The sequence below is a fragment of the Neoarius graeffei genome, chromosome 2 (assembly GCF_027579695.1).
Source record: "Neoarius graeffei isolate fNeoGra1 chromosome 2, fNeoGra1.pri, whole genome shotgun sequence".
Classification (NCBI taxonomy): Eukaryota; Metazoa; Chordata; class Actinopteri; order Siluriformes; family Ariidae; genus Neoarius; species Neoarius graeffei.
In genome coordinates, this window is record NC_083570.1 from 4988475 (window position 1) to 5132653 (window position 144179).

Here is a 144179-nt window from a genome sequence, read left to right on the forward strand (position 1 = left end):
GAGACATTCAAGGGGGGCATAATCATTAGGTGATAAAGCAAAATAAATTTGGGTGTCATCTGCATAGCAGTGATACAAAATTGAATTGTTATTGATAATTTGCCCAAGTGGGAGCATATAAAGGGTTGAATAGTAATGGTCCAAGAATCGACCCCTGGGGGACACCACAGGTCAAGGACATTGACGTTGAGGAACAATTTCCCATGGTAACAAAGAAGCTTCTATCTTTTAAGTATGAATTTAACCAATTGATAACTTTACCAGTTATCTATTAGAGTGAAGAAGCGGTCACGGAACGCACTTGCCCTCTGCTGCTCTCAGTCGCTCGGCTGGCAGATATTCACCCCCTTGAATGAGTGCGTGTCGAGTTCCTGTCTCAGGCTTTTGGTGTTGGAGCCATCAGTGAGCTTCATGGAGCGCAGGGCCCTCACTGTGATGTCCACCTCTGCATTGGCCTGGATGGCAGTGGCATCTCTCCTCTGAAGGAACAGAGACAGGGCTTTCAGAGTTTCCAGGGCATCTTTCACCAGCGCTAGTTCCATCAGAAAGATCCACTGAGTCATCTGGAAATGAATTCCCTGACACTTCGCCCTTTCTGTGGTGGATCTTGAGGTGTCCACAGCCAGCGCAGAAAAGAGACACACCAAAGCTGGATAACTCTCCCAGAGAGCTGTCTCTGACGTGCATGATGAAGACAGCCAGCGCACACCAAACACCCTGCCTATTCTGCGAGCATGCATGCCCAAATTGGAAGCGGTGATTTCAAGCTCGCGGGTGTGCTTGGGGCTCTGGGAGAAAAATGCATACAGGCAATCTGTAAACATCTGAAAATGACTTGCGTCTGTTGTGTGCTTCATCGCATCATGGACTGCAAGTTCCAATTTGTGATTCATGCAGTGAATTACAGTAAGGTCAGGGTTAATCTCATCACGCAGGAGAGTGGCAGCTCCCATGTATCGGCCCAGTATAGCGGCGGCCCCGTCAGTCACGAAACCAATCAACCGGGAGCACAGCATTTCCTTGGTGATGCCATCTCTCTCCAGGGTGTCCAGCAACATGTCTCGTATGGCAGAACCTGTGCATGATTCCAATTCGATTAATTGATAGAAGCTGCAAACCTCTCCATCAAAGGGAATGTGAATGTAAACTATGAGATGTTTTATTTGAGATGGTCGTGCTCTCGTCAATGAGGATGCTGAATTTGGCAGTTGATTTTGTTATGAACCCTACTAATTGGCTTGCCATTTTCTGGGCGATGAACATCAGCATACTCTGACAGGCTTTGTCGGAGTGCAGCATTGACCCTACATCAACCCCATTCAGTTCTTGCAGTTCGATCACCTGTGGTAGCATTTTGAATGACGGGTCATTCTGGCAGATCATGTACGCAGTGCGTATACAGTACGCTGTGGCCCATACCCTCTCCTCATTCTTCCTCCACAGACTTGCGCTTACATTATTGGCAGTTTCAAATGCTGCATCACGTCTCTTTTGGAGAATTTCAAGGCATTTCACGTGGGACTGGCATTTGCCATGCTTGTTAATTTTATCATTCAGCTTTTTAGCTGAGCTGGTTTTAACACCATTCACAAATGACAGATCAATGTGAAGGTGCTCATCTGTGTTGGGGCCTAAAGTTTTTACTTCAGAGCAAGCTGCACATTTCACTGACCCATCAGTTGACACCGGTAGCCACTCTCGACCATCGTGCCGGCTCTAGACAGCCACCAACCACATGCTGCGAGATGTTCCCAGACTCGTGAACAACGTCATCTTCTCTACGGGACTTATCCTGGGCATCCTCCTCCTGTTCATCCTTTGTGCTGCAGGTAAGTGTGGATGTTGGGTTGCGTTTTCATTAGCAATGCTAATTTCTATGGAAGCCGAGAGAGGCCCTTCATATAATCCTTTTTTTTTATTCACCTTGTTATCCCGAGATAACGACATAATTAATTCAGGATCTCGAGAAAACAACACAACTAATTCGAGATCTCGAGAAAACAAAACCGTTATTCTGAGATCTTGAGAAAACAGCTGAGAAATGGTTCATTCAGTCATGCCAAGAGACTTGTGATATGCTGACTTTGGGGCTATTGCTCGTTCTGTATAGACGCAACTTTGGTCATTAGAATGTCTGGAATAATCGATCACCTAATAAAGCAATATTTTGATCAGGGGTTGACACAGGGAGAGATTGCATTAAGTCTTTTAATAGGGGATAATTTCAAAATTAGTCTGCGGCACCTCTGCAGAAGACTGGCCCGGCATTGTCTCTACCGACGGAGATACAGTGATCCAGCTGAGATCATGAAATAATTTTGTTTTCTCGAGATCCTGAATTAATTGTCGTTATCTAGGAATAATGGTTTTGTTTTCTCGAGATCCTGAATTATGTTGTTACCTCAGGATAAGGTGAATAAAAAAAGATTATATGAAGGGCCTCTCTCGGCTTCCGTAAATTTCCGTATAGACTGCAAAGATATTGTTATTATCTACAATGATCTATTTGCTGGGGACGTTCGTGAACATCAAAGCTGCCACTTTGGGTCATTTTGAAAGTGAGTGCAATGTAGACCATAGAAAACTGTCACAACATGCCTGTCATGTCAACTTTTTTTTGGTTTGTTTGTTTTATTGATGGGGTTGTCCCCGAGGATTTTTTTTCAGCAGAGATAACCAGAGGGGGGGATGATCCCCACCATCCCCCCCCCCCCAGCAAATCGCACCCAGCGTATACATACTGCTCAAGTTAGGAGTCTCAGTGCATTTCTACTCTCAACCCCCTCTAATGATTGGAAATTGCATAGTGTAGCTTTGTGAAAACGTATTAACTTTGTATCTAAAGATGCTGTTTCACTGGCTTTAATGCCAACATTAGTTTTCTCTGAATGGTTTGTGTTAAATGTTCTTCCAACAGATGCATCTTCAGAATCAACCCAGATCAAGGGACCAAAGTCGAGCGAAAAGCAAAGGGACGTCAGTATGCTGTCAACCCAAGGGTGCTGAGCCTCATTTCCAAAATTGCCAATTTTGAATGGACAGAGTAAAAGGGTGAGATCACTACCTCACCAAACAAACACGTGTCCATGTGAATGCCAGGACCAAAGGTTTCCAAGTAGAACAGTGCATTGAAATAAGTTGATGGATGTTATTGAAGTGTTAATTCATTTGAAACAAACTTTTTGTAAGCACAGCCTTTTTCTATATATTGTTTCTTGGGTGTTTTTTTTTTTTTAATACTTGCAATAGATTGAAGATTTCTGTTATCAGTGTCTCACTCTGTGGCTGGCATGTTATTGGTGCATCAGACGTGTTCGTGTGTTAGGCCTATTTGGCACACACAAATTGAAGCTTCAATTTGGAGGCCCTTCATTCAAAAGAGCACTCTGGGGGTTCATGATGACCTTATCATTAAGTGTAAATGCACTGATGAATGTTTGAATAAAACATTCAACAGCAAGAAGCTAATCGTTGTTGCTACTTCCTGCCTGGACTACTGCAATCCTTTTTCCTGACTTTGCCTTTCCTCATTTTATTTTTGTCAGATTCATTGGCATTATATCCAGAATTACAGTTTGAATATTAAAGTATATAAGTCTACACCAGCACTTTTATATATACCATACAAGTACTAGTGAATAAGGTTTACCTTAACATTACAGAGAAAAACATCAGTATGGACATGCGTGTAAGCCTTTATAAAATGAGCTACATATTTAGAGTTTGAATGTAAAAATATACGGATATAAAACTAATCTTTTTCCTTATAATTACAGAGAAAAACATTGGGTTGTTAGTGTGGACATAAACCTTTATATAAAAAACCACATTTAATTAAAGTTTGAATGTAAAAGTACTCATAAATCTAAAACTAATAAGATTTACTTAAATTACAGAGAAATGTTAGATTGTTAGTATTAATTGTTAATAATTAATAATATTATTAATAGTATATTAATAATTAATAGTATATTAGTATAATTAATAGTATATTAATAATAATTAATAGTATTATTGAAGTGTTAATTCATTTGAAACAAACTTTTTGTAAGCACAGCCTTTTTCTATATATTGTTTCTTGGGTGTTTTTTTTTTTTTAATACTTGCAATAGATTGAAGATTTCTGTTATCAGTGTCTCACTCTGTGGCTGGCATGTTATTGGTGCATCAGACGTGTTCGTGTGTTAGGCCTATTTGGCACACACAAATTGAAGCTTCAATTTGGAGGCCCTTCATTCAAAAGAGCACTCTGGGGGTTCATGATGACCTTATCATTAAGTGTAAATGCACTGATGAATGTTTGAATAAAACATTCAACAGCAAGAAGCTAATCGTTGTTGCTACTTCCTGCCTGGACTACTGCAATCCTTTTTCCTGACTTTGCCTTTCCTCATTTTATTTTTGTCAGATTCATTGGCATTATATCCAGAATTACAGTTTGAATATTAAAGTATATAAGTCTACACCAGCACTTTTATATATACCATACAAGTACTAGTGAATAAGGTTTACCTTAACATTACAGAGAAAAACATCAGTATGGACATGCGTGTAAGCCTTTATAAAATGAGCTACATATTTAGAGTTTGAATGTAAAAATATACGGATATAAAACTAATCTTTTTCCTTATAATTACAGAGAAAAACATTGGGTTGTTAGTGTGGACATAAACCTTTATATAAAAAACCACATTTAATTAAAGTTTGAATGTAAAAGTACTCATAAATCTAAAACTAATAAGATTTACTTAAATTACAGAGAAATGTTAGATTGTTAGTATAGACTTAAACCTTTATATAACAAGCTACATGTTGAATGTATAATTACATGCAAATATAAAAAGATTTACCTTAAAATTACAGAGAAGTGTTAATATTGTTAGTAGGAACAAACTTTAATATACCAGGCTACATATTTAGTCATTTTACATGAATTTGTATGTAATTTAAGAAAACTGAAGATTATGTAAAATTATTGTAGTTTTCTGTAAAAAAATGAGCTGTAGTTTATCATTAGTCATAATACTTAGAATAACAGATGGATTGTTGATTTACAGAATGTCTAATTTTAGTTTTGTACATAATTTTTAAAGAACAGGAAAACTGCTGTAAATTAGTCATACTGTAAAATTAGGGGTTTTTTTTTGTGTTCCTCATATCTGGAAATTTAGTAACTTATTACAGAACGGTGAATTTTGTGATCAGGTGAAATCTCTTATTTTGGAGGTTGATGGTCAAAATAGCAATTGGCATGGGTAAAAAAACTTTCACGGATAAGGAAACAAGAACAAAAGGATCTGATTGATAAAATTAATACATTAGTAAATAACACACAACTATCCTTAAACATTTCAGAATTACAGTCACTGCAGTCTCAACTAGAAGAAATGTACACAATAAAGGCAAATGGAGTTTCCACTCGACCAGGAGCTGGATGGATCGAACAGGGTGAAAAAAGTTCATTGTATTTCTTCAGACTTGAAAATCAAAGCCAAACTCAGAAAAAAATGAGTAAGCTTATGACCAATGATAATATAATAGATCAGAAATGAGTACGGGATGAAATTTGGCTCTTTTATTGGAACTTAAATTTAATAAATCAGAATGTGATGTCTTATTTTATCCCATCAATGATGACATCAAAAAACTGGATGAAGACAAACATACACTTGATGAGGAATGAACTATAACAGAAATTGAAATTGCATTAAAACAAATGAAAAATGGTAAATCACCAGGAATCGATGGCTTAACATCTGAATTTTTAAAATACTTTTGGGTGGATATTAAAAAAATATATATATTATATAGAGCATTTTTAGAATGCATTCACAAAGGATGTTTATCCCCGACAATGAAGACAGGCTTAATAACCTTGCTACCAAAACCCAAAAAAGACTTGTTGCTAGACAATTGGAGACCTACAGTATAACCTTACAATGCAATGATTATAAATTACTTGCCTTAGTATCTGCTAATCGTCTAAAGCATGTACTTGTAAAACTTGTAGACGAATATCAATCAGCCTTCATGAAGGGAAGATATATTCAAAACCACGTCCGACTGATTCTGGATATGATTGATTACCAATCAATTATTCAATTCAAGAGTTTACGTGGAATCAGACAAGGCTGTCCAATTTCACCAAAATTATTTATTTAAAGTCCACAAATGCGAGCGTACTTAACCTTGTGGAATAATAGAACCATTACTATTAATAGGAAGACTTTATTTCAACAAGAATGGAATGATAAAGTTAAAGATATTACTGATCTAATGGATGAAAATGGACATTTAATGCAATTTAATTCATTTGTAGAAAAGTCTCATTTAAAATGTGTCTATAGAGAATTTAATTAAATTTGTAGAGCTATTCCACCTCCCTTAAGGTTCACGATAAAAAATACCCTTGAATATTCAAAGGTGTCGGTCAAACTCCCTGAATTGAAAATCAGTGAAGTGGAAATTGGTGAAAGAAAATCTAATAACAAAGGAATTAGAAATGTTTTAAAATGGAAGCTATTCCCTGATTTAAAAAAATAAAATAAAAGTAAAAATAACTGACGATGGACGAACGCTAACAAATACACACTGTAGTTATCTTAGATGGCCAATTTCACCCACAGTGAAAGAAATTCAGTTTAAAATACTGAACAATATTTATCCAGCTGCTGAAACTCTCAGGAAAAGGTTGAATTTGCTTCTGTCTGAAAATGAGTTCAGCACAGAAACTCCATCACTGGGGGAAACTTTATTCTCCTGTGCTCTTATCTTTTATTCTGCAAAGCTTTGATTGTAATATTTGAATAAAAATCCCCACTCAAAAAAATGATTCTTGGTCCAGGTAAATATTAAGAAATAGTTACACATAAAATTTAAGTAAAGTTTATAAAATTGAAAATATATTCAATTAAATCATATAAACGCAATTTGAACTGGCCTACTACGAACTATATCTAAACAAATCATGTATACTTGATGAGATCTCGTAGGGACTGACATGCACATCACACTCCCGCACAGTAGATGGCAGGTTGCAACATTTTCAGCCATTGTGTCAAACTTCTTCCTACGAAATCATGACCTTATTGGTACAAATAATTATATTTAAAATTTCAGAAACAAGATATGTGAAATTCATGTCACAATTCAAGCGGAATCAAAAATCATTTTACTTTCGCCATTGACTCATGGGGGCGTCGTGGCTTAGGTGGATAAGGCCATAGACATCCTATTATTACGTAGACGGAGCGTTGGCTGTTCTGACGCGATAAATACGGTCGCCATCTTGGAGTGGTGAGATAAGCACAAGATCATAGACATCCTATTATTATTATACTGTCATTGTGGTATGCGAGGACCACAATGGAAATAAGTATTTTTACTTTTTGTGTTATCCTCCACATTATTTATATTTATATTATATGTTCACATGTTATGTATATGTTTCTATTGCAAAATAAATCAAAGCAAAAAAAGTCTGCAAGGGGGTGTATGGGGGATGCAAGTGACCGAAAGGCAATGGAGGAATGGGTGGCCTGCTGTAAGTGTGATAAGTGGTTTCACGAGTCATGTTTTAATGTTGTATGCTAATATTATATATATTGTTATTAAATGTTTATTCATATACTACCTTTTTTATTTATTTACTAGTTTATTCATTTACTACATTGTTATATTTTTTATGTTTGACATTAATTTGTTATAAATAAATGTTTTGATATGCTTTAAAACAAAAAAAATGTTTGTGGTCAATATATGGTCATCACACATTGTCCTACATACCAAACAAAGTGCCCCACTCACCCTGAATACACCAGCTTTGCTGAAGGGGGGGTCAGATTGTGTTGAAGGATGTAAAAGGCTCTTATAAATTCACTGACTAGATTAATTTCCCCTTTGATATGTTCTTAATCTATTTAAAGAAAACATACACACATTTGAATCATTATAATGGATTTAGATTGTTAAAACTGCATTTTATTTAAAAAAGTGTCCCACTTTACCTGAATTTACTCTATCCATTGCAACAGATTGGTGGTTGTAGCCAATAGAAAAACGTTAGGCTGTTTATATCTAATGTATTTCGTATTCACACATTTTTTGTAGGATATTAATCACCGTTTCCTCAACTTCAACAATTTCCGATGTCTGTTCACTTAATATCAGGATATTCTATTAATGTGAAGCCAATTATGAATAATAACCTCGCCGCTATCCTTTATCATAGCTACATGTATGACAAAAAAATGCGAGCCAGTGCTGCCAGAGCATTACACTGAGTGCAGCGTATCACCACTCCAAGATGGTGGCCCAGCGTCTCGTCAGCGCTTTTAGAATCTGTTAGGACTGGGACTGTTTTGGCCTCTAGAGGCCGCTGTTATTTCCTTTTCTTGTCATGTTTGTTTTGGCCTCTAGAGGCCACCACTGTTTCTGTGTTTTATGTTTGTTGTTTTCCATGTGTCTTGTGCCCCGCCTAGTCCTCATTAGTGTCACCTGTGTCCTATTTTAGTTTGTGTATTTATACCCCTGAGTTCAGTCCTCTTGTCACGGAGTCTTTGTGCTGTTATGTTTAGCTCCAGTTACCTCTGTTCCGATTTCCTCGTCTATGTCCTTGTGTTCTTTGTATTTTTGCTTTCTTTTGGACTTTGTGGATTTTGTTTTTTACTTTTTGGATCTTCTGAGCGTTTGGATTTTTACCCCTTCTTTTCTGGTTATTGGCTTTTGTATTGACTTTGAACTTTTGGATTTTTTATTTTTTCCCTTATATCTTCTGAGCATTTTGGATTATACTTTTTGGATTTTTGCATGTAAATATTGTAAATAAAACTTTTGATACTTTTTCTACTTCCGCCTCACGCCTCTGCATTTGAGTCATCCCCCTGGTGGCCTAGTGGGGGTTTGCTGGATTATTACACCAGCAAACCAGGTTTGAATCCCAGCAAAACCCTAACAGAATCTAATCTAATACGATGTCTATGGATAAGGTGTCATACCATAAATCCGGGGACCCGGGTTCGATTCCCACCCAATCCCTCCCCGTCTCTCTTTCCCACTCATTTCCTGTCTCTACACTGTCCTATCCAATAATAAAGCTGAAAAAAAGCCCAAAAAATATCTTTAAAAAAAAAACATTGAGTCCATTTATCCACATAAGGTTTATTTAAAAAAATCCATAACCATTATGTAATTTATTTGCATTACCTTAACATGGTTGAAACATGTACCATAAAGTTTGGCATTTACTTAAAGTTTATGTGATAGAATTACATGGAAAATTGTCATGTGATTAAATTACATAAAGTCTATTTTTTAGGGTCAATTTTTTTTTGAGTGCAAACTCACAGATAAACCTGGATTTATAAGGTTCTGTCTGCGGGCCAATCATCATCCAGGCTGAATATGGGATGAACACGACATCGGCAGCCTGAACCGATCATGTACTGGATGTTCTAATGGAGTTTAAATATTGTTCAATGTTTTACAATCAAATCTCAGGGTTTAGAAACAACTTCAGATTTGAAAAAGTGAATGTGGATTTTACATCTTAGAACACAAGCAGAAAAATCAAATTCATTCCAAAAGTGATGTTTTATTTTTATATAGTGTGACTTGAACAGGTTTAAAATGTTGTTCTGTTCTGGCTTTATTACTGTTTATTAGTTATTTAATGAGATGCTGCTTAATATGAAACAAACAACTTTATAATGCAAAGGTCATGAGATCATTTTCTTTTTAAATTTGACGAGTTTTTTGTCTGACAGTTAATTTTTAACATTTCCTTTTTAATTATTTTAAATTATTCATCTGTTTTAATTTAAATATTAAAATGAGTGTTTTTGTGCAGCTGGATTGTGTTCTAGTGAAACAGACGACTGAGCAACAACGTGGCAACGTGCAGGAATTTTACAGAAAACACTACACACTTTTATTCTGGATCACACAATCTCACTGTGGAAGGAGAAACGCAGGGGAGCCCAAACCCAGCGTATAGAGTCTGAGTGAATGTGGTGTGGACTCTGTGGAGGAGCTTCATCGTGTCAGAGACGCTGTAGAAGGACAGAGTTCCTGCACTGTGATCCACATACACTCCTATTCTGGAGGGGGATGGAACTCTGAGATCAGTCTCAATGTTGTTGTGCCAGAAAGAGAGAGAAGAACAACACCACAGACTCCAGGACTGATTGTTGAATCCAAACGCACACTCAATACCCCGTCCTTTCCTGTTGATGTCTTTATATGAGACTGATATGGACACACCATCAGCACCGCTCCGCTCCACCTCCCAGTAACAGCGTCCACACACACTCTCCTTACACAACACCTGAGGCCAGTAATCAAATCTCTCTGGATGATCAGAGTAACGCTGCTCTTTCTCACTCCGTCTCACCGCTCTGTTCGTCTGCGACAGAATGAGGTGACGATGTGCCGTGTTGGGATCCAGAGTCAGATAACAGAAATCTAAAATAAAAGAGAAAAACAAACTGAACAATGTGAACATGAATATCTGCGCTGGGGGCGTGGTCACGAAAACAGTTCTCTGTAGAACCCTGTCACTCCCCCCCTCCCCCCACTCTGGGCTCAAGAAGAAAACAAAAGGGCAATAATATAACAACAACCAATCAGAATTCAGATACAACAACCAATCAGAATTCAGATACATTCCGTTGCCAAGTAAAATTGTAACCTGTCAAAGTTCTCGAGCCCTCGTGCTGTTTTACCGTTAGATCAATCACATATCAGCTTAAACTAGCATTCTAAAACTAGTTAAAGATCCCACAGAAGAGAGCGACTCCCCCTGCCAGCCTCATGGAACGCAGTGTTTAAGGCTCCGGATGGGTTTTATTTCCATTTATGAGGGAAACGAACATACACCCTCCCGACAGTCAGTGCGGTATTCGCTTGGAAAACACATTTGCAAATTGGTAGAATGAGTTCATCATCACATGCAAGATTTGCAGTGAATCAAATGGATTTCATATTATTATTATTATTATTATTATTATTATTATTATTATTATTATTATTAATGAATTACTACAGTTCTGAACTTCAAATGTTAAAAGTCTGGCCTTTGGAGAGATGATGGAGACTCTTTTGGTGGAACACAACGGAGCAAAATATTGTGACCCTCTAATGTTGACCTGAAGTTGGCACCACTGGGGGTTGGCATTGGGTTTTTGTCCCCACCAATGTTAATACCAAACCTACGCCCTTGCCTACATGTTATCTCGTTCTAATTGTGACTTTTATCCAAATGACAGCTGGCAATACGTTGTTACTTTGCACTTTTTGTTGATCTGGGTACTAATCTTTGAGAAACTGGATTGGCAGAATGTTGCCTGTGAAGTAAAGAATGTCTTTTTATTACCCTGTGCCAAGTTAATATTCACTTCAGTGCAATTTTTAAGAGCCATAAATTGTATTTTATTTATTGTTTTTGTTGTGAGTGGTTTTGTTTGATTGTTGTTTTATTTCTTTAACTTATTTATTTAGATTTATTTTTTACATTCCACTGTTGAATTGAATAAGTTGACTTATTTAAAAGTTTACTGTTCTATGAAAGGGTGTATTTGCATGATCATTATTATTTTACTAATGGCAAAAAATTGTCTTAAAAAGACGTCAACAATAATATCATTTATCGCAATAATTTCTGAGACAATATATCGTCCAACAAAATTTGTTATCGTGACAGGCCTAGAAGTGTGTGTGTGTGTGTTAGATGTACATTTCAGAAACTCTTCTCTGCTCTGTCGTTCTGGTTCTGAAATGATCTGAACTGCTGCAGCTGTGGAGAGAAAAATAGAAACATGAGTTTGTGTAAAAGATGGAAAGAGTTTAAAGTGATCCAGTCAGTTTATTCATTTTAAATCAGTGTTTTAGTTCAAAGTGTCGGGTGAATAAAGTGTCTGCAGAAAAGAAAGCAGGAGCATCGCTAAGAAATAACACATCACTGTGTTTCTCCAGCAGGAACAGCTCCTCTTACCATGTGGAGGGATTTTGTTGAATTCCTCCTCACAGAATTCCTCGAGTCTCTTTTTCAGATCTGAGAGAGAATTCCTCACTCCATCAAATGAGAGATGTTGATGGACAGTGACGCTGGATGTGTGAAATGATGGTCTGTCCAATTTAGGAGAGCGACGTCCAGAAGCTAAAACCTACAGAAAGCAAATGAAATGTAAAACCCACTTGTGATGTCAGACAGGGACATTTATTGTTCCCTTAATGAGAGGTGTTTTAGAGAGTGTGTGAGGAACAGCTGGCTCTGTAGATCAGACAGTGAGTGTTACCTGGAGGAAATGGATGTGATCGTGTGTGTGTGAAAGCTGCTCCAGCTCAGTGACTCTCCTCTGAAGATCAGCAATCTCCTGCTCCAGTTGCTCCAGGAGTCGTTCAGCTCGACTCAGTTCAGCCTTCTCCTGATCTCTGATCAGCTCCGTCACCTCCCAGCGCTTTTTCTCCATGGAGCTGATCAGCTCAGTAAAGATCCTCTCACTGTCCTCCACTGCTGTCTGTGCACTGAGCTGTTAGGACACACACACACACACACACACACACACACACACACACACACACACACGATTTAAAGCTCATCTATCATTCCCTCTCTTACTGGGACTGTAAATGACTCGTTGTCCATGTTGTGTGTGTTTCTAGGAGCAGCTCTGTCTCTGCTCACTGCTCACCTTTATAGTGTTCACAGCCTGTTTCAGCTCCTGCACCTTCTTCTGCTTCTCCTGGATTCTCTGCTGGGATTTCATCTGCTCCTCCTTTAACTCACTCTGAGGACAAATAAAATACATTCAGCTTTTTATACAGTACGAGCGAACTGGTTCCATATTAATGTCAGTTCAAAGTACATTCATGTTTCGCTCTGAAGGTTATGTACTCTGTGTGTGTGTGTGTGTGTGTGTGTGTGTGTGTGTGTGTGCGCGCGCACGTGTGTGTGAGAGAGAGAGAAACGGTCACTAACTGATCTGGGCTGGGTTTCCCAAAAGCCTCTTAAGGCCAAGAGAGTTTTAAATGACCTCTTAAGATCCATCATCAAGCTAACATGGTTTTCCCGAACAACATCGTAGCACAAGTCGTCCTTTAGGCCAAGTTTACATTAGACCATATCTGTCTCGTTTTCTTCGCGGATGCACTTTCCGTTTACATTAAAATGCCTGGAAACGCCGGTAAACGGGAATCCGCCAGGGTCCACGTATTCAATCCAGATCGTGTCTGGTCCGGTGCTGTGTAAACATTCAAAATACGCGGATACGCTGTGCTGAGCTCTAGCTGGCGTCGTCATTGGACAACGTCACTGTGACGTCCACCTTCCTGATTCGCTGGCGTTGGTCATGTGACGCGACTGCTGAAAAACGGCGCGGACTTCCGCCTTGTATCACCTTTCATTAAAGAGTATAAGAGTATGAAAATACTGCAAATACTGATGCAAATACTGCCCATTGTGTAGTTATGATTGTCTTTAGGCTTGCCATCCTTCCACTTGCAAGTGGTAAGTGACGCGCATGCCCGATATGCGCTGGGATCACACACACAGTGGCTCAGTCCCGAATCACTGCTCGTGCACTTCACTCGCGCGCTCTGTGAGCTGTGCAGGGCTGGAGTGCGCACCCTCCAGAGGGCACTTGCTGTTCAGGGCGGAGTGATTTGGAGCGCAGGATGCCTGCGGAGCCGAGCTTATTCGTGTATTGGCGTTGCTGTGTGCACGGGAATCATGTATTGGCGTTGCTGTGTGCACGCTAATCATTTTAAAAACGTTAATCTGATGAGCCGCTGATACGGTCTAATGTAAACCCCACCTTAGTTTGCTCAGAATTTACGAGAGACCCGGAGCACTCGTTCAAAACAAAGAGCGACTCGCTCGCTGCCAAATCCACAGAATGTGCATGCGGCTCTGAGGGACTCTCACAGTCAGCGGGGGAAACTGGGGTTGAATCTGCTGGTGGTGTTCAATTAGTTTTCTTGTGCATTGCAAGTACATCGAGTTAATTATCAGAGGTGGACAGTAACGGAGTACATTTACTTGAGTTCTGTACAGGGTCATTCCATGCCAAATCAACAAGAGGTTATGCTCGACCATCTCAGATTTCAATGAAATTTGGAGGGCTCAGAGATACTATTAAAAGAAGTTAATCCCCAAAACTTGAGCTTCCTATCACCAATACTTTCAGAGATACAGGCATTTGAATTTTTTTATTTTTTTGTTTTTTGCTCAAAACATACATATTTCAAAGTGCAATATAATCTTTATTATGCAAGATAGAAACCTCAAATTTTGCACAGAGAGACTCAATGTCTTGTCCTACAAGCTTCAACTTAGAATTTCAATGGTAATTGTATATTAGATGGTGATTTTAACAAGGAAATTAAAAAGACAAATTTGCATTTTTTGCATTTTTAACTCATTCTGGAAGCTTGCCTGTGGCAGTAATGCTTGAACTAAGAATGTTATTCAAATCTACACAGAAATATCTGCCAATTTCAGTTTTACCAAGACTCCACTATTCCTAGTTTGTCTGTAATAGGGTTTTGAAATTCGCTGATTTCTAAAACATGCCATTTTCAGTAGCAAGAAATCCAATGTGGGATAGCAGTTAGGAACTTGTAAATTTTTTTTCAGTAATCCCCAAGACCCATATTTTACATTTCCAAATTTTTGTTCTGTGTCTCTCAAGCATTTTTAAACTACAGGGGTTTAAAAATCCATTTTCACCAAATTCAAATTTTTGATATATTTTCATATAACTGATATTTGAGGGCTAATAAATGCTTCAATAAGGCTCAAGTAGGTTAGGAGACATGTTTCTTCCTCAATTTTAAATAAAATGTCAATTAATGCTCAGTATTAATTATTTGTAAATTGATTTTAATCTAAGACTGTGTAACATTAGCAATCAGTGACCAGCTATTGTGTACCAGTCAACAGCCAGCCTTATCAATATCAACACAGCACAATAGGTGACCTTTGATACCAGAACAGGTGGCTCATATCTTATAGTTTTAGAGTCTGTAAACTGCATACTTGTTCAGATAACATTATATTGCTTGGATTATATTAAATACATTGTAATACAGAGCACTGAGAAAATTTACCAATGTTATTAACTGAATGTGTTTCTTTGCAAGGATCGGATATTTTGAATAGTTGACTAGGGAATTTAATTGTAGTTGCTTTCAATTTGAGATCAGTATTGTAGGTATCATGCCGCCATTTTCTGTCTAAGAACTACAACTCCCAGTCCTCTTCCGCATGACCTACGTCACGCATGGGCGGGATCATCTACGTCAGTCCACCATGCGCGCATAAGTCCAGGTGGAAGCTCCGCTCTTTGTCTCTCGTGTCCGGATTCCAAGGAATCTAGACGCACAAAAGAGATGCTCTCAAACCCGAAAACACTTCCTTCTTGCAAGATTCACCATCCAGCGTGTTCTGTGCTTAACCACTGGCCAAGGTAAAAATCCAGAATAGCGCGATCTTTAAACTCAACCTGAGTTACAACCGGTTTATTCGTATTAGAAGTGATGTCACAACTGCAGCTCAAACGCAGTTTTAATTTGTAATTAGGAGCGACCAGAATTCCTCCTGATTGAAGTTCTGTGCACATTAATCAGAGACTTTCCTTTCATCACGAACGACACGTCAGATCAAGAGAAGTTCTCTGTCCACGGAATCGACTCACGTGCTTCATGAACAGCGAAGCTCTGCAATGGTAAACATCTTCTCAGAACTTTGCTAGAGGCAAGATATTGAGTAAAATATATTTGGGCATAATAATTAACCTAGTTTTAGGAAGTTGCTTTATTGAAAGTGTGAATTTAAACCCAGGTTTATTCATTACACTATTAGACATGCAGCGTGTCGAATTGAATTGTTCTGTTTGTTTAATCACATTTGTTTTTAGTTGATAGGCTGTGCATGTTTTTCTTTTATCTCTAACTAACATAATTATCTTAACGCACATTTTGATCTTATTAAAAGTTCAGGGGTTGGGTAATGTTATGAGTGTGGAATCCTTTTGTTACTGAGAAAACACATGCTCAACAGGCCTGACCACGCCTGATACACTTTAGATAGCTTCCCTTTTGTCTTAGCTTAGCAACACAAAGCTAATCTGGGCCTACCTCGTGCTCAAACACATTTTGGTTAGCTATACAGAACTAGCCTTTTGTCTAAACACATGGTCAAGCCCCTCCTCCACACTCAACATACCAAAACATCAGATAAGAACATTCCAAATTTTATAGCTCCCTCACACACACACACACACACACACACACCTTGGGTCAGGCCTAGGGGCCTAACACACACACACACACACACACACACACACACACACACACACACCACACATAAACACACGTATATACACACCTCACTGCTTATATATATTGATTATTATTTTTACCTTTGTATAATAAATTCATTTATTATCAAAGCTGTGTGTATTCATCTTGTTGGTGTGAACAATATCTGAAGTCCCCAATCGCAAAGAATTCAAAAAGGTGCAGATTTATGTAATATAGTAAGTGATCAATAATAATTTGGAAATATACCATAATCTAGCTGTTTGGTAATTTATCCAGGATTAATGGTATGATTCACTAAATGATTCATTGAACGATTCACTAAATGATTCACTGAATGATTCACTTCAAATGAGACTGATTCTATGGTATGATTCAATTCAAATGAGTCAAAGTAAATGATTCAATGGGATTGATTCATTTTAATTATTAACCTTCAAATTTAATGAGACTGATTTAATGAGATTGATCACTTAATTTCAATAATTAACAGATTGCACCTACAGTAATTGGTGTCTCGTGTGAGGTGATTGGTTTGTTGACTTCTGGAATATTGTTCAATGACAAAAACTCAGTTTAATTCAATATCCCCAGGTGTGTTAAAACGGTTAACAGTAGCGTGATAACCATATCACAAATACTCATAACCTATTCAACTTAGGATAAGAGAGTGTTTCCAAACCAATAAACCTTATTAACTATGTAATTAATTAATGTTAATTAATAACAATTAATTAATAATTAACTCATTGATTAATTATCTAGTATCCAGCCTAAGTAAAATGGCATCCCCTCGTGTCTCAAAAATGGAAGACAACGCTCAAGACGTGTCTCTCCTTGAGGTCATCGCAGATCTCATTCACTGCTCTGCCTCCGGGAAGGCAAACATTAAGAGCACGAGTGAGAGTGAATGCCAAAACAACATAGACAATTCAAACAAACATATGAGAGATCCAAAAAGAACAACTTTTAGTGTCCAAGTGGCACTAGGTAAGTTATTCCTATCATACTTCCGAGATGCTGATTCAGAAATCAGACGCCTCCGTGAAGAGGTTGAAAGGCTGACTACCAGCAACGCCGAGCTGACAGCCGATAATAATGATTTACATAGGGAGCGTGAGCTCTTGAAGACCTCCCTTGATGATTGCACCAAACGGCTAGAGAAAGCCAAAATGGTTGCTAAGAGGGCTGCCCAGGAGCAGACCCCCCAAAAGCAGCGCAAGGGGCGTGAAAGACCCCCAACAATGCGCCAAAGCTCAGAGCGGGAAGAGGCGTCCAAACCAGACACCATAAATGATCTGGTCGAGGACCAGACACGCCGCCAAACTCCATCAACTCGCTACTCGACTCCGTCGTTTAGCCAAGATGGAGCCATCCTGCGCTCATCCGGAGCCCAGGACCCTAGCACACCCAGGTCAGTGTGCTACAGTACCCCTGATCAATCTTCAGATGAATCAGGCTATGAATCTAGTGCGAAACGGGAACAACACCAGAGTAGCTTAGATAGTGAGTGCTCAGAAGAGCCAAGAAGGTCACACAAGGACGTGCACCAAACCCTTCGCTTACGGCAAATTGACTTGCTTGTCAAAGATGTCGAACAATTCGATCCTGACAATCAAAGAACTAATGTAAATGACTATTTACGAGAAATTGATCGATGCCTGATGGACCTGCCGAACGCCACAACACGTGAAAAACTTAAACTAATCTGGAAGACCTCCACTAGTAGCGTTCGTGCCTTTTTAGAGACACTACCCCCAAACATTCGCGATAATTATTCGAAACTTCGCAATTACATGAGGGAAGAATATGCGCCATACACAGATGAAACCTCCGCGACATTGTGTGCATTACAAATCAAACAAAAACGGTCTGAGGCGCCTCGTGAATATTATAGACGGCTACGTACTGCCTATTTCCAAGGTAGTAACGCACCAGGCTTGGAAGAAGATAGAGGTTTCAAATCTCTCTTCTTACATGACCTCCACCCAAGCGTGTGGACTCAAGTCGCACTGACATGTTGACGAGCTCGCTATTCGATGAGGGAAACTAGGTGACTAGCCCAAATGACCTGGGAGACCATCGTCAAAACCGCAAACGGAAATGATGATGAACCCAGAGTCCTTAGGCTCCAGGATGCAAATGGGCCCCCGCTAACCTTAGAAGGAGGTGAAGCTCCAAAAGGGGGACCCCCCTGGAGAAATCCCGGTCCAAACCGCCCCTTGCCGAACCATCACAAGGGTGAGTGGAAAAATCGACAAGGTAAGGCCAGGAGGGACCGAGGGTGAGTCCACAGTGACTATGGCAATCGCCCATCACATGAAAAGGGTCGTAGGGAACAAAACGGTTGGCAGCAAAACCGTCATCCCTGCTCTGACCAGAAACGGCAGAAGCATTCCGACCGTAGCTTTAAACATAAGGGTAGAGATGAACACCACAGTAATTCAGACCCACCTGGTAAGACCTGCTCAGAGCTGGATTTTTTAAAAGCCCAGTTGGCTGAGATTGAAGAACTGTTACAAAAACAGTCAAATTCCTCAACAGATAAGATCAAAGAGCCCAAGAAAAATGACAAGCTATTCACTGGCATGACTAGGCCAGGAACCACGGGTATATCTCGTAAAAGGGGGAAAGAGATCCCTCTGAAACAGCAGGCAAGGGTCAGGATGTAGGGCCCCCCCGGTGGCTAAGGCAAACACACAAACGCACTTCTCACATGCGCTAAAGTCTTCACCACCATTTCTCAGACACATGGCTCTCACAAGGCGACCCAATCCCAACCAAGCCCTACAACATAAACTTAGTCAGCTTCACACAAAACAAAACCCCACCGTCGTTGGATCCCACAAAACATGCACAAACTCATTGCGATGAGATTAGTGCAAACACGGATCAACCAAGCGCCACGCGAGATCAAATTTCGATGAACTTCAGTTCATGTCTTTGCACACCGAGTCCGGTGTCGAAACACCCGACATCGCGATTCCCCCTAGTGGCCACAATTCTTTGAAAAACCTCCCTCTATCCATCGACTCAAACACAGACACCCATTTCACTGCTGGTGTAATGGCTGCGCTATGGAACATGTTAGGCATCGAGGCGAAATTCCATATCGCGTACCACCCTCAATTCTCTGGTCAGGCTGAACGAGCCATTCAAACCATTGTGAGCATGCTGCGAGAGTATGTCACCCACCATGGTAAAATTTGGGATGTGAAACTTCCCTTGGTGCTAAGGGCCATTCGGTCCATCCCTCATTGCGCCACTGAAGTCGCACCCTTTGGGATGATGACTGGGCGAGAGTTGGTTCTTCCCCCGCATCTCCTATACAAACCAGAGGCCATGAGCGTTGCGATTGCATACACTGCACATCAACATGTCACCAATCTACGACGCCACCTACAGTCAACCTTTACAGGTGCCCAAAAGAATCTCGATTCGAGAGTAGGACACAAAGCCTACTACGCCCGAATCTCAGAGAAGTTCCTACCACCCTGGTCGAGACCTTTCGATCGTGGGAAAACCGTTCCCCGTCGCGTATCACATTAGGACATCTAGGCCTAATCAAATGCTTTCATATCGATTTCCATGATAATCGAATCAAACCTTGTTGAACAGTCCTCACTCCAAAAGGGGGTGGATGACAGCTAGGCCGATCCTGTCCACCTAGCTTGTATACATCACTCAACCATAAGCGTACACTAACATTCCCGGTCAGACTTCACCAACCCAATGAAGTAATAAACCTTCAGTATAACATGGTAGATAAAATACTAAAATCCGCTATTATTACTAGTGTGTATTCATCGCAAATACACCTGGCATATAGTCTTGGCAGTGCTATCCTCATTTTTGTGAATCCACAAGACTTAGAGATATGCACCCCCACTAAAGACATCCACTGGGTCTGCCCAGGCAACCCATATATAACACTATGCCAAGTTAGATAAGATGGTCTGTGTCCCTGACAGCTTTAGCCGCAGTAGCGCACGCTCTCTGGCCAGACCACCCACTGCTATTACCAAACACAGAAGATTTCTAGAAGATTAGGTTTGCCAACCCAAACACTAATACTTCTTTCCTTCCTTCATTTCTTCTCTTTTCTTGTTTTTTTTATGCATAAGAAATTGAACACTACATGTTTCATGTTCAATGTTTAATATTTTTTTATGTGGTTTTGATCTAGTTAGATAGTGATTATATGCCCAAAATGCCTCTGTCTCCAACTGTCTTACTGGAACTCACAAGTTTACACAGTCTTCACAGGACACCATGAACTGTGCAGAACAAGTCTACCTCAAGGACTATGGACACGGGGATGATACGATACTGTGCTCTCAGTGCTATGACTCCGTCATACCCCTGAGACCAAAAGGGGGAATGTAGGTATCATGCCACCATTTTGTGTCTAAGAACTACAACTCCCAGTCCTCTTCCGCATGACCTACGTCACGTGTGGGCGGGATTATCTACGTCAGTCCGCCATGTGCGCATAAGTCCAGGTGGAAGCTCCGCTCTTTGTCTCTCGTGTCCGGATTCCAAGGAATCTAGACGCACAAAAGAGATGCTCTCAAACCCGAAAACACTTCCTTCTTGCAAGATTCACCATCCAGCGTGTTCTGTGCTTAACCACTGGCCAAGGTAAAAGTCCAGAATAGCGCGATCTTTAAACTCAACCTGAGTTACAACTGGTTTATTCGTATTAGAAGTGACGTCACGACTGCAGCTCAAACGCAGTTTTAATTTGTAATTAGGAGCGACCAGAATTCCTCCGGATTGAAGTTCTGTGCACATTAATCAGAGACTTTCCTTTCATCACGAACGACACGTCGGATCAAGAGAAGTTCTCTGTCCACGGAATCGACTCACGTGCTTCATGAACAGCGAAGCTCTGCAACGGCAAACATCTTCTCAGAACTTTGCTAGAGGCAAGATATTGAGTAAAATATATTTGGGCATAATAATTAAGCTAGTTTTAGGAAGTTGCTTTATTGAAAGTGTGAATTTAAACCCAGGTTTATTCATTAAACTATTAGACATGCAGCGTGTCGAATTGAATTGTTCTGTTTGTTTAATCTCATTTGTTTTCAGTTGATAGACTGTGCATGTTTTTCTTTTATCTCTTACTAACATAATTATCTTAACAATCATTTTGATCTTATTAAGAGTTCAGGGGTTGGGTCATGTTATGAGTGTGGAATCCTTTTGTTACTGAGAAAACACATACTCAACAGGCCTGACCACGCCTGATACACTTTAGATAGCTTCCCTTTTGTCTTAGCTTAGCAACACAAAGCTAATCTGGGCCTACCTCGTGCTCAAACACATTTTGGTTAGCTATACAGAACTAGCCTTTTGTCTAAACACATGGTCAAGCCCCTCCTCCACACTCAACATACCAAAACATCAGATAAGAACATTCCAAATTTTATAGCTCCCTCACACACACACACACACACACACACACACACACACACACACACACACACACACACACACACACACACCTTGGGTCAGGCCTAGGGGCCTAACACACACACACACACACACACACACACACACACACACCACACATAAACACACGTATATACACACCTACCTGCTTGTATATATTGATTATTATTTTTACCTTTGTATAATAAATTCATTTATTATCAAAGCTGTGTGTATTCATCTTGTTGGTGTGAACAATATCTGAAGTCCCCAGTCACAAAGAATTCAAAAAGGTGCAGATTTATGTAATATAGTAAGTGATCAATAATAATTTGGAAATATACCATAATCTAGCTGTTTGGTAATTTATTCAGGATTAATGGTATGATTCACTAAATGATTCATTGAACGATTCACTAAATGATTCACTGAATGATTCACTTCAAATGAGACTGATTCTATGGTATGATTCAATTCAAATGAGTCAAAGTAAACGATTCAATGGGATTGATTCATTTTAATTATTAACCTTCAAATTTAATGAGACTGATTTAATGAGATTGATCACTTAATTTCAATAATTAACTGATTGCACCTACAGTATAAATGAGTTTGTTCTTAGACATCTAGAAATGGCTGAACTTCCTCCCTGTTCTATAGGAATTGGGCTAAAGAAAGATTCTGACTGCCATAAACTAACATACAACAGAAATTGTAAGTTAAATACACTCTCTCAGTATAGTCTGGAGCAAATTTCATTAATTAAACAGAGAACTGAACTTGAGAACATTTCAAGCACAGACACATGAGAAACGGTTTCTGATGAAATATGAAGAGCTACAGAAAAGTTGTTGTGATCCATATGAAAGGCACAAGAAAAAAGTTAAAACAGAATTACATTCAATTCTTCCTGAAACAGCAGATTCACTTTCAAAATTAAAAAATCAAAATATTAAACCTGGACAAAAATTGTGTTCTAAATGTTCACAGAGAGTGAAAGAACATTTAAGCCAAGCAGATTCAGCAGGTTCTACAGAATCAGAACAAGAGAGCATGTGTGTAGATGTGGATCCAACATACACTGGTGAGGTAGCCGAATCACTTGACAAAAGCCTTGTGTCAGTTGGTTGCTCTCCACTGAAAATTGCCAAGTATAGCTACAAACAGAAAACTGCATATGGCAAAGCAAAGCTGCAACGAGTAGAAGAAACTTTACGTTCTAAAATGAAATTTTATTAATTAATGAAATTTGCTCCAGACTATACTGAGAGAGTGTATTTAACTTACAATTTCTGTTGTATGTTAGTTTATGGCAGTCAGAATCTTTCTTTAGTCCAATTCCTATAGAACAGGGAGGAAGTTCAGCCATTTCTAGATGTCTAAGAACAAACTCATTGATACTGATCTCAAATTGAAAGCAACTACAATTAAATTCCCTAGTCAACTATTCAAAATATCCAATCCTTGCAAAGAAACACATTCAGTTAATAACATAGGTAAATTTTCTCAGTGCTCTGTATTACAATGTATTTAATATAATCCAAGCAATATAATGTTATCTGAACAAGTATGCAGTTTACAGACTCTAAAACTATAAGATATGAGCCACCTGTTCTGGTATCAAAGGTCACCTATTGTGCTGTGTTGATATTGATAAGGCTGGCTGTTGACTCGTACACAATAGCTGGTCATTGATTGCTAATGTTATACAGTCTTAGATTAAAAACAATTTACAAATAATTAATACTCAGCATTAATTGAAATTTTATTTACAATTGAGGAAGAAACATGTCTCCTAACCTACTTGAGCCTTACTGAAGCATTTATTAACCCTCAAATATCAGTTATATGAAAATATATCAAAAATTCGAATTTGGTGAAAATGGATTTTTAAACCCCTGTAGTTTAAAAATACTTCAGAGACACAGAACAAAAATTTGGAAATGTAAAATATGGGTCTTGGGGATTGCTGAAAAAAATTTACAAGTTCCTAACTGCTATCCCACATTGGATTTCTTGCTACTGAAAATGGCATGTTTTAGAAATCGGCGAAATTCAAAACCCTATTACAGACAAACTAGGAATAGTGGAGACTTGATAAAACTGAAATTGGTAGATATCTCTGTGTAGATTTGAATAACATTCTTAGTTTAAGCATTACTGCCACAGGCAAGCTTCCAGAATGAGTTAAAAATGCAAAAAATGCAAATTTGTCTTTTTAATTTCCTTGTTAAAATTACCATCTAATATACAATGATCACTGAAATTCTAAGTTGAAACTTGTAGGACAAGACATTGAGTCTCTCTGTGCAAAATTTAGGTTTCTATCTTGCATAATAAAGATTATATTACACTTTGAAATATGTATGTTTTGAGCAAAATGCAAAAAAATCAAAAAATTCAAATGCCTGTATCTCTGAAACCATTGGAGATAGGAAGCTCAAATTTTGGGGATTAACTTCTTTTAATAGTATGTCTGAGCCCTCCAGATTTCATGGAAATCTGAGATGGTCGAGCATAAATTTGTCAGATATTTGTTCATTTGGCATGGAATGACCCTACACTTTTTAAGTATCTGTACTTTACTTGAGTGTTATTTTTTTTAAACTTATGACTTTTCACGGGTGGCACGGTGGTGTAGTGGTTAGCACGGTCACCTCACAGCAAGAAGGTTCCGGGTTTGATCCCAGTGGCTGGCGAGGGCCTTTCTGTGTGGAGTTTGCATGTTCTCCCTGTGTCTGCGTGGGTTTCCTCCAGGTGCTCCGGTTTCCCCCACAGTCCAAAGACATGCAGTTAGGTTGACGTGGGGCAGCCTTGGGCTGAGGTACCCGGGTGCTGTGTGGCTGCCCACTGCTCTGGGTGTGTGAGCATGTGTTTACTGCTTCAGATGGGTTAAATGCAGAGGATGAATTTCACTGTGCTTGAAGTGTGCATGTGACAAATAAAGCTCTTTTTCTTTCTTTTAACTTCACTACATTTGAAAGACAAAATATCATACTTTTTACTCCACTACATTTCTATCAAGGTCCTCGTTACTCGTTACTATGAAGCAGCTTTGAAAGTGGATGTTTTTTTTCTTTTCTTTTCTAAAACGTGATTGGTTTTTCCGCAGGTGACACTGAGACAGTCTATCAGTAATCACTAGGGTCACGTCACGTCCATAGACTGGATAAAATCAAGATCAATAATTTCTCTGCAGCATTATTTAACACGATCAGTTGATGGCAGAATGGAAGGAGGAGGTTCTTCTGGGGAATGCACACACCCACGGTTCTATAGCTAGAACCCATGGTTCAGTTTTCTGAAAGGAATAAAGAGTCGTTTCATTTTAAATGTTTGCTTTGTTTGCCTAAAACGGAGCACATCACAGCCTACAAAAACTCACCATCCGACCTGCGGAAGCATATTGAGGGATATAAACGTTTTATTCCAAGAGAAAGCTTGCAGTGAAGTTGTCTGTGCTTTAAAGCTAGCGATAACGTTGCAATAGCTACACAGTCTGATTAGTCAAATGACTTTCTGTGGATTTGCCAAGTTGCCATCGCCTTGTCCACGGCTAATGTTTACACATAGCTAGTAAACTTGGACACTGTTAGTTAGCATGTAAAAACGGAGTTACACTAACATGAATAACGTTCACTTTTCTGAAGTCCTTTCACAAATGTTTTATCATAATCTTGCCAATTAAACAAAAAAATAGAAATATTTATTTTCTCATAATATTAGCTGCCCAATATGATTTCGAGTTTGAAAAGAGTTTGCTAGCATGTCAGGTGGAGCTTCACTGACACGATTCCACAGGCAGATTCATATGTGCATGAATACATACACTTAACAAATTGCTGGAATTTTTTGTTTTGATGTCAGATGATGGTGTTGCACCTTTTTTTTTTTGTTGTCTTGCTTAAAGCAGAGTTGCTGTTGGGCCGTTATTAAGCTCGAGGTGCGGATCTGGGTTTTAATCAGGTTGGATTGTCCTTTTTATTTTCTGAGCAAGCTGCATTTACAGCTGTTCCACTGTCTTCCTGATTAACACACACATACATGTGTGCACACACTGCCAGAGCCGGGTCAGAACACTACCATGCTGCTTTGTGGTGGTGGGGAGGAGGGTTACAATAAAAAAATGAAAATGACAATGGGTCTTTTTCAGTTCAGTTGTGTTTCATTGTGTAACATTCTACCAGGCGTTTATTCTACAGGTTCTACAAGTTAGTCAGTAAATCCAGTCAGGTGTTTCAGAGGCATTAGGTTTTGTAAGCGTTGTGGCTATAATACAACAATGCATTGACAGAAAATGTACTTTTAATACTTAAGGATTTTTAAAAGCAAATACTGCAGTACTTTAACTGAAGTAAAAATTTGACTGTCCAACTTTCACTTGTATCGGAGTAACATTTGCCCAGTGGGATCTGTACTTTGACTTAAGTAATGAAGTTGGGTTCTTTGTCCAGCTCTGTTAATTATTAAATAAATATACACAAAACACGATGAATATATTTCAGTATGTTATGGAATTACGTATGGATATCAGGATGTCACATTTATATCACTATATTTTAATCAAATTTAGCTCCATTAGGTGAGTGATTAACTAATTTAGTGTTATAAATGAGACATTTCTGCACCTCTAATGGTGTGTGTGTGTGTGTGTGTGTGTGTGTGTGTGTGTGTGTGTGTGTGTGTGTGTGTGAGAGAGAGAGAGAGGTTTTGATCTGTGTGTCGTGTGTACCTAAGAAGGTTGAATTGACCTCCTTCTATATAAGGTTGACTATATATATTAAACCTCCTTCGGTACACACTACACACAGATCAAAACCTCTCACTCTCTCTCTCTCTCTCTCTCTCTCTCTCTCTCTCTCTCTCTCTGTGCACTTATAAGGGAGAACATGGCTCACTCTGCACTGTGGAGAACAGCTGAAATAATCCTGACTGCATGATCGGGGGGTAACAGTGAAATGAGCGAGCACGGGGAACACATTTACCTCATTATTTAGCTTATTATTTGCTCATTCTTTCATGTGAACATTTGTTCATTTCATTAAAAACACGCTTGGAATAAAAAAATTGCCAAAAACATAAAATAGTTTTATTAATTAATTGCCACATTATATATGCAATGCTTCCAGATGATACAATATATTATCTTCTTTTAAACACTTTATATTTCATTAGATTTTGGTTAAAAACGAGCACCATGTGACCTTATCGACTGGATTTAGCAGCTACTAATTCCTATATCGGGGACACCAACGCTCTTCATCCTGTTGCTCTTTAGACTCCTTCTTACGAGTGAGTTCCGGAAAACCACACACAGAGACAACATTCGTTCCTTAAGAGAGTCTCTCAACTCTCTCTTTAGGTCTAAAGGGCAACGTTATCAGGAAACCCACCCCGAATCAGATTATGACCATCACTGAAGATAAATTTAACACTCTGTTCACCAGAACACAGACAATTTTAATCAGCTTTTACAGAATTCTTCTGATTGAGACACACATTGAAATTAAAGTTCAAATCATATCACTGACTAAAGCACCTGTTTCTAGATGGGAAACTATAATTAAGATGATTTAATTCTGGAAAGATTTCTAGTTCTCACCTGTTTCTCAGCTCTTTCTGCTGCGACTGTGACGGAGTCATGACCTTTGTGATGATCCATCTTACACAAATAACAGATGCAGGTTTGATCAGTACGACAGTAGATCTCAATCAGCTTGTTATGTTCAGAGCAGATCTTCTCTTGGAGTTTTGCTGAGGCTTCAATTAATGTGTGTTTTTTCAAAGCAGGAACTTCAAGATGAGGTTTCAGATGAGTTTCACAATAAGAAGCCAAACACATCAGACAGGACTTGACAGCTTTGTGTTTTCTCCCGGTGCAGAAATCACACTCCACATCTCCAGGTCCAGCGTAACAGTGAGCAGGAGAAGCAACTTGGACTTCAGTCTTCTTCAGTTTCTCCACCACTTCATCCAGCATGTTGTTTCTGCGTAGAACAGGCCTTGTCATGAAAGTGTCTCTGCACTGAGGACAGCTGTAGACGCCCTTCTGATCCTCCTGATCCCAGCAGCCATTAATACACACCTTACAGAAACTGTGACCACAGGAGATAGTCACCGGATCCTTCAGGAGATCCAGACACACTGGACACATGAACCGGTCCACAGAAAGCTGATCTACTGAAATACTGGCGTCAGCCATTTTCCTGAAATCACACCGAGAAAGAGATCAGTTTGTTTTCTCTGAAATGACGAGTTACTTCCTCATTCTGTGTGTGAGAGAGAGAGGGAGAGAGAGTGATAGAGAGAGGAGGAGCACAAACACAGAGAGATCATGAACACTCCTCTATTAACCATTTCATCTCCCTTCAGTGCAGAAATATAACCCATGTAGCTGCACTAATTCGGATTAATTTCATGAAATACTCACAGAATGGATCTTAATTTTCTGGACTTTTCCACCTACTGACACCTCAAGCACAACTTTCAGCCTTGTTGATAAATTACAATTGTTTCACTTGAACAGCTTTTTCCTCGTGACATCTTTAAACTGATCTTCATCCCTAAAGAATGTTGGAGCCATTTTAAAAGTGAGGAGGACACAGCTGTCAGGAAGGAAAACCGTATTTTATTGATTTTGTATTGTTTATTGCTAATAATGACAATTAATTTTATTGATATCTATGACCCCTCCAGTAGGTATGACATTACAGAAACATACACATTCATAAAACACGATGAATATTTTTTACAAAATGACAATCAGTTGGACTGAAGGAAGATTAAAAAAAAAGGTTTTTTAATTACATTTGATGTTTTCTAACATACAACAAATTTGTGATTCAATACAATTTTAACATGGAAACAAACAAAATTCCAACTACAATTTTTGCCAACATGCAACAAGTGAACACTAAATAGCAAGATATCTACGTGTACTACAGTAACTACAAATTTTGATTTTTAAAAATGTGAAATTATTACCCTGATGAAACGGGCTAACTTACGCAATTCCTGCACATTTCAAGAGTTGAATAACTGATTCAGTTTAAACACATTTGGTCTCGTGTAAAAGTATCTTTTTAAGAAATGAGATCTTTCCACATTAAAATAAGGACATACGAGTATATAATGGAATCCATCACCCTGTTCACACACAGTGCAAGGTTTTCTGTCTTGATTGGGTAAATATCTACCTTCAGCTATTGGCAACTAATGGTTACCACACCTAAATTTGCATAAGTTTATTCTATTTACATCATCTAGTTTGACTACTGTATATATTCCTCAAAAGCTATTCAATCTTTATCACGTGGACAAGCCAGAAGGCTGTTGGAAAAACGTTTTGTGGATGGATGAGACCAAAATAGAACTTTTTGGTTTAAATGAGAAGCGTTATGTTTGGAGAAAGGAAAACACTGCATTCCAGCATAAGAACCTTATCCCATCTGTGGAACATGGTGGTGGTAGTTTCATGGTTTGGGCCTTTTTTGCTGCATCTGGGCCAGGACGGCTTGCCATCATTGATGGAACAATGAATTCTGAACTATAGCAGTGAATTCTAAAGGAAGATGTCACGACATCTGTCCATGAACTGAATCTCAAGAGAAGGTGGATCATGCAGCAAGACAACGACCCTAAGCATACAAATCGTTCTACCAAAGAAGAATAAAGTTAATGTTTTGGAATGGCCAAGTCAAAGTCCTGACCTTAATCCAATGGAAATGTTGTGGAAGGACCTGAAGCGAGGAGTTCATGTAAGGAAACCCACCAACATCCCAGAGTTGAAGCTGTTCTGTATGGAGGAACGGGCTAAAATTCCTCCAAGTCAGTGTGCAGGACTGATCAACAGTTACCAGAAATATTTAGTTGCAGTTATTGCTGCACAAGAGGGTCACACCAGATACTGAAAGCAAAGGTTCACATACTTTTGCCACTCACAGATATGTAATATTGGACTGTTTTTTTCAATAAATAAATGAGCAAGTATAATATTTTTGTCCCATTTGTTTAACTGGGTTTGCTTTATCTACTTTTAGGACTTGTGTGAAAATCTGATGACGTTTTAGGTCATATTTATGCAGAAATATAGAAAATTCTAAAGGGTTCACAAACTTTCAAGCACCACTGTAGCATTTTCTGTTGTGTTACTCTCTAATTGTCTGAGTTTTTTTTAATTTAATCATGAATCTGCTCCTCCTTTAACTCACTCTGAGGACAAATAAAATACCTTCAGCTTTTTATACAGTACGAGCAAACTACCGTAGTTCCATGTTAATGTCCGTTCAAAGTACATTCATCAGCATCAGCACTGGCTCCCCTCAGGGCTGTGTGCTGAGCCCCCTATTCTACACCCTCTACACCCACAACTGCATCCCTGCCCACTCCAGTAACAGCATCATCAAGTTTGCTGATGATACCACTGTGGTCGGGCTCATCTCCGGGGGAGATGAGTCCGCATACTGAGATGAGGTGGAGCAGCTGTCAGATTGATGTACAAATAACAACCTGGTCTTAAACACCACCAAGACTAAGGAGCTGATTGCAAACTGTAGAAGGAAGAAAATGAACATTCTGACCATTTATTAGTGGGAACTGTGTGGAGAGGGTCTTAGAATTTCGGTTTCTGGGGGTCCACATTCAGGACGACCTGACCTGGAGCGCCAATTGTTATCAAAAAGGTACAGCAGAGACTGTATTTCCTGAGAGTGCTCAGGAACTACCATCTCTCACAAAAACTACTGGTGTCCTTCTACCGTTGCTCCATTGAGATCATATTGACTTACTGTTTCTGGGTGTGGTTTATGAGTTGCACAGTCGGAGACAGGAAAGCACTCCAGAGGGTCGTCATTATGGCCCAGAAGATCATCGGCTGCCCTCTCCCCTCTCTGGAGGATCTGTGCAGTTCCCGTAGTACAAAAAAAAAACACAACACAAAACATTCTCAGGGACCCATCTCACCCCAGACACTCTGTGTTTGAACTGCTGCCTTCGGGCAGACGTTACAGGTCATTAACAACTTGGACAAACAGGATGAGGAACAGTTTCTATGCCAGTGCCATAAGGGCATTAAATAAAGCAAACGTGTACATTCAATAATACAAATAATAAAATATGGGATCATGCAATGCCTTCCACACCATAGGAGGTGAACGTTTGCAAGTGATGACTGCTGTTTTAAATAACTTTTTTTAATTCTTTTATATTTATTAGTTTATCTTGAATTATTTTCACAGGTTTTTAGATGCACTTTTTTCTTGCACCAAGGATTGCATTTAATTTCGTTGTATTTATTTACAATGACAATAAATATATTCTTGATTCTGTTCTATTTGAGGTTTCAGATGAGTTTCACAAAAGGAAGTCAAACACATCAGACAGGACTTGACGGCTTTGTGTTTTCTCCTGGTGCAGAAATCACACTCCACATCTCCAGGTCCAGTGTAACACTGCAGGAGAAGCAGCTTGGACTTCAGTCTTCTTCAGTTTCTCCACCACTTCATCCAGCATGTTGTTTCTGCGTAGAACAGGCCTTGTAGTGAAAGTGTCTCTGCACTGAGGACAGCTGTAGACGCCCTTCTGATTCTCCTGATCCCAGCAGCCATTAATACACGCCTGACAGAAACTGTGACCACAGGGGATAGTCACCGCATCCTTCAGGAGATCCAGACACACTGGACACATGAACTGGTCCTGAGCTACTGAAATACTGGCCTCCGCCATTTTCCTGAACTCAGAGAGAGAGAGAGAGAGAGAGAGAGAGAGAGAGAGAGAGAAAGAGAGAGAGAGGAGGAACACAAACACAGTGAGATCATGAACACTCCTCTATTAATCATTTCATCTCCCTTCAGTGCAGAAATATAACCCATGTAGCTGCACTGATTAGGATTAATTTCATGAGATTTTATGAAAGTTGAAATCAGTTGATTCTTCATCACTTGGTGTCTTCAATCCTGAAACATCTTTTAAGTGTTGTGAGAAAGAACGGAAACCTTATAAAATGGTAAATTCTTTACTGTGCCAACTTCTTCTGAAACATGTTGCAAGCATCAAAAGTGAAATACCTGTTTATTTACAAAAAAACAAAAACAATGAAATTCATGAAGTAAAATATTGAATAGTGTGCTCTTGTTTTGTTCTAAGTGTGATACAGGTCAATGATTATTTACAACTCACTGTTTTCAGTTTTGATTTCAACTTCTACATACCGTCCAAACTATTTCTGATTTGGGATTGTCAACTTCGCTGCTTCAGTTCGTGATTGGATTTAAACTTTTATTTCAATATTTGTCTTCCGCAAAAGGATTTTGTTAGAATTTATTCCATGTTCTGTGTCACGCTGAAGACTATTTGTCATCATTCAGGATTGTAATCTGGTCAGACGAGTTCGTGAACATTTCAACCAACACCTGACTGTAACGGGCGTGGCAGAGAACATATTTACAAAGAGACAGACAGCTGGGGTAAGCAACTATAAAACACATGTCATTTCAAAATAAAGCAAATAATAATGAAAATAGTATTTGATAAAAAGATTACGCAAATTAACTGACTGTCGGGAATGGGTCGCAGAGGAGTGTCAGTAACGGCGCTGAAAACATGATTTCGGCGCAGCCTCCAAACATGGCCAATCCGGACTACAGTCCCCAAGAGTCACAGTGCCTTCTATCACCTGACTTATAATTACATCACCTGTCTCCCATTCATCAGTAATCACCTCGCCTATATACAGTACACACTGCATATCCTCAGCTGCTTTTTTGACATCATAGAGTCCATACGCCGACAAATACAATGAAGTGTATGGTGTCACCAGAAAGCAAACCTTTTTGTCATCTTTAATCAAAATGAGCTCAATCTGACCAAACTTGATTGACTCATCAGACTCACGTTTTAGGCAGAGAAAAGATCCTTTTTTGTAAAGGGTGCCTTTAAAGTCAAACTCAGTGGACAGAGAATCCAGTTCTGGAAACGTGTGCTTCGACTGCATTGTGCACTGCATCACTGTACAGGTGAGCATGATATGGAGTTGAGTTTTTTTATTTCAACACTGGTGCAAAAAAGGAGTTTGAGCAGAGGGTTGTTTGGAGGAGTTGGTGCTGGTTTGCGAGTGACTGGCATATATTCTTAAAGTTTTGAATCCTCCTTACGCACCTCTTGAAGTACGAGTGTTTACTCCCAAATCTCATTGTCCATAGCCGTATAAGGGGGCCCAGTTTGAGGATCAATGATGCATAATGGAGAAGATAGTGGTGCTTGGGTTTTAGATGGTCAGAAGGAAACGCTGCTTTTCTCGTTTCCAGATATTCAACTACAACAATGTTGAGGTAAGCTACCTGGGCAGTGGCAATCTTGGGTGCACACACTAGTTCCGCAAGTTCTTTCAAAGTGATCACGAGTTGCCACACTGGGTCACGAGGATCAACTTTGTCACCAATAATGACAGGCAGGAGTCTAAGGAGACAGCAGTTCTCAGCTGCTTGGCCACCTACTGTTTTGGCCTTTTCATTCACCTGACAAGGAGATGAGCTGGAATCTGAGTCCTTGTAGGCAAATTGTGTGATTCTCCTGTTCAACTGAGAGTATGTGAGCCAAATGTTTGACTTTTATGAAGTAGCGCAGGTAAATGGCTAAGTCATAGGCTACAAGTCCCTCAAACAAGTCATGCCCTATGCATGGAGGAAGGCCTGGCTGACATACATGGAAATATTTCAGAGTGTTGAAGATGGAGTCATGTGCCTTTGACATGATTCACATCACTCTCCTGCAATAACTGCACTGCTTCTTTGTAGTTATCAACTGTTTGTACAGGAAAGCTCTGACTCGCACTCTCAAGTTGGTCTCTTTGTACCTCACAATACCTGCAGAAGTACTTGGAGGTGCTGAAATTCTGAGTGTAGCCACCAATGCAGTGTGACCCCAAATTGTCACCTGCAATAGATATTATGGTTGCTCGAACCACACGACCAGAGGGTGTCACGAGTCTATGTTCTTCAAGTTGTCTCAGGTCTGACAACAATCTCGAAAACACTGTGTCCTGACCAAAGGATTTAAAGTCTGTCTCTTTGCACAACAGTCCTAACTGCATATTGCCAATACTGGAATAATGGAATGGCTTAAAGTCAGCGAGTGTGAAGTATACTCCGACAAGTTTATGTTTTCTCCTGGATGACCCAAGTGGGTTCACAACTTCAAACGCATCCTGATACAAAATCAGTTTCAGGACTACGCCACCTGCTTGTAGAGACAAGTCTTTGGATTTGAAGACAGAGCCATCACAAATATCACTTAAGATGATATCAGAAACAGGATGATTTTGAGACTCCACACACTCTTCCCACACAACAGGATCTTTTAGAATGGCTCTTAAAGTGTCATGCAAGGGTATGTATTGTGCATAACAGTCTCTTCTATGTTCATTGGTGCCCAGGTAAACATTTTCTGGGTGCACATAGGCAAAGTTCCTCTCAAAATACTGCCTCCTGGTATGTTCATTGGAGAGATGAGAGCTACATGCAGCATGCAAATCAGTTTCCTGGAGACTCTGAAAAACTGAATCAAGCTCAGCATCTGACATGTTACTATTAGCTCTAAGTGTCTCTTTAATCTTGTCTTTTGTGTACTGATGACAAATGGCATTCAGTCCATTAATTTATTCAACAATCATTTGAATAGTTGATGATGGAACCAGGTACTTTGCCTGGAGTTGCATGTAAAACAGGCACAGATTCCTCATGTACAATGAACTAATATCAATATCTTCTCTAACCTGAGACTGATTTTTACTGAGGTCCATTCCAGTTTCAGTTTCGTTGGACTCAATCTGAGAGGACACAGATGACTTTAAATGCCTTGATACAATTGCGGAATGGGCAATGTATTAACTAGGGATGAGCGAGTACAGCATTATCTGTATCTGTTAACCATATGAATTATCTGTATCTGTATCCATACCATGAAGTGGGCGGGATTTAACCCAGAAGTGGGCTGGATTTAACCCGGAAGTGGGGCTGGTTGTCTTGAAATGGGCGGGGCTTTAACCAGTATGTTATTTTAAGCATGCAGTTTATATGGGTTGATCAGAAATTGTTATATTTATTGCTGATTAGAAAATTATTTACAGGACAGCATCAGCATTGAGCTTCAGATCAATGGTTTTGATCACGATAGCAAACGAACTATTTACAGAACAAGTTTTGCAACAATGAATACAACACATGCGGTTGCAATTATGAAATGAAATGTAATGAACAAGAGTTTTCATACGCAACATAACTTTCTTTTTTTACTTTTAATTTTTTTATGATCAGTGTGATTTTTTTTTTTTGTTCTTTTTAATTTTTTTCATTTCCTCACCAGGTGTGTGTGTGTGTGTGTGTGTGTGTGTAGCTTAATTTGTAATACTTATACCACTACCCAAGTAGCAATGAGAATCGGGCTGCTTCCGTAAAACCTCCAGCGCCATCGGCTGAATAGTGGCAACTGCAATTGGGCCAGGTCTTTAATTGGCTCTGTCTGACTGAGCATCGGCTGAGCCAACCGGGAGCGTGCCATTTCCATAAAACTGCAGCTCATGCCGACTGTGATTTGGTGGCATCGGCTGAATCATGGCACCCAGGTTAAAATCTGAGCGCTCGGCTACCAGTCTGAAACCGATTGAAAATGCCAACGGTACTGCAGCAAGCATCATTTGCACACAGTTCAATCACTGACTGCATTGACTGATTATATTTCGTAAGATAAATTAAAATAGCAGACATACTATTATATATTCAGTTTGCATTTCACTAGATAGTAAACAACGAAAACCATTTTAATCTCATCTCATCTCATCTCATTATCTGTAGCCGCTTTATCCTGTTCTACAGGGTCGCAGGCAAGCTGGAGCCTATCCCAGCTGACTATGGGCGAAAGGTGGGGTACACCCTGGACAAGTCGCCAGGTCATCACAGGGCTGACACATAGACACAGACAACCATTCACACTCACATTCACACCTACAGTCAATTTAGAGTCACCAGTTAACCTAACCTGCATGTCTTTGGACTGTGGGGGAAACCGGAGCACCCGGAGGAAACCCACGCGGACACGGGGAGAACATGCAAACTCCACACAGAAAGGCCCTCGCCGGCCCCGGGGCTCGAACCCAGGACCTTCTTGCTGTGAGGCGACAGCGCTAACCACTACACCAACGTGCCGCCCCATTTTAATCTCATATGTTTATGAAATACTTCTTGTCTATGCACACCGTTCACAGTCTTGACTATGCGGTGTGTATGACTGGTAATTACTAACTCTGACCACTAGGCGGTGTGTGACTGGTAATTACTAACACTGGCCATTAGGCGGTGTGTGACTGTAATTACTAACACTGGGCACTAGGCGGTGTGTGACTGGTAATTACTAACACTGGCCATTAGGCTGTGTGTGACTGGTAATTATTAACACTGGCCACTAGGCGGTATGTAACTGGTAATTACTAACACTGGCCACTAGGTGGTGTGTGACTGGTAATTACTAACACTGGCCACTAGGCGGTGTGTGACTGGTAATTACTAACACTGGCCACTAGGCGGTGTGTATGACTGGTAATTACTAACAAACAATTACTGCATAAACAATGCGAAATCAACAAATTGTCAAATCAACATGTAACCCTGTTAAAAAAATCACTATCCATAAAGAGATAATAAATAATAAATAGTTTAATATGTTCATTGGTTGGTTAAAAATGTGATTAAAAGTGTGGAAAGGATATTTCATAAAGGTTAAAATAGTTGATAAAAGAGTAGAGTGTAATAAATACGCTAAAAAGATTTAAAAAGACACAAATGTGCAAATTTTAAGTATTTCCATTTATTTTGAAGAATCTCCTGGGTAAAGTTTTGTGGGAGGGACCTTGAAAGAAGCACCATGAGCAGTGTTGCCAGATTGGGCGGGTGCCCACCCAATTGGGTGTCTTTTGACTGCCTCAGACGGGCAGAAAAAGCCTTGGGCGGGCAAATAAAATTTGGGCTGCTTTCAACAAGTTTGGGCGGGGGGTTTTGTTCTCACGCCAGCCATACATTTTATTCAATAAATAAACAAATCAAATAAATTGTGTTCCTATCCATATACACACAATCACACACAGCAGGCGACCGATATGGCCACCATATGGAGGCAGCCTACGTGAGATAAAAATGATACATTTTAGAACGTTTCTATAGTTACAGCTAAGCGCAGCTACGCAACCATTTTTAAACTAGCCAGCATGTCGTCCAAGTGGGGAAAATATAAAAAACATTATCGAAAGGAGTGAGAATCTGACGAGGCTTTGAAAGCATGGATTGCACCTGTCCTGCAAGATCTGTCCAAGGCACGGTGCAAGTACTGCAAAAGTGAGATCCGAGCTCAACTAAGCGACCTTAAAGACCACGCAGATACCTCTCACCTCAAGACGCTGACCTTGGCACCACATTTCAGGAAGAGCTCAGCGCGAGTGCACTGCCCCCTGAAATGAAAGAAACCATCTCCGCGCGGTGCTTTGCGTTCATCAAAGAACTTTTGGTGCAATACCAAATGCGCTTAACTGACTCACTGGATATGCTGCGGCAAATGTAGCTGCTCTCCCCTAAGTCAGTTATGTCCACCATGGACAGAACAAGGGTGAGGGAGTTACCGATGGAGTTTTTCACGTGCGCCGTTGACACCTTGGAGTGCCAGTGGAGAAATGTCACATCAGCTGGTTTTTCAGGCGACCAGGCCATTGACACGTTTTGGATGGAGATCGAAGCGTTCAAAGACGCAGGGGGGAATGCATGTTTTCAAGATCTTGCATTGGGTGCCATCCGACTGCTGTCTTTGCCCATATCCAATGCGCACGTCGAGAGAGCGTTTTCCCAAGTTGCGCTCTTGAAAGACAATACAAGAAATCGTATGGGACTCTCTCTCCTGTCCAGTCTCATGGAGGTCTGCTCCGGCCTGTCCAGGAATGGATGGACGTCCGCTACCTTCAGACCTCCCCAGCAGCTGTTGGAGAGGTTTAATTCTTTGATGTACGAGTAACAGCTGATGATGATGGTAATGTGCTGTTCTGAATATGTAGCCTGTGTTTATGCATAAAGAAGATGGTAGGCCTAATGCGCTGTTTTTGTTCTGAATTATAGCCTGTGTTTATGCGTCAAGAAAACTTATGGCCAGTTACAATATCTGATTCATTCATTAATGCCATAATGCCTTTTAATTAATTAATGTAAAAAAGCCATATACTATAGGCTACGTTACATGTGCTTATATGGCTAGGTTTTTTTTTCTGTCCTGATTGTTGTGTGATTGTGGTTTCAACACTCAAACCTGGGAATGAGTGGGCCTATGTCGTGAGCGTATGTTTTTCACATGTTCTCATACATGTCAACCTATACGGAATGTCCGTATTTTATACGGATTTGATTCAATAAACGTAGTATACGGGCGTATAAATAAAGTTATATGGATTCTTTAAAAAAAAACTTCAATATTTATTTAGAGCTATAATCAATTCCCACGATGATAAAAGAACGCATAACGTTTACAAATGTACTGTACACCACAGACAGCCAGCAAAGAGTCTTATTAAATCGCGTGTTATCTTGTGGTAGTGAGACTTCGTTCCACTTTTGATCATGCGCACACCGCATTGTGAGAATCCCACCAACCGGGAAGTCATAGACATATAAACATAGACGCCGCCTTCTGCATAGAATCATACATCATCCTCGCCGCCAAAATGGATGGGGCAAAGTGGAGATTCTTCAGCCGTCTCTGGTATAGCTACAGTAGCTGAGAATAAAGATGCCTCATTCATGTGCTGCGTTTAACTGTACCAACAGGTTTACCGTCCAAACGAGATCACATGGGATTACCTTTCACAGGTGAGACTGGAAAAATACTTTTCATTGTGTTTGGCCATTATAACGTAATTTTACGAGCAGATTTTTCTGACTTTGTGGCTAATATGAAGTCTCGCGCATAATAGCCGCTTGGTGAAACCTGTCTCCAAACAACGAAGTATTTCCTTCATAACTACGCTGATAACACTTTGTGTTTTTGTCAAACATTGGAGCTTTGTATTCATTCTGAAGGTTTATTGTTATTAATATTGAATAAAAATTAACTGAGATATATCATTGTTAATTATCATTCAAATTTTAGGTAAATTATTTTAATTTGCATCTTATACGGATTTTATAAGGGAAATACGGATTTTGGAGGTTGGTTATCCAGGTTTGATTGACCAAAGGTTGACATGTATGTGTTCTGTGTCACTGTCATCTATCTGTGATAAAATACCATTTTACATTTGGGCTAATACATTTAATACTGTAAATGCTTTTAAACGCACGTTTATTCAAATATTAAATGTTTTCATGTGAAAAAACGTTGTTGGGCGGTTTTTTGCTTAAAGGTGGGGTATGAGATTTTTTTCAGGAGTATTTTTTACCATATTGCTTGAAAAGCTCCTCACACCCATGTTGCAAGCAGTACAATAGAAGGTTTGACCCAAAAACGAAATATTTTAATCCAGTCTACAGTGTAAAATAAAGGAAAAACATCATCCAATCATATCGAGGTACCACCTCAAAATGATTGGATACTGACACGTCAATCAGACTGAAGCCCGCGAGCAGCCCGGCCCTTCTGTGTGTGTGAGAGAACGAGCAGAGCGCAGGATTTTCTCAGTGCGCTCCATCCAAACAATGGGGATTTACATGAAAACCGAAGGAGATATTCACAAAATTCTTTCACAGTGAGTGCCACAAGGCTCTCCTGAACACACTGATGTAATTTTTTTGTCTGTAGTGTAAAAAACGAGGTCACTAGAGCGAGTTAAAAACGAGTGACTTTTCTGCCAAGTTTATAATGGCAGTCTGTGGGGCAGCGCGCCTGTCCTCTCCTCACTTTCAGGCTGCTCATTCAAAAACTGCAAGTCCTATTGTGTAGGTCAGACCTGGGCATTTTACGGCCCGCGGGCCACATCCGGCCCTTTGGTTCATTCTGACCGGCCCGCGTAAAGTTAATGAGAAATTACAAAATAAACGTATTTTCTAATTTTACCTCATGCATGGACTGAATGTACATTGCTTTTATTTTGAAGTTGTGTTCAACAAAAACGCAATGCACGCGACATGAAAATGACATGAAATCCCACGAAACCTAATCGCGCGATAACTACTTCCGTAATTTGTCCAGACCAACCACAAACTTGTACGTCATCCTTCAAACGGTCCAGCCAATCACATCGTGTGACGTCACCAGCAGGCGCCGGAGCCGATCTCCGGCGAAAAGCACCAAATGAGGTGATTAGACAACAAATGTGGGCATCATTATTATAATATGATGTATCTTGCTTGATATTTGGAGTAGAAAGACAATATTGTGATATCTTTTATTGTGTTTTGGGGTGAATGTGACTGAAAAAAAATGGTACAAACGTTCACATTTTGTTAACCATTGTTTTGGGAAATTTGATGGAATAAATGACATTTTTTTGTAAGGCAACCTCGTTTTTTCCATACTCTTACCAGTCTTAGCAGTTTGTAAGAACAATGTTATTTATTGCTTTATATAAAGAAATACAATTAATATTATGCAGAATTTAGTTCAGCCTTTTGGTCCGGCCCTCCACAAAATTTTCTGTTTCTCATGTTGCCCCATGGAAAAAATAATTGCCCACCCCTAGTGTAGGTAGACACATTGTGTGAATCAGGACAAGTGTGGCTACTACTTTTGAGAAAAGTATGTGTGTGGAGTGAAAATTGGGGCTGAAAACCAGTGTTGTGCCAGTTCACACCTTTTCTGAACTAGTTCAAGTTCAGTTCATACATGCTCAAAGTGAACAGTTCACGTTCAAAGTTCACAATTTTAATTCTGAACTAGTTCAAAGTTCAGTTCATTTTACTTTTTGGTGAGATATGAAAATAAAAACATTTTTCAGACCACGAGCTAGAAAATCACTATACGTTCTCTGAAACTGTTCACTGTAGACATTTGCTCATGACACTGCAATTGTGGGTTTTTTACCAGGTGATGAAACTTGCAACAGTACAGACAAGGTAGACCAGTTCTATACTTAGTGCAATGAAATATACCAGCATTTAATTAAAGAAGTAAATAATATATAGTTTAATATATAGATATATTAATTATTTGATATATATTATATAATGTGTGTGTGTGTGTGTGTATGAAATGAGCAAAACTCTTGAATGAAGGCAATGAAGGCAAAACTGTTACAAGATGCTCAAAGGCACAAAAAACTATTTTTAAGGAAACTGCATATCTTTATGGTTGATAGAGTGATTTTAAGATGTAACTGTAAGATAACTTAATGCAACTTAATGCAACTAGGTTAACTTTAGGTAACTTTCAAACAGTATTTGGTGACCATTTCTATTCAGTGTTGGGGACGTGGTCTATCTGTTCAAAACAGGAACATGGTTACACTGGTACAAACTGAAAACTGACCCACACACACACAATGAACTGTAATGAACTGTAATGCCCATGAATCCCTTGTTGACAGCTGACCAGCAATCAGCTGTTGTGCAAACAAAATCAAGCTCGGCAAGTTCACTTTTTAATTTATTAATAACCTCCATAAATTCTCTGTTCAGCAGTCCCTGCACTTGCTTTCTTGAAGGCACATGTCTGGTTGGTTGCAAACCTGTCACTAGTCTGATGAACGAGGGTTTCTCAACTTTGCTTAGAGGTTGTAAATCTTCCACAATGTAGTCGATAATCAGTTTATCTACCTGCTCCTGGGAGATCACGGACCTCTTGAAGGCAGCTGGCAGTGTAATTTGCGTTTGGGGGGGTTGGCAGGGGGAGGGTGTCTTCTTTGCCTTTCCTCCCTTTTGACCCTCGAGGACGTGCATATATGCATTAACGCTGGATGGGTGCTTCAACTCGATGTGTCGTTTCAAATTCGAGAACGAAGTTGTTGAAGTCCTTATTTGTTTTTTCTGAGCAGGTGGACATATCTTACACAGAAAGGTAAGGTTTTTGCCGTCGGGGTCTTGGTGTGACAGTGTGTACAATTGTCTTAAATGTTCATAATCAGTGTCTGTGCTCTCCGTGCCATCACTTCCACTAGCCATTTTTTAAAAATTGCAGCGCTTTCTCTCACTCTCGTCATTGGTCTCTCACACACTCCTTCTCTCGCTCCAGCCCATTTTCCTCCTCGCTCTCATCGTTGCCTGCTACGCCTACCCCGCCCTGCTGCAATTCATCATGGGTAACGTAGTGCGGAAGCCAGTATGTTATTCAACTATTCTCGGCCGGACACTACGTTCCCCGCAATGCATTGCGCACATAATGTCAAAGCCATTTCTGTCTGGTGTGATACATGATTTGAGCGGCACCGGCTGCGAGAATACAGGAGGGGGAGACTTTCTCTCGTTGCGTTTCAAAAGAGAAAACAAATGCCACTCGAGTTATCAAGGGAAAACAATTTCCAACGTTCATTTACAGTGATGTCTGCCGTTCATGACACATAATGTGAACAAATTCACGTTCAAGTTCTTTATTAAAACATGTGTTGCGTTCAGTTCAAAGTTCATGAAAAAATGAGCGTGTTCAGTGAATGCATTCTTTTGAACTCGTTCACGCACATCACTGCTGAAAACACAGTTTAAATGAGAAAGTTTGAGCTATTTTTCCAAGCTCTCTACACTCTGCTCCACTGGTGTGTAATGCAATAGACACCCGTTTAGTGGTGTGTCGTTCACGAACGAACCGTTCTTTTTGAACGAGTCTTCGAAGTGAACGACTAGAACTAGTTCACGCTGCCTCTCGTTCTCGGTCGTTCGCGGATCAGCAGTCTCTGCTCGCTGGCAGCAGGGCGGTCGCTGAATCTCGGTCGTTGGCGAATCAGCAGGATCTGTTCAGTAGCAGAAGGGCGTCCAACTTGCATTTTGATCTGTGCAGACTGTTAAATAAGCAATTTTTTTTTTTTTTTTTGCTTAATGGGTTTGAGAGAACAACTGCATAGCCGGCAGACCATGGCTCTACTAAAATAAATGTAATAAATATAAAAACAGCTTTATTCTCATCTACATTTAATTAACTTTCAGAGCTTTATTTATGTAGTCTTTTTCAGATAATGCTAGGATAATGTTTTTCTTCCATCTTTTTCTCAAGCACATTGTAATGTATGAAAATCTATTGTGGATGGCACCTCTGCCGCCTCTCGTTCACTCAAGATGAACTAAACTTCGGACGATAGCCATTGTTGTGCCGCTTTGGTGTGACGTCATCAAAATGAACGAGTGAACGAATGAATTTCTTTGCTGAACTGACCGACATGAACGAACTGGGGGAAATGAATCGCCATGTCCCACCAATACACCTGTTATTAAGACCCCGTCCACACGTAGCCGGGTATCTGCTAAATCGAAGATATTTTTCTACGTTTTGGCCTGTCATCCACATGAAAACACATCAAAAACGAATATTTAAAAAAACTCCGGGCAAAGTGAAGATTTTTGAAAACTCCGTGTATGCCTTTTCGTGTAGACAGAGATAACCGGAGGTTTGCGTTTTAGAACGTCACAGTCTGCGCCAAAAAAATGACAACAAATCTGCCCTGACGTCAAACGTGCGACCTTTGTTTACTGCAGAAGCCAGATTAAGCATGGACTTAAGCTAGCCGCACACCACGGCGATCCACGCGGTACCGAACCGACCCATTTCAGAGCCGACTCCCGACAGGGCACGCACATATCCCCCGACTGTTGACGAGTGCAGTCGCGATTGAAGCGACATGTGACAACTTAATAGCTTTGTGATTGGCTATCGGATATAGTTACTGTTAAATCCAACACTTGAAGATGCTACAGGCTGAATTACAAATGACAACATGGAATATGTAGCACACTATCTAGGCTGCATGAGCTATTATTTCCAACCTTAAATAGTGCACTTATATAGGGGAGTTAAAGCGATTTGGAATTCAGCCACACAACTTGAGCAGAGTGGCTTTCCAGCCCACTGTGTCTATGGATAAAGCTTCAGTCTATGGAATTACAGTATATACCTGCATTAGGTGCTACCAACACGTATTTCTCGCGCTAGAAATTGTGTTTAATGATGTCACGTGTTATATGCGAAAGATATGATTGGCTATTGCTAGCGACTCTCGCCGATCAGTCTGGCTCCCGATTAGTTTTTCGAATCGGCTGTGAGATGAGTCGGTACCATCGGAAACTAGTCTTTACGCCTGACTCGCGACTTCAGTTGGCTCGGTACGCTGAAAATCGGCGTAGTGTGCGGCTAGCTAAAGAGTAATGGATCGGAGTAGTGCCTTGAAAGCGTTAATTATTGTGCAGGTGCTATTTACATGTTTAATTTTAGAAGCCCAACTACTGCTCCAAGAGCACAGGCGATGTGATTAGGGGGGAGGATTTGGGGAAATAGCCATCTACAGGTTTGGAATGCTTATGAATGTGATTGAAAACGCAGATGTTCGGTTATGTGTGGAAGGGATTTTTTTCGAAGACGAGGTGGTGTGGATAAAACATTTTTATAAACGGAGGGGGGGGGAAATGTTCAGTTTTAAAAATACCCGGCTACGTGTGTACATGGCATCAGGCTGATTTTCTCAGGCTTTATAAGGGGGAGGAGGGGTGGAGACGCGGGGGGTGGAGCATGGCGAGGGCGGGCGGGTTTCTTTTCAAACTATGGCTTGCGGGAACCGTTATTCCAAAATCTCATACCCCACCTTTAAGTGGGCGGGTTTTAGAACGTGATTGGGCGGAAATCGCTCAACCAAATCTGGCAACACTGACCACGAGGGGAGAGAGAGAGAGGGCGGAGATGCCTGATGGTGAGTGTGAGCTTTTTGTTTCAGAGGCAGAGTGTGTAGTTTCGGTTCTCAGAGACTGTCTGTCTGCTCGCCATTCTTGACCTGGATATCGGAGCTGCGCCTGTTGGGTGCAGCCAGAGACTTTCTGCTCGGAGCTTTCTGTTTGGAGCTGCAGTTCTAGTTTAGCAGAGCCGCTAAGCTAATCCAGAGCGGGTTATTAGCATCCGCTAGCACAGTGAATACACTTAGCCGAGAGCAGCTAACCGGCTCCTATGGACTGCCTCGCGGTCTCAGCGCGGGACCCGGGGATCCATCCTGACCGCTGCTGATCTGCGTGGGACTCCTCTCGCCCGGACGTGTTCGCGGGCTGCCTGGAAGAGACTCCACCGCCTTCTCACCTGCTCCCCTCCATTCTGGCTGCCTGTGCTGCATCATCGCCTGTCCTCGGGACCGGGACCGGGGAAACTGCTGCTCTCAGCTGCACTGCAGGCGAGGGTTTCAGTTATTTGTTCTACTTTAAAGGGTATTCTCTAACTTTTAAAGGCACTAGTGATACATTAAACATATTATTCGTGGTACTTAAAGGTATTGTCCAACTTAAAGGGTATTTGATCATTTTCACTGAAACTTAAAGGAGTATAATTTTGTTGACTGAAAGCAGATCTTTGTGATTTGATTTTTGTGATTTAAATAGACGAAGAAAGACAAGTTTTTATTTAATTTTTATTTTTTTGTCAGATAGGGTTTTTATGTTGTGAACTCATATTAAAATCTAAATAAATAACTGACTGGTTATTTCCTTAAAGTTTGTATATTTCTTAGACACCCTAAGGGTAAAGGTGAGTAATGTAGCTGCCCATCATTCAGTTGTTGTAAAACTATGATTACAAGGGGCTTTATTTTAAGTTAAACTAGCTGCTTTACGAACCCAGGGCCCCTCTCTGCCGTAATGGTGAGAAGTGGGCTACAAACTAATTTATCAACAAGGCTGAAAGTTGTGCTTGAGGTGTCAGTAGGTGGAAAAGTCCAGAAAATTAAGATCCATTCTGTGAGTATTTCATGAAATTAATCCTAATCAGTGCAGCTACAGTACATGGGTTATACAACCCCGATTCCAAAAAAGTTGGGACAAATTGTAAATAAAAACGGAATGCAATAATTTACAAATCTCAAAAACTGATATTGTATTCACAATAGAACATAGACAACATATCAAATGTCGAAAGTGAGACTTTTTGAAATTTCATGACAGCAACACGTCTCAAAGTTGGGACAGGGGCAATAAGAGGCTGGAAAAGTTAAAGGAACAGCTGGAGGACCAAATTGCAACTCGTTAGGTCAATTGGCAATAGGTCATTAGCATGACTGGGTATAAAAAGAGCATCTTGGAGTGGCAGCGGCTCTCAGAAGTAAAGATGGGAAGAGGATCACCAATCCCCCTAATTCTGCACCGACAAACAGTGGAGCAATATCAGAAAGGAGTTCGACAGTGTAAAATTGCAAAGAGTTTGAACATATCATCATCTACAGTGCATAATATCATCAAAAGATTCAGAGAATCTGGAAGAATCTCTGTGCGTAAGGGTCAAGGCCGGAAAACCATACTGGTTGCCCGTGATCTTCGGGCCCTGAGACGGCACTGCATCACATACAGGCATGCTTCTGTATTGGAAATCACAAAATGGGCTCAGGAATATTTCCAGAGAACATTATCTGTGAACACAATTCACCGTGCCGTCCGCCGTCGCCAGCTAAAACTCTATAGTTCAAAGAAGAAGCCGTATCTAAACATGATCCAGAAGCGCAGATGTCTTCTCTGGGCCAAGGCTCATTTAAAATGGACTGTGGCAAAGTGGAAAAGTGTTCTGTGGTCAGACGAATCAAAATTTGAAGTTCTTTATGGAAATCAGGGACGCCGTGTCATTCAGACTAAATAGGAGAAGGACAACCCAAGTTGTTATCAGCGCTCAGTTCAGAAGCCTGCATCTCTGATGGTATGGGGTTGCATTAGTGCGTGTGGCATGGGCAGCTTACACATCTGGAAAGACACCATCAATGCTGAAAGGTATATCCAGGTTCTAGAGCAACATATGCTCCCATCCAGACGACGTCTCTTTCAGGGAAGACCTTGCATTTTCCAATGTGACAATGCCAAACCACATACTGCATCAATTACAGCATCATGGCTGCGTAGAAGAAGGGTCCAGGTACTGAACTGGCCAGCCTGCAGTCCAGATCTTTCACCCATAGAAAACATTTGGCGCATCATAAAACGGAAGATACAACAAAAAAGACCAAATACAGTTGAGCAACTAGAATCCTACATTAGACAAGAATGGGTTAACATTCCTATCCCTAAACTTGAGCAACTTGTCTCCTCAGTCCCCAGACGTTTACAGACTGTTGTAAAGAGAAAAGGGGATGTCTCACAGTGGGAAACATGACCTTGTCCCAACTTTTTTGAGATGTGTTGTCATGAAATTTAAAATCACCTAATTTTTCTCTTTAAATGATACATTTTCTCAGTTTAAACATTTGATATGTCATCTATGTTCTATTCTGAATAAAATATGGAATTTTGAAACTTCCACATCATTGCATTCCGTTTTTATTTACAATTTGTACTTTGTCCCAACTTTTTTGGAATCGGGGTTATATTTCTGCACTGAAGGGAGATGAAATTGGTAATAGAGGAGTGTTCATGATCTCTGTGTTTGTGCTCCTCCTCTCTCTATCACTCTCTCTCTTTAACACACAGAACCAGGAAGTAACTTGTCATTTCAGAGAAAACAAAACTGATCTCTCTCGTTGCGATTTCAGGAAAATGGCCGAGGCCAGTATTTCAGTAGCTCAGGACCAGTTCATGTGTCCAGTGTGTCTGGATCTCCTGAAGGATCCGGTGACTATCTCCTGTGGTCACAGTTTCTGTAAGGTGTGTATTAATGGCTGCTGGGATCAGGAGGATCAGAAGGGCGTCTACAGCTGTCCTCAGTGCAGAGACACTTTCACTACAAGGCCTGTTCTACGCAGAAACAACATGCTGGCTGAAGTGGTGGAGAAACTGAAGAAGACTGAAGTCCAAGCTGCTTCTCCTGCTCACTGTTACGCTGGACCTGGAGATGTGGAGTGTGATTTCTGCACCGGGAGAAAACACAAAGCCGTCAAGTCCTGTCTGATTTGTTTGGCTTCTTATTGTGAAACTCATCTGAAACCTCATCTTGAAGTTCCTGCTTTGAAAAAACACACATTAATTGAAGCCTCAGCAAAACTCCAAGAGAAGATCTGCTCTGAACATAACAAGCTGATTGAGATCTACTGTCGTACTGATCAAACCTGCATCTGTTATTTGTGTATGATGGATCATCACAACGGTCACGACACCGTCACAGCCGCAGCAGAAAGAGCTGAGAAACAGGTGAGAACTAGAAATCTTTCCAGAATTAAATCATCTTAATTATAGTTTCCCATCTAGAAACAGGTGCTTTAGTCAGTGATATGATTTGAACTTTAATTTCAATGTGTGTCTCAATCAGAAGGATTCTGTAAAAGCTGATTAAAATTGTCTGTGTTCTGGTGAACAGAGTGTTAAATTTATCTTCAGTGATGGTCGTAATCTGGTTCGGGGTGGGTTTCCTGATAACGTTGCCCTTTAGACCTAAAGAGAGAGTTGAGAGACTCTCTTAAGGAATGAACCGACTAGTGGCCTAGTGGTAGTGTGTCCGCCTCTCGATCGGGAGATCGTGAGTTCTATTCATGGTCGGGTCATACCAAAGACCATCATAAAAATGGTACCTACTGCCATCTTAAGGAATGAACGTTGTCTCTGTACGTGGTTTTCCCGAACTGACTCGTAAGAAGGAGTCTAAAGAGCAACAGGACGAAGAGCGTCTTTGCAGTTCGCGTCCCCGATATAGGCATTAGTAGCTGCTAAAGGCAATCATATTAGACATAACTAACAGTGTCCAAGTTAACTAACTATGTGTAAACATTAGACGTGGATAAGACTATAGCAACTTGGCGGGCAAATCCACAGAAAGTCACTTGACTAATCAGACTGCATAGAATAAAACATTTATATTCCACAATATGCTTCCGCAGGTCGGATGGGGAGTTTTTGTAGGCTGTGATGTGCTCCGTTTTAGGCAAAAAAAGCAAACATTTAAAATGAAACGACTCTTTATTCCTTTCAGAAAACTGAACCATGGGTTCTAGCTATAGAACCGTGGGTGTGTGCATTCCCCAGAATAACCGCTTCCTTCCATTCTGCCATCAACTGATCGTGTTAAATAATGCTGCGGAGAAATCATTGATCTTGATTTTATCCAGTCTATGGACGTGACGTGACCCTAGTGATTACTGATAGACTGTCTCAGTGTCACCTGCGGAAAAACCAATCACGTTTTAGAAAAGAAAAGAAAGAAACATCCACTTTCAAAACTGCTTCATAGTAACGAGTAACGAGGACCTTGATAGAAATGTAGTGGAGTAAAAAGTACAATATTTGTCTTTCAAATGTAGTGAAGTTAAAGTCATAAGTTTCCACAAAAAAATACTGAAGTAAAGTACAGATACTCAAAGTGTACTTAAGTACAGAACTCAAGTAAATGTACTTCGTTACTGTCCACCTCTGATAATTAACTCGATGTACTTGCAAGGCCAAAAAAAGTGTGTTTCCGGTTACCCGACCGACCCTAATCCGTACCGCCCGACCCTAAACTTTTTTTTTTCGTTTTTTTCCCAGTCGCGACTTTTACATATAACCCAACCGCGTGAACCGGAAGTTTTTGTCACTCACTGGGAAAATCAGGGCTTTCCACAAGCGCCGGCTTCCGGCCATACAGCCGACTACACAATTAAGTCCAGCCGGCTACTTTAATGACTTTTTTTTTGTAGCCCACAGGCTCTAAATATTAATTTTCGATTTTAATCAAATTAAATGTTTATCTAATGGACTGACAATAATGTCAAACTGAACCGCACTCATTTAAGTTGTGGTTCGCGCTGTTTGTACCGATAATAACCACAAATTCCCCGCCGACTTCGTTGATCAAGGGAGAGGAACTCATCCGCGGCCCCGACATGCGGTGTGTGTGCGCGCACTCGGCGGAGGCAGTAGTGTGTCGGGGCCGTCGGAGGGAACAGAAGCAGAGATAACGCTTATTTTGTCTTTCACCTAGAGACATGATTCAAACTTTAAAACAGAGACAAAATTCTCCTGTGTGGATCTGGCATTCAACTTTTTTGCTAGGCTCTATACTTTTTGATCAGTCACAGATCAAACACCATGAGCAAATCTGGAGAAATTCAGGCTTTATAATGGGTGTCTATTGCATTACGCACCAGTGGCGCTCAGGAGTTTAGAGTGTAGGCAGCTTGAAAAAAAAAAGCTCTAACTTTCTCATTTAAACTGTTTTCTCAGCCACAATTTTCACTCTACACACACAATTTTCTCAAAAGTTGTAGTCACACATTGTGTGAATCAAGACAAGTGTCTCCCTGAGCGATAGGATTTAGTTTTTGAATGAGAAGCCTGAAAGTAAGGAGAGGACAGCCGTGCTCTCCCATAGACTCACATTATAAACGTGGCAGCGCTTTTACTGCAAAATCAGAAAAGTCACTTGTTTTTAACTCGCTCTAGTGTCCACATTTTTTACACTAGGGACAAAAAAAATTACATTACTGTGTTCATGGGAGCCTTGTAGCACTCAATGTGCAAGAATTTTGTGAATAGCTCCTTTTGTTTCCGTGTAAATCAGCGTTGTTCGAGGAGAGGGAACTCTGAGAAAAAGCGCTCTTTGCTTGTTATATTGTGTCTTTTCCCTGCACCGTTACCAAGGTGACGAGCACCACTCAGGGAGCAGAGAGGGGCGGGGCTGCTCTCTCTCTCTCATGGTGTATTAAGCTGTTATATTTACAGAAAAATTCATGTTAAAAGGTGTCTCATGCTGCATCAGATTCATCAGAAGGTGGTAACTCAGGTGACCTGCAAAGAAATTCATTATATTTTGTGAAATTATTCCTGTCTAAATATAGGTTATGGCAGCCATCTTGAAAAAAAAAAATGCCTGCCTACCGACCCTAGTTTTGAAATCTACGTAACCGGAAAAACACACCCTTTTTTTTTTTTTTTTTTGGCCCAATGTACAAGAAAACTAATTGAACACCACCAGCAGATTCAACCCCAGTTTCCCCCGCTGACTGTGAGAGTCCCTCAGAGCCGCATGCGCATTCTGTGGATTCGGCAGCGAGCGAGTCGCTCTTTGTTTTGAACGAGTGCTCCGGGTCTCTCGTAAATTCCGAGCAAACTAAAGGACGACTTGTGCTACGATGTTGTTCGGGAAAACCACGTTAGCTTGATGATGGATCTTAAGAGGTCATTTAAAACTCTCTTGGCCTTAAGAGGCTTTTGGGAAACCCAGCCCAGATCAGTTAGTTAACATTTTTTTTCTCTCTCTCTCACACACACACACACACACACACACACACAGAGTACATAACCTTCTGAGCGAAACATGAATGTACTTTGAACTGAGATTAATATGGAACCAGTTCGCTCGTACTGTATAAAAAGCTGAATGTATTTTATTTGTCCTCAGAGTGAGTTAAAGGAGGAGCAGATGAAATCCCAGCAGAGAATCCAGGAGAAGCAGAAGAAGGTGCAGGAGCTGAAACAGGCTGTGAACACTATAAAGGTGAGCAGTGAGCAGAGACAGAGCTGCTCCTAGAAACACACACAACATGGACAACGAGTCATTTACAGTCCCAGTAAGAGAGGGAATGATAGATGAGCTTTACATCTTGTGTGTGTGTGTGTGTCCGTGTCCGTACAGCTCAGTGCACAGACAGCAGTGGAGGACAGTGAGAGGATCTTTACTGAGCTGATCAGCTCCATGGAGAAAAAGCGCTGGGAGGTGACGGAGCTGATCAGAGATCAGGAGAAGGCTGAACTGAGTCGAGCTGAACGACTTCTGGAGCAACTGGAGCAGGAGATTGCTGATCTTCAGAGGAGAGTCACTGAGCTGGAGCAGCTTTCACACACACACGATCACATCCATTTCCTCCAGGTAACACTCACTGTCTGATCTACAGAGCCAGCTGTTCCTCACACACTCTCTAAAACACCTCTCATTAAGGGAACAATAAATGCCCCTGTCTGACATCACAAGTGGGTTTTACATTTCATTTGCTTTCTGTAGGTTTTAGCTTCTGGACGTCGCTCTCCTCCACGGGACAGACCATCATTTCACACATCCAGCGTCACTGTCCATCAACATCTCTCATTTGATGGAGTGAGGAATTCTCTCTCAGATCTGAAAAAGAGACTCGAGGAATTCTGTGAGGAGGAATTCAACAAAATCCCTCCACATGGTAAGAGGAGCTGTTCCTACTGGAGAAACACAGTGATGTGTTATTTCTTAGCGATGCTCCTGCTTTCTTTTCTGCAGACACTTTATTCACCCGACACTTTGAACTAAAACACTGATTTAAAATGAATAAACTGACTGGATCACTTTAAACTCTTTCCATCTTTTACACAAACTCATGTTTCTATTTTTCTCTCCACAGCTGCAGCAGTTCAGATCATTTCAGAACCACAGAGCAGAGAAGACTTTCTGAGATGTACATCTAACACACACACACACACACACACACACACTTCTAATCCTATCACGATAACAAATTTTGTTGGATGATATATTGTCTCAGAAATTATTGCGATAAACGATATTATTGTTGATGTCTTTTCAAGACAATTTTATGCCACTAGTAAAATAATAATGATCATGCAAATACACCCTTTCATAGAACAGTAAACTTTTAATTAAAGGAACAGTCCACCGTACTTCCATAATGAAATATGCTCTTATCTGAATTGAGACGAGCTGCTCCGTACCTCTCCGAGCTTTGCGCGACCTCCCAGTCAGTCAGACGCAGTCAGACGCGCTGTCACTCCTGTTAGCAATGTAGCTAGGCTCAGTATGGCCAATGGTATTTTTTGGGGCTGTAGTTAGATGCGACCAAACTCTTCCGCGTTTTTCTTGTTTACATTGGTTTATATGACCAGTGATTATGAAACAAGTTCAGTTACACAAATTGAAACGTAGCGATTTTCTACGCTATGGAAAGTCCGCACTATAATGACAGGCGTACTAACACCTTCTGCGCGCTTCGGCAGCGCATTGATACGGAGCTCAGATATCAATGCACTGCCGAAGCGCGCAGAAGGTGTTAGTACGCCTGTCATTATAGTGCGGACTTTCCATAGCGTAGAAAATCGCTACGTTTCAATTTGTGTAACTGAACTTGTTTCATAATCACTGGTCATATAAACCTATGTAAACAAGAAAAACGCGGAAGAGTTTGGTCGCATCTAACTACAGCCCCAAAAAATACCATTGGCCATACTGAGCCTAGCTACATTGCTAACAGGAGTGACAGCGCGTCTGACTGCGTCTGACTGACTGGGAGGTCGCGCAAAGCTCGGAGAGGTACGGAGCAGCTCATCTCAATTCAGATAAGAGCATATTTCATTATGGAAGTACGGTGGACTGTTCCTTGAAGTCAACTTATTCAATTCCATGAGGCTGGCAGGGGGAGTCGCTCTCTTCTGTGGGATCTTTAACTAGTTTTAGAATGCTAGTTTAAGCTGATATGTGATTGATCTAACGGTAAAACAGCACGAGGGCTCGAGAACTTTGACAGGTTACAATTTTACTTGGCAACAGAATGTATCTGAATTCTGATTGGTTGTTGTATCTGAATTCTGATTGGTTGTTGTTATATTATTGCCCTTTTGTTGTTTTCTTGAGCCCAGAGTGGGGGGAGGGGGGAGTGACAGGGTTCTACAGAGAAAAGTTTTCACTGCAACCGAACTGCTGTTTTCGTGACCACGCCCCCAGCGCGGATATTCATGTTCACATTGTTCAGTTTGTTTTTCTCTTTTAATTTTAGATTTCTGTTATCTGAATCTGGATCCCAACACGGCACATCGTTTCCTCATTCTGTCTGAGAAGAACAGAGCGGTGAGATGCAGTGAGAGAAAGCAGCGTTACTCTGATCATCCAGAGAGATTTGATTCCTGGCTTCAGGTGTTGTGTAAGGAGAGTGTGTGTGGACGCTGTTACTGGGAGGTGGAGTGGAGCGGTGCTGCTGTGGACATATCAGTCTCATATAAAGACATCAGCAGGAAAGGACTGGGTAATGAGTGTGGGTTTGGACTCAACAATCAGTCCTGGAGACTGTACTGTTGTTCTTCTTCTTCTCTCTCTTTCTGGCACAACAACATTAAAACTGATCTCAGAGTTCCATCCCCCTCCAGAATAGGAGTGTATGTGGATCACAGTGCAGGAACTCTGTCCTTCTACAGCGTCTCTGACACGATGAAGCTCCTCCACAGAGTCCACACCACATTCACTCAGACTCTATACGCTGGGTTCTGGTCTCCTGGTTCTGTGAGATTGTGTGATCGAGAATAAAAGTGTGTAGTGTTTTCTGTAAAATTCCTGCACGTTGCCACGTTGTTGCTCAGTCGTCTGTTTCACTAGAACACAATCCAGCTGCACAAAAACTCATTTTAATATTTAGATTAAAACAGATGAATAATTTTAAATAATTAAAAGGAAATGTGAAAAATTAACTGTCAGACAAGAAACTTGTCAAATTTGAAAAGAAAATGATCTCATGACCTTCGCATTATAAAGTTGTGTTCGTTTCATATTAAGCAGCGTCTCATTAAATAACTAATAAACAGTAATAAAGCCAGAACAGAACAACATTTTAAACCTGTTCAGGTCAAACTATATAAAAATAAAACATCACTTTTGGAATGAATTTGATTTTTCTGCTTGTGTTCTAAGATGTAAAATCCACATTCACTTTTTCAAATCTGAAGTTGTTTCTAAACCCTGAGATTTGATTGTAAAACATTGAACAATATTTAAACTCCATTAGAACATCCAGTACATGATCGGTTCAGGCTGCCCATGTCGTGTTCATCCCATATTCAGCCTGGATGATGATTGGCCCGCAGATAGAACCTTATAAATCCAGGTTTATCTGTGAGTTTGGGATTTTTATTCAAATATTACAATCAAAGCTTTGCAGAATAAAAGATAAGAGCACAGGAGAATAAAGTTTCCCCCAGTGATGGAGTTTCTGTGCTGAACTCATTTTCAGACAGAAGCTTTTAATACTGAGGTCAGGATGTCAGCAAGCCGCTGTATTGATACGCAACGGGGTTTTTTCTCCACTTTGGATGGATATTTTTAGATTATTTAATCTGTGGGAAATAACTACAGTGTCTTAAATATGTGTTTGTGAAAATCACTGTAAACCTACAACTGACTTTTTCCTCCAAAAAACATCTCTTTTAATGTTGTCATTTATTGTGTGTGTGAAGAATGATGATAAATCTGTCTCTGTGAACTGGATCTGTCTGTGCTCTGACTCCTGATTTAGATTCTCAACACTGATTGTTGGAAAAACTTCTTTTTTAAAAATCCTTTTCTTTTTCAATCAAGTAAAGCAAAAAAAAAAATCTGTTCCAGTTCTCAATTCTGATTGGTCAGAAGGTGTTGATTAATTTTCTATAACAGCAGCTCTGACAGTAGTGCAGGTTTATATTAATGGGCTTGCTCTATAATATGTTCTTGTTTCTATAGTAACAGCTCATTGAAGTGAAATTATTTTAGACCTGTGTGTTCTCAAAGAAAAATGAAAGAAACGTGGATGAACACTGTAATATTTAACCTGGGCATTTCTCCTCCAGACCACCAGAGGGCTTCTTCACTTCCTTAACTCATTTCCTGTCTGTTTTTATAAAATCCACATGGACCCTTCAGTTACTCTGAGCCCTTCCTGTGGGTTAGTAAATCTCCTCAGTTGTGAGCCGTGTTTATTCTGGATAGATCTCCTGTTGATGATCTCGCCTCGTCTCTGCCTTTCCCTTTGATTTTAATGATATTTCTGGTGGATGGGGTTTGAACCCTGCACTGACTGGGATTAGATAAAGTCTTGCGTTAACATTACTAGCAGATTTCTTTCTTCTGCCTTTCAGGAGATTCATTTCAGTCTGTTAACAATGTTAAAATGACCCAAAGGTAAAATGACCCGTGTCAGTGTGGGTTTCCTCCTGGTTCTCCAGTGTTCTCCTACTTCTCAAAGACACATCTAATGACTGATTGAGGCGACTCAGGATCTCTGATCTCAAACATGTTCATCTACCAACTTCATTTTTATCTCTGTTCATGAGAAAGTGGGACTTCTATTAGCAATAAACAATGCAAAATAAATCAAATCAGGTTTTGACTCCCCTTGTGGGAATAAAGAGTCATTTATTTCGATTCATTTTCACTCCTCACTAAATTCCAAACTGACAGAATGAGGAAAATATTTCAGCAGAACAAATGACACTGAAGTGCAGATGACAGTGAAATATTTCTGCTTTATTTCCATCCTTAATGAACACAATGTGGTAGTTTTTAGTGCTTGTAGTAAGACACGGTCCTGCTGTAAATCCTCTTGTGTGTCTTTTAGTGAAGATACAGAATTGATGTTTCAAGGCTGTGTGTGTGTTTCAGTGATGTGGTGCTACTCTGTAAAACTGAGCCTCCAAGTAACAACTCGATTGTATTCGCATATTATAGAATTCTATCTCGGCGGCACGGTGGTGTAGCGGTTGGCGCTGTCGCCTCACAGCAAGAAGGTCCGGGTTCGAGCCCCGTGGCCGGCGAGGGCCTTTCTGTGCGGAGTTTGCATGTTCTCCCCGTGTCCGCGTGGGTTTCCTCCGGGTGCTCCGGTTTCCCCCACAGTCCAAAGACATGCAGGTTAGGTTAACTGGTGACTCTAAATTGAGCGTAGGTGTGAATGTGAGTGTGAATGGTTGTCTGTGTCTATGTGTCAGCCCTGTGATGACCTGGCGACTTGTCCAGGGTGAACCCCGCCTTTCGCCCGTAGTCAGCTGGGGTAGGCTCCAGCTTGCCTGCGACCCTGTAGAACAGGATAAAGCGGCTACAGATAATGAGATGAGATGAGCGAATTCTATCTCGAGTTCTGATTTTAAAATGTGATTTAACCACATACACTTCATGGACAGAAAGAAAGGACAAAATGGGAAAAGAACATAAATGACATACAACCCCGATTCCAAAAAACTTGGGACAAAGTACAAATTGTAAATAAAAACAGAATGCAATGATGTGGAAGTTTCAAAATTCCATATTTTATTCAGAATAGAACATAGATGACATATCAAATGTTTAAACTGAGAAAATGTATCATTTAAAGAGAAAAATTAGGTGATTTTAAATTTCATGACAACAACACATCTCAAAAAAGTTGGGACAAGGCCATGTTTACCACTGTGAGACATCCCCTTTTCTCTTTACAACAGTCTGTAAATGTCTGGGGACTGAGGAGACAAGTTGCTGAAGTTTAGGGATAGGAATGTTAACCCTTTCTTGTCTAATGTAGGATTCTAGTTGCTCAACTGTCTTAGGTCTTTTTTGTCGTATCTTCCATTTTATGATGCGCCAAATGTTTTCTATGGGTGAAAGATCTGGACTGCAGGCTGGCCAGTTCAGTACCCGGACCCTTCTTCTACAAAGCCATGATGCTGTAATTGATGCAGTATGTGGTTTGGCATTGTCATGTTGGAAAATGCAAGGTCTTCCCTGAAAGAGACGTCGTCTGGATGGGAGCATATGTTGCTCTAGAACCTGGATTTACCTTTCAGCATTGATGGTGTCTTTCCAGATGTGTAAGCTGCCCGTGCCACACGCACTAATGCAACCCCATACCATCAGAGATGCAGGCTTCTGAACTGAGCGCTGATAACAACTTGGGTCGTCCTTCTTCTCTTTAGTCCGAATGACACAGCGTCCCTGATTTCCATAAAGAACTTCAAATTTTGATTCGTCTGACCACAGAACAGTTTTCCACTTTGCCACAGTCCATTTTAAATGAGCCTTGGCCCAGAGAAGACGTTTGCGCTTCTGGATCATGTTTAGATATGGCTTCTTCTTTGAACTATCGAGTTTTAGCTGGCAACGGCAGATGGCACGGTGAATTGCGTTCACAGATAATGTTCTCTGGAAATATTCCTCTGCCCATTTTGTGATTTCCAATACAGAAGCATGCCTGTATGTGATGCAGTGCTGTCTAAGGGCCCGAAGATCACGGGCACCCAGTATGGTTTTCCGGCCTTGACCCTTACGCACAGAGATTCTTCCAGATTCTCTGAATCTTTTGATGATATTATGCACTGTAGATGATGATATGTTCAAACCCTTTGCAATTTTACACTGTCGAACTCCTTTCTGATATTGCTCCACTATTTGTCGGCGCAGAATTAGGGGGATTGGTGATCCTCTTCCCATCTTTACTTCTGAGAGCCGCTGCCACTCCAAGATGCTCTTTTTATACCCAGTCATGTTAATGACCTATTGCCAATTGACCTAATGAGTTGCAATTTGGTCCTCCAGCTGTTCCTTTTTTGTACCTTTAACTTTTCCAGCCTCTTATTGCCCCTGTCCCAACTTTTTTGAGATGTGTTGCTGTCATGAAATTTCAAATGAGCCAATATTTGGGATGAAATTTCAAAATGTCTCACTTTCGACATTTGATATGTTGTCTATGTTCTATTGTGAATACAATATCAGTTTTTGAGATTTGTAAATTATTGCATTCCATTTTTATTTACAATTTGTACTTTGTCCCAACTTTTTTGGAATCGGGGTTGTAGAAACACTAATAATTTGCAGCTGCACTACTGTCAGAGCTGCTGTTATCGGGAATTAACCAACACCTTCAGACCAGAACTCTGCAGCACTCAGTACAGGATACTATACATTAATGATTCATTATTGTTGATCAGAAAACCTGACAACTGATTCAGGAGCCCACAGAGTAAACCCAGTGTATAGAGGCTGAGTGAATGTGGTGTGGACTCTGTGGAGGAGCTTCATCCTGTCAGAGACGCTGTAGAAGGACAGAGTTCCTGCACTGTGATCCACGTACACTCCTATTCTGGAAGGTGATGGAACTCCGAACTCGGTCTTAATGTTGTTGTGATAGAAATGAAGAGGAGTCCGAGAACACACCAGACTCCATGACTGATCGTTGTACCCAAATATGGTCCGTCTGGGCTGCTCTTTTTTTTTGGTCCCTTTATATGAGACTGAGATGTACACACATCCCTCACTGCTCCTTTCCACCTCCCAGTAACTGCGTCCACACACACTCTCCTTACACAACACCTGAGCGATGGAGGTAAACCTCTCAGGGTGACAAGGGAACAGCTTCTCTTTATAACTGCATCTCACCGCTCTGTCCTTCTCACACAGACGGAGGGAACCATGTGCCGTGTTGGGATCCAGAGTCAGATAACAGAAATCTGAAAGAAAAGAGATGTTGCGCAATAAAGTTTATCGTGTATTAAACACTGGGGTACAATGAGTCATAATTAAACCAGTTATTCATTAGTGCCTCATATTGACACTCTCTCACACCCTCAGTTTCTTACACATTATATCAGAGAGAGAGAGAAAGAGCAAGAGATTGCACAATTCGATGATATTCCTTGTAGAATTGGTTGTATTCAAATTAGCATGGAAGGAGAGCTTCCTGAAGTATAGAAAAGCTCTTAGTGCTGCAAGATCAACGTATCTCTCCACCCTAATCGAAGATAACAAAAATAATCTTAGATTCCTTTTTAATACTGTAGCAAAATTAACTAAGAAAAAGACCACTACAGACACACACGCACCTGGAATATGCAGCAGCAACAACTTCATGAATTTTTTCAATCACAAAATTGAAAATATCCAACAAAAAAATTCAAACTACTCATTTAAGCCCAGACAACTTAAATAACCCAGTCATTAACAATATAACTGTATCAGCTCAGCAATTAGAATGTTTTACTCCCCTTCAAGAAATCAAATTAATTTCATTAATTTCCACATCAAAATCTTCTTCTTGTGTACTAGATACCTTACCTACACGTCTCTTCAAACAGATAATACCAGAAGCAATTTAACCTCTTCTAGAAATAATCAATTCTTCCCTTAGAATTGGCTACATACGCAAGTCCTTTAAACTTGCAGTTATCAACCCCCTGATTTAAAAACCTGACCTCGACCCCTGTCAGCCCAATGAAAGGCCATTAGCAAACCTCCCCTTTATCTCCAAGATCCTAGAAAAAGCTGTGGCACAGCAGTTATGCTCATATTTACATAGGAATAACAACCATGAAATGTATCAGTCAGGATTTAGACCTCATCATAGCACAGAGACAGCTCTGGTTAAAGTAGTAAACGACCTGTTGTTGGCATCTGGTCTGGACTGTGTCTCACTGCTTGTGTTGCTTGACCTTAGTGCAGACTTTGACACTACTGATCATTCCATTTTCCTGGATAGACTAGAAAATGTTGTGGGAGTTAAGGGAACGGCCCTCTCCTGGCTCAGCTCTTATTTAACTGATCGCTATCAGTTTCTTGATGGATATGGTGATTTTTCTATGCATGCTGAGGTAAACTTTGGTGTTCCACAAGGTTCTGTCTTAGGTCCACTGCTTTTTTCTTTATATATGTTACCTCTTGGTGATATTATTCGTAAGCATGGTATTAATTTCCACTGTTATGCTGATGACACACAGTTGTAAGTTTCTGCAAAGCCAGCTGAGACACATCAGCTTAATAGAATTGAGGAATGTGTAAAGGACATTAGACACTGGATGCTTATTAACTTCCTTCTGCTTAATTCTGACAAGACACAAGTACTTGTACTAGGAACACATGCAGCTAGAAGTAAGTTTTCTGATTACACAGTAACTCTGGATGACCTTTCTGTTTCTGTTTCTTCATGTGCAGCAGTAAAAGACCTCAGTGTGATCATCGACTCCAGTCTTTCATTTGAAACTCATAATGATAACATTAGCCAGATAGCTTTCTTTCATCTCAGAAATATCGCTAAGATAAGAAATTTAATGTCACTAAGATGCAGAAAAACTAGTTCATGCTTTTGTTACCTCCAGGTTGGATGACTGTAATGCCTTACTGTCTGGATGTTCCAATAAGTGCATAAACAAGCTCCAGTTAGTTCAAAATGCAGCAACAATGGTCCTTACTAGAACTAGAAGATATGACCCCATCACCCCTGTCTTATCCACACTGCATTGACTCCCAATCAAATTTTGTATTGATTATACAATACTACTATTGACCTTTAAAGCACTGAATGGTCTTGTGCCACAGTACCTGAACAAACTTCTGGTCCTTTATGACCCGCCATGCCTACTTAGATCAGGTGCAGGTTATTTGTTGGTACCTCATATAGTGAAGGCAACATCAGGGGGCAGGGCCTTTTCTTTCAAAGCCCCACAGTTATAGAACAACCTTCCAAGTAGTGTTCAGGACTCAGATACAGTCTCAGTGTTTAAGTCTAGGCTGAAAATATATCTTTTCAGTCAAGATAGTTTTTTATTTGGTAAAGGAGTAACTCTGGTGAGTCCTCAGGCATAGAGTGTTTTGGTAAACTGGGATATATGGATGTTGTCAGTCCCCCACTCTCTCAGGTTTGTTGATGGTGGAATGGCTGCTGCTTTATGTCCCAGGGCTCCCTCATGCCTGTGTTACCTTCTGGCTCTCCCTTTTAGTTATGCTGTCATAGTGTTGCCAGAGTCCCTGCTTGCACTCAGCGCAAAATGTATACTGTTCTTATTCATTAGGTGACACTGGGCATACCTCACAACCTTTGTTCTCTCTCTCTCTCTCTCTCTCTCTCTCTCTCTCTCTCTCTTCTGTCTGTCTCTCTCTGTTGAGTTACATGTCGATCCTGAGAAACCAGTGATGCTGACCTCTTCTGCTCCTCGGACCTGCCTGATCCATCCTGATGCCCTACTTCTGGCTGGAGTCTCATCACATCACTCCTGTGGAGGACGTACCCATATGGACAGTCGAAAGTCATACTTAGAAGATGCTCTGGACACTTACAGTAATACATTTATGTCTGAGAACTGCAGTTGACTTGCTAACTTTAGGACTGCAGTTGTCTTGAACAGTTTTGCACTCAAGTTTCCATCAATGAACAGTTTATAACTTCAACAAAACAGACTTCGTGTGAAAACTATAATGAAGTTCTTGGTTACACAGTTATAATTTCTGGCTCTGTAGGACACAGTTATGGAAGAGAGTTATTTATAATCATGCTATCAGTTATCAGCCAAATGAGGATGGGTTCCCTTTTGAGTCTGGTTCCTCGAAGGGTTTCTTCCTCGTGTCGCCTGAGGGAGTTTTTCCTTGTAAACATCGCCACAGGCTTGCTCATTGGGGATAAATTAGGGATAAAATTAGCTCATGTGGTGGCACGGTGGTACAGCACTGTCGCCTCACAGTAAGAAGGTTCTGGGTTCAAGCCCAGTGCCTGACGGGGGCCTTTATGTGTGGAGCTTGCATGTCCTCTTGGTGCTCCATGCAGGTTAGGCTAATTGGTGGCTCTAAATTGACCATAGGTGTGAGTGCGAATGGTTGTTTGTCTCTATGTGTCAGCCCTGCAATGATCTGGTGAATTGTCCAGGGTGTACCCAACCTTTCACCCATAGTCAGCTAGGATAGGCTCCAGCTTGCCCACGACCCTGCACAGGATAAGCGGCTACAGATAATGGATGGATGGATTAGTTCATGGTCAAAGTCTTTAATTTTCTGTAAAGCTGCTTTGTGGCAATGTCTGTTATTAAAAGTGCGATACAAATAAACTTGACTTGATTCTTGTATAAACTTCAGGAAAGAAAATGACTAGAATGTTATTAACCTTCATATACATTCATGGATCAAACATATCGAACTTCACCAGCGCTGTGCTGTCAGCGGCACTCAACATGACACCTCCATTCTTCACTTCTCTTAATTGTGGAAGGAAACGTCTCCAAAAACAACATGTGTTCTTAATGATCTGGCAGCACTGTGTGTGTGTGTGTGTGTGTGTGTGTGTGTGTGTGTGAGAGAGAGAGAGAGAGAGAGAGAGAAATATGCATACATACATTTTAGAAAATCTTCTCGAGTCTTCAGCTCTGAAGGTAAATTCATCCAAACTGCTGTGACGGAGAGAAAATGGAGGTGGAATAATATACAATGATCAGAGTGTGATTTTAGGAAACAAGATGTTTGAATTTATGAATATTGGCAAAATAAATTATCTTAATATGACTGATGAATTGTATAAGTGCAATATCTTTCAGGTGGTAGCTGCGACAATGTTAAGTTCAGATAAGTACAATAAATCTTTTATGTATATGCGTGGATTTATAACATTTTACTTCCTCTCACCATATGAAGGGATTTTGTTGAATTGATTTTTCATCTCTGAGAGATAATTCCTCACTCCATCAAATGAAACATGTTGATGGACAGTAATGATGGATGAGTCGCCACATCCAGAAGAGACACCGAGAGACTGGAAACGGAGTGGTGTACGAGATGGACGAATAGTCTCAGACCACAGTGCAAGTGATATCAGACAGTGAGTGTTACCTGGAGGAAATGGATGTGATCGTGTGTGTGTGTGAAAGCTGCTCCAGCTCAGTGACTCTCCTCTGAAGATCAGCAATCTCCTGCTCCAGTTGCTCCAGGAGTCGTTCAGCTCGACTCAGTTCAGCCTTCTCCTGATCTCTGATCAGCTCCGTCACCTCCCAGCGCTTTTTCTCCATGGAGCTGATCAGCTCAGTAAAGATCCTCTCACTGTCCTCCACTGCTGTCTGTGCACTGAGCTGTTAGGACACGGACACACACACACACGATGTAAAGCTCATCTATCATTCTCTCTCTTACTGGGACTGTAAATGACTCGTTGTCCATGTTGTGTGTGTTTCTAGGAGCAGCTCTGTCTCTGCTCACTGCTCACCTTTATAGTGTTCACAGCCTGTTTCAGCTCCTGCACCTTCTTCTGCTTCTCCTGGATTCTCTGCTGGGATTTCATCTGCTCCTCCTTCAACTTTAACTCACTCTGACAAGAATGAACGAAATTATGTTACATCCTGAGTTAAATACTAACTTTACTAACTGTAAAGTGTTCACTCAAAGACAGGTCGAAGGTGGCAGATTATTAACTGCAATTCAAGTTAAAGATCATCCATATCCTGGCTCTCTCTGAGTGAGGTCAAAGGTACTCAGGATGTGCTTGTAAAGCTGCTCACATCTACAGGATACATGGAACATATTTATTATTTATAATCAATTGAAGTCATGACATTTTTACACCATATGACCTGAGTAAAGCAGGATTAGAAACAAAATGTTGAAGGATTCAGTCTGAAACCATTTCTCCTTCTCACCTGTTCTTTGTCTGATGCACCTGACTCGGTGTTGTGTTCACAAAAACAGGATGAGACTTCAGTCTTCTTCAGTTTCTCCACCACTTCATCCAGCATGTTGTTTCTGCGTAGAACAGGCCTTGTAGTGAAAGTGTCTCTGCACTGAGGACAGCTGTAGATGCCCTTCTGATCCTCCTGATCCCAGCAGTCATTAATACACACCTTACAGAAACTGTGACCACAGGGGATAGCCACCGGATCCTTCAGGAGATCCAGACACACTGGACACATGAACTGGTCCTGAGCTACTGACATACTGGCCTCGGCCATTTTTCCAGACAGTGACACATACAGTAGAGATCGGAATTGTGTGCTTTGAAATGAGCGTCCTGCTGCACTGCGAGATACGATATCACAGAGCCAGAGTGGGTGGAGCTTTAAAAAGAGTAGGAGTGCATACTGTCAAAGGGGTGTGGCTGTGTGACAGTGTGTGCGCGCAGAAGCTTCAATCTCATTTTATACACCTGCTACTTTTTAATAAATCAAAGATGGTAAAGTGGTAAATTCATGATGGCGTGGATTATTTTTGTGTAACCTCACAGTCTGCTGTGTTATTCCTCAGGATAATTAAATAATATTGCCTGGCGTTGAGTGGTATATCAGATATATTCCATTCAGCTAGCATGATAATGAATGAGTCAAAGACGAGTAGCAGAATGGAATATATCTGATAGACCACAAAAAAGCCAGTCAATATTATTATTATTATTATTATTATTATTATACATTCCTTCCGGGTGTTCAACGCGTCTTTTTCAAAATTCTCTCAAAATCTTCTGTATTTAACAACGCAATCGTCAAAGCTATGTTTGTTCACAAATTGTCACAGTTGCTCGCTCGCTAGCATGGAAGTTTTACGTCTCCGACTTGTGACATCATGTTGCCTTGACAACCATGCAATATCTTAAAGCATATTCAACGCTCATTCTCCATTTGGTAGAGTGACGTAATACACGTAGGATAAGCGATACGCTAACAATATTGCATGCTACCAAACCGAATGAATGAAACCCGCTAGAAGGGAATAGAACACGTTTTTATTCCATCGAAAAAGTCTCCTGTATGTATAATAATATTTAATATTATTAGAGCCAATAAGATCATTTTCATAATTGTGTGCGCGCTGCTCTGACTGACATTCGGTACCAAAGTATCATCTCCCACAATTCCTCTTTTACCACAGCAATTTGCCAACAATTACAAATTTCGCATCATGGTTTTTTATCCATTTATAGTTACATTAACAGTCGTTCCCTCACCAGCCTGCCTATTATCCTTCTCTTAAAGTTAATAAGACAAAAAAAAAATCATGTTGTAACCAAGAAACTGCGAAGCATAAACTCCTCTGTCCTGAAGGTGTCACAAAACTTCACCTCTGACTGTTACACTGGAGACTCCTTCCAGAAATGCTAAATGAACATCTCCCTTCAGTTACGAAAACATCACCGTATAAAAGATTTTTAAAATCGGTTTACGTCTCGCGTCCGTCGTAGAAATCCCTGTGAACAAGCTGGTACTATGAAAACCATAAATTCGAACGAGTGCATTAATATACGCCTGCAAAACTTTCAGAGAAAATTAATCAGTATTTTCTGGCCAATCAGAAACCAGAATGCAACAATTCAATACAAACATTCAATACTAGGTCTAACTAACAAACAAACAAATTAACTATTCATGCACATCTGGAGTTAAATCAAGTTTGGTCATGGGAGTGGTTGGTCCTCCTCTCAGCCCAGCCAAGTAGACTTGAAGTCTCGGTTTCGTTACTCTGTCCGTCTCTCTTCATCTGGCAGGCGGCTTCTTTTGGAAGGAACGTCCGCGTGGTGTTGTGTCTCCTCATGTGGCTCAGGTCAGTCTGCGTCGAGTGGGTTACCTTATGGCGCAGGTTCGCCTTGGAGTGCATTCAACAAAATATCATGTTAAACTTATTTCGGGGCTTTTCGGACAGCTTGAGCGTAATCTAATCATGCCAGTGTATTTCAGGTGGAGCTGCTTACCAGTTTGATGGCTTTCCATCTCAGCTCCCACTCGTTCCACTCGTAAGATCTGACGATGTTGCTCTCCAGCAGGTGTGTGTCCGTCTGTGTGCTGCTCTCACTTTTGCTGATGGGTTTCACCAACAATTTCTCACCTGACTGCATCTGTGAAGACAAACTTTCTAAGAAACGCTGCTTTGCACTGGCTCACCGCATTGTTGTTGATTATTTTCTTGTCACTCTCAGGCTCACAGATGAGATGGACAAGGATGCGATTGCAGTTGAGTGGTTTTAATGTGCAGAGTGTGTGTGGAGTCTTCTTACGCAGCAACTGATTGGATCAGTATGTTGGATCAGTATGTTGGTGCTGGATCAGCCATATTTGTAGGCTAAGAGCGTTCATGGGGAATGGAGTTTGTGGTGGAGATCAGCGAGTAGGTCAAGGATGGGAAGGAGAAGACGCAAGTAAGTCACACGTCCATGATACCTGAGAGTACGGAGTGACGCTGGCAAACTGCTGATGAAGCTCGAGCAGCTGGATCAGCTCCGGGGATCTCTTCGCTCTTTCCGCGATCAGTTCGATGTACTCGTCTGCATTTGAGGCGAACTGATATGCGGCCTGCTTGGAGCTGAAGCTGTAATATTTCTCCCTGTGCTTCAGGATGCTGATATTCGGATTGCCTTTGGAAAGGAACAACAGCAGACTGAGCTTCAGAAATATGGACATCTGCCTTAAAGCGTGTCCTTTATTAATTATATTTAAAAGTCAGTACACTCACATCATTCGAAGTCTTCAAATATTTTCAAATGATCAAATGCATTCAAGAGTGACGTTGCTTTTTTGCATTTCATCCACTTTCTACAAGATGTTTTTTGAACACAGTGAAAATAGGCCTTACTTTTTTCCATTTTGAGCAGTGAATGAAATATTTCAAGAGCAATAGTAAATTATTCATAACATAGTCCGCTTGTGAATCCTTCAGACTCGTCCCAAATGTTATGTTGTCCAGGGTAAGTGTGTCCTGTAGCTGGATTTTAGAAGAAAGCCAGTCCAAAAAGTCCTCCCAAAATGTTTTTGTGTAAATACATTGAAAGAAAAGATGGTCCGTAGTTTCAATATCTGATTCACAGAAAATACAGTTGTTATCAATACTGTCAATATTGAACCTCATTCTTAGCATTCCACTGGATGGATAAATCTCATTCAAAATCTTAACATGCGCTTCCTTCACCTTAGGACTTACAGGAAATTTTAGATATTGGGTCCTCCATTTTTTAACCTCTACTTCAGAGAACTTCTGAAAGATGGAATTTCTATTTGAACGTATTGGGTACAGATTATTATTCAAATGATTATGTAGGATTTTGTTTGGAATCTCTTTGTTAAGAAAGTCTTGTTCCATGATGTAGAGTATTGGAAGGTTAGGAGGAGGCAAACTCTCAGGATCAATGTTTTGTACAAGTTGTTTGACTGGTTGAGGAATTGCTTTGCATATTTTATTAAATTCAGCTTTTTTGCAGGTAATATTATGAATGGAGCAGAAGTTTTCATATAACAGCCAGTTGCCCTGATTATCCATAAGGTGCGATATTAACCAAATACCTTTATCCATCCAGTGTTGCAAAAAGAGAGATTTTCCATGACACAGAACATATCTATTATTCCAAATCGGTGTTTGGTGTGGTGTAAAGTTGTGGTTGTACATAAGTTTCCAGCATAACAGAACCTGCTTGTGAAAGGACGCCAACTTGACTGGTAGTTTTTCTATATTAAAATCACATTTAAGGACAAACTCAATACCTCACATTTTTTTCAAATAAACCTCTGGAAAGACAAAATGAAATATTATTTTTACCTAGCAGAAAAGATTTTAACCATTTTATTTTTAAGACAGCATTTAGACATTCAAAGTCAATTGCTTGTACGCCACCTTCTTTATATTCTTTTATAATTTCCGATTTTTTGATATCTTGAGCTCATCTTGTGTTAACACTACTAGCAGATTTCTTTCTTCTGCCTTTCAGCACATTCAGTTCAGTCTGTTAACAATGTCAAAATGACTTGTGTCAGTGTGGGTTTCCTCCTGGTTCTCCAGTGTTCTCCAACTTCTCAAAGACACATCTAATGACTGATTGAGGCAACTCAGGATCTCTGATCTCAAACATATTCATCTACTGACTTCATTTCCATCTCAACAACCTGTTCATGAGAAATAATTCTTCATCGACCCAGTATAATGTTCTTGATAAATCATGATGTAAGGAATAAAAGAGGATGAGGCATGCTGCTCCAGGAAACTAATCTGCGATGAGGTGGTGGGATGTGGCCCAACACAAAGTGGATTAGTTTCCACAAACAGCACGTCATGAAGAGTTCAGGCTCTTGTTAAGCCTGGAGCGCTCATACTGAGTGAAATGGAGATTATGTAGAAAAAAAGATCCACTTTTGTGATTTCTATTTGCAATAAACAATGCAAAATCAATAAAATATGGTTTTCCTTCCTGACAGCTGCGTCCTCCTCACTTTTAAAATGGCTCCAACATTCTTTAGGGATGAAGATCACTTTAAAGATGTCACGAGGAAAAAGCTGTTCAAGTGAAACAATTGTAATTTATCAACAAGGCTGAAAGTTGTGCTTGAGGTGTCAGTAGGTGGAAAAGTCCTGAAAATTAAGATCCATTCTGTGAGTCTCATCTCATCTCATTATTAATCCTAATCAGTGCAGTTACATGGGTTATATTTCTGTACTGAAGGGAGATGAAATGGTTAATAGAGGAGTGTTCATGATCTCTCTGTGTTTGTGCTCCTCCTCTTCCTCTATTGCTCTTTCACACACAGAACCAGGAAGTAACTCCTCATTTCAGAGAAAACAAAACTGATCTCTCTCTCTCTCTCTCTCTCTCGGTGTGATTTCAGGAAAATGGCCGAGGCCAGTATTTCAGTAGATCAGCTTTCTGTGGACCAGTTCATGTGTCCAGTGTGTCTGGATCTCCTGAAGGATCCGGTGACTATCCCCTGTGGTCACAGTTTCTGTAAGGTGTGTATTAATGGCTGCTGGGATCAGGAGGATCAGAAGGGGGTCTACAGCTGTCCTCAGTGCAGAGACACTTTCACGACAAGGCCTGTTCTATGCAGAAACAACATGCTGGATGAAGTGGTGGAGAAACTGAAGAAGACTGAAGTCCAAGCTGCTTCTCCTGCTCACTGTTACGCTGGACCTGGAGATGTGGAGTGTGATTTCTGCACCGGGAGAAAACACAAAGCCGTCAATTCCTGTCTGGTTTGTTTGGCTTCTTATTGTGAAACTCATCTGAAACCTCATCTCGAACGTCCTGCTTTGAAAAAACACACATTAATTGAAGCCTCAGCAAAACTCCAAGAGAAGATCTGCTCTGAACATGATGAAGTGCTGAAAATCTACTGTCGTACTGATCAAACCTGCATCTGTTATTTGTGTACGATGGATCATCACAAAGGTCACGACACCGTCACAGTTGCAGCAGAAAGAGCTGAGAAACAGGTGAGAACTAGAAATCTTTCCAGAATTAAATCATCTTAATTATAGTTTCCCATCTAGAAACAGGTGCTTTAGTCAGTGCTATGATTTGAACTTTAATTTCAATGGGTGTATCAGGGCTTTACATTAACTTTTTTGCTCACCGGCCACTGTGGCTAGTGGTTTTCCCGAGTCACTAGCCATTCAGCCTTTTCACTAGCCACAATTTTGTTGCCAGGAAATTGCAGTTTTTTCTTCACCATGATGCGTTAAAGTTCGGAAGATCTAGATTTAATTATGAATGGCAGCGTATAATGTATCTCTACAGTAGCACTCAATACTCAGTACTCAATACTCAATACTCAGCTCCCTATATGAAAACATGCAACCAGTTGAGACAAAAATATAAACAGAGTATTCTGTTTATTGAACTCAAATTCAAGCCCCTTACAATATGAAATATCGTATAATATGAAAAATAACATTCAGTACAACTGAACTGATTCTAATATTAAAAATCCAATTCAAAACATTTATCACTGAAAAACAATTGATGTTTTGATATGCAAGTATTATGTGTATTATCAAGTATTATTATGTATATTATGTATTATCTATTAGTGTGTGTGTGAACATGTGTAGAGAGAGACATTAAATATCCTCATTACATTCATCATCAGATGAGTCTGAATGGTCCATAAAAAATGGTCTTCGTGACCTGAGGCTTCCAGCAGGCCATAAGTTGATAGCTGGGGCGAGATCAACTTCTTTCCAATCGCGTGAACGTTTCTAAACAGCAGCTCCATCCTCTCCAGCTCAGCCGACTTCATGACAGCCAGGGACTGAAAGCAATGCTGTCCTGTAGTGAACCAGCCGTCTTCGCCTGTTTTGATGTTATAGTACCGATGTGTGCATTTGACTTTTCGTGGTCCTTTATAGTTTTGAGTTTAAAATTACTGCTGCCTGTTTTTGCCAGACTTTCTACAGTCTTCGCAGTACAGGGTATTTTCGGTTTTGCTATGAACTAGCCAATCTCACCCAAACTTCCATTTGTCATTGAACTGTCTTATCTTCCTATTAGCGTCTTGTTCATCTCCATGGCCGGAGCCAGCTATGAGGCCCCCGCGGTCTGGACCTCGGTCATTTTTAAGAGCTGAAAATACATTTGTACGCTAAATATTCAACTGGATAAAAAATAAAGAATAACATTAAAACGTCTCTGTAAAAAGTGCGTTGATAATTATGTTAAACGTTGATTCTGTCTTCTGTGTTTGTTTGGTGTGCGCGGCTCTGAGACCAAGAACACAAACGCGAATGAGCGCGCGACTCGGCGGAGGAACGCAGTGCAGGAGACACGGGGTTTTCATAGGAACCATCAGTGCACTTTCATCAAGCTGTTCAATTTACATTTTCGAAGCAGCGCAGTTGTAGCCAGATGCACAGCTTGTGAACAGGCAAGGCAGGCAACTGTTTGGGGCACCCTGGCCCAGGGGCCCCCCAAGAGTCAGGGCCAGAGGGCTTATTTATTTTGATTTTTATTGTTTTTATTGTTCTTTACCATTGTATTTTCACATTTGGAATTGAAAAAAAAATTTGGTTTCATACATTTTTCTTTGGTGTCAGATTATTTATAACATATTGGTGATGGACACTGGTCAGAAGGGCCCCCTGGAAATTTTTTCTTGGGGCCACAACAGACTCTAGAATCGCCTCTGGTTGTAGCCTGCCTTGTTTGTGATTTTAAAAATAAATAATTTGTTAAGCCAAAGCAATAGAGTGGAAAGTTTCAACTTATGTTTGCCTTGGGTAACTTTGCCTAAAACATGGTGGTGTATACTGATTTTTTTTTTTCCCAGAATTTTTTTTTTTTTGTGTGTGTGTGTGTCGGTGTAACGGATGCCAGGTTGTTAATGTATCTCAGTTCCATAGGCTACATGGTTAGGGCATCTTTTGTCCTCATTGCTTGGGCCAGATCAAACCATTAAACAAGCTTAAATTATTCTTACTCTTGCCACATACATGATTTTTTTTTTTCAAAACTGATGATATTCAGTTCAAACACCATTAAGAGTAATTTCAGGAATAGATCTCTTGTGTGGCGTGTAATTCACCCCTCTCATTTAAATATGGTGAACATTTTTCGGCGTGCGCTTTGCACATCACGGACCTCGGTGATTTTAAAAAGCTGCTCCGGCCCTGCGCATCTCTGCCCCTTTTTCCCTGAGCAGCAGGGTTTGAAACTCCAGCTATATGCCGCCACATAGTGCGCTTGTCAGTCATCAGCAACTTTGTTGCTTCGTTCATTAACCGCAGGTTACCGTATCATTGATTTTATCTGAGACGTTCTAAACAATTCTAACATGTTGTGTCAGAATGTTTATGCAGGTGCTCATGGGAGTTGTAGGCGCGTAATATTACATTGCAATGCGTTTATTATATCAGATGCCTTCAGAGAAAACTACAATTCAAATCTATTGTCATACCACAGAATAAACCACCCGCCAAAGTGGCTAGTGAGACTAAAGTTATTACCCGCCAAAACCGAATTTTACCCGCATTTGGCGGGTGGGCGGGTGCTAATGTAAAGCCCTGGTGTGTCTCAATCAGAAGGATTCTGTAAAAGCTGATTAAAATTGTCTGTGTTCTGGTGAACAGAGTGTTAAATTTATCTTCAGTGATGGTCGTAATCTGGTTCGGGGTGGGTTTCCTGATAATGTTGCCCTTCAGACCAAAAGAGAGAGTTGAGAGACTCTCTTAACCCTGGAGAACCCAAACAATTTGGTCATTTTGGGTAGCGGCAATTAACAGGGGTCAAATTTGAACCCCCGTGGGTTCTCCAGGGTTAAGGAACGAATGTTGTCTCTGTACGTGCTTTTCCTGAACTCGCTTGTAAGAAGGAGTCTAAAGAGCAACAGCACGAAGAGCCTCTTTGTAGTTCATGTCCCTGAAGGCAATCATATTGGACATAACTAACAGTGTACAAGTTAACTAGCTATGTGTAAACATTAGCCGTGGACAAGACTATGGCAACTTAGCGGGCAAATCCACAGAAAGTCATTTGACTAATCAGACTGTGTAGCGATTGCAACGTTATCGCGAGCTCTAAAGCACAGACAACTTCACTGCAAGCTTTCTCTTGGAATAAAACGTTTATATTCCTCAATATGCTTCCGCAGGTCGGATGGCGAGTTTTTGTAGGCTGTGATGTGCTCCGTTTTAGGCAAACAAAGCAAACATTTAAAATGAAACGACTCTTTATTCCTTTCAGAAAACTGAACCATGGGTTCTAGCTATAGAACCGTGGGTGTGTGCATTCCCCAGAAGAACCGCCTCCTTCCATTCTGCCATCAACTGATCGTGTTAAATAATGCTGCGGAGAAATCATTGATCTTGATTTTATCCAGTCTATGGACGTGACGTGACCCTAGTGATTACTGATAGAAATGTAGTGGAGTAAAAAGTACGATATTTGTCTTTCAAATGTAGTGAAATTAAAGTCACAAGTTTCCCAAACAGAAATACTCAAGTAAAGTACAGATACTCAAAAAGTGTACTTAAGTACAGAACTCAAGTAAATGTACTTCGTTACTGTCCACCTCTGATAATTAACTCGATGTATTTGCAATGTAGAAGAAAACTAATTGAACACCACCAGCAGATTCAACCCCAGTTTCCCCCGCTGACTGTGAGAGTCCCTCAGAGCCGCATGCGCATTCTGTGGATTCGGCAGCGAGCGAGTCGCTCTTTGTTTTGAACGAGTGCTCCGGGTCTCTCGTAAATTCCGAGCAAACTAAAGGACGACTTGTGCTACGATGTTGTGCGGGAAAACCACGTTAGCTTGATGATGGATCTTAAGAGGTCATTTAAAACTCTCTTGGCCTTAAGAGGCTTTCGGGAAACCCAGCCCAGACCAGTTAGTGAACATTTCTCTCTCTCTCTCTCTCTCTCTCTCTCTCACACACTCACACACACACACACACACACACACACACACACACACACACACACACACACACACAGAGTACATAACCTTGAGAGTGAAACATGAATGTACTTTGAACTGACATTAATATGGAACCAGTTCGCTCGTACTGTATAAAAAGCTGAATGTATTTTATTTGTCCTCAGAGTGAGTTAAAGGAGGAGCAGATGAAATCCCAGCAGAGAATCCAGGAGAAGCAGAAGAAGGTGCAGGAGCTGAAACAGGCTGTGAACACTATAAAGGTGAGCAGTGAGCAGAGACAGAGCTGCTCCTAGAAACACACACAACATGGACAACGAGGCATTTACAGTCCCAATAAGAGAGGGAATGATAGATGAGCTTTAAATCTTGTGTGTGTGTGTGTGTGTGTGTGTGTCCTAACAGCTCAGTGCACAGACAGCAGTGGAGGACAGTGAGAGGATCTTTACTGAGCTGATCAGCTCCATGGAGAAAAAGCGCTGGGAGGTGACGGAGCTGATCAGAGATCAGGAGAAGGCTGAACTGAGTCGAGCTGAACGACTCCTGGAGCAACTGGAGCAGGAGATTGCTGATCTTCAGAGGAGAGTCACTGAGCTGGAGCAGCTTTCACACACACACGATCACATCCATTTCCTCCAGGTAACACTCACTGTCTGATCTACAGAGCCAGCTGTTCCTCACACACTCTCTAAAACACCTCTCATTAAGGGAACAATAAATGCCCCTGTCTGACATCACAAGTGGGTTTTACATTTCATTTGCTTTCTGTAGGTTTTAGCTTCTGGACGTCGCTCTCCTATATTGGTCAGACCATCATTTCACACATCCAGCGTCACTGTCCATCAACATCTCTCATTTGATGGAGTGAGGAATTCTCTCTCAGATCTGAAAAAGAGACTCGAGGAATTCTGTGAGGAGGAATTCAACAAAATCCCTCCACATGGTAAGAGGAGCTGTTCCTGCTGGAGAAACACAGTGATGTGTTATTTCTTAGCGATGCTCCTGCTTTCTTTTCTGCAGACACTTTATTCACCCGACACTTTGAACTAAAACACTGATTTAAAATGAATAAACTGACTGGATCACTTTCAACTCTTTCCATCTTTTACACAAACTCATGTTTCTATTTTTCTCTCCACAGCTGCAGCAGTTCAGATCATTTCAGGACCAGAACCACAGAGCAGAGAAGACTTTCTGAAATGTACATCTAACACACACACACACACACACACACACACACACACTTCTAGGCCTGTTACGAAAACAAATTTTGTTGGACAATACAGTGTCTCAGAAATTATTACGATAAACGATATTATTGTTGACGTCTTTTCAAGACAATTTTCTGCCACTAGTAAAATAATAATGATCATGCAAATACACCCTTTCATAGAACAGTAAACTTTTTAATTCAGTCAACTTATTCAATTCAACAGTGGAATGTAAAAAATAAATCTAAATAAATAAGCTAAAGAAATAAAACAACAATCAAACAAAACCACTCACAACAAAAACAATAAATAAAATACAATTTATGGCTCTTAAAAATTGCACTGAAGTGAATATTAACTTGGCACAGGGTAATAAAAAGACATTCTTTTCTTCACAGGCAACATTCTGCCAATCCAGTTTCTCAAAGATTAGTACCCAGATCAACAAAAAGTGCAAAGTAACAACGTATTGCCAGCTGTCATTTGGATAAAAGTCACAACAATTAGAACGAGATAACATGTAGGCAAGGGCGTAGGTTTGGTATTAACATTGGTGGGGACAAAAACCCAATGCCAACCCCCAGTGGTGCCAACTTCAGGTCAACATTAGAGGGTCACAATATTTTGCTCCGTTGTGTTCCACCAAAAGAGTCTCCATCATCTCTCCAAAGGCCAGACTTTTCACATTTGAAGTTCAGAACTGTAGTAGTTCATGAATAATAATAATAATAATAATAATATGAAATCCATTTGATTAACTGCAAATCTTGCATGTGATGATGAACTCATTCTACCAATTTGCAAATGTGTTTTCCAAGCGAATACCGCACTGACTGTCGGGAGGGTGTATGTTCCTTTCCCTCATAAATGGAAATAAAACCCATCCGGAGCCTTAAACACTGCGTTCCATGAGGCTGGCAGGGGGAGTCGCTCTCTTCTGTGGGATCTTTAACTAGTTTTAGAATGCTAGTTTAAGCTGATATGTGATTGATCTAACGGTAAAACAGCACGAGGGCTCGAGAACTTTCACAGGTTACAATTTTACTTCAGGGTTGCCAGATACTGCTGACGTTTTCCAACCCAAAATACGTTCAAAACCCACCAAAATGTAAAATGTACTTGATGCCTATCTTATAAAGTAAAAATATGCAGCTAAAGTCCAGTATACTATTTGTAAATCGAACAAATAGCAGCATGAGCCCGTCAGTGCTGGAGGTGAAGAATCTGCTGTCTGGTACTCGGCTCCGTGTGGTTCAATCAGATTATAACTCTGCAATCATCTGCTGTGTTCTGAATCCTACATGCACCAGTAGGTGGCGCACACGCATAATATTATGTAGGCTATGTTAGGCTACGATGCATATCTAACATCTGCATTGCTGAGGTTATTTATTTTTTATTTATTTATCTTTTTTTGTTTTATTAATTTTATAGGCCTAGTTATTCTGCTTAATTTATTTTTGTCTACATCCATGTATTTTCTTCATCTGTTATCCTGATTTTTGTGGATTTGTTAGATTGTACCTGTTTTATATACTTCAATTAAAAAAAAAAGTTAGGCTGCGTTGCATGGCTGAATGTAACATGAGAAGAGAAAATGGAGAATGGATTGCGTCATTCTTATTTACTAGTTCATGAGTTCAGTTTCTGCACTACATTACACACATTCATATTAGTCTTACAGTTACATCGACATTGTTTTGTTTAAATAATACTTAATGAGATAAATGTTTGTTAATGATCAATTTAAGTCAATGCTCGATTTTGGTTGTTTAAAATACCTAAGGGGTGCTGGGTAAACTAGGTCTTTGTGTCGTGTGATGCCCGCGATCTCTGATTGGGTCACAGAAGTGTTTAATATGGATTGGATTGGATCGGGGCGATTTCTCAGAGACAACAAGGGAAGCCGAACTTCCCCTAAAATTCTCTCCCCAAACTGCGGCGTCTACGACGCTGAATTCTCATTAAAACAATAACTTGCATAACATAATATATGCCCAAGATTGTATTTACGTTCATAACTATCCCTATGTCATCCTGTAACTTATTTGAGTGATGTCTGATGAACTTGCAGTTCGCTACGAGAATCGCCTTTGCTGCCAGGCTGTAACCTTTCTTATTTCAATGGGCTCTATGGACTGGCAGCCGGGTATCCGTTGCAGTCTACGAGACGGCTCTGAACAGCCAATTTCGGCTAGTTGTTCTTGGTTAAAATCGACAAAATCGTCACTTCCGGGGAAGCCGGGTATCTCTGGGGGTAAACGGGACATGGGCGGGCCAAGAAGCCGGGCTGATAAAGGATTATTGGAGGTGGTGTTTGAAAGACATGAGGAGGGCACTCGCTGTACTTCGGTGAGGAACACGGAAGCATGATCAGTCAGTCCCTAGCGGATGTCGAGAAAGTGTAGTTGTGTGCCAAAGTGCTGTCCGAATTTCTTTTCATATAAACGTTTCTTCTCATTGATGTCTCTGTGCATTACTCTGTAAATAAATGTAAATTACTCATTGTGCTCCGTTAACTTTCATCCATTCTATCAGTTTGATCATTTGTGAATTCACTCGTTTATTTCATTTGTAGTTCAATCAACGTGGTTGTAGGCTAGCTTGAGCCTTATTGGGATCTGCAGTGCTAGCTGCTAACAGCTGGTATCTATCTGCTATAATGGCAAAGTACGGACAGTTATTTTGCCCCGCCCCCGCCTCGCGCTCCGTCCGGTGCGGTAGTGATGTCCTGTTGCTCGCGCGCCACAGCAGAGACCCGCGCGACCTTCAGCCGGTACAGTCGCTGTTCTTTTACCACCTCCGTTATTCTCATCTTTCCGGTGCGTTCTTGATTTTTCCATTGTGTCCTATTTTGCCATATCAAATACCCAAAATGGTATCGTATTATTCATATTTAAGTGAATAATCAATTGTCATCATAACTTGGCATTTTTAACCCAATCAATCAAAAAGAGGAAATTTTTTTCAATATTTTCAAAAAATTTTACAAAAACATTTGAATTGTAATAAAAAAAATTCCACAGCAGAGGCCAGATAAAGCAAGACGCTATCTTTATTCTTATTAAAGATGATAAAAGAAACATTGAGTGTAAAGGCCAATTTATGCTGACAACCCAGTCCTCGCAGATAACGGAGGTGGTAAAAGAACAGTCCTCGCAGATAGCGTCGCAGACAGTGTCTGCATAGCCCCCCCCACCTTCGCAGATGCTCTGCGCGCACCTCCCAAAAATTGTGACCACCGCAGAAGCCTCGCAGACAAGAGGGCTCTGATTGGTCCACTCTACATCCGCTGTACATGCACTTCCGCTTCCCTACTTTCCCGGTTTGTTTTGTTTTCATGACCGCCATTTTTAAATACACGAGCGAAGATGGAGCAGCACGAAGAGCGGTTGATTGAGGAAGTACGTACATCTATACGACTCCAGTTCTAGTCATTATATATATAAAAAAAAAGTTCTAGTCATTATAAGTAACTGGAGGATAAACACTCCACTAACCACACCCACCAACTACTCCTAGCGACTTCGCGCCCCCTTGCGTTGTGCCAGTGAATAACCTCACGCACGCCTATTACTCCCCGCTCAATGATAAATTACAACTGTCTGCGAAAAGCTATCTGCGAAAGCCTTGTCGCAAGAGCATGCAGAGGCCTTTAGGTAAATGCAAAAAAAAAAAAAGTAAAATTAGAAAATTTATTTTTTGACTATAATGTCCCAAATGAGAGACCAGTTTCTGAGACAGACCCACATAACAAATTGACTCATGACAACAAATAACAAATAATTGAAAAACTGTATTACGTAGACCTAAAACTGAGCTTCGCCTATTTCAAAACCCACCAGCCGCCACTGGATTGGATGTAGACTAGTGGACGGAGATAGTACATAGAATGCGCTGCATCAAAGTCCTTCTAAGGCTGTAGAAGTGTCTCTGGCTGCATTCTCACACAGAACATTCGTGCGAAATGTTTATAAACATCTGATAAAAACCCGCCGAAATAACGTCAAAACCGACCAATCTGGCAACACTGTTTTACTTGGCAACGGAATGTATCTGAATTCTGATTGGTTGTTGTATCTGAATTCTGATTGGTTGTTGTACAGAGAAAAGTTTTCATTGCAACCGAACTGCTGTTTTCGTGACCACGCCCCCAGCGCGGATATTCATGTTCACATTGTTCAGTTTGTTTTTCTCTTTTATTTTAGATTTCTGTTATCTGACTCTGGATCCCAACACGGCACATCGTCACCTCATTCTGTCTGAGAAGAACAGAGCGGTGAGATGGAGTGAGAGAGAGCAGCGTTACTCTCATCATCCAGAGAGATTTGATTCCTGGCGGCAGGTGTTGTGTAAGGAGAGTGTGTGTGGACGCTGTTACTGGGAGGTGGAGTGGAGCGGTGCTGATGGTGTGGAAATATCAGTCTCATATAAAGACATCAGCAGGAAAGGACAGGGTAAAGAGTGTCTGTTTGGATTCAACAGTCAGTCCTGGAGTCTGCACTGTGATTATTCTTCTCTCTCTTTCCGGCAAAACAGCATTGAGACTGATCTCAGAGTTCCATCAGCCTCCATAATAGGAGTGTATGTGGATCACAGTGCAGGAACTCTGTCCTTCTACAGCGTCTCTGACACGATGAAGCTCCTCCACAGAGTCCACACCACATTCACTCAGACTCTATACGCTGGGTTCTGGCTCTACTGGTCTCCTGGTTCTACAGTGAGATTGTGTGATCCAGAATAAAAGTGTGTAGTGTTTTCTGTAAAATTCCTGCACGTTGCCACGTTGTTGCTCAGTCGTCTGTTTCACTAGAACACAATCCAGCTGCACAAAAACACTCATTTTAATATTTAAATTAAAACAGATGAATAATTTAAAATAATTAAAAAGGAAATGTTAAAAATTAACTGCCAGACAAGAAACTCGTCAAATTTAAAAAGAAAATGATCTCATGACCTTCGCATTATAAAGTTGTGTTTGTTTCATATTATTCCACAAGGTTAAGTACGCTCGCATTTGTGGACATAAAATAATTTTGGTGAAATTGGGCAGCCTTGTCTGAGTCCACGTAACATCTTAAATTTTGGTGTCATTCCAGGGTTAAGGGAGATATAACTATAAATATCATTGTGAAATATTTTAATAACCTTGCAGAACCCTTTTCCAAATCCAAGAGTTTTGAGTTTTATAAACATTAAAATCGTGCTCCACAGTGTCGAATGCTTTGAAAAAGTCTAGACATAAAACAAGACTGATTGAATAATTGATTGGTAATCAATCATATCTAGAATCAGTCAGACGTGGTTTTGAATATATTTTCCCTTCATGAAGGCTGATTGATATTCGTCTACAAGTTTTACAAGTCCACGCTTTAGACGATTAGCAGGTACTGAGGCAAGTAATTTATAATCATTGCATAGTAAGGTTATAGGTCTCCAATTGTCTAGCAACAAGAAGTCTTTTTTGGGTTTTGGTAGCAAGGTTATTAAGCCTGTCTTCATCGTCGGGGATAAACATCCTTTGTGAATGCATTCTAAAAATGCTGTATATAATATTTTTTTTAATATCCACCCAAACGTATTTTAAAAATTCAGATGTTAAGCCATCGATTCCTGGTGATTTACCATTTTTCATTTGTTTTAATGCAATTTCAATTCCTGTTATAGTTCATTCCTCATCAAGTGTACGTTTGTCTTCATCCAGTTTTTTGATGTCATCATTGATGGGATAAAATAAGACGTCACAGTCTGATTTATTAAATTTAAGTTACAATAACAGAGCCAAATTTCATCCTGTACTCATTTCTGATCTTCTATTATATTATCATTGGTCATAAGCTTACTCATTTTTTTTCTTAGTTTGTCTTTGTTTTTCAAGTCTGAAGAAATACGATGAACTTTTTTCACCCTGTTCGATCCATCTAGCTCCTGGTCGAGTGGAAGCTCCATTTGCCTTTATTGTGTACATTTCTTCTCGTTGAGACTGCAGTGACTAATTCTGAAATGTTTTCAAAGGATAGTTGTGTGTTATTTACTAATGTATTAATTTTATCAATCAGATCCTTTTGTTCTTGTCTTCTTATTTTAATAAAACTTTTATTTCATTTTATTTTATTTCTACTGTTGTTTAATTCTTATTTTTCTTCCCCATTTATTTTATGTAATTTTATTTTCTATTGCTTACTGTTTTGCTTTTACTTCTGTAAAGCACATTGAACTGCCACTGTGTATGAAATGTGCTATATAAATAAACTTGCCTTATCCGTGAAAGTTTTTTACCCATGCCAATTGCTATTTGTTTGACCTTAAACTTAAACCATTCCCATTTACTCCTATCAGACATGTCGAACTCTTCAACCTCCAAAATAAGAGACTCCACCTTATCACAAAATTCACGGTTCTGTAATTAGTTATTAAATTTCCAAATATGAGGAACACTGTAAGAAACCTAATTTTACAGTATGACTTTTTTACAGCAGTTTTCTTGGTCTATAAAAATAGTGTACAAAACTAAAATTAGACATTATCTGTAAATCAACAATCCATCTGTTATTCTAGGTATTATGACAGTAATAAACTACATTTCTCTTTTTTTACAGAAAAATACCATATTCATTTTACATGATCTTTTCAGTTTTCTTAAAATACATACAAATTCATGTAAAATGACAGTAATTATCTGTAATTAAATATGTAGCCTGGTATATTAAAGTTTGTCCATACTAACAATATTAACACTTCTCTGTAATTTTAAGGTAAATCTTATTTTTATTTGCATGTAATTATACATTCAACCTGTAATTAACTATGTAGCTTGTTATATAAAAGGTTTACTGGTAAGTGTACTAACAATCTAACGTTTTTCTCTGTAATTTTAAAGTAAATCTTATTCACAATCTTGTTCACTAGTACTTGTATGGTATGTATAAAAGTGCTGGTGTAGACTTATATACTTTAATATTCAAACTGTAATTCCGGATATAATGCCAATGAATCTGACAAAAATAAAATGAGGAAAGGCAAAGTCAGGAAAAAGGATTGCAATAGTCCAGGCAGGAAGTAGCAACAACGATTAGCTTCTTGCTGTTGAATGTTTTATTCAAACATTCATCAATGCATTTACACTTAATGATAAGGGCATCATGAACCCTCAGAGTGCTCTTTTGAATGAAGGGCCTCCAAATTGAAGCTTCAATTTGTGTGCGCCAAATAGGCCTAACACATGAACAAGTCTGATGCACCTTATATCGAACAATAACATGCCAGCCGCAGAGTGAGACACTGAGAACAGAAATCTTCAATCTATTGCAAGTTTAAAAAAATAAAAATTTAAAAAAATTATATATATATATATATATATATATATATATATATAAAGGCTGTGCTTACAAAAAGTTTGTCTCAAATGAATTAACACTTCAATAACATTCATCAACTTATTTCAATGCACTGTTCTACTTGGAAACCTTCGGTCCTGGCATTCACATGGACACGCGTTTGTTCGGTGAGGTAGTGATCTCACCCTTTTACTCTGTCCATTCAAAATTGGCAATTTTGGAAATGAGGCTCAGCACGCTTAGGTTGACAGCATACTGACGTCCCTTTGCTTTTCGCTCGACTTTGGTCCCTTGATCTGGGTTGATTCTGAAGATGCATCTGTTGGAAGAACATTTAACACAAACCATTCAGAGAAAACTAATGTTGGCATTAAAGCCAGTGAAACAGCATCTTTAGATACAAAGTTAAAGGCCCGGTCCCACTGCACTTACGGATGCAAAGAGGATGTAAAACGTAAAAAAATCTTTGCCATCCGTTGGAAAACGCTATGCATACGTTGTGTACTCATTGCATACGTGCTTCATACGCTCTATCCATCGAGCATCCGTCTACTGTGATTTCATCCGCGCAAGAAGTTTTGAGCTGGACAAAACTTTTAGAACGGATGAACTTTCCGCCGTGTACGATGTAAATCCGCGACATATACGAGCAACAAACGTTCTATGTCCGTTATCATCCGTTAAACGTCTGCTGTATCCTCTCTACATCCTCTGGGCATCCTCGCAACTCACATCCGCTGCAGCTGAAAACGGAAAGAGGGAGGAAAGATAAGGTACATGAAACGTCTATTCATCGTTAGTAGCACGGAAATAGAAAGGATGTAAGTGTATGCATCTCGTATATAAAGTATTCAAAACGGACAAAGCGTTTATATCTGGGATGTATCTCGTATATTTAGGATGTCTGGAGTATGTCTAGAGTATGCAGAAGGACACCTAGCGCAGTGAACGGTCTGCATCCGATATACATCCGTGCAACATCCCCTTTGTTTCCGTTAGGCGTACGTGATGCATCCCCTTCACCCGCTATGCATCCGCTCTTTCTGCTATGCGTCCGCTTCTCAGTTATCACCGGTAACCCCTTCGGAGCTGTCATCCACTTCCATCCGCTAGGCTTCCTATGAACATGCGTTTAACATCCCCGCTATATACTACCCACGTCCGTTCTTTTCCGTTCTGTTTTTGCCAATTTTGTCCATTTCTGGAGCGGATGAAAACGGATAGAGCCACCCCCGAAATTTTGCTCGTCCGCTGTGTCCTTTTTGCATACATTTTGTGTCCATCGGCCAGTGGGACCGGGCCTTAATACGTTTTCACAAAGCTACACTATGCAATTTCCAATCATTAGAGGGGGTTGGGAGTAGAAATGCACTGAGACTCCTAACTTGAGCAGTATGTATACGTACCGCATGTCTCAGAGCCTGTGAATATCCTCATTCAGCCAGGTCATAGTTATCATGAGGAAATTTAATTGAACACAACTGGACTTGGTTATATGTCTTTGAAGATGTTTCACCTAGGACTAGTCCTAGTCTAGTCCAGCCTAGTCAGACGAGCATGAATTGACGAAGAGGTGAAACGTCTTCAAAGACATAACCAAGTCCAGTTGCATTCAATTAAATTTCCTTGAGATACACAGGTCAGGGTTATGAGCTGGGGAGGAGTTGCCAGGTTTGAATGCTGTGTGTTTACAAACAGCAACTGGCAAATTCTACATTATCTACCTGTAAAGCAGCGTGTGCATGCATTCTGAAAGTGTACCTCTGCAAGAACTCCAGAGTAGCGGCAAGTTCCACTGGGTAGTCAATGTTGTGCAGGTAATATGAGCAGAACATCATCTGGAATGCTTTGGTGAAGCTGTTCGTTGACTATGACCTGGTCCACAGCAACCATGAACATCTTGGCAGTGAGTGGGCTATTACCTGAAAACAGTGCGAGAGTATTATTACCATAGCCAGTAAATAGTTTGCTACATGTATATGGATCCCTAATGGCTAAGTAAGCCAGGAGCTGTGTTCCACACACTGCAAAACAAGAACTGTGCCAAGTGTTTAAAAAATTACGTAAAATGATTTCTCCAGCTCTAAACATGTTTTGCAGTGTACAGTACACTCCTCCATATGTGTAAACAAAGATATTAAGTCATAACATTATTTTTTGGCACACCTACCACAGACCACAACGCAGGGTGTCCATGGTAGGCTGTTGGGGTCCACATCAGTCGCAATGGCGGGGTCATCGACATTTACTAACATATTGTCTTCCTGCCCTTTAAAATGGACAAGAAGCATCAGTACAGCTGCACAAGTTTCATCACCTCCTGCTAGGGCTTGGTTCAGAATAGTGCCTGCTCTGCTGGACGGCTCAGTTTGAATAAACTGAAAATACCGCAGGATTCTTCTGAACTTGGTGGCTGTGGACTCTTCAAAGCTGTCATCAATCTGGACACCTGTTAGTTCTCTGAAATGAAGCCTCATTCCAATTTCCTGGCAGAGGAAAGGCCATTCCTTAAGGATCTCTTCTGTCTCCTTCAGTCCTGACAGTATGTCTCTCCTCTGTGAGGGAAACGTCTCAACCATCAGTCTTTCTATTTTCTTTGCATCTTTGTCTTTGAACATCTTCATTAGTTCTTGTTTTTGCTTATCTTTTGTTTCACCAGCAGGAAGCTCTGGGTCAGGATTAATGCAGCCATATGCATCTCCGCATGCTTTTTTTGCATTGTCAGGAGTGTCACTTTCAGAAAACCTTTTCTGGGCAGGAGCTTGGAGTCGTCTATAGTTATCAATCTGAGATATGAACTGTTTCACAACGAGTCATGCCCAGTACCGACAACCTGGCCCTCAATCTCATCTCGGAAGGATTTTGGGTAGTGAATTACCATTTTCCTTGCAATTTCAGTGATGTGCCTCTTTCCAGGTTTCTTGCATACAGTCAGTATTTCAGCAGCGACAATCCTAATAATCTCCCTTCTCTCTGCTGCAGTCGGTCTCTTCTCAGTATCCAACACCCTTCTTGTGTTTGAGGGCATCTTATTCCAGGGTATTTCAAAGCTGGAATGCCAGCTACTCTCTTCCCCAGCTAAAAGTGAGGAGCCACTCTCTGAAGTAGTAGGTGAGGCTTGACTTCTCATGGCTGTGACTGAGACTGGGCTCCTTGTGGCAGTGGACTTCGGCGTAGTGTCGATATCATCAGTGTCACACACACAAATGATTCTTCACCAGTGCTCGCCTCTTCAATTTCACTGGTAAGTAATGAGGAGGAATCATCCTCTCTCATAACTGAGGGTGAAACTGAATTAACAAAAGGACACATTCATGTCAGTCAATATCATTCATATATAGTTTTCATTTACTGTTCTGACCAGTGAGTCAATCCTTACCTTGCAGTAGCTAATCTAGTAGTAAGTACACTGTAAACCATCACTGTTGGTAGGCTAGTGTCACAAGTCGAGAGAGTTGATAATGACTCAACAAAAACTACACACTCTGTAAGATTTTATTCCTTTTTTTTTACAAATAATTGTAAGTATTTATTCTTGACCAAGAAGGCAGTAATTTATTTTGTGACAAAATTGTAAGGATTTATTCTGTTCAGTTAAAATGACCTTCTGTCTCATGACATTGTTTAAAAATTCCATTCAGAACATTCTGCTTATTTTGAGATGAAACGTGTATTATTGATCAGAGATGTGTCTGGACGGCGCCAAGGTCTGCAATGATGTCAGACACACCCACAGCTGCATATCCAACGTGTATTTGGGATTAAAAGTTAGATTTAAAGCCATGATTTAAGTTAGTTTTATAGCTAGGATTGTGATTTAGGATTGTTAGATTTAACCAGTCTCTTCAGTGTTGAATTTGAAATTGAAATGATTGAATGTCAGATTTAATGTTAGATTTAAAGTTGCATTAAGTGATTCATGTTAGTTTTATAGTTTTATAGATTTGTATTAGCCTTTTTGCTGCGCAAAGTGTTAAGACTTTATGATTTTAATATTTTAGAGCTTTTTAAGATCCTTTATTATTTTAGACTATTCCTGTTAAGTTACTGTGTGACCTTCCTCCAGTGAAGTGCTAGTCTAGCACTTCTTTGCTAGACTAGACATAAACATCGTCTTTGTTTAAAACATTATCGTAAAAACATCTCACGCGCTTCGACGTGCGTAAATGTTGAAATTGCTGAATTGCTGAAATATTATTTTGCTTATGATTGAAGGTTTCATTCACACACAGACACACACACATAGACAGATATCAAACAGTGATGTCATTTCATCAGATAACACCCACATATAATAACCCTCTGTATTCTTGTCTAATTGGGGAACTTGCGAATAAAGATGTGAACTACTTTGTGGGGTTCCTGTCTTTCTTTGTGACTAACCCCCAGACGTCTGGGTGGTACGAGGGCATTGGTCTTGAGAATCGAGAAGTTGACCATTCTGACTGGGAGAACCCTAACAATTTGGTGGCCCGTACGGGGATACTTCCAATCAGGGAAGGGGTCTCTTTTAATTGATTAGTTGGGGGGGACTTCCGCCTGGTTTGTAGTATCAGAGAAAAAAAAAACAGTTGTTTATTTTGTTTGGTTATCCTCGTAGCTGGTTTACGGGAAGATTGTTTGGTTATCCTCGTGAATGAGCTGTCACAGGAAGATTGTTATCCTCGTAGCTGGTTTACGGGAAGATTTTTTGTTATCCTCGTAATTGATTTACGAGAAGATTGGTTATCCTTGTGGAAGAGCCACGGGAAGATTGGTTATCCTCGTGGAAGAGCCACGGGAAGATTGGTTATCCTCGTGGAAGAGCCACAGGAAGAGCCACAGGTTATCCACGTGAATAAGCTGTCATGGGGAGAGCACGCTTTGTGACCCATAAACCCATAATAATTAATCTCGGGACTGATTCCTTCGTACCACCATGGGGGAAAATTGTATTAAGGTACCCAGACCCCGAGAAAAACCCACGGGATTGGATGAATCGCTGTTGTTTAGCATTCTACACAAATTCTAGACAATTTGGCCAGCTCAGTTTTGATTTATCCTTGTTCAGGTATTTGCAATCTTTAGGAGCTGTGTAATGTATATTTTATTTTTTAATTGTCTCAGCATTTATATATGGCATTACTGGGTATGCCCAAAAATAATAAAACAATAACCAACTTCCAAAATCCTTATTTCCCTTATAAAATCTTTAGAAGATGCAAATTAAAATAATTTACCTAAAATTTGAATGATAATTAACAATGATATATCCCAGTTACTTTTTAACAATAAACCTTAAGAATGAATACAAAGCTTCAATGTTTGACAAAAAACACAAAGTGTAAATGTTATGCGCTTTTTTATCATCGTGGGAATTGATTATAGCTCTAAATAAATATTGAAGTTTTTTTTTTTTAAGAATCCGCATAAAATACAGACATTCTGTATATTCATTATAATCTCAACGAAAGCTTCACTGAATCGATTCTTTAGAACAAACTCGCATGCGTGTGAATCAATTTACTTGATTCTTGACTCAGAAACTACGGAAACCTTATTTGTATTCCTGTTTTCAAATTGTAAACAATAATCACACTTTCATGCTGCATGAAATTAAAGTATGAACTTTCCTCAAACCATTACGTGTGCATGAACTCAACAAATGCAGTCCATGCGTCTGTATCGATTCGCTTGATCGAGTCATTTTTATGTTTCGTCTCGAAAAAGATCCGAATCGTTTGTGAATCTCATCACTGTTCAGGAAGGAGAGAAGAGATCCTCTTCCCTCAACATAGAATGGTTGTTTCTTAATCAGTTAGTTTCAGCGTTTGGTGAGTAGATCATCTGTATTTTATATTCATTGTGTGTTGATAGTCCGAAACTTGTAACTGGAAAGTCACGAGTGGTCCGCGAGGTGATCTCTGAACAGTCTACAAGACTATTAATGTGTTTTAATAATTAATAGTGCAGCTATTAATGCAGTTTCATGTCTAAATCCTATAAATGATGAATACGAAGTAGCTAAAACTAAGACAGAAGTTTGTGACGGCAAAATTGTGATGTTATGTGTTAATAGCATTAGAACTCCAGTTCCCATAATGCTTGTGAGCTAGGCATGCGCACTAGATGGGAGAGAAGCAGGAAGTGTTTTGTATGGCTGGACACGCCGCTGTCCAGTGTAACGTGTAATAAAACACAAGTTTATTCAACACGCCTCATCTGTTCATCACCTAGAATAGAACAGATATGGAAAAAGTGTAATAAAAGGCATCAAATATATTTACCCTACTTGTGAATGGAAATGCCGAAAAGTTTAATGTTTAACCGAATGTTGATCTAAAACATTTTAAAACTGATCGTGTAGTGGTATTTTTATTAATCATATGTAACGGTCATGCTGAAAATTCTAACCTTTAAATATCCTATATACTCCTGTTTCTGACGCGTTTTAGCGAGACGTGTCTGGGAAACATGCAATTAGTTCAACAGCGAGCTAACCCGCTCTTTACTTCATTTTTGACATTTTTTGAATAATTGTCGTCCTGTTATAAATATAATATTTTGAATAATTGTTCCGTCTCTGCAGTCTCTGTCTCTTTCTGGGAGATAAGGGCTCCCAGACTGAACTCGTTACAGAGAGCTATAATATAAACAAACAACCATCCATGCAAGAACAGCAGACAAGGACACACAGAAATCTGCAATGAGCAGAGAAACACATTATTTTTGGCACTTTCTCACATAATAATAGATTTAATATAAGTAATCTCTCAGGCCTGTAGCCAGCATTGTGGGGGGTCTTTTTTCCCCAAAAGTGGACTTCATCTGGCCCCCTACTCCCGTACCCCCCAAATACACGAGCACACTTCAAATCTTCTAATTTAGACTTTTTTTTATTCGTTATAAGTTCTCTGTTGTCTAACTTATTATTGTTATCTTCCTACAACTGTGCTGTGACTTCATTGCCTGTCTCTGTTCCTCACCTCAGTTGTCTGTTGTTGCTCTCTTCCATTGCCTGTCTCTGTTGCTCTCCTTTATTGTCTGTCTGTTGTTTCTCTCTTCCATTGCCTGTCTCTGTTGCTCTCCTTCATTGTCTGTCTGTTGTTGCCTGTCTCTGTTGCTCACTTCAGTTGTTGAGATTGAAATAATATCGCACAGCCCTATAAGGACAATTGATTTAAAAATGCCCAAATGCAGCAACAGTGGGTGTTTTCACACACACTGGTCTGAACATTTTCATTTTTCAGCTAGTGCACACGTTTCTTTTCACTCTGATCCAAATGCCAAACCACTGACAGGGCGTCATGTTACCATGGCGACTGAAAAACACGTGCTCTTAAAGTCTCGCATTTTACTGTCTTCACACCACACCACAGCTCCGATTTCCCAAGCTGAAAAAAAAATAAAAGCAGCCCCAGGTCCGACGCTACTAGTACCTAGCCATCGAGCCACCTAACTCATCTCTGTGTGTGCGTGTGTGTGTGTGTGTGTCACTGACACACATAAGGCCTCTGCATGCTCTTGCGACAAGGCTTTCGCAGATAGCTTTTCGCAGACAGTTGTAATTTATTGTTGAGCGGGGAGTTATAGGCGTGCGTGATGTTATTCACCGGCACAACGCAAGGGGGCGCGAAGTCGCTAGGAGTAGTTGGTGGGTGTGGTTATGGAGTGTTTATCCTCCGGTTACTTATAATGACTAGAACTTTTTTTTTTTTATAATGACTAGAACTGGAGTCGTATAGATGTACGTACTTCCTCAATCAACCGCTCTTCATGCTGCTCCATCTTCGCTCGTGTTTTTAAAAATGCCGGTCGTGAAAACAAAACAAACCGGGAAAGTAGGGAAGCGGAAGTGCGTGTACAGCGGATGTAGAGTGGACCAATCAGAGCCCTCTTGTCTGCGACGCTGTCTGCGAGGCTTCTGCGGTGGTCACAATTTTTGGGAGGTGCGTCTGCGAAGGTGGGGGGGCTACGCAGACACTATCTGCGACACCATCTGCGAGGACTGGATTGTCAGCATAAATTGGCCTATAGACTGACGGACGGGCTGACGCTACCCCCCACCCCCACTGATCACTCTGACAGATCGATCTACCACTACTGTTGTAAACAAAAGAAAAACAAAGTCCTGCACTCAGCACCTTACCCATTTTGGCCCTTTTTTGGAACATGGCGCCAATATTTTGGGACAAAATAGCAGCAGATTTCTTGCATTTTCTCTCTTAATCTTCTTTTTTCCCTATTTTCTCTTCTATCCCTCTTCGGATTCTTCTTCCTCTTCTTCTTCGCTTCAGTGTATTTGCCGGTTAGCTACCAACGGAAATGGGGGCATTACCGCCACCCACTGGATTGGGGTGTAAAGCAGTCTGAACAAAACGTGTAAACATAAACATAGGAGAAATGAACCCATTTTTCTAACTCTCGTCCTCACTTAGTCTACTTTTCTTTTTTGATTAGTCTGGATTTGATATTGTAAATTTAAATGTGAATCAATGTATATTCATCAGACATGAACAAATGAATAAATCTTGAGTAATCTTGAGGGGCGTGTGTGTCCGGGGCGGGGGGGGATCGAATGAACCCTCCGATCCCCCCTGGCAACGGGCCAGTCTCTTTATATTACTCGGTAAATTCCATATACATAAAGTCAAGATGCCCAAGACAACCAATTGTCATTCCCATTATTTTTAATTGAATTAAAAATGTATTTTGAGTCTCTGTCACATATCGAATCCAACAAAAAGTGCTTATCAGCTATTCAATTTTATTCAAATTACATTCAGTGAAATTGTTTGTCATTTCAATTTGCCCTGTTTTATATCTCCTTTTCTTTCTTTAAACTTATTGCTCCTTATGAGGCTAAGCTTAAACATGTTCCTCCTTTTGAACTATTGATATGAAATGTTCTGATTAACTGCTTGCTGAGTTTTAAACCTTCATACTTTTGCCTTTAAAAACCACAGAGGATATGGAATGGATAGGCTTTTAATGTATTTAGTTAACCATAATTTTTTCAGCAAGAAACAGAGTTAACAAACGTTTACTTGAAGAATGTTGAAAAAAAATTTTTTTCCTTCCAGTGGTGTTTATAAATCGGAGACTTGGGTTTATCTTTGTTTAACCATTAAGAAAAAACGTCATAAATTATCATGATTATGATACATTGGCTTGTATAAGTATTCATTGTCCTTGAACCTTTCCGCATTTTGTTGCACTGCAACCTGGAACTTAAATGGAATTGACATGAAACTACACAAAATATGATTCAATATTCATGTGCATCCTGTTTATGTTAAGCAGTATCTCTCTCTCTCTACAATCCTACAGTCTCTCCTCGAGCAAGGCGTGGTGAGACCATGTACCAGCTCGTATAATACACCTGTCAATCCAGTACCTAAATCTGATGGTACCTGGCGTTTTACGCCGGATTTACGCAAGATTAATGAATTGATTGTTTCTTCTGTAATGTCACAGGTTCCTGCTCATCATTGCTGTTTTTCTGTTATTGATCTCTGTTCTGCCTTTTTCACATGGGGAGGTAGTATACTTGGACACGTCAAGGTTTCATTTGACTCTCCTGCTGTTTTTTCAGCTGTAATTCAAATTCATAACGCACTCTGTGACCTCTCCCTCCCTCAGGACTGTGTGGTCTGTGTGTTCTGGTATCTGCTGAGTCACCAGAAATCTGCCAAGACACTGACACTTGCGCCTGCTCCAACATCTGGCGCACAAGGGCTTTAAGGTTTCCAGAACCAAGCTGCAATATTGCATGGACACTTAAGTATTTGAACTTTGGAAGTTTTGAACTTTCTCAAGGTTGTCATTCTAGACACAAAACGCCCTGCAACTAAACATGCACTGATGTCTTTTCTGGGTCTTATCAATTACTGCAGACAATGGATCCCTGACTGCTCTTTTTATGACAAGCTTCTCCGTTCTGCAATCTCTCATCACGATCCACTGCAACATCCTTTGACCTGGACTGACGCTATGGTGGTCGCTTATCACTCCCTCAAAAGCACCCTTTGTTCCGCCCCTGGGGTTACCTGATCACTTCAAGCCCTTCCACCTCTATGCCTGTGAACACCAAGGCACAGCTGTTGGCCCGGGAGCATGAGGGGGAATGCATCATTGTGTGTTTTTATCCAAAACATTCGACACTGTTGCTCAAGGTAGAGTCCTGCACTCATCCTGTTTTATTCCTGACACCATGTTTTATCAAGAACATTATTCTGGGTCGATGAAGAATTCTTTCTCATGAACAGATTGTTGAGATGGAAATGAAGTCGGTAGATGAATATGTTTGAGATCAGAGATCCTGAGTCGCCTCAATCAGTCATTAGATGTGTCTTTGAGAAGTAGGAGAACCAGGAGGAAACCCACACTGACACGGGTCATTTTAACATTGTTAACAGACTGAAATGAATCTCCTGAAAGGCAGAAGAAAGAAATCTGCTAGTCGTAGTAATTTATCAATAATATTCTGAGCTGCTTCAAATCAAGCTTTTCATCTAAACAACTCTAACTGCTTTGTGAACTGTGCAAAAACCTTTCGTTTACTGAAACAAAACAAATCAATCTTCACTAACATTAAAATGAGGCAGAGTACAGAACAGCTTGTAATCCCTCAAAATGGCATCACGCTGTGGATTGGTATACGGGTGTCCCGGGTGTCTCATGCTCACTGCAGGAGATAAAGACAGAAGTGGGTAGTGATGTGTTACATTTACTCTGTTATATTTACTTGAATAATTTTTTTTTAATTGTACTGCTGAGAGTAGTTGTTTTGCAGGATAGTTTTTACTCCTGCTCAGTTACATTTTGATGAAAAAACAGTACTTTTACTTCATTGCATTCGGCTTTATGCCATCACTACTGTTACTTGTGTGTAATTTATTTTAATTTGATAATTTTTCCACTCGGCCGTTCGAGCTATCCCACAGTGAATCTCCATCCGAGACAGTTGGACAGCCGCCTTAGCAGCCGCACTGAATGAATGGAGGCGTGGCCCCGCTCTCTCCTACACCAGCACTGGAAAATCATGGCTGAAGAAGAAGCACCTGTGTGGCCGTCAGGGGTTCATGTCCATCCCTGGCCGAGCATTAACACTCTGTTTGCCTTCCAAATGATGAGGAACAACAGTCATTTTATGCGCTGCCTACTTTTTCTACCAAAAACAGCGCCTCATATGTGAGGAAACATGTGATAGTAAGTAACTGGTGAGGAAGCTAACGACTGTACTGATAGTTAGCTAAGCTAATTTAGTTAGCACACAGATCTAGACGAGGGAGCAGATTGAAGCGCTTGGTTTATATGTTTAAAGTTACAACTAATTTACAAACTGCGGAGACACAGTTATGTCCGTGGTAATGGTGCGTTATGGGCCCTCGTATGGCATCCCTTACAAAAAAGAAGTTTATTTAAGTGTGCTTCTAGTATACGTCTTTTAAACTAAAAATAAGAGAGCATGCTTTCAGTTTACTTTTTATTTACTTATCAGAGATATGGACCCTTTTCACGTGACGTCACGACAAACGCGGCCGCCATTTTGGACGTGTACTACCAGTAGTTTACCACAGCCAGCATTGAGGAACGGCAGCAAAGAAAGTGTTTATTTTCAGCAAGACTTCCATCATGCCACTATATTGTTGTGCACCTGGATGTAGTAACCATCAACAAACAAGGCAAGGGTTATCATTTTATCAGATCCCGGTAGTTGCTGACCGATGGAGAAGATGGATAGCGGCATACCAGCGCTTGTGCAGTGACCACTTTGTTGGAGGTAAGACGAATAAAATTAGCCAGAAAAGGCATTACATTGCTGTTAACATTCTGTGGCGGCGAGTGTGTAACCAAATAGGCTAAAATAACCCATTGTAACCTCTGTTCTGCTGTAGTAGCTATTAGCTAGCGTTGTGTTCCTTTGCTGTTGGTAGACTGTAGGACAGATCAGAGGCAGTGTCCTACAAACAGCGCTTAATTTGAGGGGGAGCAAGCCGGAGCGCGCTCCGGAACCTCGGGCGTTGGCTCCGGCAGCTATTTACACTGGATCCGGTGATCCGACACCTCTTTTGACTATGTAACAAATAAATAAATAAATAAATAAATAAAAATTAAATAAAAAAATGCAAGTTTATTTAGTGTTAATGTCTGATTTTGATATCTGTCTTGTTGGTGATTTCTCTCATGAAACGACATCCACAAAATATCTGCAGATGAACTTAATTTGCAGTGTTATTACAAAACATGCCCAGAAGCGCAGTGCAGAGCCCCCCTCCCCTCTCCTCTCCTCCCTCCCCTCTCCTCTTTTTTTCCGCACCGGAGCCGCTCATCCTCTGCGCTCCGGGACCTCCCACTTTACAAATTAAGCACTGCCTACAAATAAGTGTTCAAAACAATAGGAGCATGTATTTGTCTCTTAAATCCAGGCCGTTCCCTGTAATCTGTAACACTGGGTTGGAGAAAGTAATGGCAACTAGTGAGTGCACAAACCATAGAAGGTAAACTGTACACAGCGCCAGGGCAGTGTGATGGTATGTCTACTTTTAGATTGTGTTAGCTTATCAATGAACACACTCGTCACTTGATGAGTTTCACGTCTTTACAACGGATACTTAAATGTGTGTTAGGTATTATTGTTGCAGTCTAAGCAGTCATTGTAGCAGCTAGATGAGTGAGAACCGAAAGGGTCTGTGCCATAAACCGTTATTTCTGTACGGCGTTGCTAATGTGTCGTTACTGTTGTTATTTCTCCCTCTGCTCGCCCTGTAAATGCCCTACGTCGCTGGATAGCGAAGGTGTTTTCTGCATCTCACTCCTTTATCTTGTATGTTCTCCGTTTGTCGCCTTCCTCGCATTCAAACCAATTCGAGCCGAAGTCCGCTACATGTCCAAAATGGTGGTCGCGTTTACGAAGGTCACGTGACTGAAGGCAAGGCAAGGCAAGTTTATTTATATAGCACATTTCATACACAATGGCAGTTCAATGTGCTTTACAGAAGCAAAAACAAAAACAGTAAACAATAGAGAAATAAAATTACATAAAATAATTTTATTTTTAATCTAAAACAATTAATTAAAAGAATTAAAAGAAAATAATAAGAATTAAACAACAGTAGAAATAAAATAATAAAATGCCAAAAAGAAAAAAGAAGAAAAAGAAACCAGCGGAATAAAATAGAATAAAATTAAAGTAAATTTAAAACATGCAGAGAAAGTAAAGATTATAAAAAATGTAAAAATATTAATTATTTAACAGAAAGCATCTGAAAACAGCTTGGTCTTTAACCTAGATTTGAAGCTGCCAACAGCAGGAGCATTTTTAATGTCCTCTGGCAGTTGGTTCCATAGATGTACTGCATAGTAGCTAAAAGCTGCTTCACCACACTTTGTTTTAACAACTGGTTTTAATAGTAAATTTTTCTGTTGCGATCTGGTAGATCTGATTGGGTTAGGCTGCTGCAACATATCAGAGAGGTAATTGGGCCCTGTACCATTTAGAGATTTATACACCAGCAGCAATACTTTAAAGTCAATTCTGTAGCTTACTGGAAGCCAGTGAAGGGACCTTAGAATTGGGGTAATGTGCTCTGTTCTTTTTGTTTGTGTGAGAACCCTCGCCGCTGCATTTTGAACCAGCTGAAGTCGTTTGATGGTCTTTTTGGCAGGCCTGTGAAAAGGCCATTGCAGTAATCAACCCTACTAGAGATGAAGGCATGTATTAGTTTTTCCAGATCATTTTTTGACATAAGTCCTCTTATGCCGCTTTTCCACTACAAACGCGGCTGAGTCGGGCTGAGCGGGGCTGTTGGAGTTGCATTTCGACTACAACCGCGCTGAACCGTGCTGGCTGGAAGTGGGTGGACACATTGGGTGGAGTTAGCGAAAGTGGGTGGACGTCACGTGATGTCGTTAAGCAGCGCAAACAGTGACATCAGTGAGCTTTTAAGCGGTAGTCTCGCGACCTGAATAGTAAACAATAAACATGGAGGACATGGAGTCGTTAGTGTTGCTGGTCTTGGTGCTGTGGCTTGTTGTCACCGACAATGCCAACAGATACTGGCAAGAGCGTATAGATGAGGCGAGGCGCATAAGGCTTCATAATTCTCGTAATTCTCCTTCTTCCGGGTTTGCGGTGTTTACAGATCCCAGCGTGCTCGCGGGGCGTGTGTGGGCATGTGAGGACACTCCTCCTCACCAATCAGTGCACAGGGGAGTGTCTGCTCATGCCCCCAGCCTCACTCAGCACGGTTTGGCTCGCTTCAGCCCCACTCCAAAACGGTGCGAGTTTTAGGGGCTAAGCAGGGCTGAAGCGAGCTGAGTCGTGCTGTTTTTTGGTAGTCGAAACGCGAGCCGTGTCGGGCTGAAGTGAGCTGAAAAAGGGTAGTGGAAAAGGGCCATTAGTTTGGAAATGTTTTTTAGGTGATAAAATGCCGTTTTAGTGATTGCTTTCATGTGACTGTCAAAGTTTAGCTCGCTGTCAATGAAAACACCAAGATTTTTAACCATTTCTTTAGTTTTAATCCCTTTTGTGTCAAGAATAGTGGTAATCCTGAGTCTTTCATCTTTTTTTCCAAATAGAATTACTTCTGTTTTATCTGTGTTCAACTGAAGAAAATTTTGTGACATCCAGCTATTGATTTGATCGATGCACTGGTAGAGACATTCAAGGGGGGCATAGTCATTTGGTGATAGAGCAAAATAAATTTGGGTATCATCTGCATAGCAGTGATACAAAATTGAATTTTTATTGATAATTTGCCCAAGTGGGAGCATATAAAGGTTGAAAAGTAATGGTCCAAGAATCGACCCCTGGGGGACACCACAGGTCAAGGGCATTGACGTTGAGGAACAATTTCCCAGGGTAACAAAGAAGCTTCTATCTTTTAAGTATGATTTTAACCAATTGATAACTTTACCAGTCAATCCAACCCAGTGTTCAAGTCGATATAGCAGTATGTTGTGATCAACAGTATCAAAAGCTGCACTGAGGTCCAGTAATACCAGGACCGATGTTTTGCCTGCATCAGTATTAAGACGTATGTCATTGTGGCAGTTCGTGTAAATGGGTGGAGCACAGAAGGACGGCAGGACAGAACTGAGAATACAAAAAACTCTTTTATTCAGCTTTTCAGCTGTCAATACACACACGCACACTCGTCAGCTATCTGCTGTGGAGAGACTCCCTCTGCTCTCACTCTCTCTCCTTAAGAAGGGCGCGGTCACTGGGAAGACACACAAACACATCAATTAACAACAGGTGTAATGATTCTGCCACTTAACTTCCCCGACTCCGCCCTCCTGTCACAGACCGATGCTAGGCCACGCCCCCGCTGCCACATACCCCCACCGCCCGACTCAGGCCGGGCAGCCGTCCGGCCCGCAGCCGACTCCCCCCCCCCCCTTGACGGGAGAGGAAGTCCGCCACGACCATCTGTGCCCCCGGCCTGTGGATCACCTTGAAGTTAAAGGGTTGGAGTGCCAGATACCAACGGGTGATCCGCGCATTGGCATCCTTCATGTGGTGGAGCCACTGGAGGGGCGCGTGGTCCGAACAGAGGGTGAAAGGGCGTCCCAGCAGGTTGTACCGGAGGGCGAGGACTGCCCACTTGATTGCCAGGCACTCCTTTTCGATGGTACTGTAGCGCCCCTCACGCACCGACAGCTTGCGGCTAATGTACAAGACAGGGCGATCCTCCCCCTCCACCTGCTGGGTCAAAACGGCCCCCAGCCCTCTGTCCGACGCATCCGTCTGCAACATAAAAGGGAGAGAAAAGTCAGGGGAGTGTAAAAGTGGCCCCCCACACAGTACAGCCTTAACCTTAGAAAAAGCCCGCTGGCATTGCTCCGTCCACTGGACCGGATCTGGTGCCCCCTTTTTAGTCAGATCAGTCAGCGGGCTGGTGACGTCCGAATAATTAGGTATAAACCTACGATAATAGCCAGCCAGCCCCAGGAACTGTCTCACCCCCTTTTTGGTCTTGGGCCTCGGGCAGGCCGCAATCGCTGCAGTCTTGTTAATTTGGGGACGCACCTGCCCGTTGCCCAAGTGGAAGCCCAGATACCGTACTTCCACCCGCCCAATCACACACTTCTTCGGGTTGGCCGTGAGACCCGCCCGCCTCAGCGACCTAAGGACGGCCCTCAGGTGTTGTAGGTGCCGCGGCCAGTCATTACTATAAATAATAATATCATCCAAGTACGCGGCTGCATAGGTGGCGTGGGGGCGAAGGACCCTATCCATCAGCCGCTGAAACGTAGCAGGCGCCCCAAACAGCCCAAAAGGAAGTGTGACGAATTGGTGTAAGCCGAACGGTGTGGAAAAGGCCGTTTTTTCATGGGATAATGGAGTCAAGGGGATCTGCCAATAACCCTTTGTTAAATCCAGTGTCGAGTAAAAACGAGCCGTGCCTAGCCGATCGAGCAACTCATCAATACGAGGCATTGGGTACGCATCGAATTTAGACACCGTGTTGACTTTTCTATAGTCCACACAGAACCGGACCGACCCGTCGGCCTTGGGTACCAAGACCACCGGGCTGCTCCAGTCACTGTGGGACTCCTCGACGATGCCCATTTCGAGCATGGCCTCGAGTTCTTCCCGAACCACCTTTTTCTTGTGTTCGGGTAACCTGTAAGGGCGGCTACGCACTACCACCCCCGGGGGCGTCTCAATGTGGTGCTCTATGAGGTTAGTGCGGCCGGGCAGGGGTGAGAACACGTCCGAAAACTCGGTCTGCAACTGGGCAACCTCCGCGAGTTGGGTCGGGGAGAGGTGGTCTCCACAGGGGACCGGAGAGGGACATGATGCCAATGTTCCTTTTTGAACCTCCGGCCCCAGCTCCGCCTTCTCTGGAACCACTGACACCAACGCCACGGGGACCTCCTCGTTCCAGAGTTTGAGTAGGTTGAGGTGGTAAATCTGTAGCGCCCCACCCCTGTCCGTTCGTTTCACCTCATAGTCGACGTCCCCGACTCGCCGTGTGACCTCAAAGGGTCCTTGCCACTTGGCGACTAATTTAGAGCTCGATGTGGGCAAGAGTACGAGTACTTTCTCTCCCGGTGCAAACTCTCTAAGGCGCGTACCCTTGTCGTACAGGCGGGTTTGCCGTTCTTGGGCCTGCCGCAAATTCTCCTGGGTTAGTTGTGTGGGTGTGTGGAGTTTTGCGTGCAGGTCAATAACATATTGAATTTCATTTTTGCTTGGTGAAAGTCCCTCCTCCCAATTTTCTTGCAGCACATCTAAAATGCCGCGCGGCTTACGCCCATATAGTAATTCAAACGGGGAGAACCCCGTGGAGGCTTGGGGGACTTCTCGCACTGCAAAGAGCAAGGGTTCGAGCCATTTATCCCAGTTACGCGCGTCCTCACTTACAAATTTCTTAATTATGTTTTTAAGGGTGCGATTAAACCGTTCCACTAAGCCGTCCGTTTGTGGGTGATAAACGCTGGTGCGGATCGGCTTAATACCTAATAACCCATACAGTTCCTTCAGTGGTCGTGACATAAACGAGGTGCCTTGGTCAGTCAGAATCTCTTTCGGGATTCCAACTCGGGAGATGACGCGGAAGAGTGCCTCCGCAATACTGCGTGCTGAGATATTGCGAAGAGGCACCGCTTCCGGGTATCGTGTTGCATAGTCCACCAGAACTAATATAAAGCGGTACCCTCGTGTTGACCGATCTAATGGCCCGACGAGATCCATGCCAATTCTTTCGAACGGGGTCTCGATTAACGGTAGAGGGCGCAAAGGCGCTTTTGGAATGGCCGCTGGGTTTACTAACTGGCATTCGCGGCATGCCGTACACCACCTACGGACATCGCCGCGAATCCCCGGCCAATAGAATCGGGCCATTATTCGGGCTAGTGTTTTATCCTGCCCTAAGTGTCCAGCCATGGGATTAAAGTGAGCCGCCTGGAATACCAATTCCCGGCGGCTCTTCGGAATTAAAAGCTGCGTGACTCGCTCTTTCGTTTGAGTGTCCTGCGTCACTCGGTATAATCTATCCTTCATAATCGCGAAGTAGGGGAAGGACGGGGTGGCGTTCGGCTGGAGCGTTTGACCATCGATTACTCTCACTTGGTCAAAAGCATGCCGCAGAGTCTCGTCTCGCGATTGCTCTAACGGGAAATCCGCGAGGGATTCCCCAATAGAGAGAGGAGGAGCCGGCGGCTCCTCACTCTGGCGCGGAGATGACGTAGATGGCTCTGTGACAGCTGCTCCCGCCAAAGCGACACTGGGACCTCCCCCTGTCAAATGGCAGGACCCACTCTTGACTAAGTGTGTCATTAAACCCCGAAATCCCGGCCAATCAGTCCCCAAAATTAAAGAGTGGGTAAGGCGAGGATTAACCGCCGCCTTTACTATAAATTTTTCCCCTCTGAAAATAATGTGGACCGATACTAAAGGGTAGTTGTGAACATCCCCGTGCACACATAACACCTTCACCAATTGTGCTCCCCCCAATGCCTCGTCTTGCACCAGGTTTTGGTGGATTGAGGTCTGATTACAGCCCGAATCCACCAACGCCTGATAGGTATCCCCTTGGATACTCACCGGTATGCGATACGCTCCAGCCCGATCGAGGGCGGCTCCTGGCGCGTTGGGGATCCGAACCACCGCGCCCACCTCCATTATCGAGCACTGCTGTTGGAGGTGGCCCGGTTCCCCGCAGCGCCAGCAAACCGGCCCGGGCTTCCTCTCTGCACTAGTGCTCTGGGGCTCACTCACCTGAGGGGGGGGAGAGACAGACACAGAAGGGAGACATGGAAGGGCACCGCGGGTCCGGCGGGCCGGCTGAGGTGGCGCCGGCCCCCGTCTCCACGGTGGGGGAATGGGGCGAGGAGAAGACACAGGAGGAGGGGAGAGAGAGAGAGAGGAGAGAAGAGGTCGTCTGCTGTCCTGCCGTCGGGACAGCCGCCAGATGATCCTCCGCCAGCTCGATTGCCTGATCCAGCGACGCTGGGTGGTGGCACTGGACCCACTCTGCGGTTTCTGCTGGTAGACGCGCGACAAACTGTTCCAGTACCACCTGGTCGATGAGTCCCTCGGCGTCGCAGCTGTCGGCCCTCAACCACTGCCAGCAGGCGTCCCGGAGTTGCTGGCCAAACGCGAACGGCCGGCCGACTTCCTCCAAGCGCAGAGCGCGGAAACACTGATGATGTTGCTCCGGGGTGCGTCCCACCCGCTGGAGGACGGCCCGGCGAAGGTCCGCGTAGGCCAGCCGGCGGTCGGCGGGGAGCTGTAGCGCGGCCAGCTGCGCCTCTCCCGTTAGCAGGGGGAGGAGGCGCGCCGCGCGCTGTTCCACCGGCCACCCCGAGGTCTCTGCTACCTGCTCAAAGAGCGTGAAGAATGCCTCGGGGTCGTCCTGCGGGCCCATCTTCGTGAGGGTGAGGGGGGAAGGGCCCGCGGCGGTGGAGTTGGTGGACCCCGCCGACGCGAGGAGGTGCCGGAACGCCCGACGATCTTCCTGTTGCGCCAGCACCAGGGCCTCGAACCGTTGTACTTGCTCCTTTCGGAGGGCGAGCAGCCCCTGGTGCTGGCTCTGTTGGGCCGTGGCGAGGGCGTGGATCAGGTCGGCGAAGGTGGAGGACTCCATGGGGCTGTTGTCTTCTGTGCTCATGTCCCGGGTTTCAGCACCACTGTGGCAGTTCGTGTAAATGGGTGGAGCACAGAAGGACGGCAGGACAGAACTGAGAATACAAAAAACTCTTTTATTCAGCTTTTCAGCTGTCAATACACACACGCACACTCGTCAGCTATCTGCTGTGGAGAGACTCCCTCTGCTCTCACTCTCTCTCCTTAAGAAGGGCGCGGTCACTGGGAAGACACACAAACACATCAATTAACAACAGGTGTAATGATTCTGCCACTTCCCCGACTCCGCCCTCCTGTCACAGACCGATGCTAGGCCACGCCCCCTCTGCCACAGTCATTTATAACTTTAATCAACACTGTTTCAGTGCTATGATTGGCACGAAATCCTGACTGAAAATTATCAAAACGGCTGTTTGATATCAAGAAGGCAGTTAATTGATTGAAGACAATTTTTTCCAGGATTTTCCCGATGAATGGTAGATTTGATATTGGCCTGTAGTTATTTAACACTGAAGGATCCAGATTATTTTTTTTAAGAAGGGGCTTTACAACAGCTTTTTTTAGGGACACAGGAACAACGCCAGTCTCCAAGGATGTATTTATAATTTGAAGCACATCTGTAATTATAAGATGAAGAACAGACTTAAAAAAGTTGGTGGGCAGAATGTCCAATTCAGATGTTGAAGAACTGAGATTTTGTACAGTTTTTTCAAGAGTCTCATAATCAATTAAACAAAATTCTGACATTGTGTTAAAGTTATCTATCTGTGTTATCTTTTCATGGTGATTGCAGTTTTTCAATTTTTTGCAACTGAGATATATTATGAGAAATATTCTGCCTTATTTTATCAATTTTACCTTTGAAAAAAGATGCAAACTCATTGCATTTATTAACTGATAGAAGTTCAGGTGCTAATTGTGGTGGGGGATTAGTTAGCTTCTCTGCTGTTGAAAATAGCACACGGGCATTGTTAGGGCCCGAGCCCTATGGGCGAAGGCCCTATTGTTCTTGTAAGAGTTCACTATTATTAGGGCCCGAGCCCTATAGGGCGAAGGCCCTATTGTTCTTGTAAGAGTTCACTATTATTAGGGCCCGAGCCCTATGGGCGAAGGCCCTATTGTTCTTGTAAGAGTTCACTATTATTAGGGCCCGAGCCCTATAGGGCGAAGGCCCTATTGTTCTTGTAAGAGTTCACTATTATTATTCTTCCGTCTTCTTCTTCTTCTTCTTTATTTTTCTCCGCTGTTGGGCCATTTTCGGGGCGCTTGCCATGGGCGAAAACGCACCAAATTTGGCACCAGTTCCGAGAATTGCCACCGCTACTCAGAACCAAAAGCCCAAACTTGGCCGGGGCTCAGGGCCTCTATAGCGCCCCCTAAGTCGTTGTGATTTTGGTCTCCCGCATTAAGGTGCCTGGTTGCCATGTAGTTTGTAGTAGTGGCATGCCTTTTGGTACGCATATGTATCTCACTAAGCCGGACAAAAATGTAATGCCAATGCATTAGCCACGCCCAACAGGAAGTGAGGTAATTTCACTTTTGTGCGAAATGCATGGCCTCGAAGACGGCGCAACTCCTCCTAGACCGTTCATAGTAATGTCACCAAAATTGATACACATCATCTACAGACACGGCTGACAAAAGTTACTAAATACGTTTCACGTAGCATTAACCGTTCAGAAGTTATACGTCAATCAATTTTCGATGCAAAATTTATCATGCTTGAAAATTCATAACAAATCTTCTGATTGCTCAAAACTGCTCATACTTCACACGCAAATCACTCATTGGGCTTCTGACATGTTACCCAATTTCTGTGATATTTCGCCACTGGGGGCGCTATTTTTGGGCAAAAAATCCAATCTTTCCTCAAATTTGGTCAAACTTCACGGCCACCCTCTTACTACCTCCCATGTCATGTATACCACATTTTGGGAATTTTCGTCCTTGGGGGGCGCTGTTTTTGGCCGACGCAATTGCTCCAAAACGGGTTTTTGGTAAATGATTCCATAATGCTTTTCCTTCACACCACTACCTTGTGATAGTACGTTGCTGTTGTAGCCACTTATTTTTCCAAATCATAATCGCTCACGTACAGCGTAGCGCCACCTACTGACATGGGAAAAACCAAAAAATTTATTCCTCAAAAATCTATATCTCATCTTCTACTTACTCAATTGTCATCAAACTTCATACGCAAACTCTTCATAGCTCATCTCACATATACGCCAAATTTTGTGCACTTTCGCCACTGGGGGCGCTATTTTGGGGCAAAAAATCCAATCTTTCCTCAAATTTGGTCAAACTTCACGGCCGCCCTCTTCCTACCTCCCATGTCATGTATACCACATTTTGGGAATTTTCGTCCATGGGGGGCGCTGTTTTTGGCCGACGCAATTGCTCCAAAACGGGTTTTTGGTAAATCATTCCATAATGCTTTTCCTTCACACCTCTACCTTGTGATAGTACGTTGCTGTTGTAGACACTTATTTTTCCAACTCATAATCGCTCATGTACAGCATAGCGCCACCTACTGACATGGGAAAAACCAAAAAATTTATTCTTCAAAAATCTATATCTCATCTTCTATTTACTCAATTGTCATCAAACTTCATACGCAAACTCTTCATAGCGCACCTGACATATACGCCAAATTTTGTGCACTTTCGCCCCTGGAGGTGCTGGTTATGGCAAAAATGTTATTGCAGCTTCTGATTTGTCAAACTTGGCAAGCAAACTCTTTTCAAGACCCTTATTGGGGCGCTTGCCATGGTCGACAACGCACGAAATTTGGCTCCTTTTTCTTAGACTGCCACCGCTACTGAGAACCAGAAGCCAAGATCCAGGCGGGCCTCAGGGCCTCTATAGCGCCCCCCGAGCACCGTACAGTGCGAGACCCTATCGTTGCCATGTGTCCATTTCTGTGGTTTGTCGCCATTGTGGGAGTAATGTCTCTTGCCGAAGAAGCTGTGGAAGGTATTTCGCGGGGACGCATGCCCCCGCCCCCCTTGGCCGCTGGCGCGAGGGCCGGTCGAGGCCGCTTGCGGCTTTAATTATTCTTCCGTCTTCTTCTTCTTCTTCTTCTTTATTTTTCTCCGCTGTTGGGCCATTTTCGGGGCACTTGCCATGTGCGAAAACGCACGAAATTTGGCACCACTTCCGAGAATTGCCACCGCTACTCAGAACCAAAAGCCCAAACTTGGCCGGGGCTCAGGGCCTCTATAGCGCCCCCTAAGTCGTTGTGATTTTGGCCTCCCGCATTAAGGTGCCTGGTTGCCATATAGTTTGTAGTACTGGCATGCCCTTTGGTACGCATATGTATCTCACTAAGCCGGACAAAAATGTATTGCGAATGCATTAGCCACGCCCAACAGGAAGTGAGGTAATTTCACTTTTGTGCGAAATGCATGGCCACGAAGACGGCGCAACTCCTCCTAGACCGTTCATAGGAATGTCACCAAAATTGATACACATCATCTACAGACATGGCTGACAAAAGTTACTAAATACGTTTCACGTAGGATACACCGTTCAGAAGTTATACGTCAATCAATTTTCACTTCAAAATTTTGCATGCTAAAAAATTCATAACAAATCTTCTAATTGCTCAAAACTGCTCATGCTTCACACGCTAATCACTCATTGGGCTTCTGACATGTTACCCAATTTCTGTGATATTTCGCCACTGGGGGCGCTATTTTTGGGCAGAAAATCCAATCTTTCCTCAAATTTGGTCAAACTTCACGGCCACCCTCTTACTACCTCCCATGTCATGTATACCACATTTTGGGAATTTTCGTCCATGGGGGGCGCTGTTTTTGGCCGACGCAATTTCTCCAAAATGGGTTTTTGGTTAATAATTCCATAATGCTTTTCCTTCACACCACTACCTTGTGATAGTACGTTGCTGTTGTAGACACTTATTTTTCAAACTCATGATCGCTCATGTACAGCATAGCGCCACCTACTGACATGGGAAAAACCAAAAAATTTATTCTTCAAAAATCTATATCTCATCTTCTATTTACTCAATTTTCATCACACTTCATACGCAAACTCTTCATAGCTCTCCTGACATATACGCCAAATTTTGTGCACTTTCGCCCCTGGGGGTGCTGGTTATGGCAGAAATGATATTGCAGCTTCTGATTTGTCAACCTTGGCAAGCAAACTCTTTACAAGACCCTTATTGGGGCGCTTGCCATGGTCGACAACGCTCGAACTTTGGCTCCTTTTTCTTAGACTGCCACCGCTACTGAGAACCAGAAGCCCAGATCCAGGCAGGCCTCAGGGCCTCTATAGCGCCCCCTAACGTGTTGTGATTTTTGCCTCTCGCTTTAAGGTGCCTGGTTGCCATGTAGTTTGTAGTAGTGGCATGCCCTTTGGTACGCATATGTATCTCACCAAGCCGGACAAAAATGTAATGCCAATGCATTAGCCACGCCCTACAGGAAGTGAGGTAATTTCACTTTTGTGCGAAATGCATGGCCACGAAGACGGCGCAACTCCTCCTAGACCGTTCAAAGGAACGTCACCAAAATTGATACACATCATCTACAGACATGGCTGACAAAAGTTGCTAAATACGTTTCACATAGGGTACACCGTTCAGAAGTTATACGTCAATCAATTTTCAATGCAGAATTTTACATGCTTAAAAGTTCATAACAAATCTTCTACTTGCTCAACACTGCTCATACTTCACACGCAAATCACTCATTGGGCTTCTGACATGTGACCCAATTTCTGTGCTGTTTCGCCACTGGGGGCGCTATTTTTGGGCAGAAAATCCAATCTTTCCTCAAATTTGGTCAAACTTCACGGCCACCCTCTTACTACCTCCCATGTCATGTATACCACATTTTGGGAATTTTCTTCCATGGGGGGGCGCTGTTTTTGGCCCACGCAATTGCTCCAAAACGGGTTTTTGGTTAATAATTCCATAATGCTTTTCCTTCACACCACTACCTTGTGATTGTACGTTGCTGTTGTAGACACTTATTTTTCCAACTCATAATCGCTCATGTACAGCATAGCGCCACCTACTGACATGGGAAAAACCAAAAAATTTATTCTTCAAAATTCTATATCTCATCTTCTATTTACTCAATTGTCATCAGACTTCACACACAAACTCTTCATAGCTCACCTGACATTTACGCCAAATTTTGTGCACTTTCGCCCCTGGGGTGCTGATTATGGCAAAAATGATATTGCAGCGTCTGATTTGTCAAACTTGGCAGGCAAACTCTTTTCAAGACCCTTATTGAGGCGCTTGCCATGGTCGACAACGCACGAAGTGCGAGACCCTATTGTTGCCATGTGTCCAATTCTGTGCTTTGTCGCCATTGTGGGAGTAATGTCTCTTGCCGCAGAAGCTGTGGAAGGTTTTTCGCAGGGACGCATGCCCCCGCCCCCCTTGGCCGCTGGCGCGAGGGCCCGTCGAGGCCGCTTGCGGCTTTAATTATTCTTCCGTCTTCTTCTTCTTCTTCTTCTTCTTTATTTTTCTCCGCTGTTGGGCCATTTTCGGGGCGCTTGCCATGGGCGAAAACGCACGAAATTTGGCACCACTTCCGAGAATTGCCACCGCTACTCAGAACCAAAAGCCCAAATTTGGCCGGGGCTCAGGGCCTCTATAGCGCCCCCTAAGTCGTTGTGATTTTGGCCTCCCGCATTAAGGTGCCTGGTTGCCATATAGTTTGTAGTACTGGCATGCCATTTGGTACCCTTATGTATCTCACTAAGCCGGACAAAAATGTAATGCCAATGCATTAGCCACGCCCAACAGGAAGTGAGGTAATTTCACTTTTGTGCGAAATGCATGGCCTCGAAGACGGCGCAACTCCTCCTAGACCGTTCATAGGAATGTCACCACAATTGATACACATCATCTACAGACATGGCTGACAAAAGTTACTAAATACGTTTCACGTAGGATTAACCGTTCAGAAGTTATGCATCAATCAATTTTCGATGCAAAATTTTACATGCTTAAAAATTCATAACAAATCTTCTGATTGCTCAAAACTGCTCATTCTTCACACGCAAATCACTCATTGGGCTTCTGACATGTTACCCAATTTCTGTGATGTTTCGCCACTGGGGCGCTATTTTTGGGCAAAAATTCCAATCTTTCCTCAATTTTGGTCAAACTTCACGGCCACCCTCTTACTACCTCCCATGTCATGTATACCACGTTTTGGAAATTTTTGTCCATGGGGGGTGCTGTTTTTGTCCGACACAATTGCTCCAAAACGGGTTTTTGGTAAATAATTCCATAATGCTTTTCCTTCACACCACTTCCTCGTGATAGTACGATGCTGTTGTAGACACTTATTTTTCCAACTCATAATCGCTCATGTACAGCATAGCGCCACCTACTGACATGGGAAAAACCAAAAAATTTATTCTTCAAAAATCTATATCTCATCTTCTATTTACTCAATTGTCATCAAACTTCATACGCAAACTCTTCATAGCTCACCTGACATATACGCCAAATTTTGTGCACTTTCGCCCCTGGGGGTGCTGGTTATGGCAGAAATGATATTGCAGCTTCTGATTTGTCAAACTTGCCAAGCAAACTCTTTACAAGACCCTTATTGGGGCGCTTGCCATGGTCGACAACGCACGAAATTTGGCTCCTTTTTCTTAGACTGCCACCGCTACTGAGAACCAGAAGCCCAGATCCAGGCGGGCCTCAGGGCCTCTATAGCGCCCCCTTACTCGTTGTGATTTTGGCCACCCGCATTAAGGTGCCTGGTTGCCATGTAGTTTGTAGTAGTGGCATTCCATTTGGTACGCATATGTATCTCACTAAGCCGGACAAAAATGTAATGCCAATGCATTAGCCACGCCCAGCAGGAAGTGAGGTAATTTCACTTTTGTGCGAAATGCATGGCCACGAATACGGCACAACTCCTCCTAGACCGTTCATAGGAATGTCACCAAAATTGATCCACATCATCTAGAGACATGGCTGACAAAAGTTACTAAATAGGTTTCACGTAGCATAAACCGTTCAGAAGTTATACGTCAATCAATTTTCAGTGCAACATTTTACATGCTTAAAAATTCATAACAAATCTTCTACTTGCTCAAAACTGCTCATACTTCACACGCAGATCACTCATTGGGCATCTGACATGTTACCCACTTTCTGTGATATTTTGCCACTGGGGGCGCTATTTTGGGGCAAAAATTCCAGTCTTTCCTCAAATTTGGTCAAACTTCACGGCCACCCTCTTCCTACCTCCCATGTCATGTATACCACATTTTGGGAATTTTCGTCCATGGGGGGTGCTGTTTTTGGCCGACGCAATTGCTCCAAAACGGGTTTTTGGTAAATTATTCCATAATGCTTTTCCTTCACACCACTACCTTGTGATAGTGCGTTGCTGTTGTAGACACTTATTTTTCCAACTCATAATCGCTCTTGTACAGCATAGCGCCACCTACTGACATGGGAAAAACCAAAAATTTTATTCTTCAAAAATCTATATCTCATCTTCTATTTACTCAATTGTCATCAAACTTCATACGCAAACTCTTCATAGCTCACCTGACATGTACGCCTAATTTTGTGCACTTTCGCCCCTGGGGGTGCTGGTTATGGCAAAAATGATATTGCAGCTTCTGATTTGTCAAACTTGGCAAGCAAACTCTTTGCAAGACCCTTATTAGGGCGCTATTATTATTAGGGCCCGAGCACTGTACAGTGCGAGACCCTATCGTTGCCATGTGTCCAATTCTGTTCTTTGTCGCCATTGCGGGAGTAATGTCTCTTGCCGAAGAAGCTGTGGAAGGTTTTTCGCGGGGACGCATGCCCCCGCCCCCCTTGGCCGCTGGCGCGAGGGCCCGTCGAGGCCGCTTGCGGCTTTAATTAGGGCCCGAGCCCTATAGGTCGAAGGCCCTATTGTTCTTGTAAGAGTTCACTATTATTAGGGCCCGAGCCCTATGGGCGAAGGCCCTATTGTTCTTGTAAGAGTTCACTATTATTAGGGCCCGAGCCCTATAGGGCGAAGGCCCTATTGTTCTTGTAAGAGTTCACTATTATTAGGGCCCGAGCCCTATAGGGCGAAGGCCCTATTGTTCTTGTAAGAGTTCACTATTATTAGGGCCCGAGCCCTATAGGGCGAAGGCCCTATTGTTCTTGTAAGAGTTCACTATTATTATTCTTCTTCCGTCTTCTTCTTTATTTTTCTCCGCTGTTGGGCCATTTTCGGGGCACTTACCATGGGCGAAAACGCACGAAATTTGGCACCAGTTCCGAGAATTGCCACCGCTACTCAGACCCAAAAGCCCAAACTTGGCCGGGGCTCAGGGCCTCTATAGCGCCCCCTAAGTCGTTGTGATTTTGGTCTCCCGCATTAAGGTGCCTGGTTGCCATGTAGTTTGTAGTAGTGGCATGCCATTTGGTACGCATATGTATCTCACTAAGCCGGACAAAAATGTGATGCCAATGCATTAGCCACGCCCAACAGGAAGTGAGGTAATTTCACTTTTGTGCGAAATGCATGGCCACGAAGTCGGCGCACCTCCTCCAAGGCCGTTCATAGGAATGTCACCAAAATTGATAGACATCATCTACAGACATGGCTGACAAAAGTTCCTAAATACGTTTCACGTAGGATAAGCCGTTCAGAAGTTATACGTCAATCAATTTTCAATGCAAAATTTTACATTCTTAAAAATTCATAACAAATCTTCTAATTGCTCAAAACTGCTCATACTTCACACGCAAATCACTCATTGGGCTTCTGACATGTTACCCAATTTCTGTGATATTTTGCCACTGGGGGCGCTATTTTTGGGCAAAAAATCCAATCTTTCCTCAAATTTGGTCAAACTTCACGGCCACCCTCTTACTACCTCCCATGTCATGTATACCCCATTTTGGGAATTTTCGTCCATGGGGGGCGCTGTTTTTGGCCGACGCAATTGCTCCAAAACGGGTTTTTGGTAAATTATTCCTTAATGCTTTTCCTTCACACCACTACCTTGTGATAGTACGTTGCTGTTGTAGACACTTATTTTTCCAACTCATAATCGCTCATGTACAGCATAGCGCCACCTTCTGACATGGGAAAAACCAAAACATTTTTTCTTCAAAAATCAATATCTCATCTTCTATTTACTCAATCTTGATCATACTTGATACGCACACTCGTAACAGGTCACCTGACATATCTCCCAAATTTTGTGAACTTTTGCCTCTGGGGGCGCTGTTTTCAGGCAACATTTTATATCTCGGCTTCTGATTGGTCAAACTTGATCAAACTTGACACAACAACTCTTCATAGGTCCCTTGACATGTATACCAAATTTGGTGAACTTTCACCACTGGGGCCACTCATTGCGCTGTATCAGTTGCGGGAGAGGTGTTTCCAATCATGAGGCACCAGGAGTATGTTGTTTTTGTTGCCTTAAACACACATGACTTGTGGGGAATGGGTAGGCAGTCGGGAGCAAGTGTTGTAGCGTTACATACAGACTAATAGATGTCTAACAGAAGACAATCCTATGTAGCTATAGCTTGGTGACTGAGGAGGTAAATACATTAATTTGGTTGGGAAGCCATGGCATAAAATTTTCTGTCCATGACAACATCTCAGCGCACCGTGTACTCTGTGTCCGATTCTGTGCTTTGTCGCCATTGCGGGAGTAATGTCTCTTGCCGAAGAAGCTGTGGAAGGTATTTCGCGGGGACGTATGCCCCCGCCCCCCTTGGCCGCTGGCGCGAGGGCCCGTCGAGGCCGCTTGCGGCTTTAATTATTCTTCTTCTTTATTTTTCTCCACTGTTGGGCCATTTTCGGGGCGCTTGCCATGGGCGAAAACGCGCGAAATTTGGCGCCACTTCCGAGAATTGCCACCGCTACTCAGAACCAAAAGCCCACACTTGGCCGGGGCTCAGGGCCTCTATAGCGCCCCCTAAGTCGTTGTGATTTTGGCCTCCCGCATTAAGGTGCCTGGTTGCCATATAGTTTGTAGTAGTGGCATGCCATTTGGTATGCATATGTATCTCACTAAGCCGGACAAAAATGTAATGCCAATGCATTAGCCACGCCCAACAGGAAGTGAGGTAATTTCACTTTTGTGTGAAATGCATGGCCACGAAGACGGCGCAACTCCTCCTAGACCGTTCATAGGAATGTCACCAAAATTGATACACGTCATCTACAGACATGGCTGACAAAAGTTACTAAATAGGTTTCACATTGCATTAACCGTTCAGAAGTTATACGTCAATCAATTTTCACTTCAAAATTTTACATGCTAAAAAATTCATAACAAATCTTCTAATTGCTCAACACTGCTCATACTTCACACGCTAATCACGCATTGGGCTTCTGACATGCTACCCAAATTCTGTGATATTTCGCCACTGGGGGCGCTATTTTTGGGCAAAAAATCCAATCTTTCCTCAAATTTGGTCAAACTTCACGGCCACCCTCTTACTACCTCCCATGTCATGTATACCACATTTTGGGAATTTTCGTCCATGGGGGGCGCTGTTTTTGGCCGACGCAATTTCTCCAAAACGGGTTTTTGGTAAATTATTCCATAATGCTTTTCCTTTACACCACTACCTTGTGATAGTGCGTTGCTGTTGTGGACACTTATTTTTCCATCTCATTATCACTCATGTACAGCATAGCGCCACCTACTGACATGGGAAAAACCAAAAAATTTATTCTTCAAAAATCTATATCTCATCTTCTGTTTACTCAATTGTCATCAAACTTCATACGCAAACTCTTCATAGCTCACCTGACATGTACCCCAAATTTTGTGCACTTTCGCCCCCGGGGGTGCGGGTTATGGCAGAAATGATATTGCAGCTTCTGATTTGTCAAACTTGGCAAGCAAACTCTTTACAAGACCCTTTTTGGGGCCCTTGCCATGGTCGACATCGCACGAAATTTGGCTCCTTTTTCTTAGACTCCCACCGCTACTGAGACCCAGAAGCCCAGATCCAGGCGGGCCTCAGGGCCTCTATAGCGCCCCCTAACTCATTGTGATTTTGGCCTCCCGCATTAAGGTGCCTGGTTGCCATGTAGTTTGTAGTAGTGGCATGCCATTTGGTACGCATATGTATCTCACTAAGCCGGACAAAAATGTAATGCCAATGCATTAGCCACGCCCAACAGGAAGTAAGGTAATTTCACTTTTGTGCGAAATGCATGGCCACGAAAACGGCGCAACTCCTCCTAGACCGTTCATAGGAATGTCACCAAAATTGATACACATCATCTACAGACATGGCTGACAAAAGTTCCTAAATACGTTTCACGTAGAATAAACCGTTCAGAAGTTATACGTCAATCAATTTTCAATGCAAAATTTTACATGCTTAAAAATTCATAACATATCTTCAAATTGCTCAAAACTGCTCATACTTCACACGCAAATCACCCGTTGGGCATCTGACATGTTACCCAATTTCTGTGATATTTCGCCACTGGGGGCGCTATTTTTGGGCAAAAAATCCAATCTTTCCTCAAATTTGGTCAAACTTCACGGCCACCCTCCTACTACCTCCCATGTCATGTACACCTCATTTTGGGAATTTTCGTCCATGGGGGGCGCTGTTTTTGGCCAACGCAATTGCTCCAAAACAGGTTTTTGGTAAATAATTCCATAATGCTTCTCCTTCACACCACTACCTTGTGAGAGTACGTTGCTGTTGTAGACACTTATTTTTCCAACTCATTATCGCTCATGTGCAGCATAGCGCCACCTACTGACATGGGAGAAACCAAAAAATTTATTCTTCAAAAATCAATATCTCATCTTCTATTTGCTCAATCTTGATCAAACTTGATACGCACACTCTTAACAGGTCACCTGACATATGTGCCAAATTTTGTGAACTTTTGCCACTGGGGGCGCTGTTTTCAGGCAACAATTTATATCTCGGCTTCTGATTGGTCAAACTTGATCAAACTTTAAAAAACAACTCTTCATAGGTCCCTTGACATGTGTACCAAATTTGGTGAACTTTCACCACTGGGGGCGCTCATTGCGCTGTAGCAGTTGCAGGAGAGGTGTTTACAATCATGAGGCACCAGGAGTATGTTGTTTTGGTTGCCTTAAACACACATGACTTGTGGGGAATGGGTAGGCAGTCGGGAGCAAGTGTTGTAGCATAGCACCACCTACTGACATGGGAGAAACCAAAAAATTTATTCTTCAAAAATCAATATCTCATCTTCTATTTTCTCAATCTTGATCAAACTTGATACGCACACTCTTAACAGGTCACCTGACATATGTGCCAAATTTTGTGAACTTTTGCCACTGGGGGCGCTGTTTTCAGGCAACAATTTATATCTCGGCTTCTGATTGGTCAAACTTGATCAAACTTTAAAAAACAACTCTTCATAGGTCCCTTGACATGTGTACCAAATTTGGTGAACTTTCACCACTGGGGGCGCTCATTGCGCTGTAGCAGTTGCAGGAGAGGTGTTTACAATCATGAGGCACCAGGAGTATGTTGTTTTGGTTGCCTTAAACACACATGACTTGTGGGGAATGGGTAGGCAGTCGGGAGCAAGTGTTGTAGCATAGCACCACCTACTGACATGGGAGAAACCAAAAAATTTATTCTTCAAAAATCAATATCTCATCTTCTATTTTCTCAATCTTGATCAAACTTGATACGCACACTCTTAACAGGTCACCTGACATATGTGCCAAATTTTGTGAACTTTTGCCACTGGGGGCGCTGTTTTCAGGCAACAATTTATATCTCGGCTTCTGATTGGTCAAACTTGATCAAACTTTACAAAACAGCTCTTCATAGGTCCCTTGACATGTACACCAAATTTGGTGAACTTTCACCACTGGGGGCGCTCATTGCGCTGTAGCAGTTGCAGGAGAGGTGTTTACAATCATGAGGCACCAGGAGTATGTTGTTTTGGTTGCCTTAAACACACATGACTTGTGGACCACTGGGGGCGCTCATTGCACTGTCGCAGTTGCAGGAGAGGTGTTTACAATCATGAGGCACCAGGAGTATGTTGTTTTGGTTGCCTTAAACACACATGACTTGTGGGGAATGGGTAGGCAGTCGGGAGCAAGTGTTGTAGCGTTACATACAGACTAATAGATGTCTAACAGAAGACAATCCTATGTAGCTATAGCTTGGTGACTGATGAGGTAAATACATTAATTTGGTTGGGAAGCCATGGCATAAAATGTTCTGTCCATGACAACATCTCAGCGCACCGTGTACTCTGTGTCCAATTCTGTGCTTTGTCACCATTGTGGGAGTAATGTCTCTTGCCAAAGAAGCTGTGGAAGGTATTTCCCGGGGACGCATGCCCCCGCCCCCCTTGGCCGCTGGCGCGAGGGCCCGTCGAGGCCGCTTGCGGCTTTAATTATTCTTCCGTCTTCTTCTTCTTCTTCTTCTTTATTTTTCTCCGCTGTTGGGCCATTTTCGGGGCACTTGCCATGGGCGAAAACGCACGAAATTTGGCACCAGTTCCGAGAATTGCCACCGCTACTCAGAACCAGAAGCCCAAACTTGGCCGGGGCTCAGGGCGTCTATAGCGCCCCCTAAGTCGTTGTGATTTTGGCCTCCCGCATTAAGGTGCCTGGTTGCCATATAGTTTGTAGTACTGGCATGCCATTTGGTACGCATATGTATCTCAATAAGCCGGACAAAAATGTAATGCCAATGCATTAGCCACGCCCGACAGGAAGTGAGGTAATTTCACTTCTGTGCGAAATGCATGGCCACGAAGACGGCGCAACTCCTCCTAGACCGTTCATAGGAATGTCACCAAAATTGATACACATCATCTACAGACATGGCTGACAAAAGTTACTAAATACGTTTCACGTAGGATAAACCGTTCAGAAGTTATACGTCAATCAATTTCCACTTCAAAATTTTACATGCTAAAAAATTCATAACAAATCTTCTAATTGGTCAAAACTGCTCATACTTCACACGCTAATCACTCCTTGGGCTTCTGACATGTGACCCAATTTCTGTGATATTTCGCCACTGGGGGCGCTATTTTTGGACAAAAAATCCAATCTTTCCTCAAATTTGGTCAAACTTCACGGCCACCCTCTTACTACCTCCCATGTCACGTATACCACATTTTGGGAATTTTCGTCCACGGGGGGCGCTGTTTTTGGCCAACGCATTTTCTCCAAAATGGGTTTTTGGTTAATAATTCCATAATGCTTTTCCTTCACACCACTACCTTGTGAGAGTACGTTGCTGTTGTAGACACTTATTTTTCCATCTCATAATCGCTCATGTACAGCATAGCGCCACCTACTGACATGGGAAAAACCAAAAAATTTATTCTTCAAAAATCTATATCTCATCTTCTATTTACTCGATTGTCATCAAACTACATACGCAAACTCTTCGTAGCTCACCTGACATTTACGCCAAATTTTGTGCACTTTCGCCCCTGGGTGTGCTGGTTATGGCAGAAATGATATTGCAGCTTCTGATTTGTCAAGCTTGGCAAGCAAACTCTTTACAAGACCCTTATTGGGGCGCTTGCCATGGTCGACAACGCTCGAAATTTTGCCCCTTTTTCTTGGACTGCCACCGGTACTGAGAACCAGAAGCCCAGACCTAGGCGGGCCTCAGGGCCTCTATAGCGCCCCCTAACGTGTTGTGATTTTTGCTTCTCGCATTAAGGTGCCTGGTTGCCATGTAGTTTGTAGTAGTGGCATGCCCTTTGGTACGCATATGTATCTCACTACGCCGGACAAAAATGTAATGCCAATGCATTAGCCACGCCCAACAGGAAGTGAGGTAATTTCACTTTTGTGCGAAATGCATGGCCACGAAGACGGCGCAACTCCTCCTAGACCGTTCATAGGAACGTCGCCAAAATAGATACACATCATCTACAGACATGGCTGACAAAAGTTGCTAAATACGTTTCACGTAGGGTAAACCGTTCAGAAGTTATACGTCAATCAATATTCAATGCAGAATTTTACATGCTTAAAAATTCATAACAAATCTTCTAATTGCTCAAAACTGCTCATACGTCACACGCAAATCACTCATTGGGCTTCTGACATGGTACCCAATTTCTGTGATGTTTCGCCACTGGGGGCGCTATTTTTGGGCAAAAAATCCAATCTTTCCTCAAATTTGGTCAAACTTCACGGCCACCCTCTTACTACCTCCCATGTCATGTATACCACATTTTGGGAATTTTCGTCCATGGGGGGCGCTGTTTTTGGCCGACGCAATTGCTCCAAAATGGGTTTTTGGTAAATAATTCCATAATGCTTTTCCTTCACACCACTACCTTGTGATAGTGCGTTGCTGTTGTAGACACTTATTTCTCCACCTCATAATCGCTCATGTACAGCATAGCGCCACCTACTGACATGGGAAAAACCAAAAAATTTATTCTTCAAAAATCTACATCTCATCTTCTATTTACTCAATTGTCATCAAACTTCATACGCAAACTCGTCATAGCTCACCTGACATATACGCCAAATTTTGTGCACTTTCGCCCCTGGGGGTGCTGGTTTTGGCAAAAATGATATTGCAGCTTCTGATTTGTCAATCTTGGCAAGCAAACTCTTTACAAGACCCTTATTGGGGCGCTTGCCATGGTCGACATCGCACGAAATTTGGCTCCTTTTTCTTAGACTGCCACCGCTACTGAGAACCGGAAGCCCAGATCCAGGCGGGCCTCAGGGCCTCTATAGCGCCCCCTAACGTTTTGCGATTTTTGCCTCTCGCATTAAGGTGCCTGCTTGGCATTCTGTCGCCATTGTGGGAGTAATGTCTCTTGCCGGAGTAATGTCTCTTGCCGCAGAAGCTGTGGAAGGTATTTCGCGGGGACGCATGCCCCCGCCCCCCTTGGCCGCTGGCGCGAGGGCCCGTCGAGGCCGCTTGCGGCTTTAATTATTCTTCCGTCTTCATCTTCTTCTTCTTCTTCTTTATTTTTCTCCGCTGTTGGGCCATTTTCGGGGCACTTGCCATGGGCGAAAACGCACGAAATTTGGCACCAGTTCCGAGAATTGCCACCGCTACTCAGAACCAAAAGCCCAAACTTGGCCGGGGCTCAGGGCCTCTATAGCGCCCCCTAAGTCGTTGTGATTTTGGTCTCCCGCATTAAGGTGCCTGGTTGCCATGTAGTTTGTAGTAGTGGCATGCCATTTGGTACGCATATGTATCTCACTAAGCCGGACAAAAATGTAATGCCAATGCATTAGCCACGCCCAACAGGAAGTGAGGTAATTTCACTTTTGTGCGAAATGCATGGCCACGAAGACGGCGCAACTCCTCCTAGACCGTTCATAGGAATGTCACCAAAATTGATACACATCATCTACAGACATGGCTGACAAAAGTTACTAAATACGTTTCACGTAGCATAAACCGTTCAGAATTTATACTTCAACCAATTTTCGATACAAAATTTTACATGCTTAAAAATTCATAACAAATCTTCTAGTTGCTCAAAACTGCTCATACTTCACACGCACATCAATCATTGGGCTTCTGACATGTTACCCAATTTCTGTGATATTTCGCCACTGGGGGCGCTTTTTTTTGGGCAAAAAATCCAATCTTTCCTCAAATTTGGTCAAACTTCACGGCCACCCTCTTACTACTTCCCATGTTATGTATACCACATTTTGGGTATTTTCGTCCATGGGGGGCGCTGTTTTTGGCCGACGCAATTGCTCCAAAACGGGTTTTTGGTCAATTATTCCATAATGCTTTCCCTTCACACCACTACCTTGTGATAGTACGTTGCTGTTGTAGACCCTTATTTTTCCAACTCATAATCGCTCATGTACAGCATAGCGCCACCTACTGACATGGGAAAAACCAAAACAATTTATTCTTCAAAAATCTATATCTCATCTTCTATTTACTCAATCTTGATCAAACTTGATACGCACACTCGTAACAGGTCACCTGACATATCTCCCAAATTTTGTAAACTTTTGCCACTGGGGGCGCTGTTTTCAGGCAACATTTTATATCTCAGCTTCTGCTTGGTCAAACTTGATCAAACTTGACACAACAACTCTTCATAGGTCCCTTGACATGTCTACCAAATTTGGTGAACTTTCACCACTGGGGGCGCTCATTGCGCTGTAGCAGTTTCAGGAGAGCTGTTTACAATCATGAGGCACCAGGAGTATGTTGTTTTGGTTGCCTTAAACACACATGACTTGTGGGGAATGGGTTGGCAGTCGGGAGCAAGTGTTGTAGCGTTACATACAGACTAATAGATGTCTAACAGAAGACAATCCTATGTAGCTATAGCTTGGTGACTGAGGAGGTAAATACATTAATTTGGTTGGGAAGCCATGGCATAAAATTTTCTGTCCATGACAACATCTCAGCGCACCGTGTACTCTGTGTCCGATTCTGTGCTTTGTCGCCATTGTGGGAGTAATGTCTCTTGCCGAAGAAGCTGTGGAAGGTATTTCGCGGGGACGCGTGCCCCCGCCCCCCTTGGCCGCAGGCGCGAGGGCCCGTCGAGGCCGCTTGCGGCTTTAATTAGGGCCCGAGCCCTATGGGCGAAGGCCCTATTGTTCTTGTAAGAGTTCACTATTATTATTCTTCCGTCTTCTTTATTTTTCTCCGCTGTTGGGCCATTTTCGGGGCACTTGCCATGGGCGAAAACGCACGAAATTTGGCACCAGTTCCGAGAATTGCCACCGCTACTCAGAACCAAAAGCCCAAACTTGGCCGGGGCTCAGGGCCTCTATAGCGCCCCCTAAGTCATTGTGATTTTGGTCTCCCCCATTAAGGTGCCTGGTTGCCATGTAGTTTGTAGTAGTGGCATGCCATTTGGTACGCATATGTATCTCACTAAGCCGGACAAAAATGTAATGCCAATGCATTAGCCACGCCCAACAGGAAGTGAGGTAATTTCACTTTTGTGCGAAATGCATGGCCACGAAGACGGCGCAACTCCTCCTAGACCGTTCATAGGAATGTCACCAAAATTGATGGACATCATCTACGGACATGGCTGACAAAAGTTACTAAATACTTTTCACGTAGCATAAACCGTTCAGAAGTTATACGTCAATCAATTTTCGATGCAAAATTTTACATGCTTAAAAATTCATAACAAATCTTCTAGTTGCTCAAAACTGCTCATACTTCACACGCACATCACTCATTGGGCTTCTGACATGTTACCCAATTTCTGTGATATTTCGCCACTGGGGGCGCTATTTTTTGGCAAAAAATCCAATCTTTCCTCAAATTTGGTCAAACTTCACGGCCACCCTCTTACTACCTCCCATGTCATGTATACCACATTTTGGGTATTTTCGTCCATGGGGGACGCTGTTTTTGGCCGACGCAATTGCTCCAAAACGGGTTTTTGGTCAAATATTCCATAATGCTTTCCCTTCACACCACTACCTTGTGATAGTACGTTGCTGTTGTAGACACTTATTTTTCCAACTCATAATCGCTCATATACAGCATAGCACCACCTACTGACATGGGAAAAACCAAAAAATTAATTCTTCAAAAATCTATATCTCATCTTCTATTTACTCAATTGTCATCAAACTTCATACGCAAACTCTTCATAGCTCACCTGACATATACGCCAAATTTTGTGCACTTTCGCCCCTGGGGGTGCTGGTTATGGCAAAAATGATATTGCAGCTTCTGATTTGTCAAACTTGGCAAGCAAACTCTTTACAAGACCCTTTTTGGGGCGCTTGCCATGGTTGACAACGCACGAAATTTGGCTCCTTTTTCTTAGACTGCCACCGCTACTGAGAGCCAGACGCCCAGATCCAGGCTTGCCTCAGGGCCTCTTTAGCGCCCCCTAAGTCGTTGTGATTTTGGCCTCCCGCATAAAGGTGCCTGGTTGCCATGTAGTTTGTAGTAGTGGCATGCCATTTGGTACGCATATGTATCTCACTAAGCCGGACAAAAATGTATTGCCAATGCATTAGCCACGCCCAACAGGAAGTGAGGTAATTTCACTTGTGTGCGAAATGCATGGCCACGAAGACGGCGCAACTCCTCCTAGGCCGTTCATAGGAATGTCACCAAAATTGATACACATCATCTACAGACATGGCTGACAAAAGTTCCTAAATATGTTTCACGTAGGATAAGCCGTTCAGAAGTTATACGTCAATCAATTTTCAATGCAAAATTTTACATGCTTAAAAATTCATAACAAATCTTCTAATTGCTCAAAACTGCTCATACTTCACAGGCAAATCACTCATTGGGCTTCTGACATGCTACCCAAATTCTGTGATATTTCGCCACTGGGGGCGCTATTTCTGGGCTAAAAATCCAATCTTTCCTCAAATTTGGTCAAACTTCACGGCCACCCTCTTTCTACCTCCCATGTCATGTATACCCCATTTTGGGCATTTTCGTCCATGGGGGGGCGCTGTTTTTGGCCGACGCAATTGCTCCAAAACGGGTTTTTGGTAAATAATTCCATAATGCTTTTCCATCACACCACTACCTTGTGATAGTACGTTGCTGTTGTAGACACTTATTTTTCCAACTCATAATCGCTCATGTACAGCATAGCGCCACCTACTGACATGGGAAAAACCAAAACATTTTTTCTTCAAAAATCAATATCTCATCTTCTATTTACTCAATCTTGATCAAACTTGATACCCACACTCTTAACAGGTCACCTGACATATCTCCCAAATTTTGTAAACTTTTGCCACTGGGGGCGCTGTTTTCAGGCAACATTTTATATCTCGGCTTCTGATTGGTCAAACTTGATCAAACTTGACACAACAACTCTTCATAGGTCCCTTGACATGTATACCAAATTTGGTGAACTTTCACCACTGGGGGCGCTCATTGCGCTCTATCAGTTGCAGGAGAGGTGTTTACAATCATGAGGCACCAGGAGTATGTTGTTTTGGTTGCCTTAAACACACATGGCTTGTGGGGAATGGGTAGGCAGTCGGGAGCAGGTGTTGTAGCGTTACATACAGACTTATAGATGTCTAACAGAAGACAATCCTATGTAGCTATAGCTTGCTGACAGATGAGGTAAATACATTAATTTGGTTGGGAAGCCATGGCATAAAATTTTCTGTCCATGACAACATCTCAGCGCACCGTGTACTCTGTGTCCGATTCTGTGCTTTGTCGCCATTGTGGGAGTAATGTCTCTTGCCGAAGAAGCTGTGGAAGGTATTTCGCGGGGACGCATGCCCCCGCCCCCCTTGGCCGCTGGCGCGAGGGCCCGTCGAGGCCGCTTGCGGCTTTAATTAGGGCCCGAGCCCTATAGGGCGAAGGCCCTATTGTTCTTGTAAGAGTTCACTATTATTAGGGCCCGAGCCCTATGGGCGAAGGCCCTATTGTTCTTGTAAGAGTTCACTATTATTATTCTTCCGTCTTCTTCTTCTTCTTCCGTCTTCTTCTTCTTCTTTATTTTTCTCCGCTGTTGGGCCATTTTCGGGGCGCTTGCCATGGGCGAAAACGCACGAAATTTGGCACCAGTTCCGAGAATTGCCACCGCTACTCAGAACCAGAAGCCCAAACTTGGCCGGGGCTCAGGGCCTCCATAGCGCCCCCTAAGTCGTTGTGATTTTGGCCTACCGCATTAAGGTGCCTGGTTGCCATATAGTTTGTAGTAGTGGCATGCAATTTGGTATGCATATGTATCTCACCAAGCCGGACAAAAATGTAATGCCAATGCATTAGCCACGCCCAACAGGAAGTGAGGTAATTTCACTTTTGTGCAAAATGCATGGCCACGAAGACGGCGCAACTCCTCCTAGATCATTCATAGGAATGTCACCAAAATTGATACACATCATCTACAGACATGGCTGACAAAAGTTACTAAATACGTTTCACGTAGGATTAACCGTTCAGAAGTTATACGTCAATCAATTTTCGATGCAAAATTTTACATGCTTAAAAATTCATAACAAATCTTCTGATTGCTCCAAACTGCTCATACTTCACACGCAAATCACTCATTGGGCTTCTGACATGTTACCCAATTTCTGTGATATTTCGCCACTGGGGGCGCTATTTTTGGGCAAAAAATCCAATCTTTCCTCAATTTTGGTCAAACTTCACGGCCACCGTCTTACTACCTCCCATGTGATGTATACCACGTTTTGGAAATTTTCGTCCATGGGGGGCGCTGTTTTTGGCCGACGCAATTGCTCCAAAACGGGTTTTTGGTAAATAATTCCATAATGCTTTTCCTTCACACCACTTCCTTGTGATAGTACGTTGCTGTTGTAGACACTTATTTTTACAACTCATAATCGCTCATGTACAGCATAGCGCCACCTACTGACATGGGAAAAACCAAAAAATTTATTCTTCAAAAATCTATATCTCATCTTCTATTTACTCAATTGTCATCAAACTTCATACGCAAACTCTTCATAGCTCACCTGACGTCTACGCCAAATTTTGTGCACTTTCGCCCCTGGAGGTGCTGGTTATGGCAAAAATGATATTGCAGCTTCTGATTTGTCAAACTTGCCAAGCAAACTCTTTACAAGACCCTTATTGGGGCGCTTGCCATGGTCGACAACGCACGAAATTTGGCTCCTTTTCCTTAGACTGCCACCGCTACTGAGAACCAGAAGCCCAGATCCAGGCGGGCCTCAGGGCCTCTATAGCGCCCCCTAACTCGTTGTGATTTTGGCCTCCCGCATTAAGGTGCCTGGGTGCCATGTAGTTTGTAGTAGTGGCATGCCATTTGGTACGCATATGTATCTCACTAAGCCGGACAAAAATGTAATGCCAATGCATTAGCCACGCCCAACAGGAAGTGAGGTAATTTCACTTTTGTGCAAAATGCATGGCCACGAAGACGGCGCAACTCCTCCTAGACCGTTCATAGGAATGTCACCAAAATTGATACACATCATCTACAGACATGGCTGACAAAAGTTACTAAATAGGTTTCACGTAGCGTAAACCATTCAGAAGTTACACGTCAATCAATTTTCAATGCAACATTTTACATGCTTAAAAATTCATAACAAATCTTCTACTTGCTCAAAACTGCTCATACTTCACAAGCAGATCACTCATTGGGCTTCTGACATGTTACCCACTTTCTGTGATATTTCGCCACTGGGGGCGCTATTTTTGGGCAAAAATTCCAGTCTTTCCTCAAATTTGGTCAAACTTCACGGCCACCCTATTCCTACCTCCCATGTCATGTATACCACATTTTGGGAATTTTCGTCCATGGGGGGCGCTGTTTTTGGCCGACGCAATTGCTCCAAAACGGGTTTATGGTAAATAATTCCATAATGCTTTTCCTTCACACCACTACCTTGTGATAGTGCGTTGCTGTTGTAGACACTTATTTTTCCAACTCATAATCGCTCATGTACAGCATAGCGCCACCTACTGACATGGGAAAAACCAAAAATTTTATTTTCAAAAATCTATATCTCATCTTCCATTTACTCAATTGTCATCAAACTTCATACGCAAACTCTTCATAGCTCACCTGACATGTTCGCCTAATTTTGTGCACTTTCGCCCCTGGGGGTGCTGGTTATGGCAAAAATGATATTGCAGCTTCTGATTTGTCAAACATGGCAAGCAAACTCTTTACAAGACCCTTATTAGGGCGCTATTATTATTAGGGCCTGAGCACCGTACAGTGCGAGACCCTATCGTTGCCATGTGTCCAATTCTGTTCTTTGTCGCCATTGCGGGAGTAATGTCTCTTGCCGAAGAAGCTGTGGAAGGTTTTTCGTGGGGACGCATGCCCCCGCCCCCCTTGGCCGCTGGCGCGAGGGCCCGTCGAGGCCGCTTGCGGCTTTAATTAGGGCCCGAGCCCTATGGGCGAAGGCCCTATTGTTCTTGTAAGAGTTCACTATTATTATTCTTCCGTCTTCTTCTTCCGTCTTCTTCTTCTTCTTTATTTTTCTCCGCTGTTGGGCCATTTTCGGGGCACTTGCCATGGGCGAAAACGCACGAAATTTGGCGCCAGTTCCGAGAATTGCCACCGCTACTCAGAACCAGAAGCCCAAACTTGGCCGGGGCTCAGGGCCTCTATAGCGCCCCCTAAGTCGTTGTGATTTTGGCCTCCCGCATTTAGGTGCCTGGGTGCCATGTAGTTTGTAGTAGTGGCATGCCATTTGATACGCATATGTATCTCACTAAGCCGGACAAAAATGTAATGCCAATGCATTAGCCACGCCCAACAGGAAGTGAGGTACTTTCACTTTTGTGCGAAATGCATGGCCACGAAGACGGCACAACTCCTCCTAGACCGTTCATAGGAATGTCACCAAAATTGATACACCTCATCTAGAGACATGGGTGACAAAAGTTACTAAATACGTTTCACGTAGGGTAAACCGTTCAGAAGTTATACGTCAATCAATTTTCGATGCAAAATTTTACATGCTTAAAAATTCATAACAAATCTTCTGATTGCTCAAAACTGCTCATACTTCACACGCAAATCACTCATTGGGCTTCTGACATGTTACCCAATTTCTGTGATTTTTCGCCACTGGGGGCGCTATTTTTGGGCAAAAATTCCAGTCTTTCCTCAAATTTGGTCAAACTTCACGGCCACCCTCTTACTACCTCCCATGTCATGTACACCACGTTTTGGAAATTTTCGTCCATGGGGGGCGCTGTTTTTGGCTGACGCAATTGCTCCAAAACGGGTTTTTGGTAAATAATTCCATAATGCTTTCCCTTCACACCACTACCTTGTGATAGTGCGTTGCTGTTGTAGACACTTATTTTTCCAACTCATCATCGCTCATGTACAGCACAGCGCCACCTACTGACATGGGAAAAACCAAAAATTTTATTCTTCAAAAATCTATAGCTCATCTTCTATTTACTCAATTGTCATCAAACTTCATAGGCAAACTCTTCATAGCTCCCCTGACCTGTACGCCAAATTTTCTGTACTTTCGCCCCTGGGGGTGCTGGTTATGGCAAAAATGATATTGCAGCTTCTGATTTGTCAAACTTGCCAAGCAAACTCTTTACAAGACCCTTATTGGGGCGCTATTATTATTAGGGCCCGAGCACCGTACAGTGCGAGACCCTATCGTTGCCATGTGTCCAATTCTGTGCTTTGTCGCCATTGCGGGAGTAATGTCTCTTGCCGAAGAAGCTGTGGAAGGTATTTCGCGGGGACGCATGCCCCCGCCCCCCCTTGGCCGCTGGCGCGAGGGCCCGTCGAGGCCGCTTGCGGCTTTAATTAGGGCCCGAGCCCTATGGGCGAAGGCCCTATTGTTCTTGTAAGAGTTCACTATTATTAGGGCCCGAGCCCTATAGGGCGAAGGCCCTATTGTTCTTGTAAGAGTTCACTATTATTATTCTTCCGTCTTCTTCTTCTTCTTCTTCTTTATTTTTCTCCGCTGTTGGGCCATTTTCGGGGCACTTGCCATGGGCGAAAACGCACGAAATTTGGCGCCAGTTCCGAGAATTGCCACCGCTACTCAGAACCAAAAGCCCAAACTTGGCCGGGGCTCAGGGCCTCTATAGCGCCCCCTAAGTCGTTGTGATTTTGGTCTCCCGCATTAAGGTGCCTGGTTGCCATGTAGTTTGTAGTAGTGGCATGCCATTTGGTACGCATATGTATCTCACTAAGCCGGACAAAAATGTAATGCCAATGCATTAGCCACGCCCAACAGGAAGTGAGGTAATTTCACTTTTGTGCGAAATGCATGGCCACGAAGACGGCGCAACTCCTCTTAGACCGTTCATAGGAATGTCACCAAAATTGATACACATCATCTACAGACATGGCTGACAAAAGTTACTGAATACGTTTCACGTAGCATAAACCGTTCAGAAGTTATACGTCAATCAATTTTCGATGCAAAATTTTACATGCTTAAAAATTCATAACAAATCTTCTAGTTGCTCAAAACTGCTCATACTTCACAGGCACATCACTCATTGGGCTTCTGACATTTTACCCAATTTCTGTGATATTTCGCCACTGGGGGCGCTATTTTTGGGCAAAAAATCCAATCTTTCCTCAAATTTGGTCAAACTTCACGGCCACCCTCTTACTACCTCCCATGTCATGGATACCACATTTTGGGAATTTTCGTCCATGGGGGGCGCTGTTTTTGGCCGACGCAATTGCTCCAAAACGGGTTTTTGGTAAATTATTCCATAATGCTTTCCCTTCACACCACTACCTTGTAATAGTACGTTGCTGTTGTAGACACTTATTTTTCCAACTCATAATCGCTCATGTACAGCATAGCGCCACCTACTGACATGGGAAAAACCAAAAAATTTATTCTTCAAAAATCTATATCTCATCTTCTATTTACTCAATTGTCATCAAACTTCATACGCAAACTCTTCATAGCTCGCCTGACACATACGCCAAATTTTGTGCACTTTCGCCCCTGGGGGTGCTGGTTATGGCAAAAATGATATTGCAGCTTCTGATTTGTCAAACTTGGCAAGCAAACTCTTTACAAGACCCTTTTTGGGGCGCTTGCCATGGTCGACAACGCACGAAATTTGGCTCCTTTTTCTTAGACTGCCACCGCTACTGAGAACCAGAAGCCCAGATCCAAGCGGGCCTCAGGGCCTCTTTAGCGCCCCCTAAGTCGTTGTGATTTTGGCCTCCCGCATAAAGGTGCCTGGTTGCCATGTTGTTTGTAGTAGTGGCATGCCATTTGGTACGCATATGTATCTCACTAAGCCGGACAAAAATGTAATGCCAATGCATTAGCCACGCCCAACAGGAAGTGAGGTAATTTCACTTTTGTGCGAAATGCATGGCCACGAAGACGGCGCAACTCCTCCTAGGCCGTTCATAGGAATGTCACCGAATTTGATAGACATCATCTACAGCCATCGCTGACAAAAGTTCCTAAATAGGATTCACGTAGGATAAGCCGTTCAGAAGTTATACGTCAATCAATTTTCAATGCAAAATTTTACATGCTTAAAAATTCATAACAAATCTTCTAATTGCTCAAAACTGCTCATACTTCACACGCAAATCACTCATTGGGCTTCTGACATGCTACCCAATTTCTGTGATATTTCGCCACTGGGGGCGCTATTTTTGGGCAAAAAATCCAATCTTTCCTCAAATTTGGTCAAACTTCACGGCCACCCTCTTACTACCTCCCATGTCATGCATACCCCATTTTGGGAATTTTCGTCCATGGGGGGCGCTGTTTTTGGCGGACGCAATTGCTCCAAAACGGGTTTTTGGTAAATAATTCCATAATGCTTTTCCTTCACACCACTACTTTGTGATAGTACGTTGCTGTTGTAGACACTTATTTTTCCAACTCATAATCGCTCATGTACAGTGTAGCGCCACCTACTGACATGGGAAAAACCAAAACATTTTTTCTTCAAAAATCAATATCTCATCTTCTATTTACTCAATCTTGATCAAACTTGATACGCACACTCTTAACAGGTCACCTGACATATCTCCCAAATTTTGTGAACTTTTGCCACTGGGGGCGCTGTTTTCAGGCAACATTTTATATCTCGGCTTCTGATTGGTCAAACTTGATCAAACTTGACAGACCAACTCTTCATAGGTCCCTTGACATGTATACCAAATTTGGTGAACTTTGACCACTGGGGGCGCTCATTGCGCTGTATCAGTTGCAGGAGAGGTGTTTACAATCATTAGGCACCAGGAGTATGTTGTTTTGGTTGCCTTAAACACACATGACTTGTGGGGAATGGGTGGGCAGTCGGGAGCAAGTGTTGTAGCGTTACATACAGACTAATAGATGTCTAACAGAAGACAATCCTATGTAGCTATAGCTTGGTGACTGATGAGGTAAGTACATTAATTTGGTTGGGAAGCCATGGCATAAAATTTTCTGTCCATGACAACATCTCAGCGCACCGTGTACTCTGTGTCCGATTCTGTGCTTTGTCGCCATTGTGGGAGTAATGTCTCTTGCCGAAGAAGCTGTGGAAGGTATTTCGCGGGGACGCATGCCCCCGCCCCCCTTGGCCGCTGGCGCGAGGGCCCGTCGAGGCCGCTTGCGGCTTTAATTAGGGCCCGAGCCCGAAAGGGCGAAGGCCCTATTGATCTTGTTCGGTTTTTTATTTATTATTATTATTATTCCTTAGTCGCGGTCGCTGTTCGGCCTTTTTTGGGGCACTTCCTGTGGACGAAAACGCGCATATTTTGGATCATTTTATCGGCATCCCCTACGCTACTCAGATCCAAAACCCCAGATCTGGGCGGGGCTCTGGGCCTCTATAGCGCCCCCTAACGCCTTGAAAATTTTGCCTTTTTTCGAAGGCTCCTGGTTGCCATATAGTTTGTCGTAGAGGAACGAAATTTGGTTCACATATGTATCTTACTGAGACGAACAAAAAAAGTTCTATGAATGCATAGCCACGCCCAACAGGAAGTGAGGTAATTTTACTTTTGTGCGAAATGCATGGCCACGAAGACGGCGCAACTCCTCCTAGACCGTTCATGGGAATGTCACCAAAATTGATACACATCATCTACAGACATGGCTGACAAAAGTTACTAAATACGTTTCACGTAGGATAAAACGTTCAGAAGTTATACGTCAATCAATTTTCACTTCAAAATTTTACATGCTAAAAAATTCATAACAAATCTTCTAATTGCTCAAAACTGCTCATACTTCACACGCAAATCACTCATTGGGCTTCTGACATGTTACCCAATTTCTGTGATATTTCGCCACTGGGGGCGCTATTTTTGGGCAAAAAATCCAATCTTTCCTCAAATTTGGTCAAACTTCACGGCCACCCTCTTACTACCTCCCATGTCATGTATACCGCATTTTGGGAATTTTCGTCCATGGGGGGCGCTGTTTTTGGCCGACGCAATTGCTCCAAAACGGGTTTTTGGTAAATAATTCCATAATGCTTTTCCTTCACACCACTACCTTGTGATAGTGCGTTCCTGTTGTAGACACTTATTTTTCCAACTCATAATCGCTCATGTACAGCATAGCGCCACCTTCTGACATGGGAAAAACCAAAAAATTTATTCTTCAAAAATCTATATCTCATCTTCTATTTACTCAATTGTCATCAAACTTCATACGCAAACTCTTCATAGCTCACCTGACATGTCCGCCAAATTTTGTGCACTTTCGCCCCTGGGGGTGCTGGTTATGGCGGAAATGATATTGCAGCTTCTGATTTGTCAAACTTGGCAAGCAAACTCTTTTCAAGACCCTTATTGGGGCGCTTGCCATGGTCGACAACGCACGAAATTTGGCTCCTTTTTCTTAGACTGCCACCGCTACTGAGAACCAAAAGCCCAGATCCAGCCGGGCCTCAGGGCCTCTATAGCGCCCCCTAACTCGTTGTGATTTTGGCCTCCCGCTTTAAGGTGCCTGGTTGCCATGTAGTTTGTAGGGGTGGCATGCCATTTGGTACGCATATGTATCTCACTAAGCCGGACAAAAATGTAATGCCAATGCATTAGCCACGCCCAACAGGAAGTGAGGTAATTTCACTTTTGTGCGAAATGCATGGCCACGAAGACGGCGCAACTCCTCCTAGACTGTTCATAGGAATGTCACCAAAATTGATACACATCATCTACAGACATGGCTGACAAAAGTTACTAAATAAGTTTCACGTAGCTTAAACCGCTCAGAAGTTATACGTCAATCAATTTTTAATGCAAAATTTTACATGCTTAAAAATTCATAACAAATCTTCTAATTGCTCAAAACTGCTCATACTTCACACGCAAATCCCTCATTGGGCTTCTGACATGTTCCCCATTTTCTGTGATATTTCGCCACTGGGGGCGCTATTTTTGGGCAAACAATCCAATCTTTCCTCAAATTTGGTCAAACTTCACGGCCACCCTCTTACTACCGCCCATGTCATGTATACCACATTTTGGGAATTTTCGTCCATGGGGGGCGCTGTTTTTGGCCGACGCAATTTCTCCAAAACGGGTTTTTGGTAAATAATTCCATAATGCTTTTCCTTCACACCACTACCTTGTGATAGTGCGTTGCTGTTGTAGACACTTATTTCTCCAACTCATAATCGCTCATGTACAGCATAGCGCCACCTTCTGACATGGGAAAAACCAAAAAATTTATTCTTCAAAAATCTATCTCTCATCTTCTATTTACTCAATTGTCATCAAACTTCATACGCAAACTCTTCATAGCTCTCCTGACATATCCGCCAAATTTTGTGCACTTTCACCCCTGGGGGTGCTGGTTATGGCACAAATGATATTGCAGCTTCTGATTGGTCAAACTTGGCAAGCAGACTCTTTACGGTATTTCGCGGGGACGCATGCCCCCGCCCCCCCTGGCCGCTGGCGCGAGGGCCCGTCAAGGCCGCTTGCGGCTTTAATTAGGGCCCGAGCCCTATAGGGCGAAGGCCCTATTGATCTTGTTCGGTTTTTTATTATTAGGGCCCGAGCCCTATAGGGCGAAGGCCCTATTGATCTTGTTCGGTTTTTTATTATTATTATTAGGGCCCGAGCCCTATAGGGCGAAGGCCCTATTGATCTTGTTCGGTTTTTTATTATTATTAGGGCCCGAGCCCTATAGGGCGAAGGCCCTATTGATCTTGTTCGGTTTTTTATTAGGGCCCGAGCCCTATAGGGCGAAGGCCCTATTGATCTTGTTCGGTTTTTTATTATTATTATTATTATTATTATTATTATTATTATTATTCCTTAGTCGCGGTCGCTGTTCGGCCTTTTTTGGGGCACTTCCTGTGGACGAAAACGCGCATATTTTGGATCATTTTATCGGCATCCCCTACGCTACTCAGATCCAAAACCCCAGATCTGGGCGGGGCTCTGGGCCTCTATAGCGCCCCCTAACGCCTTGAAAATTTTGCCTTTTTTCGAAGGCTCCTGGTTGCCATATAGTTTGTCGTAGAGGAACGAAATTTGGTTCACATATGTATCTTACTGAGACGAACAAAAAAAGTTCTATGAATGCATAGCCACGCCCAACAGGAAGTGAGGTAATTTTACTTTTGTGCGAAATGCATGGCCACGAAGACGGCGCAACTCCTCCTAGACCGTTCATGGGAATGTCACCAAAATTGATACACATCATCTACAGACATGGCTGACAAAAGTTACTAAATACGTTTCACGTAGGATAAAACGTTCAGAAGTTATACGTCAATCAATTTTCACTTCAAAATTTTACATGCTAAAAAATTCATAACAAATCTTCTAATTGCTCAAAACTGCTCATACTTCACACGCAAATCACTCATTGGGCTTCTGACATGTTACCCAATTTCTGTGATATTTCGCCACTGGGGGCGCTATTTTTGGGCAAAAAATCCAATCTTTCCTCAAATTTGGTCAAACTTCACGGCCACCCTCTTACTACCTCCCATGTCATGTATACCGCATTTTGGGAATTTTCGTCCATGGGGGGCGCTGTTTTTGGCCGACGCAATTGCTCCAAAACGGGTTTTTGGTAAATAATTCCATAATGCTTTTCCTTCACACCACTACCTTGTGATAGTGCGTTCCTGTTGTAGACACTTATTTTTCCAACTCATAATCGCTCATGTACAGCATAGCGCCACCTTCTGACATGGGAAAAACCAAAAAATTTATTCTTCAAAAATCTATATCTCATCTTCTATTTACTCAATTGTCATCAAACTTCATACGCAAACTCTTCATAGCTCACCTGACATGTCCGCCAAATTTTGTGCACTTTCGCCCCTGGGGGTGCTGGTTATGGCGGAAATGATATTGCAGCTTCTGATTTGTCAAACTTGGCAAGCAAACTCTTTTCAAGACCCTTATTGGGGCGCTTGCCATGGTCGACAACGCACGAAATTTGGCTCCTTTTTCTTAGACTGCCACCGCTACTGAGAACCAAAAGCCCAGATCCAGCCGGGCCTCAGGGCCTCTATAGCGCCCCCTAACTCGTTGTGATTTTGGCCTCCCGCTTTAAGGTGCCTGGTTGCCATGTAGTTTGTAGGAGTGGCATGCCATTTGGTACGCATATGTATCTCACTAAGCCGGACAAAAATGTAATGCCAATGCATTAGCCACGCCCAACAGGAAGTGAGGTAATTTCACTTTTGTGCGAAATGCATGGCCACGAAGACGGCGCAACTCCTCCTAGACTGTTCATAGGAATGTCACCAAAATTGATACACATCATCTACAGACATGGCTGACAAAAGTTACTAAATAAGTTTCACGTAGCTTAAACCGCTCAGAAGTTATACGTCAATCAATTTTTAATGCAAAATTTTACATGCTTAAAAATTCATAACAAATCTTCTAATTGCTCAAAACTGCTCATACTTCACACGCAAATCCCTCATTGGGCTTCTGACATGTTCCCCATTTTCTGTGATATTTCGCCACTGGGGGCGCTATTTTTGGGCAAACAATCCAATCTTTCCTCAAATTTGGTCAAACTTCACGGCCACCCTCTTACTACCGCCCATGTCATGTATACCACATTTTGGGAATTTTCGTCCATGGGGGGCGCTGTTTTTGGCCGACGCAATTTCTCCAAAACGGGTTTTTGGTAAATAATTCCATAATGCTTTTCCTTCACACCACTACCTTGTGATAGTGCGTTGCTGTTGTAGACACTTATTTCTCCATCTCATAATCGCTCATGTACAGCATAGCGCCACCTTCTGACATGGGAAAAACCAAAAAATTTATTCTTCAAAAATCTATCTCTCATCTTCTATTTACTCAATTGTCATCAAACTTCATACGCAAACTCTTCATAGCTCTCCTGACTTATCCGCCAAATTTTGTGCACTTTCACCCCTGGGGGTGCTGGTTATGGCACAAATGATATTGCAGCTTCTGATTGGTCAAACTTGGCAAGCAGACTCTTTACGGTATTTCGCGGGGACGCATGCCCCCGCCCCCCCTGGCCGCTGGCGCGAGGGCCCGTCAAGGCCGCTTGCGGCTTTAATTATTATTATTATTATTATTATTCCTTAGTCGCGGTCGCTGTTCGGCCTTTTTTGGGGCACTTCCTGTGGACGAAAACGCGCATATTTTGGATCATTTTATCGGCATCCCCTACGCTACTCAGATCCAAAACCCCAGATCTGGGCGGGGCTCTGGGCCTCTATAGCGCCCCCTAACGCCTTGAAAATTTTGCCTTTTTTCGAAGGCTCCTGGTTGCCATATAGTTTGTCGTAGAGGAACGAAATTTGGTTCACATATGTATCTTACTGAGACGAACAAAAAACGTTCTATGAATGCATAGCCACGCCCAACAGGAAGTGAGGTAATTTTACTTTTGTGCGAAATGCATGGCCACGAAGACGGCGCAACTCCTCCTAGACCGTTCATGGGAATGTCACCAAAATTGATACACATCATCTACAGACATGGCTGACAAAAGTTACTAAATACGTTTCACGTAGGATAAAACGTTCAGAAGTTATACGTCAATCAATTTTCACTTCAAAATTTTACATGCTAAAAAATTCATAACAAATCTTCTAATTGCTCAAAACTGCTCATACTTCACACGCAAATCACTCATTGGGCTTCTGACATGTTACCCAATTTCTGTGATATTTCGCCACTGGGGGCGCTATTTTTGGGCAAAAAATCCAATCTTTCCTCAAATTTGGTCAAACTTCACGGCCACCCTCTTACCACCTCCCATGTCATGTATACCGCATTTTGGGAATTTTCGTCCATGGGGGGCGCTGTTTTTGGCCGACGCAATTGCTCCAAAACGGGTTTGTGGTAAATAATTCCATAATGCTTTTCCTTCACACCACTACCTTGTGATAGTGCGTTCCTGTTGTGGACACTTATTTTTCCAACTCATAATCGCTCATGTACAGCATAGCGCCACCTTCTGACATGGGAAAAACCAAAAAATTTATTCTTCAAAAATCTATATCTCATCTTCTATTTACTCAATTGTCATCAAACTTCATACGCAAACTCTTCATAGCTCACCTGACATGTCCGCCAAATTTTGTGCACTTTCGCCCCTGGGGGTGCTGGTTATGGCGGAAATGATATTGCAGCTTCTGATTTGTCAAACTTGGCAAGCAAACTCTTTTCAAGACCCTTATTGGGGCGCTTGCCATGGTCGACAACGCACGAAATTTGGCTCCTTTTTCTTAGACTGCCACCGCTACTGAGAACCAAAAGCCCAGATCCAGCCGGGCCTCAGGGCCTCTATAGCGCCCCCTAACTCGTTGTGATTTTGGCCTCCCGCTTTAAGGTGCCTGGTTGCCATGTAGTTTGTAGGAGTGGCGTGCCATTTGGTACGCATATGTATCTCACTAAGCCGGACAAAAATGTAATGCCAATGCATTAGCCACGCCCAACAGGAAGTGAGGTAATTTCACTTTTGTGCGAAATGCATGGCCACGAAGACGGCGCAACTCCTCCTAGACTGTTCATAGGAATGTCACCAAAATTGATACACATCATCTACAGACATGGCTGACAAAAGTTACTAAATAAGTTTCGCGTAGCTTGAACCGCTCAGAAGTTATACGTCAATCAATTTTTAATGCAAAATTTTACATGCTTAAAAATTCATAACAAATCTTCTAATTGCTCAAAACTGCTCATACTTCACACGCAAATCCCTCATTGGGCTTCTGACATGTTCCCCATTTTCTGTGATATTTCGCCACTGGGGGCGCTATTTTTGGGCAAACAATCCAATCTTTCCTCAAATTTGGTCAAACTTCACGGCCACCCTCTTACTACCGCCCATGTCATGTACACCACATTTTGGGAATTTTCGTCCATGGGGGGCGCTGTTTTTGGCCGACGCAATTTCTCCAAAACGGGTTTTTGGTAAATAATTCCATAATGCTTTTCCTTCACACCACTACCTTGTGATAGTGCGTTGCTGTTGTAGACACTTATTTCTCCAACTCATAATCGCTCATGTACAGCATAGCGCCACCTTCTGACATGGGAAAAACCAAAAAATTTATTCTTCAAAAATCTCTCTCTCATCTTCTATTTACTCAATTGTCATCAAACTTCATACGCAAACTCTTCATAGCTCTCCTGACATATCCGCCAAATTTTGTGCACTTTCACCCCTGGGGGTGCTGGTTATGGCACAAATGATATTGCAGCTTCTGATTGGTCAAACTTGGCAAGCAGACTCTTTACGGTATTTCGCGGGGACGCATGCCCCTGCCCCCACTGGCCGCTGGCGCGAGGGCCCGTCAAGGCCGCTTGCGGCTTTAATTATTATTATTATTATTATTATTCCTTAGTCGCGGTCGCTGTTCGGCCTTTTTTGGGGCACTTCCTGTGGACGAAAACGCGCATATTTTGGATCATTTTATCGGCATCCCCTACGCTACTCAGATCCAAAACCCCAGATCTGGGCGGGGCTCTGGGCCTCTATAGCGCCCCCTAACGCCTTGAAAATTTTGCCTTTTTTCGAAGGCTCCTGGTTGCCATATAGTTTGTCGTAGAGGAACGAAATTTGGTTCACATATGTATCTTACTGAGACGAACAAAAAAAGTTCTATGAATGCATAGCCACGCCCAACAGGAAGTGAGGTAATTTTACTTTTGTGCGAAATGCATGGCCACGAAGACGGCGCAACTCCTCCTAGACCGTTCATGGGAATGTCACCAAAATTGATACACATCATCTACAGACATGGCTGACAAAAGTTACTATATACGTTTCACGTAGGATAAAACGTTCAGAAGTTATACGTCAATCAATTTTCACTTCAAAATTTTACATGCTAAAAAATTCATAACAAATCTTCTAATTGCTCAAAACTGCTCATACTTCACACGCAAATCACTCATTGGGCTTCTGACATGTTACCCAATTTCTGTGATATTTCGCCACTGGGGGCGCTATTTTTGGGCAAAAAATCCAATCTTTCCTCAAATTTGGTCAAACTTCACGGCCACCCTCTTACTACGTCCCATGTCATGTATACCGCATTTTGGGAATTTTCGTCCATGGGGGGCGCTGTTTTTGGCCGACGCAATTGCTCCAAAACGGGTTTTTGGTAAATAATTCCATAATGCTTTTCCTTCACACCACTACCTTGTGATAGTGCGTTCCTGTTGTAGACACTTATTTTTCCAACTCATAATCGCTCATGTACAGCATAGCGCCACCTTCTGACATGGGAAAAACCAAAAAATTTATTCTTCAAAAATCTATATCTCATCTTCTATTTACTCAATTGTCATCAAACTTCATAGGCAAACTCTTCATAGCTCACCTGACATGTCCGCCAAATTTTGTGCACTTTCGCCCCTGGGGGTGCTGGTTATGGCGGAAATGATATTGCAGCTTCTGATTTGTCAAACTTGGCAAGCAAACTCTTTTCAAGACCCTTATTGGGGCGCTTGCCATGGTCGACAACGCACGAAATTTGGCTCCTTTTTCTTAGACTGCCACCGCTACTGAGAACCAAAAGCCCAGATCCAGCCGGGCCTCAGGGCCTCTATAGCGCCCCCTAACTCGTTGTGATTTTGGCCTCCCGCTTTAAGGTGCCTGGTTGCCATGTAGTTTGTAGGAGTGGCATGCCATTTGGTACGCATATGTATCTCACTAAGCCGGACAAAAATGTAATGCCAATGCATTAGCCACGCCCAACAGGAAGTGAGGTAATTTCACTTTTGTGCGAAATGCATGGCCACGAAGACGGCGCAACTCCTCCTAGACTGTTCATAGGAATGTCACCAAAATTGATACACATCATCTACAGACATGGCTGACAAAAGTTACTAAATAAGTTTCACGTAGCTTAAACCGCTCAGAAGTTATACGTCAATCAATTTTTAATGCAAAATTTTACATGCTTAAAAATTCATAACATATCTTCTAATTGCTCAAAACTGCTCATACTTCACACGCAAATCCCTCATTGGGCTTCTGACATGTTCCCCATTTTCTGTGATATTTCGCCACTGGGGGCGCTATTTTTGGGCAAACAATCCATTCTTTCCTCAAATTTGGTCAAACTTCACGGCCACCCTCTTACTACCGCCCATGTCATGTACACCACATTTTGGGAATTTTCGTCCATGGGGGGCGCTGTTTTTGGCCGACGCAATTTCTCCAAAACGGGTTTTTGGTAAATAATTCCATAATGCTTTTCCTTCACACCACTACCTTGTGATAGTGCATTGCTGTTGTAGACACTTATTTCTCCAACTCATAATCGCTCATGTACAGCATAGCGCCACCTTCTGACATGGGAAAAACCAAAAAATTTATTCTTCAAAAATCTATCTCTCATCTTCTTTTTACTCAATTGTCATCAAACTTCATACGCAAACTCTTCATAGCTCTCCTGACATATCCGCCAAATTTTGTGCACTTTCACCCCTGGGGGTGCTGGTTATGGCACAAATGATATTGCAGCTTCTGATTGGTCAAACTTGGCAAGCAGACTCTTTACGGTATTTCGCGGGGACGCATGCCCCCGCCCCCCCTGGCCGCTGGCGCGAGGGCCCGTCGAGGCCGCTTGCGGCTTTAATTATTATTATTATTATTATTCCTTAGTCGCGGTCGCTGTTCGGCCTTTTTTGGGGCACTTCCTGTGGACGAAAACGCGCATATTTTGGATCATTTTATCGGCATCCCCTACGCTACTCAGATCCAAAACCCCAGATCTGGGCGGGGCTCTGGGCCTCTATAGCGCCCCCTAACGCCTTGAAAATTTTGCCTTTTTTCGAAGGCTCCTGGTTGCCATATAGTTTGTAGTACTGGCATGCCATTTGGTAGACATATGTATCTCACTAAGCCGGACAAAAATGTAATGCCAATGCATTAGCCACGCCCAACAGGAAGTGAGGTAATTTCACTTTTGTGCGAAATGCATGGCCACGAAGATGGCGCAACTCCTCCTAGACCGTTCATAGGAATGTCACCAAAATTGATACACATCATCTACAGACATGGCTGACAAAAGTTACTAAATACGTTTCACGTCGGATAAACCGTTCAGAAGTTATACGTCAATCAATTTTCACTTCAAAATTTTACATGCTTAAAAATTCATAACAAATCTTCTAATTGCTCAAAACTGCTCATACTTCACACGCAGATCACTCATGGGGCTTCTGACATGTTACCCAATTTCTGTCACATTTCGCCACTGGGGGCGCTATTTTTGGGCAAAAAATCCAATCTTTCCTCAAATTTGGTCAAACTTCACAGCCACCCTCTTACTACCTCCCATGTCGTGTATACCACATTTTGGGAATTTTCGTCCATGGGGGGCGCTGTTCTTGGCCGACGCATTTGCTCCAAAACGGGTTTTTGGTAAATAATTCCATAATGCTTTTCCTTCACACCACTACCTTGTGATAGAACGTTGCTGTTGTGGACACTTATTTTTCCAACTCATAATCGCTCATGTACAGCATTGCGCCACCTACTGACATGGGAAAAACCAAAAAATTTATTCTTCAAAAATCTATATTTCATCTTCTATTTACTCAATTGTCATCAAACTTCATACGCAAACTCTTCATAGCTCACCTGACATATACGCCAAATTTTGTGCACTTTCGCCCCTGGGGGTGCTGGTTATGGCAGAAATGATATTGCAGCTTCTGATTTGTCAAACTTGGCAAGCAAACTCTTTCCAAGACCCTTATTGGGGCGCTTGCCATGGTCGACAACGCACGAAATTTGGCTCCTTTTTCTTAGACTGCCACCGCTACTGAGAACCAAAAGCCCAGATCCAGGCGGGCCTCAGGGCCTCTATAGCGCCCCCTAACTCGTTGTGATTTTGGCCTCCCGCGTTAAGGTGCCTGGTTGCCATGTAGTTTGTAGTAGTGGCATGCCATTTGGTACGCATATGTATCTCACTAAGCCGGACAAAAATGTATTGCCAATGCATTAGCCACGCCCAACAGGAAGTGAGGTAATTTCACTTTTGTGCGGGATGCATGGCCACGAAGACGGCGCAACTCCTCCTGGACCGTTCATAGGAATGTCACCAAAAATGATACATATCATCTACAGACAGGTCTGACAAAAGCTACTAAATACGTTTCACGTCGGATAAACCGTTCAGAAGTTATACGTCAATCAATTTTCTCTTCAAAATTTTACATGCTTAAAAATTCATAACAAATCTTCTAATTGCTCAAAACTGCTCATACTTCACACGCACATCACGCATTGGGCTTCTGACATGTTACCCAATTTCTGTGATATTTCGCCACTGGGGGCGCTATTTTTGGGCAAAATTTCCAGTCTTTCCTCATATTTGATCAAACTTCACGGCCACCCTCTTACTACCTCCCATGTCATGTATACCACATTTTGGGAATTTTCGTCCATGGGGGGCGCTGTTTTTGGCCAACGCAGTTTCTAAAAAAAAAGGGTTTTTGGTAAATATTTCCATAATGCTTTTCCTTCACACCACTACCTTGTGATAGTACGTTGCTGTTGTAGACACTTATTTTCCCGTCTCATAATCGCTCATGTACAGCATAGCGCCACCTACTGACATGGGACAAACCAACAAATTTATTCTTCAAAAATCTATATCTCATCTTCTATTTACTCAATTGTCATCAAACTTCATACGCAAACTCTTCGTAGCTCACCTCACATTTACGCCAAATTTTGTGCACTTTCGCCCCTGGGGGTGCTGGTTATGGCAGAAATGGTATTGCAGCTTCTGATTTGTCAAGCTTGGCAAGCAAACTCTTTACAAGACCCTTTTTGGGGCGCTTGCCATGGTCGACTACGCTCGACATTTTGCCCCTTTTTCTTGGACTGCCACCACTACTGAGAACCATTATTATTAGGCCCCGAGCACCGTACAGTGCGAGACCCTATTGTTGCCATGTGTCCAATTCTGTGCTTTGTCGCCATTGTGGGTGTAATGTCTCTTGCCGAAGAAGCTGTGGAAGGTTTTTCATGGGGACGCATGCCCCCGCCCCCCTTGGCCGCTGGCGCGAGGGCCCGTCGAGGCCGCTTGCGGCTTTAATTATTATTAGGGCCCGAGCCCGAAAGGGCGAAGGCCCTATTGATCTTGTTCGGTTTTTTATTATTAGGGCCCGAGCCCGAAAGGGCGAAGGCCCTATTGATCTTGTTCGGTTTTTTATTATTATTCTTCTTCTTATTATTATTATTAGGGCCCGAGCCCGAAAGGGCGAAGGCCCTATTGATCTTGTTCGGTTTTTTATTAGGGCCCGAGCCCTATAGGGCGAAGGCCCTATTGATCTTGTTCGGTTTTTTATTATTATTATTATTATTATTCTTATTATTATTATTCCTTAGTCGCGGTCGCTGTTCGGCCTTTTTTGGGGCACTTCCTGTGGACGAAAACGCGCATATTTTGGATCATTTTATCGGCATCCCCTACGCTACTCAGATCCAAAACCCCAGATCTGGGCGGGGCTCTGGGCCTCTATAGCGCCCCCTAACGCCTTGAAAATTTTGCCTTTTTTCGAAGGCTCCTGGTTGCCATATAGTTTGTCGTAGAGGAACGAAATTTGGTTCACATATGTATCTTACTGAGACGAACAAAAAACGTTCTTTGAATGCATAGCCACGCCCAACAGGAAGTGAGGTAATTTTACTTTTGTGCGAAATGCATGGCCACGAAGACGGCGCAACTCCTCCTAGACCGTTCATGGGAATGTCACCAAAATTGATACACATCATCTACAGACATGGCTGACAAAAGTTACTAAATACGTTTCACGTAGGATAAAACGTTCAGAAGTTATACGTCAATCAATTTTCACTTCAAAATTTTACATGCTAAAAAATTCATAACAAATCTTCTAATTGCTCAAAACTGCTCATACTTCACACGCAAATCACTCATTGGGCTTCTGACATGTTACCCAATTTCTGTGATATTTCGCCACTGGGGGCGCTATTTTTGGGCAAAAAATCCAATCTTTCCTCAAATTTGGTCAAACTTCACGGCCACCCTCTTACTACCTCCCATGTCATGTATACCGCATTTTGGGAATTTTCGTCCATGGGGGGCGCTGTTTTTGGCCGACGCATTTGCTCCAAAACGGGTTTTTGGTAAATAATTCCATAATGCTTTTCCTTCACACCACTACCTTGTGATAGTGCGTTCCTGTTGTGGACACTTATTTTTCCAACTCATAATCGCTCATGTACAGCATAGCGCCACCTTCTGACATGGGAAAAACCAAAAAATTTATTCTTCAAAAATCTATATCTCATCTTCTATTTACTCAATTGTCATCAAACTTCATACGCAAACTCTTCATAGCTCACCTGACATGTCCGCCAAATTTTGTGCACTTTCGCCCCTGGGGGTGCTGGTTATGGCGGAAATGATATTGCAGCTTCTGATTTGTCAAACTTGGCAAGCAAACTCTTTTCAAGACCCTTATTGGGGCGCTTGCCATGGTCGACAACGCACGAAATTTGGCTCCTTTTTCTTAGACTGCCACCGCTACTGAGAACCAAAAGCCCAGATCCAGCCGGGCCTCAGGGCCTCTATAGCGCCCCCTAACTCGTTGTGATTTTGGCCTCCCGCTTTAAGGTGCCTGGTTGCCATGTAGTTTGTAGGAGTGGCGTGCCATTTGGTACGCATATGTATCTCACTAAGCCGGACAAAAATGTAATGCCAATGCATTAGCCACGCCCAACAGGAAGTGAGGTAATTTCACTTTTGTGCGAAATGCATGGCCACGAAGACGGCGCAACTCCTCCTAGACTGTTCATAGGAATGTCACCAAAATTGATACACATCATCTACAGACATGGCTGACAAAAGTTACTAAATAAGTTTCACGTAGCTTGAACCGCTCAGAAGTTATACGTCAATCAATTTTTAATGCAAAATTTTACATGCTTAAAAATTCATAACAAATCTTCTAATTGCTCAAAACTGCTCATACTTCACACGCAAATCCCTCATTGGGCTTCTGACATGTTCCCCATTTTCTGTGATATTTCGCCACTGGGGGCGCTATTTTTGGGCAAACAATCCAATCTTTCCTCAAATTTGGTCAAACTTCACGGCCACCCTCTTACTACCGCCCATGTCATGTATACCACATTTTGGGAATTTTCGTCCATGGGGGGCGCTGTTTTTGGCCGACGCAATTTCTCCAAAACGGGTTTTTGGTAAATAATTCCATAATGCTTTTCCTTCACACCACTACCTTGTGATAGTGCGTTGCTGTTGTAGACACTTATTTCTCCAACTCATAATCGCTCATGTACAGCATAGCGCCACCTTCTGACATGGGAAAAACCAAAAAATTTATTCTTCAAAAATCTATCTCTCATCTTCTATTTACTCAATTGTCATCAAACTTCATACGCAAACTCTTCATAGCTCTCCTGACATATCCGCCAAATTTTGTGCACTTTCACCCCTGGGGGTGCTGGTTATAGCACAAATGATATTGCAGCTTCTGATTGGTCAAACTTGGCAAGCAGACTCTTTACGGTATTTCGCGGGGACGCATGCCCCCGCCCCCACTGGCCGCTGGCGCGAGGGCCCGTCAAGGCCGCTTGCGGCTTTAATTATTATTATTATTATTCCTTAGTCGCGGTCGCTGTTCGGCCTTTTTTGGGGCACTTCCTGTGGACGAAAACGCGCATATTTTGGATCATTTTATCGGCATCCCCTACGCTACTCAGATCCAAAACCCCAGATCTGGGCGGGGCTCTGGGCCTCTATAGCGCCCCCTAACGCCTTGAAAATTTTGCCTTTTTTCGAAGGCTCCTGGTTGCCATATAGTTTGTCGTAGAGGAACGAAATTTGGTTCACATATGTATCTTACTGAGACGAACAAAAAAAGTTCTATGAATGCATAGCCACGCCCAACAGGAAGTGAGGTAATTTTACTTTTGTGCGAAATGCATGGCCACGAAGACGGCGCAACTCCTCCTAGACCGTTCATGGGAATGTCACCAAAATTGATACACATCATCTACAGACATGGCTGACAAAAGTTACTATATACGTTTCACGTAGGATAAAACGTTCAGAAGTTATACGTCAATCAATTTTCACTTCAAAATTTTACATGCTAAAAAATTCATAACAAATCTTCTAATTGCTCAAAACTGCTCATACTTCACACGCAAATCACTCATTGGGCTTCTGACATGTTACCCAATTTCTGTGATATTTCGCCACTGGGGGCGCTATTTTTGGGCAAAAAATCCAATCTTTCCTCAAATTTGGTCAAACTTCACGGCCACCCTCTTACTACGTCCCATGTCATGTATACCGCATTTTGGGAATTTTCGTCCATGGGGGGCGCTGTTTTTGGCCGACGCAATTGCTCCAAAACGGGTTTTTGGTAAATAATTCCATAATGCTTTTCCTTCACACCACTACCTTGTGATAGTGCGTTCCTGTTGTAGACACTTATTTTTCCAACTCATAATCGCTCATGTACAGCATAGCGCCACCTTCTGACATGGGAAAAACCAAAAAATTTATTCTTCAAAAATCTATATCTCATCTTCTATTTACTCAATTGTCATCAAACTTCATACGCAAACTCTTCATAGCTCACCTGACATGTCCGCCAAATTTTGTGCACTTTCGCCCCTGGGGGTGCTGGTTATGGCGGAAATGATATTGCAGCTTCTGATTTGTCAAACTTGGCAAGCAAACTCTTTTCAAGACCCTTATTGGGGCGCTTGCCATGGTCGACAACGCACGAAATTTGGCTCCTTTTTCTTAGACTGCCACCGCTACTGAGAACCAAAAGCCCAGATCCAGCCGGGCCTCAGGG

At 42.1% G+C, this 144179-nt stretch overlaps 2 protein-coding genes and 1 long non-coding RNA gene across 4 annotated transcripts; 2 read left to right on the plus strand and 1 right to left on the minus strand.

Annotated features, from left to right (window-relative positions):
* Nucleotides 1–9734: 9734 nt before the first annotated feature.
* LOC132879062 (tripartite motif-containing protein 16-like) lies at nt 9735–63331 on the minus strand. 2 transcript variants are annotated; one of them, XM_060913703.1, is made up of 6 exons: nt 27353–28026; nt 12690–12785; nt 12282–12527; nt 11990–12161; nt 11732–11791; nt 9735–10461 (listed from the first exon to the last, which is right to left on the minus strand). In XM_060913703.1, exons 1-6 carry the CDS (start codon nt 27950–27952, stop codon nt 9929–9931), a joined length of 1707 nt encoding a protein of 568 aa, XP_060769686.1. In that variant the 5' UTR covers nt 27953–28026; the 3' UTR covers nt 9735–9928. The 2 variants fall into 2 exon arrangements, 1 of the variants encoding a protein (XP_060769686.1); XR_009653794.1 differs by lacking the exons at nt 9735–10461; nt 12282–12527; nt 12690–12785; nt 27353–28026 and adding an exon at nt 63100–63331 and having other exon boundaries at nt 11458–12161.
* LOC132879212 (tripartite motif-containing protein 16-like) lies at nt 44567–80847 on the plus strand. The gene is made up of 8 exons (XM_060913712.1): nt 44567–45061; nt 47393–47987; nt 51169–51264; nt 51403–51636; nt 67049–67071; nt 74185–74318; nt 74517–74576; nt 78795–80847. Exons 2-8 carry the CDS (start codon nt 47397–47399, stop codon nt 79328–79330), a joined length of 1674 nt encoding a protein of 557 aa, XP_060769695.1. The 5' UTR covers nt 44567–45061; nt 47393–47396; the 3' UTR covers nt 79331–80847.
* Nucleotides 80848–87654: 6807 nt separating this feature from the next.
* On the plus strand, nt 87655–93110 carry LOC132871639 (uncharacterized). The gene is made up of 3 exons (XR_009651308.1): nt 87655–87736; nt 91545–91686; nt 91799–93110. It is a non-coding gene; the product is annotated as an uncharacterized LOC132871639 (long non-coding RNA).
* Nucleotides 93111–144179: the final 51069 nt, after the last annotated feature.

Coding starts and splice junctions, on each gene's coding strand:
- LOC132879062 (XM_060913703.1), bottom strand. CDS start 27,952: ATGGCTGACGCCAGTATTTCAGTAGATCAGCTTTCTGTGGACCGGTTC. Junction 12,786..27,352: donor CAGAAAGAGCTGAGAAACAG/GTGAGAACTAGA, acceptor ATTTGTCCTCAG/AGTGAGTTAAAGGAGGAGCA. Junction 12,528..12,689: donor AGGCTGTGAACACTATAAAG/GTGAGCAGTGAG, acceptor GTGTCCTAACAG/CTCAGTGCACAGACAGCAGT.
- LOC132879212 (XM_060913712.1), top strand. CDS start 47,397: ATGGCCGAGGCCAGTATTTCAGTAGCTCAGGACCAGTTCATGTGTCCA. Junction 47,988..51,168: donor CAGAAAGAGCTGAGAAACAG/GTGAGAACTAGA, acceptor ATTTGTCCTCAG/AGTGAGTTAAAGGAGGAGCA. Junction 67,072..74,184: donor ATACAGTTGTTATCAATACT/GTCAATATTGAA, acceptor TATATTGGTCAG/ACCATCATTTCACACATCCA.